We start from the raw sequence: 141,272 nt of genomic DNA on the forward strand, positions 1-141,272 counted from the left end.
GCCAGTGGTGACACAGCTCTCAGTGTGGTGCCTCCCAAGGTTGTGAGCCTTGCTGCATGCACGTGGCTGCAGAACTGATCCATGTTTTCCAGTATATGAACCAGAAATAAGTGAGCTAAAATAATCCTTGTTGTGTCTCCTGTGGATTTAACACACCTGGAGGATCAGGTTTTTACACTGATTAATGACATTTCTATCTGATCCCTTTTTTTCATTACATGGAGTGACTTTTTTCTTTTTGGTTTAAGCTCTAACAGCTTTGGAAACATCAGGCCATAATGATGCCATGTCTTGTAAAACAAAACCCGTGGGTCCTCCAGGAACAGGAGACTACACACTCTTCAGCACTGCAGGGAGGAGCAGGTGTGTTATGGGATGGTGCTGGGAGGAGCAATGGGGGTACCATGGCTCTGCAGGGACCTTGGGTGCTGGCAGCAGATGACCATAAGGCATGTCAGGTCTAACAAGTGGGGTCTGGGAACCCCTCAGCTGCCCTTTGCTCCCCTCTGGCTAACCTCTACATTGTGGGTTTGCAGGTGACTGTGACTGCTTCTGTCTGGATCAGGTCTGATGCAGCCTCATGGTGGGTGCCACAGTGACTGTGACAGAGCTCAGAGACACCAGTGTGGACCTCATGGACCTTGTGGAGCTGATCCCCCGGGTCTTCTGCTCAGCTCCGGCATGCCTCTTGCTCTGAGGGACACCTGGGCACATGGGGGGCGTCCCTGCCACGTGCCAGGTGTGTTTGCTAGGCAGGATGCCAGCGATGAACCACCCTGCAAGCAGCACAACACAGGGGCAGCAGGTGGGCACCACTGACTTGATGAGGACCAAGTGCTAACTGATCTGTCAACAGCTTGGCCATGAAAGGTGTTCCTGGGACAGGGCTTCCCACCTTGAAACTCCACTGGCAAAGAAGCTAGAGGGATTCTGGGCTCTTGCTGAAGTGGCAGATGGTAAGTGATGTGACTGACGAGTGCTGCTTTGTAAGTCAATGTCAAAAGGCACCACAATTGAGGTGAAATACAGGGATGGGCCCAGCCTGGCAGGGGCAGGAAGCTGCTGAGATGTGTGCAGTACCTCTGGTTGTGTCAGAGCAGTTAACGTTCTCAGTTAACAAAACAAAGCAAAGATCTTGGCAAAGAGCTCACCAGGAGCTTGTTAGAGGTTTGCAAACAGAGAGCAAAGCCTGAAAAATGCAGCTACAAGACAGATGGGAGCTCTTATTTTGAGGTTGCTGTCAGCACTCAGACTTCCAAAGTTGAGATGAAATTGAAGAAGGATTGAAAAATCATCTCTTTCTTCCTGAGGAAGCTGGAAATCCTTCTTGTGAAGGAAGTTCCATGTTCTTTTGAGAACTAACATCCCATGGGACCCCAACCACTGGTAAACCCATCACCTGCTTCTTTAAAGTCTGACACACACCATTTGTGACCAGAGTTCCCAACTGGTATGGGGAATGCAGAGAAGGAGATGGTTTTCCTTTGTGTCACCCAGGAGTCAAGGGAGGTTGGTAACTTTGCTGTTGGATGTAATTGCTCTGGGGATTCGTTTTCCTCACTACAGGACAAAGCTCTGAGATGGACATGTGAATATTTGGTCACCTTTCAATCTTGACCTGCTGCAAATTACCACCAGCAGTAAACCAGAGAGAGCTGGTTTTCCAGTGTGGGTGACAGCACAACATGTGGGAGCCCCTGCCGTGACTGATCTGTCTTGTTGGGCTTGTTGGAGATAGTTGGAAACAGCCAACCAAAATACCCTGAGCTTCTGCTGCCAGACCTGAAACCCCACTGCAGGATGTGAGCAGCCTCAGAACTGAACTTCATTCTGGCCCTGGGAGCTGTGGCCAGCTCTGCAGTGCATGTTGGGCTGGAGCCAAGCCCAGGTGGAAGGGCTCTGGAGCTGCAGGTCTGCTTGGAACCCCGGGCGTTGAGCCTGGGCTGAGGAGCCCCTGCCCACTCCCTGGTCGGACCAGATGAAATGCTCAGCCAGCCCAGGCTGCCCACAGTGACTGGAAGATGGTCTGAGAGCAGGTTATGATCACAGTCATGCTCTCCTCAACACATCTTCCCAAGGCGTTCAAGAATTCTTGAGCCAGGGAAGATTATTTTTGTCTGCCCTCCCTTGACTGTTTTATTTTTTGTGTCTGTCCCATGCATGTAAAGTTCTGGTGTCCCCAGCACCCTGTGGCAGCCACTTCCACAGTTCTGTGACATGTTTGGTGAGGCTCTGCCTCCTTCTTTTTTATTATTATTATTACTATTTTTATTTAATCCGCCACCTACAAGTTTCATTTTCTGTCCTGTTTCTGGTATTAGGAGAGAGAGCAGGCAGTTGTTTCTCATTTTCCATGCTTCTTGTTACTGTTCTTTATTTTGCCCTTTTTTTCACAACAGGACCCTTGCTACCTGTAGCAGTCAAGCTGTGGTTGTGCCCTGCACTCGTACACTGACCTCTTGGTATTTTCTGTTTCTCTCCCAGTGGCCCCTATCATTCAGGTGGATTTTTTTTTTTGACCTTTTTGGCAGTGCTTCAGGAGATCACAGAGCTTTGTATGACATCTCTAAAGTCACATTCGTGATCAGAGATCAGACCAGAGCCCATCGTTTCATCTGTAACGTTTGCACAACTACAGTTTGAAGAGTGTGCTAAATGTTCATGTGTTCAGTAAATATCTTTGTCCAAAAAGCCTCCAGGAGCCTATGCAGGGGGGTTGGACTAGATGATCTTTCGAGGTCCCTTCCAACCCCTATGATTCTATGATTCTATGATTCTATGATAAGCATTTAAGCATCCATCTATAAGAACATAAGGTGAACTGAGGATGTTTTCTGTGCAGGAGCCTGTAAACCACCCTGGAATGTTGCTGTGATGCTAAAAGCCTTTGACTGTGGCTGAGTCCCCTCAGGCTCCAGCATGCAAGACCTTCCAGCAAGGGATCCTCTGGCAGGAAAGGTGCAGCTCCAGGGAAACCTCACCTGGAGGAGGCTGTGACATGTGGGAGGTGGTGCTGGCAGGTCCGCAGGAGGCGGCTCTGGGGTCACTAGATGGTGCTGCCGATCTGGAAATGAGAGCAGGCAGCTCTTGGAAGAGGGAAGATCTCTCCTGAATTTGCACCCAGAGCACCTGCCTGGAGTTAGGGTTGACTGACAGCGGCTGACGTGCTTCCCAAACATCAAATAGACCTGCGCTTCAGGCTCTGGCTGTGAAGGAGAGGAGAAGGAGGACAACAAACGCAGGAAAATCAGGAACTGGACAAGCATGTGAGGCAGCCCCAGCCCATGGCCTTGGCTCTGCTCTTCCCCAGGCCAGCAAGAACCACAGGGCATGGGATGGACTGTTTCAAAGCCTGTACTGCAGAAGTAGCACATGTGAAAAGCAGATACCAGAACAGGCTGTTTTATGTGAACCCTGGAAGTGTTCAAGGCCAGGTTGGATGGGGCTCTGAGCAACCTGGTCTAGTGGGAGGTGTCCCAGCCCATGCAGAGGGGCTGGGACTAGATGATCCTTAAGGTTCCTTCCAACTCAAACCAGTCTGGGATTCTATGATTCTATGATACAGGCACAGCTGGGGGTGGAACAGACAGTAGCCTAGAATCACAGAATGCCAGGTTGGAAGGGACCTCAAGGATCATCTGGTCCAGCCTTTCCAGGTACTACTATAGTTTATATGAGGTAGCTCAGCACCCTGTCAAGCTGAGACTTAAAACTGTCCAGCCTGGGGGAATCCCTCACTTCCCTTGGGAGACTGTTCCAATGTTTAATTGTCCTCATGGTGAAAAATGTACGTATGTTGAAGAAGGATGGTGAAGAAAACTTCTAGTGTCCCCCCCACGGCAGGGTCAGCAGTAAAAAGTCAACTGCAGGGAAGAAAGAACACAACCAGGTTGGGATGTCTTCCATCCCATCTCCCTGTCTGGAGCTATGGGGCAGCATAGCTGAAGATTATGTCCTGATGTCACCGTATAGATTCAGACTGCACAGGAAATCTTTATCATGTCAGGAGCTTCTGCCTGCTTGCCTGCAACCGTGCTGTGGCTCTGTTTTTAAAATGCAATTTCCTAAGTTGTGTAAAAGCTTCCTAAAAGAGAATTCCATTAAGGGAAACCATGTTGACTCCGATTTCTTCCTCGGCTCTCCCTGTACAGCGACTTCTAAATCACTTGTAAGCTTTTTCAGCTATGCTGAGTATTACACAGCACAGAGTTGAGCAGAGTAAAATGATCAATATTGTAATGGACTCCTCAGCCTAGTCCATGACAGAAATAATAAATGTCATGATGTATGACAGCCCTTCTAAAGCCCTATGGAGCCAAAGGAGATGCAGTAAGCATATATCTCCTACTTCCTACCCCTGTTTTGCTTCTCTGCGTCTGTCCTTTGTTTCCTCCCACATTTATTTCCTCAGTAATGGAAGAAGATAATTGAATTAAAAGCGGCTCTGTACGCACGAGAACGCGCTGTGGCTGCACTGCTCCCCTTGGGCAGCCCCGGGTGGACTTCTGGGACCTTCTGAGCTGCTAAGTGCTGCGAGGAGCAGGTTGGGGGGTGGTTTTGACCAGTAGCCACGGACCCCTGTTGGTATTACACCAGGTAAACGTACATGCAAACACCTTGTAGCCTCTTTCACCATCACTATGTAGCATTTGCCTTCCTGCTCCAGCCTGCTCATCGTCTGGGTGATGCCCAAACTTTTACATTTTGATGTTAGTTCCCAATTTTCAAGCCAAATCAAATTAATATCTGCTCTGCATCTGTACGGCTCCTCGTGGCTGAGACGTCTGACTAATTAATGACACCCTTCTGCCAGTGGCTTTCCCTGCCTCTGTGCTTCATGGAGCCCCAGGCACATCTTTTCTCTCCTGCACTGCCAAACTGCCACTCCTCCTGCATGAAGGGACACCCTCAGAAGTGATTGCTCCCTAAAGATAGTACAAGCTGAACCAAACCCAACGGTCGGAAAATTAAATAAACACTGTTCCGGTTTCCTCGGGAAAAGTCAAGAGGAGTAAATGAGAAGGATGGTTCATTATTAGATTGGGTATTAGGAAGAAATTATTTACTGAAAGAGTGGTCAAGCATGGGATCAGGCTGCCCAGGGGAGTGGTGGAGTCACCATCCCTGGAAGTATTCAAAAACCATGTAGACACAGCACTTCAGGGCAGGGTGTTGTTGGTTTGACAGTTGGACTCGATGATCTTAGAAGTCTTTTCAAATCTTAATAATTCTATGATGCTTGAGTGATGTCTCCGCTCTCCTCTTTTTTGATTCAACATCCACCAGGGTGTTATTTCTATACATACATTGCACATGATGAGAGTCTGTCCTACAGAATGCAAAGGAAGAAAAAAGATAAAGTTTTTCTCATTTTGCTTAAATACTCTTGTCAGACACTACAAGCCTTGCATTTAATTAACGAGCTGGTAGGAAGATGAGGAGAGAAACAGGAAAAACTTCACTCATTTTAACCCATATTGGTCTTTCCCAATCAGCTGCTATTAGTACTGATTAGTTACTGCACTGCTGCAGCAAGCTGGCCCACACTGCAGAGCCAGTGTGGCCAGTGTTGGTGTCACCCAAGTGCCTTCCAGTTGGAATTACCCCGTGACACTTAAAGAGTCACAGAGTCTCACCAAGCCCAAATCCCCCACCTGGTAACCTGCACTACCATTTCTTGTATCCACATACAAGTCAATTTTATCATTATTGTGTTTTAGTTAGCCTGTGGCAATCCACTTGACAACACATCAGTAGATGATGGCTTCAATGTTGACAGGGTTGTAGGGGGACGTATCCTGGTGCACCCACGGCTCAGGTAACCACCTATTTGGAAAATTAATTGTATCTTGCAAAGATCCATTTGCAAATAAGCTGAATGTATTTGTACTGTGGAGCTGTATTTACCATTTATCAAAGGCGTGAGCTTTTGGGAGAGTGAGAAAGAAGGTGAGTGCCGTGTTCTGGCAGGTAAGATCTCTTTTACCGCTGCGTCTGTTGTTTTTTGTTTCGGTTTGTCTCACTTTCAGCAACAGAATTGAATTTCCTTAGTCTACGAACACGCACGCAGGAATTGTGAACGCAAACTGCGCCCTCCCAACGAAGGGCAAGACACGAGCACTCAGAAGCGACATACTTCTGTTTCTGAAGAGTGGGGATTCAGGTGAAGGAATTTTGATATCAGCTAGTTTGCAGCACCCAACACGTCTGACTTTTACAGATCAGCCCCTGGCCGGGACGGCCTGGGACTCCGAGATGTGCCCTGCCCAGGGCCAGCAACACACGACTGCTGCTAACACACACACACACGAGCCTTCCCAGGACCTCTCAGCGCAGACTTTTCACGACGTTGTGACACAAACGTCTCCACGTGCCAGTCCACGGCTCGCTCCCCTCGCGTCCCAAAACACCCTTGTTCCTCAGAGCCCGGCGCCCTGGGCGCCAGGGACTCCGAACAGCAACTCATCTGAACGTCCCCTTAATGAGGTGTGGGGGCAAGAAGAAGCGGGGCTGCTTCATGCTGTTACCCCAAGCTGAGCAGGGCTGCAGGACACAGAAAGCAGGCTCAGCCGTGTGAGAAACGTTTGTCGCGCCAATGACAGCCCCACACGGATCCTTCAGCCAAGCACAGTTTATTTACATCCTTGCAAGAAGGGGTGACCTAAGCAAGCAGGCACACCCATAGCAAGGTGAATAACGGTTTATATTCCCTATTCCCGACGCAAAATTCCCTCCCCTGTTTCCCCCCTGGCTGGGCACTCCAGGGTTTACAGCCCATCCCACGCTTCAAATTATCCTGTAAGTTTCCCGCCCCTGTTGACACATTCCATTCTAGCAGTTTACTTTTTACCTTTTAAGGTAAAATGTTGACCATTCTTGCCCCCTTGGCTGTCTTCCCAATTAACAATCTCCTGGTGTCATCCTGCCCTGAGGAGCAACATAGAAGTAGCTTTGTTCGGCCTGATCTTGGGCCATAAATCCTTCTCCATGTTCAGATCCCCCAGATGGAGCCCAATTCAGTCCCTCAGTTTCTTGGCCCGTAAACCCCTCCGGGTGTCATTGGAATGTGCAGACATCTCACTTATCTCAAACAAACTATTATGTTCCTAACACTAGAATATATACATGTGTGCTCAAACAAACTATATATATATTCCTAACACTAAAAAAATATATATATATGTATGTGAACCAAACCCAACACTATGTTTCTAACACTAGAATGCAAAATCAACACTACATTTCATTTCTAACAGCCGCACTGAGGCCTCCTCCCAGACGAAGCCGCTCCGGCCTTGCTCAGGGCCCCCCGAGCCGGTGCTTTGGTGCTTTCACACCCCGGTTCTCAGTGTGTGTGTGTGTGGGGATGCTGGCGTTTCTTCCTTCGGCCGTAACATCAGGGACCCGGGGGGCTGCACAGGGCGGACCCCCGAGGGGCACCGGCAGCCACCCTTGTGCCTCAGGGCCGATCAGCCATTTCGCGTCAGGCCCCTCAGGGTGCGGCGCCAAAGCGGGCGGGCCTCGGCGCCCCTTCCCTGGCGAGACCGGGCCGGGCCGGGCCCAGGGGGGACGTGTCGGGACAAAACGGGACAGGACAAGACAGGACGGGACGGAACGTGACATGACAGGAGGGCCGCTCGCTCGCCGCGGGTCCCCCCGCCCGCCTCCATTTTGTGACGCCCTCCCCGGAGAGGAGGGGAGTGAAGGGGGGGGGGTTCGGCGGGAGGCGGGGCGGGCGCGAGTCTCGCGAGAGCTGGCGGGCTATAAGCGGGAGTGGGCGGGGACGGCGCTTCCTTTAGTGCGCGTCCGCCCGCAGCGCCGCATCCCGCCCCGCGTCCCGCCCGAGCAGGCCCCGCCGATGGAGGACAGCAGCATGGACATGGAGAGCATGGGCCCCCTGCGCCCGCAGACCTTCCTCTTCGGTAACGGGGCGGCGGGCGCGCTGCCTGCCCGGGCCCTTGCCCTCCGCGCCCTCTCCCGCAAGGCCCCCGGGCATGGGTTTTGGGGGGCGGGGGGGGGCGCGGCTGCGGGGCGGGGGTTTTGCGGGGCCCGGGGCCTTGTCTCTGTGCCTCAGGGGGTGGATGCGGGGCTGGGGGGTGGGGGGGGGGAGGGTTGCGGGTCTCTCCCGAGGGCCGCGGGTCCCCGCGTGGCGCGCGCTCCCTCCCCACGTGGCGCGTCCCCCCGCTTTTGTTCCCGCATCCTCCTCCCGTCCCCGCGGGAGGCAGGCGGGAGCGCTGCGGGAGGGCCGGGCCGCGGAGCACATGGCAGCGCGGCGGGAGGGAGGGAGGGCGGAGCACGTGGAGGGCGGCGGGCCCCGGCCTGCCCCCCCGGGGGGCTCGGCTGGGCCTCCGCAACGGGCGGCCCCGGGGGGGGGGGGTGGCCCGGCCCCGGGGCTGGTGCGGGGCAGGCTGAGCGGGGACGAGTCCTGGCGGGGATGGGCTTGGGGAGGCCGCGCTGCGGGGCTGCGGGAGGCCGCGGGCTTGGGCTGCCCCCGCACACGTGTTCCCTTGTGTGCCCCGAGTCCCTTGTGGGTTTTGCACCCCCCGATGGGAAATACCTGCGTCCTGACCCAGCTGCCCGGCTGTTCATGACGTGTTTTTGTTGGGTTTTTTGTTTGTTTTTCTAGGCTGCGAGCTTAAAGCAGATAAGGAGTATCAGTTCAAAGTAGATGATGAAGAAAACGAGCATCAGTTGTCTTTGAGAACGGCAAGTATTTGGGGTTTAAATGGCTATTTCTAAGTAGTGATGCCCGGTGCTGTGTGTAGAGCTTTAACGTGTATTTACGTTCATTTCCTTAAACTTCTTTTAGTCTCACGTGCTCTTATATGATGCTCTTTAACAATAAGTCCTTACTGGGGGTGGAGCAAACCCCATCACTTGAAGTATTTGCTGCGTTAATAAAGTATTTGGAATGTCCACTGGGTATTTAGTCGTTTGCAGCGAGCGATGCAAATCTGTAACAGTTTTTAAAGGAGTTCACAGTGGGTTAATTACTGTGTGCTCAGTGGAATTAAGGCCAGAACATGCACACTGACATCTCCAGTGCAGCAGTTCAGGGCTGCAGGAGCACAGGGGGAGGAGGGATTTACAAGTCACACATGAGCACATTTTAGTAGACTTAATTAGAAACTTTATTTAAAAAAAGCTTTTCTATATCTTCCCCTAACATAATTCTAGTGTTGTGTTTGTTGTTTTTTTTTTCCTTAAGCAGCTAATAACCAAATAAAGGGGGAGGAGAGTTTGATGTTTTGATTTAATGTCCTTGGAGTTGCCCTCTCGAAGAATGTGATTGGGAAACAGTCTTTCATTCAGATAATTAACTGGCTGCTTGCTGTGCAGGGTACTCCTGGAAATCGGGCTCCATACACTGAAATTTCTTAGATGTGTCCTTAAAACTTATCTGCTGCCATGGCTAGCAAGCCACCATGTTTCAAGGCTGTTGTGGTGGCCTGAGCGTGTTACTTTTGATTAGCAAAAAAATAAGATGGAACAACTTACCAGGAAAGGAACTAAGGAGTTGTAGCCTCTCTATTTCATGGTTTATTACTGTGTTTATTTAAATACAAAGGGATACTTGAGTGATACCTGGGAGCAAAGAGTCATGTAATTGTGGATTACTTCCTACAGCAGAATTGCTTCCTTCAGGAGACTTGTAATAATGCTCTCCAGACTTTTTCACAGTGACAGAGCACTTAAATATGGGCATTAGAGGTTTCTGAATCATGTGTCTTCAGTGCTTACCTTTTATGAAAATTATAGCCTGGACTTTGCAATGACTTAATTTGTTCTTAATTACAGTTTCATTTAAGGGCAGAATGTAACTGATGTGTGGATAGGAGAGGTTTATGTGGATAGGTCTCATATTTGAATGTTTGTCGTGGAGATGAAACTGCTCACTGACAGATAACTAGTTGTATGGCTTTATCCAAAGATCCTGTTTTTGGAAGATCACCCATAGCATATCTTGTTGGGCTGTGCACCCTTCGTGGGAGCTGCAGCAGACTGGGTGTATGCAGCAGTGATTAGAGTTGTGGGGGGGAGAGTCTTAATTCAATAACATGCCTTTTAAAGGCAAAAAATAATAGTAGAAATGGGGGATGAAATAACATGACAAACTGGAAATGTTTAAGAGGCTTGGAAGATCTGAGACACAGCTGCACACAGAAGGTGCCTGGGCAAGCAGAAGGAGTTGATGGAAGATAAAATGAGAAGGAAGCTACCTGGTGACTGGTCTGGGCACCTGATATAAGATTGGAGGTATAAAGATTACCAGGTGCATGTCACTTAGGATACAGATGTGGCAATGGAGAGGGGTATGAGGTACAGAAAGAACTGGAAATAAAAAAGGATGGAAACGAAACGGGAAGAAGGATCAATGCGTGTAGAGGTGGGGAGTAGGTGTCTTGCTAGTGATAGCTGAGAACAGAGAGGGATGGTCACTGCTTCATTACCTATTTATGGCCAGTGTGCTTTCCTTCAGAGTAGGAATTCAAACACCTGGTAGGATGCTTGCCAGACACTCTGTACATAAATTAATACTAAATGCTGAAGGGTTGCTTGAGCTGGTGGGTAGTCCAGCTGAACAATTTGGGGTTGTTGCTAACCCGTTTGGGAGGGGAGATCAGAGCCACAAATTCAGCTCTTTAAATTTACAGTAACAAAACTTGCCAGGGGTAGTGAATCCTGTATCCTGTTTCTTAGCCTTCAGTCTGATATGGCCTGTCTGGAGTGTTCTATCCTGCCTAAAACTCTGCTCTTGGAAAACAGAAATTGAAGTTGTATGCCTGCCTGAAGTGCTTACACCCACAAGCTTTCTTCTTGTGGGTGTTGGGAGAGGAAACAGAGCCTTGTTCACTTGTCTTAGGAATCATTGTAGTAATGCTGACTCAGATGCTAGAGGTTCAGAGAGCAGGGATTTTAGGTCTCTCCTATGTCTGCCTCTCACTCACCTCCCTGCAGCTGTGGTTTTTAAACCCTCAGAAAGTGCCAGACTCGTACTCAGTGCAAGGTATATGGGCAGTTGAGTTTTGAAATGCTCTGGGGCAGCAGCTTTTGCTCCATGGTGAGTAAATGCAGAAGGCAGATGTGTGAATGACAGCACTGACCCCAGCAATTCTTAAAACTTAACTCATCACTGAATGCCAAGTAAGCAGAAAGTGTGGGGTGTGAGGGAGAGGAAAATGGCAGGAAGGAGAAGGATCATGGCTGGAATTCTGCAGCAGTGAAAATGGTTGCTTCCTTCCCTCTAGGCATGTGCTTGTACTTCCCTTGGGCTGCTTCAGTACTGCGTGGACTTGTCACTGACCCACTTCAGTGCCATAATCCAGTAGCAAAAGGTTTATTTTTCACTCACCTCAAAACACATGCCTTGAGTTCACCTTGCAGGTGCCAGTGGTGCTGGGGAGAGAGGTTATTTGCTTGGGGAGGAGTTCAACAAGAGCATTGGCTGTCAGAAATCAAGGCTTGAGTCCTAAGATGCCCAACAGTGAATGGAGTTAGAAAGACTTGAGAATATTGGGGAAGTTCTTAAAATGTTCCATTGTCCTTCACAGGTTACTTTGGGGGCTGGCGCCAAAGACGACTTACATGTTGTAGAAGCAGAAGCATTGGACTATGAAGGCAACCCTATCAAAGTAGTACTGGCATCTCTGAAAATGTCAGTGCAGCCTACGGTAAGCACAGGAATGTGGAAAACTCTTAGAATTGAGTTTCAGGTGAGAAAGATGAGTTAGGAAAGGTTTTGGTTGCCTGAATTTTAGTGAATCTGTGAGTGGTCAGTGGGTTCGGACAAGTGTCAGTTTTGGCATGTGTAGTAAGTACAGGCTAAATAGGAATGTATTGTGTGCCTTGTAGATGAATTCTGGTCATCTGGAAATGATTGACTTTGGTTCAGATTGCACATTTCTTAAAAGAAGTGATGATGATGATGCATGTCCTCACAGTGTACACAGATGGCTTTGGTAGCAGATGCACCTATAACTTGTGTTGCTTTCTTTGAGCCTGGGAGGAGAATAACTTGGTTTTTCTGCAAGTCCCAAGCTCTTAACATCTTAGAAAGATGACTTCTACCCTTTAGTGATTGAAGAGCACACTGCTTGTCATTTCTGCCACTTGGAATGTAATTTGTATCCGTGTTGTCTGAGTGGAGCTGCACAATGCTGGGGGCAGGTCTGAGGATAATGTTCAAATTGGTATTGCTGCCAAGAGTAAAAACAAAAGTGGCTTCATCTGGCTGTGAGAAGTGTGCTTTAATTAAGATAAGCAGTGAGAGTATATTAAACCCTGTTGTGACTTGTTGGCCCTGATTTGACTAAACACTTCTGCAATATTCTGTCAGGTGAAAACTTAGTAATTACATGACCTTTGGAATCTGCAGATGTTGATGCTCCTGGTTGCATTTGAAAGGGCTGTTGGTTTAGCACACTTTGCATTTAATATTGGAATAAATTAACAGTGTGTTGTTTTTTTTTTCCTTAGGTTTCATTAGGTGGCTTTGAGATCACACCACCCGTGGTCTTGAGGTTGAAATGTGGGTCAGGGCCAGTTTATGTCAGCGGTCAGCACCTCGTAGGTACGTGTCCCTCTGGGCACTAGCCCTGATCATCCCCACACAACTCAGGGTGTATCTGGGACCTGAAGCAGTATTTCCTCTAATACTGACCCTCTGAATCTTTAATTTACACTCCTCGGAGAGGTAACTGGGACAAAGGAGTTCAGAGAAATATTTGCGAACCTTCTCTTCCCATTTTGTGGGCTCAATGGGAATTTGTCAGCCTTGCAATTAGAGTTTTCATTTCTCTCCTTAAAAATGGGTGTTAGTGTCTCACAGCAGAAAGCTGTGAACATCATCACTTGAGAGTGACAGGGCTGCCCGTAAAAATGTTTTGAGCTTGTGCTAAAAACCAGGGCAGGAGTGGCCTTTATGTAATAGTCTTTGATCTTTAGAGGAGCTCTTGAATGTATCTCCTTAAAAATGGCAAACAATTTATTCTTGTCTTTCTGTGGTTTCTTTTCTGTGAGGAACTTTACAGGCAGTGTGTGGAAGGTTATTCTCCCATGTTGGATGTCAGTGTAGTGGTATCTCCATACTTCCATATGTGCATTTCCTCCCTACTGGAAAAGTTCCTGATCTCAGTGGTTATTTTCTAGCAGGAATCTTCCTCCTATCAGCACCTCAGTTAAGCCCTGGTCTGTTTAGGTGTGGGTGATGCTGTTCTGTGTGTTTTTTACTATCAGTGTTGTTGTAAATACTCTTACTGAGGTGTGTTTTTAACACATTGCCATCACTTCATCAGCATTAGAGGAAGAACCAGAATCAGACGATGAGGAAGATGATACAAAAATGGTGAACACTTCAACAAAGAGACCAGCAAGTGGAGGAGGAGCTAAAACACCACAGGTATGGGTACTTTCAGTCAACTTGTATGCAGAATTTGCTTTCAGTTTGATACCAAATCTGCCTTTAGGAATAAGCTTGCTGTGATTTACTTAATATGTGGTCTGTTGACATCTGTGGGGGAGGATGATTTTGTACTTGGGTCCTAACAAGTACTCAATTACACAAGAGTATTTTCCAAAGCTTTGCTGGAGGGGCAATAGGAAAGCTACTTTGATGTCAGAAGTCTTGCCCACTAGTCAGTGTGTGCAGATTCCAGTGTAATGTCACCTTGCTGCAAGAATTTGAAGGCTGATGGAAGCTCTGCAGGGCAGGAGGGCAGGTTCCTGTGCTCAGCATGTGCACACAGCACAAGGGGGTGCTGTGGATTTGTCAGTAGCTTTGGAATTGGCAACTGTCACTTGTTGATTTTTAGCTAAATTGATGGAAGCCAATCTTGTAATTATGCCACAAATGGTTTTGGGTCAAGGTTGCTCTTAAGACAAAAAGGTACTGACTTCCCATACTTGGTCTTTTTTAAGAAAAAACCGAAATTATCAGAAGATGAGGATGATGATGAAGATGAGGACGAGGATGATGAGTATGTATTCTTGTTTTGCTGGTGTATTTTGAAATACAGGTTAACTCTTTCAGACTACAAGTCGTGTATTGTAACTAGATACTAAATGCACAAGCTATTTGAGGTAAAAAGCAGGAGCTTTTCTGTAGCTATAATCTCCACAGTATAATCTAAATTAGTGTTATTGAAATGTGTCATACTAGGTTATAAAATTTGGCTTCATGTAGTTCATTAACTCTTAGTCAATTTAGAATGTCTTTATTAGTAGTAGTGGAAGTCCTAAGATATGTGCCTTCAGTATTAAAGCAGCAGGGAGCATATTTAACTGCTTTACCAGTACTAAGTGGATTATTTGGCCATGTGTTATTAGAAGGTATAAAGTAGACTTGCTTCCTCTATGACTTAAATATTTTGTTGGGGGTGGAGTCTAATTCCTAATGTGGCTAAAGCTGAGAGTATCAGTCTTGAGTTACAATGGCTGCCTTTTTAATTGTAGCGATGAGGATGACTTAGAGGATGATGAGGAAGAAATGAAAGCACCAATGAAGAAAGTAAGTGGCATATATATATTTATACACATACCTATTGTCATCTTCTTCACCCATGAGGGATTAAACAGCCTGTTTAATGAACTCTAAAGGAAGTGAGAGTGGTAACACCAGATAGACTCAGTATGTGCAGCTCAGTTTATTCACACAGGGGAGCAGGTGATAACACCTTCTAACATACTGATAGGTGTTAATTTGACTGTCCTGATTTGAGTAATCTTGGAGGATTCATATGAAGACCCCTAGAGCTGAGGGGAGGGGGGAGCTGTGTTTGCATAACTGAGGTAGCCTTTTAGCTTTGAACTCTGGGTCTGTGACAATGCAGCAGCTAACTGAAGCTTCCTCTTCTGTGGTGTTGTTTTATAAAGGACTGGATACCAGTACAAGGGGTGACGGGAATTGGGCAGATTGTCCCTTCAGTCAGTGAGTTCAGACACAGCTATTTGGAAAGTATGAAGGGAGGGAGACTTCATGATTAAGCCTTTTTAAAAGAAGTTGTAATAAGACATTAGAAGGCTTCAGTGTGAGTGTGCATCATGCAGTGTGTTATTTACTTGAAACTGCAGCTGCAGAGGGGTGGCTGGGTCCTTAGCAGCACACATGTCTAGTTGTCAGCCTGGTAGAATTTTCTGTGTGACTGTTGGGCAGCAAACAAAATCCTGCTCAAAGATGTGGGTTGTTGGCAGTTCAGTTAGTTCTGCACGCTGTGAACAAGGTCTTTTTTTAGCAGCCTGCCTTTCAATAAAAGGATCTAAATGTGAGCCCATTGGAAAAGGTTCACTTCAGGCAGCCAAGTGCTCCAGTGTGGCATTCCATCAGCCCTTAAGTGCCATCTGGTGGTAAAAAAAAATTAATACAACTTAGAAACTGCAGAGGTGGAAAGTAGTACCTTTTATTTTAAACTTCCATACTTTGGCTTCAATTTTTATCTACATGTCTGCTGTTGAGAAGCATTCAATGTTTTATTTCACTATATGCTCCTCTTTCCTAACGAACTTCTGTAGTTGATAGAACACTATAGTTTTAAGGTCTGATAGAGTCAAAGTGTACATTTCCTGCCATCTAATCAAATCTGAATCACGTGGTCCTTGATTTATATAGAAATAGAAGAATCCAGTTCAACTGTAAACATGGCATTGGCCACAGACATCCCAGATAATATCTCTGTATGAAATGCCAAAGAAGAGGTAATGGCTGTGCTACAGAAAAGAAGTAGCCCAGATCTTGGAATCACAGTACCATCTAAAATAGTCCTGTGCAGCATCTGTTCCCAAGACCTGCGTGGCAATTTATAAGGAAAGATGTGATAAATCAGGAGGTTGTGCTGGCAGTCCCACATAGTTTTATGGCTCCATAACAAAACTTGATCTTGGTTATGTTATGATTTGTGCTGCACCAGGAGTTCTTCATTAAGAGTCCCCATAGCAGACTTTTTCTTTGTTTAAGTAATGGACACTGATCATGTTGCACAGGCAATGAGGATGCTTTTTTGTGTGATGTTAAATTGTATGCATTTGTCACCAAGTGTTAAATACCATGTTTATGAGCTTAAGATTTACTAGAAGTAAATTCAGTGCTTTCTTTTCAGCCTGTCCGTGAGGCTGCAGGAAAAAACATGCAGAAAGCAAAGCAGAATGGAAAAGACTCTAAGCCGTCCACACCAGCATCTAAATCAAAAGTGAGTGAAGACAAATGAGTACAACAGATGTTTATTCTAGTGTGGAAGCTAGTTTTCTTCTCCAGTGGTAACTTTAAATAATGTGCTAACCATTAAATTAGGTTTTTGTATCTTAATATGAAGGAGGCTGGGGATGCTGCTTGTTGTCCAAGAGGGTGGGTGAGAACTCTTACCCCACTGCAGTGCACCAGGAGGCTGCTGCTAAGAAGAAAGTCTCACTTAACCATTTGAGAACTAAGCTCAGTTGCTTTCTAGTTGTTGGGCTTCTTTATGCAGCTTTTCCTTGCTGTGTGTGCCCCAAAAAGCATGTGAAGAAGGTTGATAAAGCAGTGTGGGATGGGTGGCAGGGAATAGCATCTGAGGAGCTGTGCAGGTGTGTGCCTTGTATGGCAGGACCTAATCTGGCTGCAGTTGTGGAGTAAATCTAAGCCACTGAATGCTTGGGCTGTTTTCAGTTTCATTTCTGCTGGGAGAAGGAGCTGTGTAGGCATCTGCCCAGGAGCATAGGATAGTAGCTATGCAACTGTAGTAACTCCAGCCTTGAATGTTGCTCTTTTCCTTGTCTCTGTTTTAGAAGCACAAATTTAACTTGTGACTTTTTGAAAACTGTCTGAATTATCTGAGAGCTAGTTTGTTTATTCTGTATAAATACTACAGTTGACTTTAATATTATTTTTAGAAAACTTGCATACTAAGCAGCTTTGTGTGTGTACAAGTTCCTAACAAAACGAATGCTTTTCAGACTCCAGATTCCAAGAAGGATAAATCTCTAACTCCGAAAACACCAAAAGTCCCTCTGTCGCTAGAGGAGATTAAGGCAAAAATGCAAGCATCTGTAGATAAGGTGGGTGCTCAGGAACTTCAGACTTGTCAGCTTGTGTTTTGACACTCCCACAGATGAGAAGAGCTGGATGTTTTTAAGAAATGTGTACCTGTCACTGATTGCTGTGCTGTTATCGGAGTGTGTTGATGTTGAAGCTCAGAGAAATGAAGACTCTGTTGGTACCAAAAGAAGCCTCTCTGCTTCTGAGAGACAAACACCTACTTTGTTTTTGTATTTCCTCTGGTAGTGGTGATTAGGAATGTGGTATTTCTTAGTGAACTCTGTTAAATATTTTTAAAGAAATACAACAAAATCCTAAGCAACGGTTGGTGTGATATTTATTTGAAAGCTGCCTTAAGTAGGGAACACTATTTTAGGCAACTAGATTAAAACAGTTTTTCATATGCTGAGAATTGTTTGGTCTTAAGCAGTATCCAGCTTAGATACCCAGATGCCTGTAAGGCTTTGTAACCTCCAGAAGGGGGAGATAGGTGCTTGTGATATGCATTAATGAATCAGTGAAGGCCTGGAAGCGTTTGCTTTCTGAACTGTAGGTTTGGTGTTGGCTATCCCCTTTCAATGGATGGTTCACTTTTTGAAGGTCACAGAGCAGTCCCTGGGCTTTTGGTTGCTATCAGCTGTGACCGGCACTTCATGGTTACACATGAGTAGTATTAGCTGCTATTTAAGCATAAAAAAGGAAATGGCCTTTTACTTATAGGCTGATGTGGTAAAACTAGCAGGTAATAGCAGTTTTGTCCCTCAGACAAGTTTGGAAACCTGCAGTTCAGAACACCTGTATTGTAGAGTTGTGGTAGATGAGGACCTGAGATCTAGACTGAGTTCTGGTTTTACTGCACTAGCTGAGCAGTGTGCTTGCAGATCATGTGCTCATTTGTGGCTGAACCTGGTTCTTCATTGGAGACCTGTTTTTGGCTAAAGCCTGCACTGGTGTTGGTGCTATGAATAATTCTGGGCTTTTTTCATTTTGACTGAGATAAACCTTTTGCCTCTTACGTGGCTGTTCAAGTCATCTAAACAATTAAGATTATCTTACATTTACATTCTTCATGTTTAGAGGCAGTTTTGTCCCAGGAATAGAGTGGTTGCAGAGTGAGCAATGACAGCTTGTCCTCAGGATGGAAACGCATATCACCAATTTGTGAACCTGACAGTGATGGATGGTATCGTTCTGCTAGGTCAAAGTAACCTCTTGGATCTAGTGGATACTTGGGTGGGTTTTTTGTATGACTCAGAGGGACTGTGATTAGTTTTGTCCTGCTATGTAAGCAGAAGTGGCTGAGCTGCTCACATGTCCCTATGGAGGGACACAAAGACCAGATAACTGGCTTTAGAACAGACTTTCTGTTGCTGAGCAGTGTTTACTGGGGATGCTGTGTAAGCACAAAAAAGTAAAAGCAATAACAGCTTAATTCAATGTTTTCCAAGGTGGTGTTAGAGCATACCTTAGGCAAAAGTTATGTGTTGACAAACACAAGAGTACTTCAAACTTAGAAGCCTGGGAGGTTGCAGCTTCAAAAAATTATTGTATTATTTCATTAAAGAGTGGAACTGGTGTATGATGTAGTAAGTACATGTCAGCAAGCTAATAGAAAAGCATCAATACTTGACAGGATCCAGGAGTGAGACATAGTCCAAATCCCAGATTTTTTGTTGCAGTTTCAGACATTCCTAATGTAGCTTTTTTTCCTTTGAATGTAAAATTGGTGTCTTCTGTGATGTGCTGAGTAGCAGCTGAGTGTACTCTCATAATTGGCTCGGCACATTTCATTGATGGACCTGAAAAATGGGAAAAGTACTATTGATGAAGCAACTTGATGTCTCAAAGTAGTGTGCTGTATATTTTTGCCTGGAGATAAAAGATGAAGATAAACCTAGATCCATGATTTACTGAATCTGCTTTATGCATTTGACCATGTACAAGGACAATTTCAGAGATACAAGCAGATGCCTCTAGACCAGTTCTTTAAATTCATAGAAGTAACGTATTACAAATGAGTCTTGAAGGGTGAGGGTGAGATGAGTTAATTTTTTGCTTTAGAGAGCTGAAGTTGAAATCCTGCTTGTGAAGGATAGTATTGTCTCAAGCTGCTTGCTGTAGTAAGAATCTATAAATATGGAGTTCTGGTTTATCTGAAAAGCAGAGGGGTGTTGACTACAAACAAGGTTATCTGAAGTGGTGCATGTTGCTGTTATGTTTTTGGGCATGAGTAAAGATGCTTGTACAGCCATTTAAGTGTGTAGGCAGGCACTCCTGTGAGAAACACCTGGGTACTCTAGAGAGAGAAGCAAAATTTTAAACCATTTAAGTTTTAAAAACAGATTGGTTTGGGATGATGTTGCAAGGCGAGTTCAGTAAAATTCCATATGTAGTGTGAAGGGTTTCAGCTTCTCAGGTTATTTATTGGACTCATTAAATACCTGCATACACTAAAGCTTTCTTTTTTTTCAAAATAGGGTGCTACCCTTCCTAAGCTGGAACCCAAATTTGCCAACTATGTTAAGAATTGCTTCAGAACGGAGGACCAGAAGGTAACTGAATTTATTGGAACTTGATAAAGTCCAAAAATTTTTATAACCTGACTTAGGGATTCTTTTCCACTTCTTAATCTTTACAAGCTTTGGACTGTTTCAAAGGGTTACAAACCACGAACAATACTTCAAATTAAATAAATGGGAAAGGTTTTAAGGGTTTAGTTGGCTAAGATGGGAAAGCTAATATTTTATTACATTTTTCCAGCTTTTATATGGTTGGTAAATTATCTCTTGCTTACTAAACCCACAGAATTTTCCTTTTGGCACCATATTGGCTAAGGAAATGAGCTGTGGTTTTCCTTGCTGCTGAAGTTGGCCACCTAGGCCAGTCTGCAGTTGAGCCTTTTGTTGGGGAAGGGTGTCTGGGAGGGGGAACTGTTCTGATTGAGATGATGGCTTTCTTGCTGCATTTTCTCCCAAAGTCAACTGAAATGTTGTAAAAGGTCAAGCCAAAAGGTGGTATCAGGAAGAGAGTTTCTGAATTGGTTATTACTCAAGAGACACTAGGCTAAAATGTCTCTTAGCTTTTCCTATCAAAATTCCTTTTGTTCAGACTTTCTTCCAGTGACAGAATTCCTTATGCTTTCCTGCTTCCTTCAGTGGTTCTGAATAAACTTGTCTGATAGACAAATTGAAAGGTTCTTGAAGGAATGTTTAAAAGCAGTTAGGCTCAGCTACTGGAGTTGGTCTGACATTAGCCAGGGTAGGCAGAGTTCAGCCAATGTTTGCCTAGCTGGTCCACACCCATCCTCTCTCTTACCTTCACTGAATTCTTACTATGGTGACTTTAAATTTAACCTACTAGCAGAAAGATCTAATGTCTTTCTTTTGACTTGGTTTCTCTCTGAAAGGAATGCTTTTTAAGGGCAGTATTTTGTGGAGAAGGTGAAGATGGTAAACTGAAAATAATGAGAAAACTGCCTTTCAATTTCTAACTTTTTTTTTGTGTACACTTCCAGGTCATTCAAGCTCTCTGGCAATGGAGACAGACTCTGTAAGAAAAGAAAACAGTTTAAACAGTTCATTAAAAATCTGCAGTCTTATTTCTGTAACCATTATTTGGCTGTCCTTTTTACAAATGCTGAAAGAGCTTTCCCTACCGTGTCTGATAAATGTCATCCAGATTACCTTGCCAAGAATGTGTTGTCCAAAATGCCTGTTTAGTTTTTAAAAGACGGGACTCCACCCTCAGCTTCATTCTAAGTATGTATGGAATGTTTTGATAAGGCATGGTGGTGGTGGTGGTCAGACAAATGGAAATGGTGGGGAGACTAAATGTACGTGGAAAAAAAAATAAAATTTAGTATTTTAATAAAGTACTATTGTTTCTTTTTTATGGGCTGGGGGGAGTCTGCAGACTGAACCTGGGAGATAACAGGGCTTTAAAGTTCTCTTAAAAACTGGTGAGTATTTTAGCCACTTCTCTACCAAGTACACACCAGTCTCATTGATGTTGTCAACTTTAAAAAACAACTTAATTCAATGCCATGAGCTTTACAGCTGCAGAGCAGATGATTGGTGAGAAGAGTTGAGTGGTAAGCGGGACTGTATTCTTGTCTGGAAGTGACCACTAATGGTATAATTGCCTGAAACAGCCTTTCCTGCATCTTGATTTCTGACCCACTTCACTGCTCTTTGGTTTATGGTTTCTCTCTTAACAAGGGAGTTTGTAGGGCTTGTGACTCCACTTGTAAAAAGTAATACTTTTGATTTGGGAATTGCTGGCTGTGCTGTTCCTCTGCGGGGCTGCAGCCTCTGAGGCTGCCTCACCTAATTGCTCCTGTGAGGGTTTTGTGGAGGAGAGAATTCACTTGAATGCTGAAGGGTGTGGCTGGAGAGCTCACTGAGGGAGATCAGTGCCAGTGGATAAATGCCTGGGAATGATGAGGGGCTAATCTCCAGCAAATCCCAAAAGCTCAGATGGGCAGGTAGTCCTATCAGTTCTTTTGGTCTTTTCTGATTATTGCCTATCAGTGGTACAAGGGGGCTGAATTTAAACAAATTTTTGGACCATTCTTGGCTGTCATAAAAAGTGTAAATGCCAAGGTATAAAGGGCTCTTCCCGAGGAAGGAAAACATGGATATCATGCCTGGCACTGGCTTCTTCAATCTAAATGCTGTATCACTGAAATGCTTGAATGCTTTGTCTATGTGTAGTAACTGCAATAATGGTATGAAGTAAGAAAGAATACTTGAAACATTTAAGCAATTGTGTCTTAACTATTAAACTTATTTAATCCTTGCCATGTGTGAGAATCAATGCAACTTGCTTTATTTTTCACAGCAGAAGAATCTTGCTTGAGAACAGGACATTAAGGCTTTAGCAGGTTGAAGTTTCTTTCACTTGAAGGACTTGGAACAATTGGGGTCCTACAGCAGCTGCCTCTGCAAGACACTGTACAAGCCTTTGGGTTTTGCTGATTGGGCATTTTTACTGGGTGTGTCGTTTTTCTTCCCCAATTTCTAGAGGCAGAATGTTTGATTTACAAAATTGTCACTGGAAATGTGTTTTTTCAGGTTTGCTATTCTAAAAACCTTAGTTTCTACAGTTGAGATTCTGGGTGGGATGGAAACCAGTCCGTGTCTCCAGAAGCAAATAACTTGTTGTTGTTGTTTGGGGGGGAAATGTCAAGTAAAGGGCATGGTAGAAGAGTGCAACACACTGCAAGTCTGGTGTCAGAGATTCATTTAAGCTTGAGTGTAATTGCACCATGTGAAATGGCAGAGTGTAAGGGTTTGAAATGCCTGTTTCAGTGGGGTTATGTCAATAGATGATGTCACATGCACAAGTGAGAGCAAATTTCCCTGGTGAAACAGAGCTAATGGCACAGACGGGCTTATTTAAGCAAAATTGCCCTCAATTTTGGCTGAAACAAGTGAAAATTGTACAGTAATTTCAGCAAGAAGGCTATCCAGCCAATGAAAGACTCTGAGTATGACACTTTCAGAAAAGCCAGGGTGTTGCCTGTCTCCAGGTCACTGACCAGAGTGGGCCCGTGGGCTGCAGCTGTGCTCAGGACAAGGAGTGATGGAGCCTGTCTGGGCAGTGCTCGAGGGAAGTGTATTTCTGGGCTGTAGCCCAAGGAATAATGTGAGGCAAAGTGTTGTCAGGCTGCTGGTAAGCACCGTGAGGCATCTGCATCATGGCATCAAAAACGATAACTTCCCTTGGCCCTGCTCTCACTGTTTTCTGCTGGTTCTTGGGGCTGTGAGGAGGGGTTGGAGTGGCTGCCCAGCCCTCCCAAGGACAGTCCTCACCCCTTCCTGCCACTCATGGCTCCAATCACCTCAGTCCTGTTGGGAATGGCCCTCCCATGGCTCCTCTGGGGCTGCTGTGTCCTCTAGGATGTTCACATGCAGCCGCCTGGTCTTAAACTTCTTTGAGCACAGCCTGAAATGTTGAATTAAACTTGGTTTGAGGTCAAGTGTGGAAATCCCTCTTGAAGAGAAGAAACTAAATACCAGATGTGGGTTACTGAAGTCCTGTTCTTGACTTTCTGTACACTCAAAGCACATCTTTACTGTGGTAAGAATGGCATGATTGCAACAAAGCTGTGGTGTTTTGGTAGCTCTGTTGAGGGTTCTAAGCCCATGTGATCCCGGGCCTTGAGCAAAGAGGTACATAATGCTCATGCAATACGGGCTTTCTTACCCTTCTGGGTTCCCAAACAATTTGCCTTTCCTTTACAGGCCGATAGAATGTAGGTGCTGTCCCTTAATCTCTCCTTTCTTCGTGAATTTCGCCTTCCCTGTTGCAATATCTTCCTTTTTCCGTAGCTTCATTTCCTCCCATGTTTTATTCCTTACAAGGAACAGGTGGTGGGTGATGTTCCCTGAGCAGGAAGGGAAGGCCACGGGGCTGAGCAGGGTGTGTGAGCCCTCTGCAATTAACATTGTTAATTAGGGGAAAAGGAGGCCCCCGTGCCAGGGGAGGTGAGTGTTCCTGAAGCAAGCCATGACTCCGGGAGTCCCATGCTGGAGCTGTCTGTTCCTGAGGGACTCTCCCATGGGAGGGACCCCATGCTGGAGCAGGGGGAAGCTGAGGAGGAGTCCTGACTGAGGAGGAAGCAGCAGCAGCAGAGACAAGGGGTGAGGAACTGACCACAAACCCCATCCCCCTGCGCCGCTGGGCGGGAGAAGGCAGTGAAACTGGGGGCAAAGTAATTGAGCCTGGGAAGAAGGGAGGAGGAAGTCAAATCTCTTTTACCTGTGGCCATAACGGGTGAGTGAACCCTCCCTGTGTCTGCCCACGAGCTATTCATTGTGTTTTCTTTCCACGCCGAGGGGGTGCTTTGGTTCTCTCTTGCCAGCTGGGCCCAAACCATGGCGCTTACTGCTGGGGGAGCCCGAGGAAAGAGCTCGTGGCCAACTTCGGCCTGTCTCGGGGTTCTGTTTGCTCCTGTGAATCAAACCAGCTTGCCAAAATGTCCCGCAAGCCCCACGGTGAGTACAGGGCTCTCTGGTTTTCCCTGCGTGCGGGGATTGTTGCGGCTCTTGGAGGGGAGCGAGGGGAGCGCGGCTGGCGGGCGGGAGCGTGTGTGGGCTGAGGTAATGCAAAACACCGCCAGGATGGGTGGCGGTTCTGGGCTTCTTGCCACCCAGACAGTCCCCCGGGGGCTAAGTTCATGCTGGAATATGCTCTCTTGTCCTCTCCTTCTCTAGAAATCCTACCCAGATACCCCGAGCATGTCCTGTCTCCTTCCAGCGTGCCATTACTCACTAACAGACTCTCAACTTTCCCTTCCCTCCTTCCCCGTGGAACATGCACATAGATCCTTATCCCTCTTGCTGTTTTCCCAAAGGAGAATTAAAGACAGGATCCTACTTATGAAATGTCATAGAAAAAGCTGCAAATGAATTGGGTGGTTTGGAGCTAAGTGTTAGATGGAGAGCCTTTAATTCCTGGCCTTGTCTAGTGGGCAGTAGGTCCTTGGCAAGCAGCAGTGAGGCAGTTGTGTTAAGTGAGGTTTGGAGGTTTTGTGATCTGGTATTTATTATGGGTTGCTGTGTTTGAATCCTGGCCCTTGTAATCCCACCAAAATCACAGAAGCATCATAGTTGGAAAGGACCTCTGAGATCACTGAGTCCATCTATCAACGTGACCTCGGCCACTAGAAGCGTGCCCTGTAGGGCCACATCTAAATGTTTCTGGAATATCTCCAAGGATGGTGACTTAACCAGCTCCCTGAGCAGGCTGTTCCAGTGTAGGAATTGTATGTGCGTATGGCCTGAGGTCATGGATGGGGATGACACTTGCTCTGCTCCTTCTTCTCCCCTTGCACCACTTCTTCAAGCTCTCCCTAACTAAGCCAGAAGAGTCTTTATAGGAAAATTACCTAGGAAAAAACAGAGACCAAGAAAGGGCAATTAATTAAGAGGAAAAAGGTGGTTTAGGGTCAAAAGTGAGATGTGGAAAAATGGAGCACCCAGTGAGGTGCTCAGCAAGGGACCTTTAACGCTGCCTGCCACTCCCAGAGGTGGCCACGCAGGCAGTGATGTGCTGCTGCCCAGAGACTTGCCCAGTCAGGGAATGGAAATGGCAAAAGAAGGGAACATAATTAGGCTGCTCAAAACAGAGTTGATGTGCCTGGTTCATCAGACTCAGTGGTTTATGCTGGTGCTAGAAACAATACTGAAGGCAGTTCTGTGAAAGGGTGCTGCGGTCTCACTCAAGATCCCTTCAACTAATTTCTGGGGCTCTAAGCTTGCTGAGCCCCATTCAGTTCTCTTGGCTTGTCTGATACTTAAGGGAAAATAGGTTCCTTTTGAATGAAGATACAAGTTTTCAAAGCTATTTTCAAATTAAGCCTGAGGGGTTTTCAAATTTATATATATATATAAACAACTGCAGGGAGAGCTGAAGGCCTATAGTAGCTTGTTGAGGTACTTGATGTCCTACTGCCATGTCCACCTTCATGCCTGAGTCATGTCCCTTTTCCCATTACTCCTTAGTCCTTTGGGACTCCTTGTCCCAAAGCTTGTAGCTGTGATGTTTTCCCAAGAATGTCCTTGATGAGAGGCTTCTAGTGACACAGATCACCCTGTGTTGAGGCAGTAGATGGTATCCCAGTGTTGCTCGGACTGTTCGAGGCTCACCTTGAGTTCCTCCAAGTTGCTCACTTAGTTGTGCCATCACAGAGGACACTGATGGGCACTGAGAAGTCCAGGACATCACCAGCTGATCAGTGCCTGCAGCTGTGTTTGCATCAACCCCAAACTGCCCCAGGGGTGGCACACGTCAGCTGTGGGGACACGTGTGGTCGTGCAGCCCCCACGTGAAGTCCTGCTTGTGGGACAGCACCCGTGGCAGTGCAGGGGCAGTTGGGCAGGAGCCTGGGAGGGTGGCATGGGGAGGGGTTGGCTGCCCCAGAGAAGAGGCTCTGCAGATGGGCAGTTAGATGGTGACTTGCTGGAGACAGCTTAATTCAGGAGACTTCAGTCCAAGATGTTTATGTTTAAGAGCTGTCAAGCTGAAAAGCTCCAAGTTAAGGAAATACTACGTTTTGAAGCTTAACAGCTCGTGATTTATTTTTTTATATTTTTAGGGAAAATGAAACCATGGAGGAATATAAATCCAAGAAGCCAAGCCCTAGGATTTAATGCAGTGCTGCAAAGGCTGGGAAGAGGAATTTCCCACTGGTTTGGGTAGGGTTGTCTGCAGATGTTTGCCTCTTCTTGCCCTCCCTTCAAAAGCACTCGGGCAGCTGCCACATGCTTCCAGAGAGGAGCTGCAATGCTCCTGGGTGGTGGGACCAAGGAAAGCCCATGGGCATCCTTCCTGTGCAGGGCAGGCAGGACACCAGGGTACTGGAGGTGGGCTACCTGGGAGAACAGGCTATCAAACTAGTCCATTGGTCTCTGCTTTGGCTGGAGGTGCCCATCACTTCCAGAATTTTGTTCTCCTCGTTCATCTTCTGATAAAGCACTGAGGTTTTTTTTAAACAAGTGTGCTGGAGCTTTCAAAGGAACCTGAGGTTTCAATTCCCAAATCCCATTAAAATCCAGGAGGTGTTTCAGTGGAGAAAAGCTTTTGCAAACCCTGAAACCCTGACTACCAAATAAGAGGCTTTCTTAGTTATTCGGGCTTTTTTCTTACCAGGTAATGATGTCCATCAGAGTACGGGTTGTAGCACTCTGGGTTCTCCCTTTGCATGGGGCCAAGAGAGGTGTAGATGGTACAGAACTGGAAGAGAGAGCTCTTGCCTCCATCCCCAAGAACTTCAAGAAGGGCCTTTGGCTGCAGAAGCTCTTGGAAGCACCCCTGCTCTCTGGAGCTGGGATGGCCTGTCCGCAGTGCTGGACTGGCTGGTGGTGGCTTTTGGGATTTCCTGGCCACCTCTGTCCTCCCAGGATTGGGTGCTCTGCCTTGCCCCAGCTCTTTCCCACTCCTGGGAAGGCTGTCACAGTTTCTTGTCCCTCTTACTAATCCTACAGAAGGAAAGCTGCCACACTTCATATCCTATTATTTGTGTGTCTAGTTTGATATTATTCCAGTATTCTGGTATTTTACATTTGTTTGTATTTGCCATGCACTGTGTGCTTTTCCAAGCTTCATTCTCCAAGGCAGGAGTTCCTGGTGGTCAAAAGAGACGTCCCCTGGTCATGGCAGGGAGAACTCCACCAGAGCTGGGCTGATACATCCATGTATCTCCCTCAGCATTAAGGGACTTCAGATAGTTCCTCACTGCTGAATGATGGGAATGTTGTCTTTATCCAGGCTCCAGACAGATCTTCACCTCCTTCCAGCTGGGCTTCCCAGCAGCTACTGAACTGAAAATACTCTTGCTGAAAAGGTGGAATCACATCACTCTTGCATCTCATTAGTGCTGGTCTTCAAGCCTCTTGACTCAGACTCCAACCCACCCAGCTCCTGGGTATCCCCATGGGATTGATAGTCCTGTATTTTCAGGAGGAGTGTCTCTGATTCCCGGTGCCACCCCTGCTGGCTGGCAGGGTGCGGTGCAGTCCCCGGGTTTCGGGGTGGCATCTGATTTGCGGGGGTTACAAAGGACAGCTCAACCATCACAAGGCAAAAAACTCGGTGAGCTTAAGGCACCCGGCAGCACAAGCACCATTTTAGGTTATTTTTTTCAGTGGACTGGGGCAGGGAGTGGGGGCTGGGAGGTACACCGTGTTGGGGTATATATACATATATATACATATATATACATATATATATACACATATATATATGTGTGTGTGTGTGTATATATATATATATATGTGGCTTTGTGCTTCCAATGAGGGCTTGAGCCTGGTGCTTTGTGGCTGACTGAATCTGAGCCCAGGCTGCTCTTCACAGTGTTCCTCCTGCAAGGCTGTAGCTGGATGTCATGGTGCTAAGGCTTGACTCCTGTCCTCCCAGGTTTCAGCTCAGGGCTGTTTTGAGGTGGCTCCTCTGTCAAAAGGCAGTAACTGCAAAGCATCCCCTTGCTCCCTACCTGTCCAGGCTGTGTTTCTTAAATCCCTTCTTACCTCGGGATGAAGTTGCCTTTTTGTATGTAAACTGGATAAAGACAGAACATGCACCACAGCCCTTCTAAAAATTGTCTTTCCTTTTACTGAGGGTTCAAAATGTAGAAATCTTCCTCAAATTGATTTTCAGTAAGAACTGCTTACTGAAACAACCCTGCAGAGATGCAGGAGACAGCAGAAGCAAATGGTGCACAGATTTGCTTGCTAGCAGTAGGGCTGAAATGTAGAGATGAGCTTGGTCTTTGTAAAATATCCACCTGGGTTTTTTTTTTCTTTTGCATCTCTGAAGTGAAGAAGACAGGGCCCCAGTGCCATGGTGTGCTAGATGCAGTGGGGCTGGGTGCTGCCCTTGCTTTTGCTGCTGCCTTCTCATTCACAGTCCTAGGGGGTGTCTAGTGGGTGGAAATGTTTCCCACTCAAGCATGCTGGTAAGTCCTTGGGCCCACTGAATAGGTTTCATGTACTGTGAAATGTCTGCTCCTTGGGGGACATGGGCCACTGGAGCAGGGCAAGGGAAGCTCCTTTCACTGGGGCACCTTCACAGCCCTACCAGTGAAAGCTCATGCTGCTTGGGCTTTGATTTGAGCTGCTGAAGAGCAGTGCCTAATCCAAGAAACAACCAAGTAGGACATGATTTTAATTCAGGCCTTTGCAGCCCAGGGAGTGCCCTGCAGTGCAGAGACCCTACCTGGCCTGTGTCCTGCTTAATAAAATATCATGAACCTCCAGCTCTTGGGAACACACAGCACTGGCTTTTGCAACTTGAGTATGCCTTATGGAAAAGAAGCAGCTTAAAGGGTTCACTTTCCAGTGGGCATTGGCTGTGCTGGCTGGGGTTTTGTTGGGAATCAGATAAAGCAGCAGCCTTTAGCAGTGAAGTGCTAGGTATGGGTGCAGAGCTCTTAATATTATATATACATACATAGACATTCATAACAACATGCAGTTAAGTGATACTTCTAATTTTCCCTACATACATGTGAGCTACCTCATCTATGCTCTGTGTTCAGCTGTGTTTTTCAAGGCTTGTAGCTCAAGATTCACTTAATATTGGTGTTATTCTCCAGGTAACTATCGAGATTTTAAAGATTAGAAGGCTTTGTCAGACCACTGAGGCACAGAACGTGGAAGTAGTTTAAACGAAGAGCTCATGTGGGATTGCAAATGAAATGATTTCCCATTTGAAACCAGAATGATCCAATGTGCCCTCTTGAAAACAACCTCCAGGTGTTGCCCTGGCAGTTCTTGCTGTTTGAGGTGTCCAGGTGCCTTTTGCTCTGGGCAGATCCAGTCCCTTTGGCAGCTGAAGCCCTGGTTGGGATGAAGCAGTGGGAGGCAGCTGTGCTGCTGGCACATGGCATGGCCTGGGCTGGCATCTCCTGTGATGAGTGTTTCCATCTGTAGTTGGCAGCTCTGCTGTGGCTGCTGTAACTTTCCCTGCTGTCCCCTGCATGGGGCTGCCACAATGCAAAACCCCAGAGTGGTGGGACAGGTGGTTTTGGCCACTGAAAGGACTTGAGTCCCTTCCCCAGCACATCAACAATGGCATTTCTACATCAGACTGCTCTATGAAGGCACACAGCAGAAAGCAGGAACTTCCTTCTAGATACTGTTGTCATCACTGGGGTGTGCAGGTGTCCAGCATCACCTGTCAGAGCTCCCTGTTCAGCCAGGCTCACTGTCTTCACCGTTTTGTCTCATGACACACGGGGCCAGCCTGCTCCTGCTCTCTGAAGATTTTCTTCTTGAAGAGCCTTCCTGGACTTCTTTGTCCTTCAGAACTCTCTCCCAAAGGATTCTCCCAACCAATGTCCTAAATAGGCTGAAATGTGCCCTCTGACAGTCCATGGTGGAGGTTTTGTTGACCCCCCTCCTCACTTCACTAAGAATGGAGAACTTAACCGTTTCATGGTTGCTAAGCCCAAGACAGCCTCTGACCACCACACCTCCCACCTAGTGAGGCACTTCCCCTGCTAGTCTCACCAGCTGTGTCAGGAATTTCTCTTGCCACACTCAAGGAACTTCTAGCCTGTCTCTCTCTTTTGCTTCCAGCAAAAGTCCAGTAGGTTGAAGTCCCCCCCTAGCTTTTGAGACTTCTGCCAGCCACTTGGAAAATGTTTCATCTGCTTCCTCATCCTGGTTGGGTGGTGTGGAACAGACCCCTGACAGGGTATCTTGTGGTTTCGGAAGCTTGAAAGCTTGAAAACCTCCCCAAGAAATCTAGGTATCTGTATTACAGTTGCTGAGTGTTTTCTGTTCTTGTGGAGGAAGGATAATGTGATGCTTTCAACTGGCACCAAATGTCACCTGTATGAAGGCTGAGCTTTCAGGCTTGGCAGGATGAACCTAGTCCCTCATGGCAAAAGAGCAGCAGCTTGGCATCATCATGGCCATGGTGGAGACCAAGGTTCAGGTGCCCATTTTCTGCATCCTATATCCTCAAAGATAACTCTGGGGTAGGGGAAAAAAGAAAGGTGATGTGAGCTGTGGGTGGAGCAGGAGAAATCTGGTTTCAGCTGAGGTCTGGTGTAGCCTGTGTTGTGCTGGCCACCTGTGGGAGACAAGGTGGCCTTTTCAGCAGCTGTGCTGGGCAGAGGCCATGCAGGCTTCCCACAGCCAACCTCTACCGTCTTTCCCCTTGAGCATGTGATTTAAGGCAGATTGATTTTACAGCCTTGCATTTGTGTCTGAAGAAGACTCCCTAAGGAGGGACAAAGAAACCCCTGAGGGCCTGACTCCTGCCCTAGGGCTGTTTCTGAGACAGCTCAGGTGAATTTTCTGATTGCTCTGAGTTTCTGAAGTCGGGAAAGCTGAGAAGGGGCAAGTGAAGCTCATGCTTGCAAATGACCACGAGCAGCTGGAAGTGTTAGGGAGGAATTAGTGCGTCCTGGCTTTGCAGAGCTGCCACGTGTGTTGTGCAGGGTCTCCTCAGGCAGCAGGTACTGGGCTTTCTGGGGTGATGGGCTGATGCACAGGGGAACTCTGGGCTTGACCCCACACTGTGGGTTGCCACAGCAGCACCTGGTAGCACAAGGTGGCATCCCCACCCAAATGGCTTAGAGAAAAAGAGACCTTGGTGATGATTAGGGATATACCATTGAGTATTTTCACATCTAAGCTTCAAATCTACCATCCTGTGAGTTTCCCAGATTCTGTTTGTACTATTTGTGTGTGGGCATCTTGGTGAGCTCAGCTTGCAGGGCTCGGGGAGGTGGCTCTGATGCTCTTGGCCACCCCTGGAAGCAGCCTCCAGCTGTGGCAAGGTGCTGTGGGACTGCCCTGGCAGGGGTGCACGGTGCCACTGACCTCAGCGGCGTCAGGAACTGACAGCACTTTGGATTTTCATCTCTTTTGACTTGCATTTCCATCAGGCCTGAAGTGTGAAGTCCATATGATGTAGCACATTGGTGATAGATCAGTGCTGGAGATTGTAGACACACTTGCTTTGGTCACTGCTTTCAAACTTCCTGATGTTTTCTGTGCCTCTCGGGCCTCCAACTCTGGGCTGAAAAACGCTGATTCGGTGTCTGAAGGGTCCCCAGTGATGAACTCCGGGGATTAAAGATGCTGCTAGGATTGGCGGCTGAGCACAGGGGGCAGTGAGTGCCTCAGTCCCTGCAGCTGTGGGAGCAGCAGGGCCCTCCATGCCACCCCGGAGGGCGCTGGTATTGGAGCAGAGAATGTGGAAAGCCCAGAGTTCTGAGCTATGGTTATGTTCTCACTTAACAAGGTGTTAACTGACGTTAGGTTCTCTTCGGAGAGTTAGACTATGCGTGGAGGTTAACAGTTCCTGGCGTTTTGTCTGCTATAAACGAGCTTCCAGAGACGGGGAAAGAGTTCCCGCACGCTCTCAGCGTGCGAATTCTTACGGGTTTGGGGGTGTTTTTTTTCTTTACCTGGAGCGAAAACCAAGGCGGGGGCAGCGCGCCGGGTCGCAGCGCGGGCTGCGGGCGCGTTTCGGAGGGTGCGGGTCGGGGGAGCGGCCGCTGGAGGGCAGGCGAGCCGTGCCGGAGCAACCGGGCCGGGCCGGGCCGGGCGAGCCCCGGCACCCCGAGCCCGCCGGCGATGCCCCGCAGCGGGAGCCGGGCCGGGATCGCTGGCCCGGGCGGGCACGGCCCGGCCCGAGCGGCTGCGGAGCCGGGAGCAGCGGGGAGAGCCGCGCCGGGGCTGCCGGGGTCCCGCTGCCGCCCGCCCGGGGCTCGCCGGGGACGGGGAGCGCTCCTGCCCGCCCGGAGGTAAGAGCGCGTGGGTCCGGTCCCCGCCGCGGGTGGCACGGGCCGGGGGCGCGGAGCGGGGCGGCCGGGCTGTGCGGGGATCCTTCCCCTGGCGGTGGCACTGCCCGCTCCGTCCGGACCCCCCCTGCCCCGCAACCCCGGCTCCCTCCCTCTCTCTTGTGGTTGTTGTTGTTGGGTTTCTTGGTTTTGTTTTTGTTTTTTTTTTTTCCTTATTCAAAATAATAATAATAGTAAGAATCAAGGCAAGACTTTCCTGGCCGCCCCTGCCCTCCCGGGCGGGCTGCGCAGGCGGTGCCCCCTTCCGCGCAGGCAGGCGGTGCCAGCCCCGCGGGGGCTGCCCGGGCGGGTCCCGCCTCCCGCTCCGCGCCCCGCGCATCGCCATGCCGCCCGCGCGGAGCGGGTGCGGGGCCGCCGAGAGGCTTTATCCGCCTGGCAGGGCTGGCCCGGGGGGTGGGGTGGGGGGGGCACTTGCTGATGATCGGAAGTTACTGACAATAAGCACCTTCATCCCCCCCAAAGGCGGAGAGAGAGAGAGAGGGAGAGGAGGAGGAGGAGGAGAGACAGGGGGAGAGGAGAGCTGATGCCTAAGCGAGTCACTCGGCGGAGGCAAAGCGGGCGGTACCACAACTTCTCGGCGGCGCGGAACGGCGCGGAGCAGCGCGGAAAGGAGCGGAGCTCGCCGGCCGGATCGCTCCCATGTCAGGGCGGCGGTGGGAGACTGCACTGCGCTAGCCTGAAGCCACCGGCCTCCCCCCGCTCCTCGCCCAGCGATGTGTTCACTGCTCTCAGCCTGCACTTGCCTGTAAGGATTATGGCATTTCTAAAAATATTTTTATTATTCTTATCTTTTTTACATTTTTAAATTGTCGTGGGTTGTTTGTTTGGGTGTTTTTTTTGTTGTTTTATTTTTATTATTATTTTTATTATTATTATTATTTTTTTACTTTCATTTTGGAGGCTCCGGTTGCGTTTTCTTTCCCATCAGGTGGTCACGGGGGAGCCTTTTTATTCAGCCCAGCATCGCTCTCTCGCACCCTTTAAAAAAAAAAAAATCGAGAACAAAAAACAAAGCAAAGCAAAAAAAAAAAAATCAACTTTAACCATTTTACCGCCTCATTTTGATCTTTTGTTGCCTTTTTTTTTTTTTTTTTTCTCCAGATGTTTACATTTCCTGCTGCTGTGCTTTCAGGTACAGGTACGTGTCCTTTTCTGTCCTCTTTCGCTTTGGGATGTAGAACAGAAACAAAGGCAGCGCGCTGACCTCGGAGTGCCGGGCAGTTTTGGCTTAAGGGCTTTCACTTTTTTTGTTTCCCCCCCCCCCCCCGCCACACACACCCCCCTCCCCTCCACCTCTAGTTTTTATAGCCGCATTAAAGCGATCCCCGCGCCAGATGCCGGAGTGTCACCGGTCCTGGGAAGGGGCTGCAGCTCCCGGGCGGTGGGCGCCGGAGCGGGCTGGGGCTGCGGGCGCTGCGCCGGTAGCGGGATCCTCTGGAGTGCATTAGCCTGGCTAATGATGTGAGAGGGAGTGCTGGACTCTCCTCCTTGCACAATGTTGATTGATGCACTTGCCTTGGAAGAGCAGGCGCTCTCCTGTTCGCCCTCCTTTATTTTTTTTTTTTCCTTCTCTTTTTTATTTTCTGTTTTTTTTTTTTTCCCTCCTCCTAGGGAACTTACTCCCCAAAAACCGATACTTTGAAAAACACGAGTTTCCTTAGCCAGGAGAAGGAGGCTGTCTGCTGCTCCCTCCCTATTATTCAGTAGAAAGCCGTCCAAGTCAGATCCTGCCTTTGATCCTGCCTCAGCAGGAACGGAGCCGTTGGAGGAACACCCCGAGCGCTGAGCCTCTGCAGCCCAGGCGCCCGCGGGACGGGGATGGCGACTGGGGGTACCAGGGTGGCCACTATCCCCCCCCCCCACCCCCCCCCCCAGGCAGCCCCGGGGCCGTGCATCTTCCCGGGATGCGGATTTTAGCTGGGCATCCTGGAGCAGACCCACCTGCGGGGCTGGGCAGAGCAGGTGCCCCTGCCCCGGTGCCTCCAACCCGCCGTCCCGCAGGGACTTGGGGGTCACTCCTGCCACCCCCTCGGCCCTGCTCGCTGCTTTGGCTGGGATTGCACCTGCTCGTCCTGTCACCCGGCAGCACTGAGGGATGGTCCTGGATGAGCACGGTGCAGCCTTAGGGGGGGGGGGGGGTCCATCCCTCTGGCCAAGCTATACCCCAAACCAGCCCCTTCCCCTGCTTCCCCCACCCCCTAAAAAATTCCCAGCCTCTTTCCCCCCCACCCTCCATCCCTGAAAACTGCATCTCGAACCTAACACCGGCAGAGCCTCCCCTCAGCGGAGCAGCCTCCTCATCAGGGGAAGGATCCGCAGCTGTAAATTACCCTGCGGTTGGAAGGCGTTTGCTGTAGTTCTCCGGTGCGTTGTTTTTTTTCCCTTACCACTCCCCCCTCGCCCCCCCCCCCCTTTTTTTTTTTTTTTGGAAGCCCGAGGAATCACAGGCTGTGCAGGGCTCCCAGCGCCGGCACCCGATGCAGCGGGGAGACATTTTTTTGCGCTTGTGCGGTAACTGAAGTTAATCAGCCCTCCAGTCCCCTCCCTCCTCCTCCCCCTCCCCCCCCCCCCCCCCCCCCCCCGCCTTTGGTGCTTTTAGTGAATCAGAAAAAGTTTGGCTGGCTGCCTGGAAAGCACTTGCTAAAATCTGATCTCTTACTTCAGCAGCCTTAAAACTTGGGAAGTTATTGGCATTTATACAGTTGGAGCTTGCAGGCTTCCAAAGCAATAAAATAATAATAATAAAAAAAAAAGACGAAGAAGTAAAAAAAGCAACCAAGCTCTGTGCTCTGGTGCTATTAGAACCATACTTTGCTTCATTTCGTGCTGATTTTGCAGCGTTTGGTGGGATGTGAGGCTGGGATTCACTGGGGATGGGCACTGTGGAGGTGTCCTGGGCTGTGGCTGGAGGGGGGGTGGGTCTCACTGGGTGTTACACCGAGAGCTCTCCACGATTAGTGGTGGGAGCCAAAACATGAGATTAGTCATCCTCAAGGGCCTTCGAGTGAGTGTTTACAGTATTAATGGTAGATGAAAAGATGTGAATGCTGTAAGTTTTTATTGCCCGTTTTGTTACACTTTCTTTCTGGATTTATTCACGGGATTACATGTTTTGAGCCTGAATGGGAGCAAGGGATTATAGGATTTCTTTTATTATGATCAGTTTGGGTAGGAGTTAGCCTTTGGTGAACCAGGGCAAATCAATGCACCACTGAAGTTTAATATTTATTTAGGCTAAAGGAAATTGTTTAGTTTTGCTTAAAGGGCTCTGTGTTGTATTGAGGAGATTTGAGAGCGTCTGAACTGGATTATATTCTAAGGCCACCTTTTGGCCTCCCGTGCAAGCCATGATCTGCAGGTCGTCCCATCTATTAGTCTTAGAACTAGGCTCCTCTGCTGCTGACTGTTACTCTGAGCTCTGTGTGCAAAGGTAAAAATCCCCCCGGCCTGCTTTGGGGCTGGAGGTGGTTTGGGGCAAAATACTGCAGCTCAGGTGCTTTGTATCTTCTGTTAGTTCCTCGTGTACAAAGGCTGGGATGTGTTGGTGAGCAAGGTGCCTGCAGTAAGGTGGTGTGGTAGCTCAGCTTGCTGGCTAAAAACTTTCTCGTAGAGCCTGAGGCCCCCATCCACAGCCACCCATGGGTGACCGTGTTGGGTGTAGCATCACCTGTGGGTGGGTTGTGGCAGCCCTGAGGGGTGTTCCCTGGCCTGGACTGTGCGATGTTGAAGGAACATGAGTTTTCAGGAGGAGGATTTAGACTCCTGATGAGTGAGACTCCTCCAGGTTCCAGTGAGGGACACCAGGGAGTAGTGTGGGGGGGGGTCAGAGGGGAGCACTGCTGGGGCACAAGTGGTGGGTGCTGGCAGCTGTCAACTGGCACAGCCATGAGAGCAGCCCTGAACCTTGCAGGGCTGCAAGGGGGACAGCTTGTCCTCTGGTCCCCTCTCCCACGGCAGCAATGTCCCTGACTTGTTTCCTTCTCTTGAATTTTGGGAAGTTCCCCAGTGGCTTGGGGTTGCTGCATTCCCAAAGGCAGCAGGGGCACTGGATATCCTTGGGGACACTGGGTATATTAATCTATTTATGTAGGGTGTGTTCTTAGGGATGCCCTTTCACCACTGATTACTAAACTCTCCCTCTGTTGCTTATCCATAGCATCCTTCAGTTTAATTCTCCCACTGCCTTTTCACACTTCCAGGAGCAATTTGTCCTCCATGTGCTGGAGCAGATTCAGGTTTGGCTTTGGAGCCACTCACTGCTCTTCCTGTGGGTGAGAAATCCCAGGAGCATCTTGTGGGATGGGGATCTCCCATGCTGTGATGGCTCTGGCAGTCCTGGTGAGCCCTTAGGACGTGGAGGTCAGGGTCACGGAACCTCAGGATCTCGGGGGTCCTCCTTTGCCAGGGCAGAAGTGGGCTGGAGGCAGATTTGGTGTAAGCTGAGCAGTGGGATGTGAGGTTTTTGGTGCTGCCCTGGTTTGCAAGAGCTTCAGCTCTTCTGCCCCTGGACCACCCCCAGTGCATGGTCAGCTGGAGTACGGGTGATGGGTGTGGGCTGCCCCGGCGGTGCCGTGGAGCAGAAGCTACTGCTGCCCTGGTCTCTTCCCTGTCCTGATAAACCTTGGCGTGTTCTTCTACATGAAGTGCATCTGTCTTAGATTAAGCAGAGGTCTCCGATAGGGCCAAATCCTTTGCTTTTATGGCTCTTGTAGGTTAAGATCCAGCTTTGGAATCTGATCCAGAAGCAAACAGGAGGTCAGAGGAGCGCATTAGGCAGCACTGGGCTATTTTCACATCTGCTGGTGTTGTGTAAGAGGCAGGCAGCCACGCACCATGCCAACAGCAACTTGTGTTTCTCCTAAGCTCCTGTGCAGCGACAGACAGTTATTGTTTGGGGCTTTGTAAAGTGAGACACAGAGAAGTGTTGCTTCCACACGTTCGGTGAGCCAGATCCTGCGGTCTGGCGGAGCCGTGCACAGCACATGTCAGAGGCGTGAGCCTGCTGAGCAGCTCCCTCCCTGCCTGCTCCTCCACAGCCATCCTTCCTGGGGGCAGGCAGACGCCAGTGTCACCAAATGGTGCCAGGGACACTGTTCTGGACAAGCCTTGTCACAAGGTCCTCGTCGCAGCCTTGCCACAGGGCATCTGGCTGCCTCTCCTGTGGGTGTGATGCGGTGCTGGGGACAAGGGTCCCTGCTCACCCTGCCCTTGCCTTCCTGGCAGTAGCACTGGTGGTCAGCATCGAAGGCGAGATTCTGGTCCCTGTGGCCCCAGCAGGGTTATGCTCATGTCTACCCTCTCTGTGGGTGGGCACCCAGCTGCTCTCACCCTCCCTGAGTGGCACGAGCATCTGTCTTGAGATGGCAGCCAAGGCTGCGTGTGCTGCTAGGGATGCAGGCTCTGGGATTGGAAGTCCATGCTGTGGGATAGGGCAGGTGCTACTCCAACGTGGTGTGCTGCCCAGCTCCTCATGGCAAGGTCCTGTGTCCTGAGACTCAGCGGGGACCCAGCACCCTACGGCTCCTGGGATGGGAGATCCTGCACTTGCCACCTCTGCTCAAGCCTGGACCAGCATCACAGAGTCCTCAACACAGCTTCCCTGTGCCAGCACCTGCCTCCTCCTCTGCAAGAGTTTCTGAACCCCCTCAGCTGAAGGTAGCGCTTGTCCATGAAAGCATCTGAAGTCAGGGCTGCTTTCCAGCCATGCTGCAGTACCTGCCCCAGCTCACCCACCAGCGCTTCTGCGGGGCTGCTGACGTGCAGGTTGTAGAAGTGATGGAGTGAAGGACAGAGTAAAAGTGCTCTGAGAAAGGCTGGGAGGCTTTACGTCGATTTTTCTGATCACAGCCAACTTTTAAGTATTAGGCACTGAGAAGACATGAGAAACAGCATCAGCAAACCCTGATTTAATTAGTGGAGGAGGAGCTCAGTGATGTTGATGGAGTGCATGATCCCATCATGGGCTGGAGTTGATGTGATGGTCCATGGCTGTGGGTCTGTGCTGCTGCTGGACTTGTGCTGGAGGATGCAGTGCCTGCTTGTGTGACTCACCTGGTCTGCAACCCACAGAGGCAGGATTTTGGCTGCTTATTTAATAGTTTGCTCCTGCTTAAACCACCTGGCTCTCCAGGAAACAGCTGTGCTGCTTGCCACAAGGGATTTTTATTCTCTCCCTGCTGACTCTTTGCACCAGTTTATGAAGTCTTGTGTCCCGAAGCTGCCCCTCGCACCCTGCTTCTGCTCCCTGGTCTTTGGAGAGACCAAGATTGTGGAGGAAGAGGAGACACCTTGGAGCAGTGGCCTGGGCTGGAGCGAGGAAGCATGGCCCTGCTGAGTGGCAGCAGCCTGTTGTGAGCTCTGATTCTCCCATGGGAGAAGCAAGATTAAATGAGCCTGGCTCGAGTGCAGGTAGGGGCCCTGCTCCTGCACAGCTTGGGGTCCAGAGCCTGTGCCTCCACTGGAAGCTGCCTGCCCTGGGCACACACTGCCTTTGCTTCCCATTGCCCCCAGCCCCTCAGGGTGCTGGGACAGGTCCTCTGCCTGCAGACCCCTCAAAGACATGTTTAGCAGGAAGATTTGGAAGGACAGAGCTGGTTTCCAGATTCCCATCCCAGCAAGGAAGAAACCAGTGTGTTCTCCTTGGTGTTTTCAGGTGTGTTGTGGCAGTGGGCAGCAGTGCAGGGCTGCTGCTGGGACACTTCAATCCCTGCCCCTGCTGGTATTGCAGTTTGCATTTTCAGAACTCTAGAGATGTGCAAGTTGCTTCAGAGAAACAGAGAAGGACTTAGTCATTGTTGAGGAGAGCTTGTAGAAGGGTACTGTGGGTGTGGGGTTCAGGTTTCCTCTCTCTGAGATAGTTGGATGCAACGTGGTTGTTACTTAATATTTTGCCTTCCTTATCACACTGGGCAGAGACAGAACTGGCTGGAGGTGAGGGAAACTGGGTCTGGAGCAGTGCTGGGTTTTGCAGGAGGGATTCCTGCTTGACCCCCCCACTTGTTTTCTGCTTGTAGAGCAGCTTGGTCATCGTGTACAGGAAAGTAAAGAGCAGAACAGGCCAAGGGTGACGCTTCCCAAGCCCTGCGGGTGTGTTGGGGATGTGCTTGTAGAGCTGGTGGTGGGCCCTGTGGTGAGGATGAGGCAGGGGGACCTCTGAGGGCTTCCCAGGGCTCAGGTAGGATGAACAGCATCCAGGGACTCAGGTGGCCACTCAGAAGATTTGATTTTGCTGTAAGCTGATAGTGCCGAGCTGGGCAGCCGGGTGAGCGGAGATCTCTGCTGCGGGAGGCTGAGCTCCAGAGGAAGACCCTCTTGGGACTGAAAAATCATTTATTTGGATCTATAAAGCTACTTCCTGGATCCTTGGGAGTGTTTTTATGGGTATCTTCCTTAGGAGCTGGGAAAACCCCTGTCACACTCTCTCCTCTCCTCCCTTCTCCCTCGCTGAGCAGTAACTGGTTTTGTTTTGATTTTTCCCGGGTATCACTTTAGATACCAGTTGTGATAAGAGCAGGTGAAAGATGTGTTCAGGGAAGAAAGTGATATAAAAGAGGGGGAAAAAAAAACAAAACACCAACAAAAAGGAGTGGCTGCTGTTAGTGCCTGGGCAGGGGGCCATGGGGATGGATACCTGCTGCCAGGGCTCTTGCTGAGGGTCTCTGCAAACTGCTGGTGTCCTGGGCAGGCTGGGGTAGGTGACACCCCCAGTGCTGGGCGGGTGGGAGCCCCAGTCACAGGGAGGCACCTCCAAAATTCCTGCGTGTGAGCCCTGTGCACGGCCCCAGCAGGGCTGCAGGCAGGAGCCCCCGAGGTGCTGCAGAGAGAGATGCTCTGCTGCAAAGCCTGACCTGCTGCCCAGACATAGGGGGGGGCTTCCACGTGGGGATCTGTGGCCCCAACAGGTCCAAGCATTATTTTTTCTCTTTCCTTCCCTGGGTTTTTGTCTCTTGATCACCCGCTGGGCCATACCAGCAGGTACAACCAGAAATTATCCAGAGCTGTGCATTAATGCTGCATACCTGGTATGTTGCTTCTGTGTCCTGGTACCTCTCCAGATGTCCATGGAGGATTAGGCATCCAGCAAAGCAGCTGGAGGGAAAGTAAGAAAAAAAAAAAAAAAGCACAAAACCCAACAAAATAGAAAAGACTGTCTGGCTCTGCAGAAGTATTTTCCTATTGGCATTCAGCAGCCTCGCCATAGCATGAAGAGAAAGAAAGGGGAACAGAGAGAGGAAGGAGGAGGCTTAGGCTGTCATGGTCTGCCTGTTTCCCTTTGTGTGAGCCCCTGGCCATGCTGGGGGCTGCACTGGGTGGGGGCTGACGTGCCAATCTTCCCCTCACCAGGGGCAGGCTGCGGGGCTCGTGCCCCAGCACCAGGCTCACCAGCTTGCTTTGACACAGGGATGGGCTGCCCAGGCAGCACTTGGACACCTCCCTGCCTGTTTTGCCCACCCAGGCACTTGGATCTCAAGCTAAACCACAGGGCAGAGCTTTCCACAAAGTGCCAGCACCCTCTCCCTGGCACAGCACCCTGCCCTCTGCCAGCCTCCCCTTACACCCTGCTGGCTGCACATGTTAGATTTTTTCATTAGAGTATCTGCTTTATTCTGCTGCAGCCAGGGGAAAAGGGGCTGTGCTGCTGAGTAATCCAAAATGCTTTTGAGGGACTAACCTTAAAGTGCCCTAACAGGGTCTAGCAGCATCCTCCTGCACATGGCTCCTGTCCTGCTTCACGGCCACAGCTGAGTGTGTGCCTGTTGAGCCTGCTGGCAATGCCAGCTGAGCTGAACTTGGCTTTGGAGGCAAGCTGGAGGAAAGGGGGAAGATCAGATGGGTAATGAAAGCCCCTGCCTTGGGGGGCAGCTTTTTATCCCAGGATAAAAAGCAGGGAAGAGCCCCTGCTCCCCACTGTAAGGCTATGGAGCTTGCCCCATGCTGGGATGGGAGGTGAGGCAGTGCTTCCCTGGGGGAACTGAGACAGACTGGGGGGCCAGGGCTTGTCCCTGGGCAGTGGTTGGGCTGAGGGGTCAGATCCTGCCAACATGGCACCAAGGGGAAGCAGCGTGGTGAGGGGCTGGGTCAGTATTCTCTTAGTGTTTTATAATCCAAATTACACTGAGATTGATGAACACTAAATCTTGGGGAAGGTCCCAGGGAGCTGTGTACTGCATGGATGCAAACACCAGAATGCAGCAATTAATTAATAATGGATTCCTCTTCCTACAAGGTATTTCCAGCACTCCTCATTCCTCTCAGTGCCTTTTTTACCTCCTGCTGCATATTTCAAATCCTTTTCTTTCCTGCTAAAATACTATCTTTGGCATCATTTTTAAGGACAGCTTGTTAAAAAGCTGTTGTATCTTTTGGAATACCCTGAGCTATATTCTGCAGCAATCCAGAATTAACAGAAAAAAGCAGGGAGCTGTGGCAAGCCTGGGAAATAACCAGGCTTGCAGTGGGCGTGCTGGGTGACTGTGGACGTGGCTGGTGGGATATGAAGCCCTGGGAATATAAATTAGAGAATGGGATGAAGGAGAATGCTGGGAGAAGGGCATTTTGTTGCTTGTCTGTTGTTGTTGATCCATTTGAAGAGCAGGATGCTCTGGGACACTGGCACTGCAGGGCTGCAGTGGCACAGGTGGGACTGGGGTCACCTCCTTCCCTCCCTGGGCAACCTGCTGTCCGTGCTGCTCCTCAGAATTGTCAGATACCAGCCTGAACTGGCACTAATATTTATTTTCCTCAAGTTGGATTCAAGCCTTAGGCAGAATTTGACTCAAGTTACATGCATGTACAACCTAACAGTGCATGGGACCAGGACTCCACTTCCAGCCGTGATTTCCAACTCTAAAATGAAAGCTGATTTTTCACCCCCTTAAGCTGCCAGGCTGTGAGGTTACAATCCTGCACGAGTAGCATCAGTCCCTCAGTGTGGGGCTGTACTGTAAGGCTGCATGGTGCAGCGTGGTATTGATTATCTGTAAAATAAATTATGATGTATGTAGTGCAGGTTTCTGACCCCGTGGTCACGACCTTGCGGTGATTGGGGAGACTTCCGACCAGCTGAGATCAGCATAGCAAACAGCCCCCCAGCAATCAATAGAAAAACCAGGAGGTCTGATTGTTGGGGCCTTTTCCAGAAGTGATGTTTGATGCTGTGCACACGTGGCATTTTTATCCCGGGGAATGGGCAATTCTGCAAACTTCACTCAAGGTTAGGTGGGAATCTGCCTGTTGGGTGTTCTGCTGTGTGGCACAACATGCCAGCCCGACCACAGGGCAGTGAGGGATGGGAAACCTGGACATGTTTCCATGTCAGGGTTCTCAGTGAGCAGCAAGGCTGGAATGGGCTGGGTGGGAAGGGAGGAGCCAGGGCAGCTCTGGCAGCACTGGCCAGTCCCAGTGCGCTCCACAGAGCAGGCACCTGCTTCTGGTGTGTGTTCGTTATGTGAGTTCAAAATAGTTTTGTCATGGAATCACAGGCTGGTTTGGGTTGGAAGGGACCTTAAGCATCATGTAGTCCCAATCCCCCTGCATGGGCTGGGACACCTCCCAGCAGCCCAGGCTGCTCCAAGCCCCATCCAACCTGCCCTTCAACACTGCCAGGGATGGGGCAGCCACAGCTTCCCTGGGCAACCTGGGCCAGGCTCTCACCACCCTCACAGCAAAGAATTTCCTCCTCATGTCTCACCTAAATCTCCCCTCTTTCAGTTTAAAACCATTCCCCTTGTCCCATCCCTCCCTGCCCTTGTCCCAAGTCCCTCCCCAGCTTTCCTGGAGCCCCTTCAGGCACTGGAAGGTGCTCTAAGGTCTCCCTGGAGCCTTCTCTTCTCCAGACTGAATAACCCCAGCTCTCTCAGCCTGTCTCCATAGCAAAGCTGCTCCAGTCCTCAGATCATCTTTGTGGCCTCCTCTGGACTTGCTCCAACAGCTCTGTGTCCTTTCTGTGTTGAGGGCTCCAGGTTATCTCAACCCCCAGGAGAGGACTCTTCTGACCTGCAAGCCGGACTGACTGATTTGTTGCAAAACTGTTGGCTAGTTTGCAGGGCTGCGTTTTGAGAGGTGCAGCTGCCTGCAGACGTGGTGATTGAGGTGCCTGCTCCAGCACTTTGCTGAGGTTGCCTCCTTACCTGCCTAGGTGCAGCTGTCCCCCCACCAAAGCCTTAGCAAGGTGGGGGACAGGACAGGGCTGTCCCCAAGGCACTCCGAGCACATTGTCCTTGCTCCTGGCCCTGCGAGTGTGAGCATCTTGGTGGTGCCCCTGGCACATGGGTGGGCTGGGCTGCCTTTGCTGGTTTGGAGAGGGATCCCCAAATAAATGGGGATAGTCTGGGAGAGAGGCAGAGGGCTGGCTGTTGTGCTGCTGGTGTGGGAAGGGCAGGCAATAGGAATTCAATTGCTCTTTCATTTTAGCAAAGATGAAGCTTGAATTTGTTTGCTCAGCTTTCCTTTCTTTGCGGGAGCCTGGATTCCCCAGCGTGCACCATCACCTTGCAGGCCAAGAAACTCAGCAACACCAGGTCAAGTCGTGGGGTTCCACTGCTAAAGAGAATCTGTGCTGACCCTGACATGGGGCCAGCAAGGCTGAGTTCTCAGAGCTGCTCTTGTCAGCCCAGTGGTGGGCCCAGGGAGGTGGGGAGCTACAGGATTCCCAGAGCAAACGGAAGCTACAGGCATTCCCAAACCAAATGGAGATTGGTTGGTACTGTTCCATGGACAGTGTTTGTGTGCAGGGGGCCCTCAGGGCTCCAGCTGCTCCTGCAGGTCCCTTTGCAGGAGGATGCTCAGAGAGCAGGGGGACAGGGACATCTGCACCCAGGCACAGTGCTTTACAGCATCCTGGTGCTGGAGGCATCGAGGTGAACTTGTGGTTCAAAGAAAGGGCTGGTGGGGCATCTTCAGATCATAAGGTCTCTTTTCCATGTTTACCCACTGCTGGCCTGGATTTCCCCCCAGCAGGCTTGTTTCCCACTACTGGTGGCTGCTGATGGATGCAGCCACGTGTGTTGGGCTCTCCTGGTACCCCAGGCTGCACAGCAGCCCAAAACTTAGTCATTGTAATGCCTCTTTCTCTTTTTTCCCCCATTTAAAATGTTTCAAAAAGGATTTATTTTCCAAAACTGTTGACAATTGTTCTTTGAAAATGGGAAAATACGTCTAAATCAATTAAAACCAAACAAAACTTTTCCCTAACTCAACCAAGCAGAAAGATAAGAAATCCTGTTTGTCCAGCATTTGCAACGTGAAGGTCTCCAGGCAGGAGCACAGCTAGTAGAGATCAGTACAAATCTTCTATTAGAAAGCAAACCATGCTTTTCATTTCTGGCCCTGGGCTCACATGTTTGTTATATCTGATCCTGCAGGCAGATTGGCAGTTTGGTTTGGATTAAATTCAACACACGGTTTATGCCATACTTTTGATAAGGCTCAATATTAATCTGATTGTTTTATTTTCTGTGTGATCTTTAGCACTTGAGGAGCAGAATTGTCTGTTTCTAGGAATATTTTTGCAGTGAAACCATTGAGGAATTTATTTCTGGAGAGAAGATGAAATAATCAATTTAAAAATCTCTCAAGATCCTAAGTACAGTTGAAATCCATGAACTGCAGGCAGTAAGCTTGGCATGACCTGGGCAGGCTTTGAGCTGTGTAATTAACTGATATAAAAGAGTGTTTTCTTTAAAGATCTTTGGAAAGGCAGCAGAGGAGGAGACTGGCACATGCAGAGGGACCAGAGCAGGTTCCTGTGCTTTGACTGATAACATCAGCTCACAGTTCTGGTTAACTGGGAATGAAGAATGTCATTGTTGGCACCTGGAAGTGTTTGTGAGCTTGGGTTTCTTCCTGGGAATAATAGATGTTGCCACTGTTTGCTGATTCCCTGGACAATGTCCTGGGGTCTGTCCCAAAGGTAGACTTTAGGTACATTGTGTACAAGTAGTTATTTATTTGAATGGTATAGATTTATTCAATTTATTGATGAGCTTCACTAACCAAAGCTGCTGTCTTTTGCCATTGCTTTGTTCCCTAGAATGAAAGTGGGGGAAAAAAGGTAGGAGGATTGGGAATGGGGAGGACTGAAGGGGAAAAGAAAAGATGGAAAGGAAGAATTACTTGTTACCTTTGAACTCTATGGCTCAGCAGTTTCATGCCTGGAAAGCTGGCAAAGCTTTGTGTCCATCCTCCCTGGAGGATGCAGAGATCTGTTGTGGCTAATATTGGGGCCACCTTCACCTCTGATGCAAGAATGGCCACTTGCAAACATGGTTGTTTTATCAGGGGTGAGGTTGGTCCCAAAGCTTGTCTTTGGTGCTTGAAGGTAACCAGTGCTGGCAGGACCTTCCTGTTGGTGGGAAGGTGCTGGAACCAGGCACGGGAAAAGCTCTGGCTGGACGGTGGTGCTGAAGGCAACTCAGATCCTTATCCCAGCTCTCTATTAACTTAATAAAAACTGAAATGAATGGAGCTAGAGATGAACGCTGCCTGGCTGTGCCTGCATTTGAAGCTGCCTCCAGCAGTGAGTTGCACTCAGCAAGGTTCCTAGGTGAGCACCTCCAAGTGATGGAGCTCCTGAGGCACGTGTCCTGGAGTGAAGTCCTTGATGGTGCCAGTTCCTTGTAACCATCCGTGCTGGACGAGCCGCAGATCTCCAGCCTCAAACAGAAGACGTGTGTTTGCACAATTAGCGTGGCCCCTTCCTTCCCTGGGAGCAGAATGGTTTATTGATTTCTTTGGCCCGCTCACCCCCACCTATTCAGCAATAATGACCCTTCCACCCCAACCCTAAATCATCCGGGCCTGCCTCGCCCGTAAGCCCTCTAATCTTTTTGGGTTGTTGTTGGTATTTATGCTCGTGGAGGTTTATGATCTGTCGGCGCTGGCTGCTGAAATGCTTTATTTATCCATATGCTGGGCCACACAGGGAGCGTCCTTATTCTGGTATCATGTTCAGGATGCTGTAGTTAGGGTTTGTGTCAGCACTTCCATGCACAAACCTTGTTATTCAGGGGTTTTGCAACTCTGTGGAAAAGAAAACCAGTGACCTGGCACGGCGAGGGGAGGCTCGGAGGCACACATGAAAGCCCAACAAGCCACTGCCCATTTAGGGATTATTAGATGGGCAACCTTTTTCCTTGAGGAACACAGCCAAAACCATCGTCCTCCTTTGGTTTGATTTTGTAACAAGAAAACCCTCTTGTGTGCATGTATTGGTGTCGGGTGGGGAAAACACAGTGAGGTGGAACACGGGCTGGAATCGTCTCTGGATACCTAAAAACCAAACATCCGGCTGTTGCGGAACAAAACTGCCTTCTGCTCTGGGCAAATCCTGTGCTGGGGAGAGTGGAAGGTTTGGGGATGGCAGTGGGTGCTCCTGGCCACCTCACTTTGCCCGGCCCCACAGCTGGCTGGCTCAGCACCACAGCCCTCCCAACAGTAGGTGATGGGGAATATAAATGTGATTTATTGCCCTGTTAGCGCAGGAGCTTGTGGGCTTATAAATTACTTGGAGATTTCTTGATAATAGAGGGAGTGTGGTATAAGCAGGAGAGATAATAGGGCTAGGGAATGTGTTTCAAAGAACTTTTTTTGGGGGGGAAGGAAAAGTTTCGTGGCTGTTGGCAGGTGATGGCTGGCTGTGGTGGAGGAAAAGCCTTTACAGACCAACCCAGACGGGTTGTTTTCTTTTTCTGGCCCCTCCTAAGTGGCTGGTGGATTTTGTGGGTGCTCCGTGGAGCAGCCTGGAGCAGGGCTGGTAAGTCAGAGGGAAAATACTTGTGGAGCTCATTAGTCCAAGACAGCAGGTTGGGGTTTGCACCGGGTGTAACTTGTTCAAGCAGAACGGATCAGCCACTTGTGTCTACAAGCAGGAGCAGGCAGTGACAAAGTACCCTCTGGTGTCCTCAGAAAGAGGACACCGTGGCAGCAAGGATTTTATAAAAGGGAAATCAGGAGCCCCAGATAGATGCTCAACCCTTTTGTTGGCAGCAACTGAGCCAATATGACTGAGAGCCTGGAGGTGCTGCTCCAAAGCCATTTTTCTCGTCTCCAGGATGGTGCTGGCAGGTCTTGCAGCATGTCACCATGTGTAGCTGAGGGGACTCTGCCACTGTGCCTGGCAGCATGCTGAAAGCAGCAGCAGTGGTGCAGGAGCATCATTTTGGGGAGGGCGTTAATGAATTGGGAGGTGCAGGAACTCCTCTCCTCAGACATGCCTTGGGGTTGGGTCCAGGGGATGCTCAGGGACAGCATTTACCTCTCTCTCAGTCCTGGTTTTGCTTGACCTCCTTGGGCAGGGCATGGAGGAAGGGTTGGCAGCTTCTCTGCGGGCTTGAGGAGCAGCTTGGGTGCTGACACTGAAATGGGGCTGGTTGCCACCTCTTCTGTTTTCCCTTGAAGCTTTTGGAGCTGGCCACAGGTCTTGTTCCCTGAACAAAAACTTCTAAGCCATTTTTTAACATCTTGGCCTTACTCTGGGGATGGTTTTGCTGTGAAGTTGTGCTTTGCTGATGGCTCCTGGAAGCTCTGCACCATGTTACTGTGGGGCATCTCAGACCTTGGCTTCAGGTAGGACTACTCCAGAGAAGTTATAAGAAACAGGAAATATTGTTGTTAATTATTACTTTAATTGAGTTTTGCTAAATGGAAGTGGGTCTTTCCAGGTAAGTTGATTTGAAGTGCTGTATTTAAAGCATGTAGCACAAGTTCAAATGTCCACCTCCTATGTCAGCAGGGCTTCCTGGCCGTGTTTTTGGGGTTCAGAGGACATCCAGAGAGCTCCATCCTGCCTTGCAGTTCATGAAATCGTTTTTGCAAGGCAAGAAAAGTATGAAGCAAGATCAAAAGATGATATCACCCTTATAGAGGTGAAGGAAATTGTGCATCTAATGTTTCAGTGAATTTCTGGTCAAAACAATCTCTGGAAAGCCCAGTTCCAGGAATAGCTTGCAAGGCTTGTAAATAAAGACGTTTCTCATGTACTTGGGAAGAGAACTATGCAGGAATGACTCCAGTTGCAGGTGCTTGGTCATGGTAACTTGTGGAGAGGAAAACAGTTGCACACTTTGCCCACATGTTGCTGAGTTTCTTTTTCCTTTTTTTGCAAAGTGTGCAACTGAAATGGGGAAAAGCTGTTAGAAGGACAAGGGGGTGCTCCTCTCCAGGGTTCTGATTTCACACATTGCCATTTATTTTTTGGGTAGTTTGCTGACCTGCTCCGTTTTTCACCCTGACTGCTCTTCCTCAACACTGTTACCCCACTGTTACCTTGCCTCTGTTAAGTCCCAGTGGGTCCAGAGAGTTCAGTGGCTGGTTCCTGGGAGCTGGTCTCCTACCTGATTGTGCTGTGCTGTTGTCCCAGTCCCTACTCTCTCCTGTTCAGGAGCCTCCAAGGGCATTTCCTAACCTTCCCTGTGGCACAGCAGCCACGCTCAGCAGTGCCAGCCCTGCTGTCACAGGATTTGTTTCACTGGTTGGGACACAGAGCCCAGCAAGGCTGTCCCCCAAACCAGATGTCCCCATCAGGTGCTGTAAGTAGGCTTTGAGAGAGAGACCAGCCCAGAGACACAGGACTTTCCCCCTCAAATAACTAATATTAGCAGGCTGGTGTTCAGGAGATACATAACCACTGAGGCTGCTGCGTGGTTACCAGTTTCCAGTGATGTTTTGGTAGTTTCCTTAACATGGATTTGATATTTGCCCTGAACCTCCAAAGGTCTCCCTTCCCTTCCCCCTTGGAGATGGTGGGAGTGCAGCAGATGCTGAGCTGAATGATGGAGAAGACACACTGTAAATGTAGGAGGGGAGGGTGCAGGCTGTGGGAGGGATTTGGGGTCTCAAACAGCTAATGTCAGCCCGTCCTAAAAGCAGGCATGAAAACACTGGGGGCAGGCTCGTGGGGATGAGCAGGAGGCAGGAGTGTGAGGTACCAGCAGCACAAACCTTCCTAGCAGAATGACTCCTGCAATTTCAGTAAATCCCCTGACTGGCCTCCAGTTATTGTTAGATGGATTAACCTCCCTGTCCTTGGTTGCAACCGTTTTCTTATTTCCCAGCAGTGTGTAGAGGCTGCCAAATCATGGGATGAGTGAGCAGTGACACCTGAGGAGGTCCCTTTCCCCTTGGCACCCTTCCCGCGGAGGGTCACTAGGTGTTATCCACCTAGAATAAGCAGGAGAGGGACCAGTTGGAGCTCAGTGAAAGGTTTCCAGAGAGGAAACTCGATAGAGGACAAGTGACAGGGGATAATTTGATCAGGTTTCCAGGCACCTCTGCTGAATCAGCTGCGTGCTTCTGGAGGAGCCACCTTTCCTGGGAGATCAGGGCTTGGGAGCTACTGTCCAGGCAGACGCTTGGGAGCCACATCTGTATTTTCTTTGCAAATGCAATGAGAAAAGGTGTTTTGGGAATCCTGCCCTGAGCTGGTGTGCACTGCTCGGCAGTTGCCATGTTTTACCCTAGAGGGAGTTGCTTTTCTGCAGTGGGAGCAGGGATCTGTGTTCCCTGGACGATGTCAGGGGACCGGGATGAAAGGAGCTCCCGGCGTGAACGTCGGATCAGGGCTGTGCTGCTGCCGCTGCAGATGTGTACTTCTTTGGTGGGGAGATGGGGCTCTGCTGATCTCCTGTTTCCTGACAGTGGTGTTTTCCCGAGTATCACTTAGGTTTCCCACATCTTGTCCTTTTGCTTCTGTTTTTTGTGGACGTCCCAGCTGGGCTGGTATGGAGCAGAGGAGCCAGAGATGTCACCTTGGACCTGATGGGCCCGTGCTTTAAACCAGCATTGTAAGTCCTAGGGGTGAATGGCTGTGTCTTTTTCCAGGGTTTGGAAAACCCCTGACTGGCTTCAGGGGAGTGGGCTTGGGGTCTCTGCTCTGCTGCCGTGGCCAAACGGGTTTGCAGCCGGAGCAGCTGCCCCAGGAGGAAGTTGCTGCTGGTGGAGGGAAGGAGAGAAAAGGTCAGAGGTGCTTTGAACCTGGCAGGTTTTTCAGTAATTGGGTTCAGGACTCGTTTGAAGAGACAAACAAATTGCTGGGAAGTATTTTTAGTGGGGTGCCTGCAGCTTTTGTCCCAGGAGCACCCCGCTGGGAGGAATGCCCTGGTCTGGCTGCAACCCAACCAGCGCAGCCAAGCTGGGCTCCTCCAGGGTGAGGAGTGAAGGGTGAGGGGGACACTCTGGGGACAAGCAGGGACAGGGGAGGGGTAGCCTCCTTACCTTCATGTCTCACCTTTGCAGAGCTCCCTGTGCTTTGTGCAAAGGCTTTTCAGTTCAGGAACAAACTGTGCAGCTGCTGCTGGGTCTGCATTGAGAGGACCCTTCTTCACAGGTGATCTGTGCTCCCAGTTGGGTGGCCATGCTGCTGCCTTGTTGGGGACTGGGTTTGCTCTTGGGCTCATTTGGGCTGGAGAGACTTTTTGGTTTCCTCTTGAGCTCTTGTTTCTTGAAAGCCTGTTTCAACTGCTCAAAACCCACTAACAGACAACTGCTTGTAACAGTTTGAATAGCCAAAGAGTTTTAAGTCCTGCAGATCAGGGCAGCTTGTTTCAGCAGGAGCATTTTCTCCGTAAGGAAAATAAACTTTTGTTGTTGTTAAGGCAGCTGTAGCATGCCAAACCCCCCAAATTCAGATGCTGGCTTTGTGGTCCGTGATATCACCAGGGTTGGTGTGGCTGTTCTGCAGATCCTTCTTGCAGTTTGCTTTGCAGTGATACCTGTGGTGCCAGGAGGGACACAGCCATGAAACTGCTTCTGAAAAATATTTATGCCCTGGTGCTAGCAGGGAGGAGTGGTGGGCAGTAGCACAGAGCCATGCAAAGCCTGAAGGATGTTGCCAGAGGTCTGCAGAGCCTGTGGGGAATGAATGAATATTGACATTTTCCCCCAAGCACCAGAAAGGGGGGGAGTTGTTTTGGGTTTTCTTTGGCCCTCATTGAACTTGATGGTGTTGGAAATAACTGGTGAAGTGGCAATGATGGGAGCTTAGCTCTTCCCCAGCAATATCATCTGGGGAGGACCCACAGTAGAAGATTTCTGCTGAGAAAAAGGAACATTTTGGGAAGCTTAGGCTTGTGGAAGCAATGATTTTTGCAGACTGGGGATGTTGTGAAGGCTGGTGTAGCACAACCTCCAGAGCCAACCTGTGGGTTGTGTGTCTCAGGGAGGGTTTGATCTGCGTGGTAGGATGTGTCCAGGACAATGTAGGTGTAATGAGGCCTTGCTCCTGGGGAGGTGGGAGGATTCCTGCTGGCACCAAGGTTTGGGTTGCTGTGATCACACACTGCCCAGCTCCAGGCTGTGTAGTTACAAGATAGTGCTGTTCAGGCAGTATTTGGGACCAAACAGAATGAGACCTGAGCACGTGCCTGGAGGGGATATGGGGATTTCACCCTGTTCTTGGATGGCTCAGCCAAGGTATAAAGTCAGTGACAGAGCTAAGACAATAGTGGAGTGATAATAGTCCAGCTTATCCTTCCAGTGGTAAATGGAAGTCTTGTACATTTTGGAAATCCAGGTGCTGAACATGGGCAACAAATCTGGAGCCCTGAAACTCTGCCTGTCTAACTTGTGTCTGGTGAGTTTGACAGCTACAGCATCAACCCTTCCAGCTTCCTCCAGCCCAGGCTGCACAGAGATGTCCCATGGAAGCCTGAGGTGACCTCATGAAACCACCATAGGAATTTAATGTATTTCACTAAGCAGAGGAGGATTGAGCTGTTTGATTTTTTTGAATAGCCTCTAATTTTTTCCCTACTTATCTTTTTGAAACTCCTGTTTTCATTATTCTGGAATCATCACACTGTTTCCTAAAACTAAAGTTTCAGTAAGGTCTGGTTGTACTTTTTAAAATGGAAAGGAGTGAAGCTTGTGGGAGAACTGTAGCACTGGAGCAAAGCTGAACTGCTTTGCACCCTCGTGGGCCCAAACTCCCTGTGTCAGTATCTCTTCCTGAGACAAGAACCATCTGGATAAATGACAATGTCTGAGTCAGGATTGCTGAGGTTGCCGTAAAGTGGTGCCACAGGTGTCCTACGAGACCAGAAGGCTGGATGTTTTAAAGCTTTGTTGTGATCTAGTGTCCCAGTTTGGGAACCCCAGAAAGGACAACCAGAGTTATTGACAAAGGTGCATTTCAGCAAGTCCACCTGCTACCTGGAGGATCTCGCCTTGAGACCTCGGACAACTGAGGGTCAGAGCTGCAGAACCGAGCACCTGTAGATTCCTTTTGGGTGTGTGGGGACCTGCAGCAACCCTTCCAATCATCCCAGGGGAGATGAGGTGCCAACGCTGGAGTGGTCACATCTGTCTGACCTAGGGTGGCTTTGGGTCGGACCTTCCTTCCAGCACCGACCTGGGGCAGCAGCTTTGGAAGGCGACGTTTTGCCAGTCGCAGTGGAAGTCAGAAGGACCACCCAGTTCTGATAAGGGCAATTTAGAAAGGAAGGGGAAGATTGTGAAAAGAGGGGCAAAGGGGCACAAAAGGGAAGAAAAAAAACCAACCCACTGCTGAACAAAAATGAAGATCAAGACCGCTGTTAAACACACTGCCTGCGAGGGAGGTCCCCACCCTGCCTTTTCTAATCTAGAGCCAGCAAGGATTGTATTAACAGCTTCAACGCAATGGAACAAATTAATCCCTGATGTAATTGAAATCGGTGAGGTCTCACAATAGGTGAGTTTGACCCAGTGGGATAGAAATAGAACAAGTATTGGAATGAAGGAGTGAAATGAAGTCACACTGTTCAGCCATCGGTATTTCATTCCTAGAAACAAAGGCTGGACAAATGCAGAGAATACATGGCTCTGCTGGGCATGGTTGAAAGCTGCTCAATAATATCAAGCTTTGAAGGGTTATTTCTGTGTGGAGAGGAAGGATATAGCAGAGATAGAACAAGCATTAAAAAGAAAGAAAGGCAAAGAAAGAAAGGAAGAAAGAAAAAAAAGCCCTGCTTGCTCGTTGCCTGATTGATAGAAGTGGTAAAATAATACCAGCCCTGAATTAAAAAAACCAACAACAAAACAAAACAGAAACGATATATCACAAGTGGAGAAAAATAAGGAAAAGAATTAAGGTGTGAATTGTATTTCTGGGGAATCAAAACTGTCAAGAGCTTGTGGTGAGAGGTAGTGCCCTGCAGACTCCTCTGCAGCTGAGGTGCACGGAATTGGTTCACTGTGGCTAGCACAAGTAGCAGGAACTGGTCCCACTGGGAAGAGGTGCCCTTTGGTGCTGGGAGGTGGCTTGGTCTCAGCCCCTTTGGCACTGCTGCACCGTGGCACAAAGGAGGCTCCTGCAGAAAGGTGGGCTCCCTCTTGCAGGCTGCTGAGCTGCTGTTGCTCATGGCAATTATATTAATAATGTGATTTGGGGCTGCAGCCAGTGACCTGGTTGTTCTGGGCGAGAATGAGCAGATGCAGGAGGAGATGTGGAGGATGGGGTGTTGGAGCTGGGTGAGGAGAGCTGCCTTGCAGCACTTCAGCAGCACTGGAGCTGGGCTGTGCAGCACCAGCAGCACTGGCTGCAGGCACCTTTCCTCCCTCTGCCTGCACGTGAGGATGACTGAGGCTTTAGAAGTCATTAATCAAGGCTGAAACCCTGCTCTTCCCCAGAGAGAACCATTTTCCAGGGTGGAACAAGTTTGAAATGTCACCATCTCACAAATGATGAGTTTTCACAGTTCTGGCTAAGGCTCACTCCATCATCGAGAAGAGAAATTTGGGTTTTCTCGAAGTCGGCATCACCTTTCTCTAGAAAATGGCCAAATACTGACTGATGGGCCATAAAACATTCATTTCCTCAAACTCTCTCAGGTTCCAGTTTCTTGGCACTCCCTTCTGCCTTCCTCATGGTTTCATACCAGGCTCAGGAAGGCTGTTGTCTGACGCCTGAGGGTTGATGGACACGTTGTTTTAGGGGAGCTGGATGGCAGTGGTATGTGGCTTGGAAAGCTGGTGGGATCTTGGGAAGATGCTGAGGGGTTTGGCGGAGCAGTAGTTGTACTTCTGAGGGGCTGTGTGTTTGGAGAGAAGGAAGGTCTGACACTGCCTGAGGAGATTTAATGTGTGGCCTCTCTGAAAGTGGCAGGCAGCTCTCCAGAGAAAAGGAGGCTCCGCTTGCACAGCAGCTTTTGGATCCAAGTATGTGTCACCTTGCTGAGTTGTATGTCCCCTTTTCCAAGCCCTAGCAATGTCTTCTCTTTGGGTCTTGTTTAATGTTTCTGAAATCCAAAGGGAAAGGCAGGCTCGACCCCTTCATCACCCCATTTCCTTCTCCGTTTCAGCTCCATCCCTACATGCCCTTCACTTACAGTGCATTAAACAAAGAGCAAACATCATTGAATTTCTCGTCCTGCAGCAACTCGAAAGTGCTCAAGTCAAAGAAAAGAGGGTCTTGATTTCAGGGTGTATCTGTGCAGGAGCAGGGAGAGCTCTAGGTTTCTCCTTGTGATGGGCCAGTGTCCCCTGCATGGTCTCATGCTGTGGGGAAGCTCAGCTCCCATCCTGGGTTTGGGCAGGAACTCCTGCAGTGAGGGGAGGTGGAAGTGAAGATGCTCTGGTGCTTGGCTTTCTTCCTTTCCCAGCATGCTGAACTGGAAGTCAGGAAGAGACTGGGGAAAGGGAAGAGCCTGAATGCATCACAAGGAGAAGCACGAGGGGGAAAAGTATTATTCAAGCGAAAAGACACTGTTGATTCAAGAATAAACAGATGTAAACTAGAGACAAATACATGAAATAGGTAGAAAACTGAGGCAGGGAATATTAGGGAAGTGTTTCTGAAACAGCCTTCTAAGGAACCAAAGTCAAAAGTTGGTTCATGACTTTATGAACAGGCTATAGCAAGTTACAGCTCTCGTGGAACAAGTTCTTGTGTCATCTGGGTTTAAAATAGGACATTGATGCTTTTTCCCCATTAAAATATATATATATATATATATATATATATAAAAGTGTTTCAAGGTAAAATGTTTGTAAACACAATTGGTGGAGCCTTTTGTGGAGTCTCATGTCTACATCGGTTTGAACAACCACGTCCATGGTGCACCCTGTTGCTCAGTCACACAGCCCATCCTGGAGGACACAGTCAGCTCCCAAGACTGAGAGTGCAGCTTAGCTTCTTGGATATTTATTTTTCAAGGAAAAAAAAATCTTTTTCTGTGGAAAACAGGAAGAAACAAACACGAAAACCAGGGTCTAAATTCTGTTATTGTGAAAGCCTTGATTGTGTTTGTACATTTCTGGCACTGTCCCCCTGCAGCCTCTCTCCTGTTGGATGCACAGAGATTCACTCTGAAGTGCCCTTGCCCTTTCACTCCAGATCACTCCTGCACATCTGAAGATGGAGCTACTTTGTGTTAGATGAATTTCCAAATGTGCCTCTAAGCCCAAAGAAGTGAACATGTCCAAGCCGTGCACATCCGCTTCTGCCTGGCTTTGAACCAGGCTCTGGAACCTGAAGGTAACAATATCCTGGCTATGGACTGACTTTGCAGTTAAGAGGAGGAAAAAGCAGCAAATCAAGAGTGCATTGTGTTTCACTGGCTGTCCAGGCTGGCTGTCATGGTGAGCTAGCAAATTCTGCTGTAATTGGCATAGAGGAGTTTTGCCAAAGTCATGGAAACTAAGTGGTTTGTTACTTGCCTTTGCAGACTTGAGAGAGATCTGTCTTGGATATCCTCTTGTTGACCTTAGCGAGTTAACTTTCATGTGTTTAGAAGGTCATGGAGAAAATCATTAATATTAGGTTGATTTGATGGCTGAAAGGTAATAAGTATTTCCTGCTTATCAGATGGTGTTTGAAAGGACTTTGAATAGCTTGATTTGTTTATCTTTTGCAATCGGTACAGCCCTTAGCAAGAGGGATTTTGTATTCCTGGTTCAGTTTGGGGAATGACATATGGTTTGCTGTCTGATGGGGCTTGGAGGATAAAAAGCAAAAAACCAGTACATTCTGAAGTCCAGCTCCCTTGGCCATGCTGTGGGCCTTGGACATCTCGTGCTGTAATGCTTTGTGACATGAACAATAACAGATTAAGACCCTCTGTTGCTGGAAAGCTCAGAATAGAACACTCGAAGTGCTCCGAGGTTGGTTGGATGGATGGAAAACCCAATCCTGTTAGGATGGCTTGGCACCACGAGGGTTTCCCTGACCTTGGTGGGGCTGTGGTTGCTGCTCACAACAAGGCATCGGTGTTTGCAGGGATGTGGCACAAGCTTCTGTAGCACTAAGAGTGCAGGGCCCCTCTCAGAGGCTTTGGCTGTTCTTGAGCATTTCTTGGATTACTTTATGGTGAAACCTTCGGCTGCGTCAGCAAAATGGTCTTTTCCTCACCCTCCATCTGGGATTTAACAAATAGGAGAGTCATTCTTTAAGCTGAAAGATCGTTGTAAAGTAATTTGAAATGAAATCCACTCATTGTTTGAAAGTCGTTGGGCAAAACAGCACTTGAAAACCTCCCAGTGTGGCCGTTTGAAGGCAGATGTTGTTTCTGGTTTCTGTGGCTGTTTGCAAAGGAGGTAGGACCAAACACACCAACCTTAAATGGTTGGGCAAGTACAGCAGCGAGGAGGGAGAGCTGCTTCTTTTCAGGAGTGAGGCATTTCTGATGCTTTGGTTACTTGTGGTCGTGGTTGTTTTTAAAAGGAATGCTGTTTATTCCCTTGCTTAAACTTCTCTGTTGCCAACTGTGTTTTTGGGAGGTCTTTGTAGCTGTGTATTCTTGCTGAAAGATGTAGTGGGAAATAAATAATAAACGGATGAGGAACTGCTTAAAAAGAGAGAGGAAGAATAAAAATGAAGCTGGATTTGATGCTCTCTGTGTTAACGACTGGGATTTTGCAGACTATGAACCACGGGCAGAGAGTGAGGTGGAGCTGCATGAAACCCACTATCCTGAGATGCTCAAGCTGTCCTGCATGGACAGTGCTCCACACCACTTGGGTAGGTTTGCAAAGTAGACTGCAATACAACCCCAAGCCCCAGCAAAACACTGGAGGAGATATGGCAATGCAGGAGATCCTTCTCCTGTCTCCAAAGCGTGTCCTACAGGACACGTTGCTGGTCTTGGGGCTTGGAGATGAGGGCAGCCTTTTGTTTCGGGGACCTGTTGTGCTGAGCTTTGCATCCAGAGTCTGTAGGCTTTGCCACCTACAGTGTGGATTATCAGATTAAAAGGCCAAAAATAAGAGATGCTAATTTTGTGCTTGGTGTCTTACTATGCAGTAATAATGTATTAATAGTAAAAAAAAAAAAAAATTAAAAAAAAAATCCATTTGCTTTGGTGGACAGAAGTAAAATCCTGATGGTTTCAAGTGGGACTGAGTCTTAAAGACATTTCTGCATCCATTTTTTGTGCAGTTGTGATTGTTACAGAAATGGATTTGAGGTGGATGGACTTGGTTTCAGGTGACCTGGAGTGAGTGCTGGCAATCAGTTACTGAAGGAGGCATATGTTACTAATTTTTTTGAGATTTATGGTGTATATAAATGGACTTTCTTATCTCAGTAAAGTTAGCTGCTTGAGGGACTGTACTCTTCAGGGCAGGGATACTGTGAGAATGGATTTCAGCAATGATCAAATAGGGTTTATCTCATGAAATCGACACTGCATGAAATTTTATTTTAGAGTATTGATACTCTCTGCTGGGGGCCAGATGCAGCCCAGGCTGGCACAGCTAATTCCCCTTGGCCACAATCCAGCAGAGCATCCTGTTTCCACCGAGTGTTTAAGTGTGTGCTTATCTTTAAGCAGGCAGCTAAATCCTGGTGGTTTTACCCCCATGCCGAGCCAGGGTTTCTAGTCCAGGGGACAGGTCAGCTGCAAGGAGGACTTGCAGAACGTTCCCCCTCCAGGATTTCTTCCCCTGGGCTCCAGCAGGGCTGGTCACTGGAGAAGCAATGGAGTGATACACACTTGGGTTGGCTTTATGTCAGGGCTTGGTGTCCTCTGCTGATCCCTGCACCAGGCTGGACAAGGTGCTGGGGTGATGCTGGGGGAAGAGGAGATGTCATCCCTCTGGGCTACAGCCTGTCCTTTGCGAGGTGGATGGAGACCCTTAACAAGCTGATCTTGGGCAGGAAAACTGTGAGGAACTTGTGCATGTGGCTTCATGCCTGCTCAGAGCTGGCTACAGAGCAGGATGCCCAGCATCCACCCAGGCACCATGGCTATGGGCTGGGGCCTCAGTGGTGGGGAGTGCTCAGGAGGCCAGAAAAAGAGATAATTAAAACATATTTTGGAAAATAGATTGCCTTTTCCATTTGAAGGTTCCAATAAAGCAAAGCAACCTGCCCTTCCCCCCACTACAAATCCCACCTGCTTTGGCTTTTCTTTTTTTTTTTTTTTTTCCTAGAAAAATGTGAAATTCATTAACATGTGGTGAACGCAGTGCAATGACGTCATCTTGATTTAAAATCTGTTTTAAATCTTAAAATGCTGGAGCCAGAATCTTAACTGCAAATAGCCTTGCTTTTGTGGGTAAGAGGCAGACTGTCAGCATCGCTCGAGCATCTTTATTTTTAGTAGTTTAGCATCCTTTGCAACAATATCATTTGAGAAGAAAGCAAGACGAGATGTAGGATGAAAAAAAAAGAAAAGAAATGGATATTACTCATGTTAAAAGCCAAGACCTTCTGTTTGTGCTCAGGGGTAACTGTAGTGCCTCAGGGGAGGAGAGGGAGCAGAGCCCAGCTTGGACTCAGGAGATGGGTTCCACCAGGATTGTGATCCTGCTCTGGCAGGGAGGTTGGACGAGATGATCTTCAGAGGTCCCTTCCAACCCTGATTACTCTGTGATTCTGCCCTCCCAGCTGGGGCCAGAGCTGCTGCTTCTCTTCCACTCTTGTCTTGGGGTCTGTTTTCTACAGTGGGGAATATCACTACAACTGATGGGATAATTCTTGTCCATCACTTCTGTCAGCACCTTGAATGTCGATTTAGACCCAGTGTCTCCCTGAACGTCCCATGGCACAGTGTGTGGGTTTAGCTCCTGCAGTCTCTCCTCCTAACTTCTGACAGCAAAATAAGGGAGTTGAACTGGTTTCTCTCCTAGGACTTGGGATTCAAACAGCATAAACCCAGCGTTTAACAATGGCAGAAGAGGTGACCCTGCAATGTCCCTGTGAACCTTGTTGCTGCTGCCACTGTGCTGAATATCATGTTTTTGTTTGGGTTGCTTAGTGAAGGTCTGGTGCTAAGCAGCACTGCCTGCCCAAGGTTTTCCTCCTGCTGCTCATCTGGTCGGTTACTCGATAATTAGAAACACTAAAAATTTATTTTGAGGTTTTGACTTTCTGGGAGTATTTGATTTAGAAATATTTGCTGGTGCAAGATGACAGATGCGGGAGGCTGAAGTGAGACTGTTTTGCCTGTTCTGGCCACTTGCTCATAGGTATTTTAGCCTGGCATGGACCTGAACAAGGCTTTATTGACCCTTTTTCATTCACCTTCCCAGCTCCATCCCCACACCTACATATCAGAGCACCCTTGATATCAGGCTAGCAGGACAAGTGTGCATTAGTGGGAACTGTGTTAGGAGGAGAAATAACAACTCTGCTAGGAGAAATTGTTCCTCTGTCAGCCCCAAACCTAAGCACCATTGAATTCTCCATGATTCTTATAGGTATAATTAAATCCCCATGTGATTCTTATTTTGTGGTGGATTTGGTCTGTTACCTGCAGCAGTGCACAGGGTTAGAGCTTGTCAGCAATGAGTTTTATTTAAACAGTCTTTGTCTTGGTCAAATTAAGAATTGTCTTTTGTGCAGTAGTTTCATGTGTTTGCCACTCGATAATCTTTTGCATTTGGTTTCTGGATGATTTATTGTCCTGTGAAGGGGCTCTGCCCCCAAAATTGTGTCCATCTGTGAGTTTGGAGTGGGTATCTTGGATGTTGTGGTGCAAACACTTCCTGGGACAGATTGTGGAGTGATTTCTGGGCTCTAGTGTGAAGTACTTTTTGGTGTGTGCTGCCCAGCACCCCCTTCAGGAGGGCAACTTGAGAACATCTTGGTTGTCTGGTCCTCTGACATTGGGCAAGGATGGACAAGTCTCTAGGAGCAAAACTAGGAATCCTGTTTCAGTCTTTTTTGGGAAACATAAGATAAGATAGGAAACAAGATCTCCGAGGAAGGGCAGATGCGATAGAGAAAGTTTCTGGTAATATTTTAATCCACTGGCTGGAAAAAAAATAGGTGAAGTGTCTCAAACAGAATCACAGGATTTTTGGAGTTGGAAGGGACCTTAAAGATCATCCAGTTCCAACCCTCCTGCATGGGCAGGGACACCTCTCACTAGAACAGGCTGTTCAGAGCCCCATCCAAGCTGCCCTTGAGCGATCAGACCCTGCTGATAACAGCCTCATGGCTGGACATGTTGGGTTGTCTCTTGCTGGTCCTCATGACCTATCCCCAAGCCATGGCCCTGCTGAGGCCAACAGAGATGCATCCATAGACTGTCACCAGTGAGCTGGCTTCACTCAAAAGCAGAGCTGGCACAAAAGTTAGGCTGAAGAGTCCCTGTGTAGAGGTGACGCTTCTATCCTAGTAGGTTGTATGCTTGTGCAAGCTGGAGTCCATTCTGCTGATGTCAGCATAAATAGGTTTTCCCCTTTACTTCTTCCCTGCAGTTAATCTGGGGCTTCAGTGCAGCTGCTGAAGGTGCAGCACAAATCCCCTGAAACAGACTTATCAGTTCCCTTCCTCCCCTATGTGTCCATGCAACCTGGGAGAGGCTATGCACATGCAAAGGAGAGATGAATTTATGGCCAGAGTGGCTGATTGGGATTAAATCAAAGCAGGACCGAGTAGGAGTTTTTCCTCCAACCCCCCCCCCCCAGAGTTTGACTGTAAAAGCCTGGGTCTGGTTTACTGAGCAGAGCCAGCTCAGGCTAGAGTTACACACCGAGTGCCTGATACCGCGGCCGCAGCTGTCAAACCAAGGGCAGCCAAGTCCCAGTCCTCTTGCGCCACGTGCCCTTGGCAGGTTGATGTGCAATCTTCCCATCCAAGAGGCTTTGTTTTGTTTCATGGTCTGTTCTGTTCTCTCTCCCCCTTTCCCCATCCCATCTCAGATGTTTGCTGCCGAGGAGAATGTAGATTTTCGGATACACGTGGAGAACCAGACGCGAGCGCGGGACGACGTGAGCAGGAAGCAGCTTCGGCTCTATCAGCTCTACAGCAGGACAAGTGGGAAACACATCCAAGTGCTCGGCAGGAGGATCAGTGCCAAAGGAGAAGATGGAGATAAATATGGTAAGAATATTTACTGGGATCCCTCAAACTCCAGGTCGAAGGCTTTATTCCTGTATGTTGGGCTCAGCGCCTCTGGGGAGAGGAGGAGCAATAAAAAACAGGGTAAAAGGGAGGAAAAAACCTTTCTGGGTTGAGAACAGGGGGTTTATTGTGGTGGAGCAGGCTGTCAGGCTGGCTCTTAGCAGCAGGCAGTTCCCACAGTAGTGTCATGGCCCAAGTTGTTAGTGTATGATGGTGTTTGAAGGGAAAAATCTATTTCTGCCCAACGCGTGAGCTCCCGGTGTGTCTGCTGGAATTCATAACAGATGCCGGGTTGGTGACTGGGGATGTTCTTTCCCCATAAGATCCAGACTTGCATTTGGGTGAATCCAGTGCTTCAGTGAAGCCCTCTCGTTTGTATTGGTGGAGAGGTATTTGGTGTGGGCTGAAATGAAGCAGACTTTGGAGCTTGGAGAGTACCCTAGAGCTTAAGTTGAATCTCGGGGAATGTGGATTCTGCAGGAGGGCAAGTAATGGACCTTCCCCTGGGTCAGCAGCATGCTCAACTGTCCTCATTGTGATTTGCACACAAGCAACGTGCTGGAGAGGCTGCTAGCAGGCTGAATGATGAAAAAAACCTTGTAGTTCTGGTACATTTTGAGGTGGTGACAGCAGAGACACTTTCGTTGAGTTGGTTTCTGGAAGGATTTTAGGGCTGTTCAGATAACTGGTCCTTTTTCTCTAGTGGATGTACAGCCCCTTGTGTTCACACGTTGCTGCAGAGGGAGGGGGTGTGTGTGTTGGCCAGCATGGATGTTCACGTGTGGTTGACTTCACGTGCAGCACTGCTGAGGTGGAGGTGGGCTGCCATGATGGTGGGTCAAAGTCTAGGAATGGTCGTTTCCCAGGGGAGCTTTGGGCAGGAGGAGGCACATGCTGTGCCCAGCACAGGGGGCAGCACCGGTGGACGAGCTGTCTGAGTTGTGCCGTGGGAGGAGCTGACAGCTAGAAGCACCTGGCTGGTGTGAAACCAGCCCACGCTGCTGCTGTGTAAAATCACCCAGTCTCTGCCCTGAGGTCTCATCAACCTTGTCCTTTGTCATTCCCAAATCTCCAGATAACACAGGAGTGGAAAGTGCCACTTGGCTGCTAATTATTGTGTCATTTTATTGTGTTCCCCCTCTTCAGGTTTGATATGTAAGCCAGTCGCTGCCTGCTGGCTGCTGCTTCCCAGGGCAGGCCCTTGCAGTGCCTGTCAGGTACTGCCGTGCAGTTCTCCTCTCCATAAAAGAAGGCAGCACTTTCCGTGGGGTGCAGCAGGGAAGTGTGCCCGTGAGCAGCTGACAAGTGCTAATTTATGTGTCAAAGCCCATCTTGTCCCCTTCATACATATGCAATCCTGGCTGAACGACACGTCCTCGCGCCGGAGCGCGCTCGTGACCGGTGGGGATGCTGCACAATTGCAGAGCCTGAGATTTCCCATCTGGGGAGCTCCCTGGTGCCTGCATCCCTCCACTCCAGGTTGTTGGCATCCTCTGGACAGCACGGGGTGCTCTGGCCATGGAGGCCATTTGCTGACACCCCTCCTGCTCCCTCTCCTGTGCCTCCTAATCAAACTCCTTGATGCGTCAAGCTGCAAAGCCTTCCCATCCCTAGCTGTGCTGAAAGGTTATGGAAATCTGTTCATCATCTTGCTTGGCACGGGAACACTTAGAGCATGATAATCGGGGAGACAGTGAGGTGGGGCGTGGAGGTCCAGGATGTGACCACGCAGAGCTCCTGGCTGTGATAATGAAGGGGGGAGAGATGTCGGAGTTACTGAAGTGAGAACCATCTGTGTTACAGCCAAAACTGGATACAAAGGCAATGACACAGGATTCATTATGTGCCGGGAACCCCTCCCCCCGAGGCATTATTATGGAGTAACCTTTGATCAAGACCAGAGAGAGGCTTAAACCAGGTCTGGGGATCTCAACAGTTGCAAACTTTTGATCCACATCTCCGTCTGGCTGGTCGGATCTGCCTCTGAAGGAGGACACCTTTCCTCTCCTGCAGCAGATGGCTGGTTTCCCTCCTGCTCTTTTTCTCTTCCCTTTTTCCCTGCTTCTGCTCTGGCACAGGGAGTCAGAGCCAGGCTCAGTGCTGGGGAGTACCCAGCTCCTCTCTTGGCTGCCTTGCCCTTGCAGACGGTGCAGCTTCTCCACTGCCTTAACCCTGTCCCCACTGACAGGGGAGGTGATGAGGACTGATGTCCTAAGGATTCCAGCCTAGGGAAGGCTTTGGGGGGATAAGCAAGAGCCACTGTCTGAGAAAAGGCAAGAGATCACAGAACCACAGATGGGTTTGGGCTGGAAGGGACCTTGAAGACCATCTAGTTCCACCCCCCTGCCATGGGCAGGGACATGCATGGGAAAAGGTGCCCATGAGCTGACTCCAGCCCTGAGTTTTCCCAAACAGCTCAGTCCTGTTAGGATAAGGTAACATCAGGCAAGACAGACTGTCTTGATGGGGGTAGCTCTGTGGAGCAGAGTAGCTGTGGCTACGGTCCACAGTGCTCATCACCAGTAATTAGCACCAGCCAGTGTTAAGGATGGGGGAGCTAATAACATTTTAGCACCTCTTTCTCCTCTGCTACATTCACAACTGGTGAAAGAACAGTGTCCAAGTGAAGAGATGTGCTTTTTCTTTCTCTCTCTCTTCTTTTCTTGCACAGAGACAGCTTCCAAATGGCTGGCGTGGGAGGGTTGACCTGCCTTTGAAGGGGGGTTAGTTTTATGGCAAGCTTTTATTGACTTCTGTCAAACTTCTCACCTCTTGCTAGAAGAGAATGGCCAGAAAAGAGGGGAAGTGGCAAATCTCAGGCAGTGAATTGCTCGTTTCCAGGCAGCCACTATGAGTACAGCAAAATGACCAGCCAGCCCTGACTCAGGGAAAGGGGGCATGGCAGGGCTGGGGGGGGGTTCTGGCTGGAGGAAGCCCCCTTGAATATTTCATCTGGGTCTGCTAATGCCACATAGGAGGGAAAATGCACGCTCTGCAGCACATTGTTTTGCTGGCATAATAATTCCAGTATGGAATTTTTGGTTTGTGACTTCTTCAGGGGCCAAGATCTGGCCCCATGTGTTGAATTATTAAATGGCAAATTAAGTCAGTTAATAGAATTAATTGAGTCGATGTAATGCTTTTAATCAGATGGATTTGATCCCTTCTCAGATGAATTAGAATCCATTAACAGATAAGTCAATTATTGGACTAAATTAAATCTAATAATAATGCCTGCTGCTCACAGCAACACTAATTAATCTAAATACACTTACATATCTCCCTAGGTTGTTAGTGATTTTTTTTTTTTTAAGGCTTAATTGATGTTCCTAAAGTGCTCCGAGATCTTTAGATAACAGACGATCTACATGAGCAAAATATTATCTCTTAACAGGCTATAAACTAATTAAAAGCCTGATCTATTTACAGATTGCATTTTTACTTTAATCTCTTCAACCTATTCAGAAGGAGTTTGCATTGGCCCAGAAAAACAATATTCCTGTTATAAGCTTATTATTACTTTACAGGTTCCTAAGTGGTCCTTTCATTCAGAAAATGAAAGGGGGACGGAGAAAAAAACAACCCTTAAAGTGCTGACAGAAAGAAAAAGAAAAGGACCTGGAACCTTTATATTCTACCTCCGATAAATGGTACAGATAGGGAAGAGAGGGATCAGTGACCTGAAACCTTAGATCCTTTCATTTATTTTCATTTCACAAAAGGCAGAAGACATTCTATCCTGTTTGTTCACGATCTTTGTATCCGGCGCAGTTGGGGAGACAGAGCTCCCTTGGTTGGCTGAAGGCATTTTTTGCCTCATTTGTATTTCACAGCCATGTGATTTTTTTTTTTTTGGTTTAATTTGTCCCTGGCTACTGCTGTCCTGTGGGGCAGTGAGGAGCAGTAGGCATCAGGGGAGAGGTGGAGGGGATACCCGGGGTCTTTGGGCTTCCCCTCTCTGTGGAGGTAACTTTTCTTTCTGGCTTGGAGGTGGTGTGGTTATTAGTTGGTGTGTTCCAGTACTTTGTCCATGGACCTAGTCTATAAAAAAAAAAAAATCTTGGCTCCCCCAGAAGGTTATAAATCATCCATCTTTTAAACCATCTAGTTTATGGCGCGGGAAGCTTTGTATGACCTGTCTTCTTCTGAGTATCCCTTAGCTGCTGGCCTTTCCAGCCCCCTGGAGGGGTGGACCCAGAGCCAGTGAAGTCCTCTCAAAGGCTTTCCCTGATTTCAGTGGGCTTTAGCTCAGGACTCAAGGGATGCTTCTGAGACAGAAGGTTTGGGGAGGTGAACAAAGCATGGGTTTACTAGCAGAGTGTTGACAAATCTGGGGTCAGGCAGGCCAAGAAAGGAAGCAAATTCAAGAAAGAGGTGGTGTGATGCATGATTACCTCCACAGTAATGCCACACCCCGTACAGATTAGCTTTTTTAGGTGGAATGGGGAAATGGAAGAGCTCAGGGAGATGAGTGCCTCCTTCTTTGGGTCAACCCAGCCTGGGTGATGTGCTCCACAGCGTGCAGTCTCTGCCTTCTGTTCTAGCTGGAGCTTCCCAGAGATGCCAGTGGACAAGCCCATGGAGAGCATATTACAGCTGTCTAGACATCAGCCACACTCCATCCCCACCAGAGATTTCATTTGTGGTAGAAACGGGCTCTGTTCCATGAGGAGGTGTAATACGTGTGGAAAATATTATTACAGCAAAATAGCCTCCTTTAATTGACTCTAAATTTTGCAGGATTCCTTCCTAGGTTTGGGTAATCCTGTGCTCTCCAGAATTAATGAGCTGACATAGCACTTCTTCGGGTTTGGCAGCCTGACAGCTAATTTAGAACTCCCTAAACTCATTTCACTAATGACTCCCATTTGTTCTATCTCAAAGCCTGGAAACAAATGCAAAATACCAGTGCCATTGTCCCATCTTTAGCAAGTCATTCTTTCCCCTCGGTATTTCTGGCACCTTAACAGCAAGCTGCCTGGGGAAACCTGATTAACCCTTTCCCTTCCTAAAGGAGTTAAAATCAACTTTCATCCTCCCTCCTGGGAAGATCAGGAAGAAAAAAAAACCCTTATTTTGGCTGGAAGGTGCAGAATTAACCTGCAAGGAAGATGGGAGATGTAGCGATTTAGTCTGGTGAAATACACCTGCGTTTCCACAAGCTGGACATTCCAAAAGCTGCTTTTCTTCCCAGGAGCCAGGTAGGTGCCCAGGGCTTGTCCATCCCAGTGCAGCTCAGCCCCAAACCCCCAGGAGCTGGGTTTGCTCTGTAATTTATTCTGCTGACCCATCAGGATGGCTGTCTCCTATTTAAACGCCGTAACGCTGCCTCCAGTCTCTTCCCATTACAGGTTTTGACGTGACAACAAGACAAATAATTATTATTATTTTTTTTTTTTAAAAAAAAGACCTTTTATCTTCTAAACCATTTATTTTCACTTACTTAGCCCGGGGGCAGAGCTGACCTCGGCGTGTGGAATGATCATTCACCGTGGCAGCTGTACAGTCATATGGGTCCTGGGGACCGGCCGAGCGGAGGAGCCTTCGCCGTCCAGCTGCTGTGTGTTGTGGCTCTGTTCTGTTTTGGTTTTTTTTCCCCTTTCCCAATATCCCTCGATTGCTGTATTAATTAATTAATTAACTGTCTTCCTTCATATGTTTCCCCTTCTCCTCTGCAGTGGGGCAGTGGTGAAGTTTTCCTTTGAAAGCAGGCGTGGGGATGCGCTCAAGCTCGCTGCTCGGTTGAACCGTGTGTGGGGCAGCTGGGGATGGGGATGAAGCTGGAGATGAAGCTGGGTTTGGGGCTGGGTTTTGTGATGAAGCTCCCAGGTTGTGGTAGGCCAGCAAGGAGCCTTGGCTGCCCTCATCTTCCAGGTGACTCTGAAGGCTTGGCAGCCGTTTGAAACGCGCTGGACGTTTAAGGCTTCTCTATTTTTTCATTCTGCCTTACCCTGTGCCAGGGTAGGGGAGAGCTCTGCTTAGCTGGATGAGAAGTTTGGGATGAAAAATGTAAATCTTTGCTTTTTGATTCATGACCAACTGATTTAAAACCATGTATATGCTGCCAGTTCCCTTTTCAGCAAAAAAGTCCCAGAGCTTCACCCTTAAAGTTCAGCTCTTTCTGCAGCAGTCCCTGTTTTTTTACCCTTAGTAACAGCAGAAGCTGTTGTTTGTTTTTCTTCTGATACTACAGTGATTTTTGATTTCCCTCCTTCTGGACCTGAGATAGCTTAAAGAGCTTTGACTTGCATGGAAACAAAACAAAAATCACCTTTTTGCTCTGTGCCTGAACTCCAAGTCGCCATAATCACTGATTAGGGTTTGGAAAAGATAGGCCTGCCTGTCAGTAAATATTAGGGACCCAGAAATAATGAAGCAAAGTAATTTAGAGGTCTGCTGATATTTAGTCATTTTTAATTTTGGCGTGGAGTGCAAAGTGAGCTACAAAGTGAAAAATCTTTATTTTCATGCAAGTCATAAAAGGGTTTTTGTTAACAGTTTGTGTGTGTGTGTAATTCTGTGCTGTGATTTAAGTGTTCCCATTAGAAATGCAGAATAGGAAATAGGATCCCATCTGTGAGCAATTTAAGAGGAAGTGAGACAATGGAGTCGATTGCTGCTTCGGTTTAGATAATCAATACAAATATTATTAGTATAGTGATTCATCTTCTGAGACACTTTATGAAAATGTGAATGCCAGGCCCTGAAGACAGGTCAATATGATATTGTCTGTTCCTGCCTTGCTGTGATTATGGGGTTTTTTTCCCATGAAGCTCAAGCAGCTGCTTTGCTCAATGTTCTTCCCTGGCTGTGATGAAATAAGACAGAAACAAAGTCAGGGCTTCCCTTTCTCCTCTGTGGCTCTGAAAATGCACTGTGCACGTTACCACAAAGATTCCTTTTACTTTTATCAGGAATTTATACCTGGGGACTGCTGGGTGGATGCTGGGAGATGATCTTTAAAGTCCCTTCCAACCTGAGCCATTTTATGCTGAAGTTGTGGAAGAAGTTTGCATCATTTTAAATATATTTCTAGGCCATGAGTGGCTCTGTGCACAAATGCTGGGAGTGCTCCTTTGAGTTTACTGCAGTTGGTTTGTGTCAGTGTCTGTTATCAAGGTTTGTATCGTGGTATCCAAGGTTTTTCCATATCTAAGCTTTCAGTCAGTGATGAATTCAAGTTGGTTCTTGGGATGCAATTAAAAGGACCCTGTGAATAAGCTAGTCTGCCTATCTAAAAGGGGGTTTAAATTGTTTTTACTGTGGGGAAGGAAAACATCTTCAACAAATTGTCTTGTATGTTTGAGCTTTGGTGCACGTGACCATCAGGGTTGTCAAGTGGCCTTCATAAGAAATGGGTGGAGGAAATGAAAAATGACAATGGATGGGAAATTCAAAACTTGGTATGTAAAGAACACACTTCTGCTGGGAGATCCCACGGGGTCTCACTAGGTTGCCGTTGGAGAGACCTAAAGTCAGTTGCTTGCTTTGCTGGAGGCATGTTGGTGATGTTAGCCAAGTCTCTCAGCTGGAGCATCTCCCACGCTCCACTTTGCCCAGGTTAGGCGGTGGGACAAAGAGGCTGGACCCTCTAGGCAGTGGAGGGAGAATGACCTTTGCTTACATATAATGAATGTCATCCTGTCCATCTTCTGGTGTGTCCCCCCCTCATTTCCAATATAGGGGTTGCACCATTCCCTCACCTCTCAGGTGTGCCATCAGGGTAAAAGCACATGGAGAGATGCTAAGAGATGGTGGCAATGGACACCATGTTGGTAGCCTGGTTAGAAGTTATCATTTGGTGTTTCTAGGTGCGGTGGGACCATTCCTGTTTTCAGGCTGGGGTTTCCTCAAGAGAAGCGTTCGCTTTTATAAAGAAAAGAAGCCACTTGTATGGCTCAGATTTCCCCTCAGCTCTTTTAAAAACCAGATAGTCAGGAATTTCCGCAGCTGCGAGGTGGAGCACAGCAAACACACCAAGGCCAGGAGCATTGCCTGGCTGGCTGGGAGAGGAGAGAAGAGCCCTGTCCCCTGTGAAACCTCACCGAGCTTCGGGCTTGGGGGAAAGGTGAAAAACAATGATGCTCCGGAGGGGAGAAATGGCTGATTCGTGATGCTCGGAAATCTGGAAGAGTCCAAAAAGGGAGCTGAAAACACCCCCCAAAAGTGACTATCTGTGGCTGGAACGAAATAGTGTCCGATCAGCACTCAAAAACCGCTGAATCCAGGCCCTTCCAATACTGGCATTTTCCAGAGTGCCTGCCAGTCGGATGCAGAGAACACGTGGGGAGCGGCTGCGCTCCCAGCGCTCGCAAGAAGGGGGAAGCTTGCAAGTAAAGGGAGTGAGGAGGCCAAATACAACCCCTATTTGTTCTTACTTTGGAGGAGGAGACGGGGCATTGGGGTTGGAGGGAGATGGCCGGGTGGCTGCACTCTGTAAGCATCCCTTTTAATGAGCTGTGCCAGCAATAAATTGCAAGTGCTTTGGTCCCCGGTGAATTTTAAGTATTTTCTGAATCTAACAGACAATTCATGCTTTTATGGTGATGTAGGAGCAGAGACCTTCTGAATGTCTCCTGAGCTTTGACTCTTCAACTTCTGCTGTAGTGGTTTTGGGGATGTGCCTGTTCTTTGCTGCTGCTACCTGAAGTGGTTGATCTTGAGGAATCACTGGGTAGTTCTCAGATTTGTTTTGCCCTCATGGCTGCAAGCTGAAATGGGTGCCTAAAGGCCTCTCCTTTGCATTCACAGCTGCTGAAGAGGTGCCTTTCTTCCCAAAGCATTAAGAAAAAAGTCCTGCCATCTGCTGTGATCCTGCCTTCTCCTAGCTGTAATACCTTTGGGTCTTCTCCACCAGGTTTCCCAGTGATCACAGCTAGAAGGCAGCTGTGCTGGCTGGAAGGATCCAGTCCCAGGTCGTGAGGTGGGGACAAATCCTTATTCTCTCATGCTGCTTCTGTTCCTCATCTAGCAGCCGGCCTGGTGGGACAGAGGAGGAGATGTTGCACCTGAGTGCTGGGATGGTGAGGGAAGCCATTGGTGTTTGAGCATAGGGTAGGCTTGGGATCCTGGCTTCTGGCTGGTGTGGTTTGTTTTACTGATGTTCTAAAGTGCTTTTGGAAAGACAAGCAGCAGAGGAAAGGGGTGGTCAGATGTGAGAGGGGAGCTTTAGCAGCAGGGGAGGTCACCCACCACTGCTGGACGTAGCAACAACCTCAGTGTGGAGAAGCAGCAGGGAAGAGCTAAGAGTAGGTGGGCCTGTAAATGTCAGATAAATCTTAGAAAAATCATGTCCAAATGGCCTCAACACTGGGCTAGAGACAATCACGAGGCTCACAGTGTGTCTGTGCTGCCCGTGTGGTGGGGGTGTGAGGGGTGTCCTCACTACAAAACCCCTGGTCCTGCTCTGGCAGAGCATTGCAGGGGTGAGTGTTGAAGCAGACTGAGGGTGCTTTGGGTTCCCTGTTTCACATCATGTTGTCTGGAGGTAGAGGGTGAACTCTGCAGCTGCTGAAAGCTGGTCTTGTCCTGTTGGGATAAGTGGTGTTGTCCCAGGTTCCAGCAGCAAAGGAGCTTACCTAAAGGTAACTTCATTATAAACCCCAAATAACATTTCTGCTGGTTGCATGGAGGGATCACAGGGCTGGACCTCTGTTACATCTGAGGCCTGATTATCCTCTTTCCTACACTCATGAAACTCCACCGACTTCTGCAGAGCCATTCCTGGAGCTCCTGTGTGAGACTGAAAGGAGATTAAGTGCCCAGCAGTGCCTCCCATTCCTCCTGTGTCTTGCACCTTTGTTAAGACCTTGCATTTCAAACCATTTCAGCCGGTGGGAGGCAAATCAAAGCTGTTAGGTTTTAGCTGGTGACAATGGTGGGGTGCTGTGTGGGGTGCCCAGCCCCTTGCTTTTGTGCAGCGTTTGCTCAGCAGTGATTCTTGCCTTTATTTCATTTGCTTCTGCATCTGCATTTGTAACCGTTGTTGTTTTTTTTTTTCCAAGTTAAGTTTCTGACCGGTGACTCATTAGGAGTAAATAGGCAAAAGGATATTGGCTTTACACCTACTAATTTGGGGGTGCTAACAAGCAAATGTAAGAGCTGTATAGTCACTGGGTAAATTGTTCCACCTGGGAGGACTGGAGGAGGGGAGATAAAAAGCACTGCAAAGAAGCTGCACTTTTTCTAGCTACTAGCTTTGGTTGTTCTTGCAGCCATAATGAGTTTGGGAGAACATATGATGCTCACCATTGCTGTAACCTGTTTTTAGCTTCGCCAGCATTTTCTAGCACTGAAACTATGAGACCTGTGTGGGCCTGAGAAGGAGCTGAGGTCCTTATTAGAAGATGCTAAATATGTTGGCTTGGAAATAAGGTGCCCATTATGGTGGCTGGTGGAACAAACCCTCTTCCTGCAGCACCTGTGAGTGCAGGGTGGCAGAGGAGCCAGGACGTGTGTCTCTGAGGAATGGGCTTGGAGACATAGAGGAGCTTTCATATACCTGCTCCAGGTACCAACAGCACAAACACTGGGGGGTGGGACACCCACCAGGTAAACATGGATCAGTGTGGCTCCATGGACTGTGGCTGCAAGGTTGGCAGAGGGTCATGGCCATGGGCAGCTCGTGCCTGCTGAGGTCTGCTCTCAGGTTTTCTGCTGTTGGGGCCCAAGTTGGCTGCAGATGTGTCTGTTCCTCTCCAGCTGCATCTGGGATGTGGTGAGCACACACCCTTAGGTGTGCTTAAACCAAGGCAAGGATGTTGGCTTTCTCAGGAAGAGGAAGATATTGCAAAGGAGGTGGAAAACAACTGAGAAGTGATGGTCCCTAGCCCTGATGGTCCTGCTCTGAGCAGGGAGTCAGCTGGATGACCTCTGGAGAGCCTTCCCAGCCTAAATAATTGTTTAATTTGGTGCGTGACTTTCAACACTGTCAGAACAGAACTGGCAGGTAGTCATCAATGGTCTGTTGCTTCAAAGGCAGTGGTTCTCCTTGGGAGCCATTCAGTGGGACCCTTAGGAAATGTCTTCTCATGGTTTGTCCCTCCCTTTTTCTCCTCGTGATTTTTGTACTGAGATTTTTAAGAATTTATGTTATTTTAAAAATTTGCTCTAGGCAAGGTTTTCCCTTCTGTCGCTTGAGTCCTTCTGCCTTCTCCTTCAGCTTGGCATGACCCACTTGTGTCTGTAAAGACAGCATCATCTGCACGAGGGTATATAAACCATAGTTTGTCTTAAAAGGTGTGTGTTGCTTAGTGGAGAGGCACACTGTCCCCATGCAATGACCAGTTATCATCTCTACTCCTTTCTGGACATGAATCCAGTTTACTGTGTACTTGGAATGGAAGGAAGGAGTCCCTGGTCCTGCTGTAGCCCATGTCAGGCTCCTGATCTCTGGCCGAGGCTTCCAGCCTCACTCCTCAGGGCCTGACCTGGCTGCAGCCAGTATCTGTCTCTCAGCAGGAGGAATCTGAGGAAATGCAGCAAACTTCAGCTCCTGGGGCTAAATTGTTGTGCTCTGTAACAGCAAACTGTGTTGAACTAATTGACAACCAGCTTTAAACCTACCCCAATCAAGCAAATACATTGATTTATTTTTTCCTCTCTTACTGAGTGCTAAGCAGCTCCCAGCTTGGTTTCCCCCCCAAGAACTGGGTAACTCATCTATTGTGTGGTAAAACTGATGGGCCGTTTTGACCTCCAGACAATCCTTTCAGTGTGTTGAGGGAGGAAGGAGTTTCTTATACTCGTATGAATGTTTGACCGCTTTAAAAAAGCCAGACAAACAAACAAACAAACAAAAGCCCAACCCAAAACCACACACAACAACAAAAGATGATCCATTTTCTCTGGATGTCTTTGAAAGAAGCTTAGTTTAGAGACAGACTGGAGAGAAAGGGTATTGATTTTGTTTGACCTCCAAACAGGCTGCGGTCAGTATATTTTCCCTGTTGGAAGTGGCTCAGGGCTCTGAATTTCCATGTCAGCGTTTGTATTCTGAAGTGCACTGGAGCTTTTACTGCTTCTTCAATAAATAGCAAGCTGTAGGGAAAGGTAATGCTGCTATAGATGTATTTCCCTCTGGATCTGCCCTTCTTTTCTATTTCTTTCCTGTGTAACTGGGTTGTGCTGCTGATGAAGCATTTACGAGTCCTTTTCACTGAACGTCGTGCAGGTTAGTGGCTCAAGCTGGGACTACAAGCAACAGCTTTGTCATCTGTCTTGCTTTTTCCAGTGCTGAGCCAGGGCCTTTCCCAGCCTCATGCCTGCACCAGCACCTACTGCCCTACCTGGTGCAAGGAGAGAGATGCCCTCCTGCACACAGGAGCAAACCCTCTGAAAAATACCATCCCTCCTTCTACCTTGATTATTCTCAGCCTTTAGGTAGAAAAGCCTGATTTGTGCTGAATCTCCTGCAGGGAAACAGAATATTCTGTTTGGTGGCTCCTGCAGTACTGGAAATGCTCTGCTTGTTATGGGTTTGTGTGGTTTTTAGGTGTTCTGGTAAAATGGCTTATGGCAACTGCTGTGCCCTTTCTCTGGCAAACACCCATCACAGAGTAGCTTCAAGGGATGGAGATAACTGGAGGATGTGCTGATGGCCAGGTTTCTAAATAAGCTTCTCAGATGAGCAGTACCAGTCAGCATCTCTCCATGCCGAGGTTTGGACTGTGCTATCTCCTCCTAATGTCATGATAAGGCTTCACGTGGTGTGTTTTTTGTTTGTGTACTTCCTCCTGCCTTGCAGCAGATCCCACACAGCAGTTTTGCTGTTGGCACATCAAAGGGTAGACCAAGAAACCCACCATGATGCTATCAAGCTGCAGGCAGAGGGTCTCTGATGTTGGGTACCAGTTGCTGAGCTCTCCTCTTGGCTTTGGCAGCATGAGCTTCATTTCTAACCCATGTGGACAGTTGTTTCTCTTGGTCCTAATGCTGACCCCTTCTTTAGAGAAAGGGTTGGTTTTCATGGCTGCTGCCAGCCTCACATCTGCTTCTAGCTGTGTTTGGGTGGAGGCTACTGGTACAGAGGCATGAGAGCCTGTGGCATATGTGGTCTGCTGACAATTATACACCATTGGTTTCTGACTTAAGTGATTAATTTTCCAGAGAGTAATAGCCCACTGCATCCCTAAAAAATAATGAATGGTGGAAGATATGTTTGTGCAGCCCATGCCAAGTCAAGCTGAGGTTGCAGCCTGTGTGTGTAACTCTAGTGACTCCCCAGAGCAGCACTTTAAGGGTTCCCCAGAATCTTTTCTAGCTTTATTTAGCCCAACCCCCCCACTCCCTACATCTGAATATTCAATTACATTAACCCTTTGCAAATGGCTCAGCAAACACCTCTGAGAGCGCTGAGAAAGAGAGACCTGTAACCATTAAACCTCTGCACAAACATGAGGGCAAGGAGCAGACAGAGGGGGATGGCAGGAGGTGATGGGCTCGCTCCTGGGGACACCCCAGTCAGGGCAGGAGCCTGCCCAGCAGAGGCCAGCATAGTTCACCCCATGGCTGGAGCTGTGAGTCCTGAGGGTGCTGTCCAGACAGGCTGGGTGCTCGTGTCTACCCCGGGTGCCCATGGTGCTAAGTAGATCTCAGCTCCATTTCCCAAGGCCTGCACAGTGGATGCCCCCCCCATTTGCACTGGGCAGTGCAGAGGGGCTGCCATGCTGTCTGGGATGATTTATTAATAATTATTACTAATACAGCAATAATATTAATCAACCTACTACTTGTCTTGGGAATACCTAGTCCTGGGGACACAGTGTGAGCACAGATGAGTCTGTTTAGGTACTACTCATGTCAAGGTTATCACCAGGCTTTGTTAATTAATAAGCAGAAAGTTTTGCCAGAGCCCTGAGCAGCAGGTGATGTGTCAGTAAAACATGTTGCTGGAAATGCAGGTAATCACTGGGAAAGCAGCAATGCTGTGTTACCCCATTGCAGTGGCTTCCATAGGTGGTCTCCAGTGCATTATGACGGTGGATCAAGAATGTGACCATTTCTTGTTACAGATCTGAATCAAAAACTAAGCAAGCATAGAAAAGCAAAGATGTCCTCGTGTTTTAAGTGCCCGTATTCTGTTTCTGAGAGCTGAGTACCAAAATATCCCTTTGATTCTCAGTCGTAATTGTACCTCTTAATTAGCTGGAGGGAAAAAAAAAAAAAAAAAAGGCGAACCAACAACAAAACTGACACAGCCTGAGATCTTGCTACATAAATTATAATTAACCCCTTGGCACTGGAAGTTGAGATTTCCTGCCCCCGAGCACAAATGCAAAACGCATTAGCAGCACTTAACGTCAGGCACTCTCGCCCACCAGCCGAGGGGTCAGCTCGCTACCCCATAAATACTGCTGGGCCCAGGGCTGGCAGGGAGGGAGAAGTGGCAGGGAGGGAAAAGTGACAGGGAAGCCAGTGGCAGGGAGAGAAAAGTGGCAGGGAAGCCAGTGGCAGGGAGGGAAAAGTGGCAGGGAAGCTGCCGAAACCTGAGGGGAAGCGCTAAACACACCAGTCTGGGGATGTTTGACCAGCTTGTTTTTCAGAGCTGTAAATGCCCCAGCAGGAAGGACAACGCAGAGACAAAAAACCCCAAACGCAACCCCCAGCAGGGCTGAGGAGACGGGAGCCAGGAGAGGGACGCTTCCCGGGGAGCCGTTTTGTTCCCCGCCATGGCTGGTTGCGTGGCCGCCAGCAGGGCCCGGGCGCTCCCGCCGCCCGCCCCGGCATTGTCTGGTGCCAGACACACTCGGCTGTGCCTCTTGTGTGCAGCTCGGCCACCCACCGCCCCCATTCACCAGCATCCTGCTTTTTTGTCTCCTTTTCATTCCCGCCTCTTGGGGGATGAGCTGTAACTCTTCACACCGGAGGGGACCTGTGGCCAAAGGCCAGGTGGGGAGGAGGCTGCGGACGGGGCGTGGGGGGGCTTGTGCCTGTGGCTCTTCCCTTCCCTCTCCCCTTCCTGGTCCACCCATCTGCAAAGGGGCTCTGCTTGCTTCGTGGCCTCAGCGGGGGCCCAGGCCTGGTGGGCACCTGGAGTTAGGGAAAGCCATCTGTTTCCCCACCAGGAGCTTGTGCAGAGGTTCCTTAGTTCAAGTTGGCGGATTCCGTTGCTCCTTTAGGGTCCTGGGTGGAGAAATGACTCTGGATCTGTCCCAGTGTGGCTGCAGCTCTGCTCTGGGCTGTAAAGCTCTGGCAGATAAGGTGTTGTTTGCCAAGGGCTGTCTCTTGGGGTTTGGTGTGTCCTTGGGCTCCTTGGTGCCAGCAGCTCTGGTAGTGAGGACTGTCATGGGCACCAGCAGCTCCTCCTGCTGTGGTCGGCTGAGCTGGGGTAACAGTAAACCTGGGATGACTCGACCCCTTGGCAGGTTTCTAAGGTGGCTTCATCCTTGTATGGCAAAGGTGGGGGGCAGCCCTACTCCTTGGGCTTGGCATGGGGATGTGTGTGTCAGGACTGCCTGTCAATGTTTCAAGTCTGCTATGTATGAATAGCGGTGGGGAATTTCCTTCTCTTGTCTGCTCCAAGGATTGTAGCAGGTGATGGAACAGGAGAGTAACAAGGTGTCCTGGTGGGGCAGAGGGACGTGCTCACTGGCAGCGGGTAGCAAGTGCTGGAAGAGGGGTTTGTCCCTTGGGCTTTGTCCTTTGCATGTCTGAAGATTTCTGAAGTGAGCGATGTGGTGATTCAAGAGGTGGCCAAAGAGCCCTCCATGCAAAAGCAGCTCTGCTCTGTCTATCCACGTTGGGAGGGGCACAGGCTGGACACCTACAGCAGCGGTGTCACCCTCAAGGGACTGTCCCTGGACAGGTCCACAGGGCCACCCTCTCCAGGGTGGGAGAGGTGAGAAGGATGCTCCAATGCAGAGAAACATGGGGCTGAGTCTGACCTTTAGAGGTGACCTGGGTCTCTAGACAATCTGAAACTGGGAAAAGTAACAAATAATAGAACACAGATTTTACACTGTCAGTGTGGATTCTTTAAACCCAGAATGCCCCCAAATAAGCTATTAGAGATATTGCCTCTTTCTTTGCTGCTTTTGTTTATAACAGCACAGATGAGGACTGGCTTAGTTCAGCACTTGGTTTATTTTTATATTCAGATTTAACTTGGGATCTCCTTTTCTTAATTCCAACACGGTTTGAATGCAGAATTGTATTTGAGATTTTTAAAGCACCTTTATGAAAACATAAAACTAATTTTACAGTTCTGACAGGTCTTATTTTAATACCTAGTGGCAGATGCCTTTTGTCCCAAATGACTCTAGGAAAAAAACCACCAAACTCTTAAAACTTCTCATGCAATTAAAACGCAGTAAAAGGCAAGTGGACTGGGGGTGGGAGCTTAAGAAAAGCCCTGTGATGAAAATGTTTCCAAAAATTAAATGTATGAAACCAAAGGTGCTCAAGGCAGAGCCAATGTGGTATCTGAGTTTTTGTCGTTCCCCCTGTTGCTGCTGCTCTGAGAGTGGTTGGAAGGATTGTGCTGTGTCTGTAGGGAGAGACCTTTTCTGAGGGACTGATGCTGAGCACCCTCCCCTGAGCTGCTTCACTCAAGGGACTTGCTTGGACTGCAGTTGGTTCCAGAGGATGTGTCCCCCCATGTGCCACAGAAAATGAGTTCTTGTCCACCTCTGTCAACCAAAAATAGTCCCACTCTCAGATTCTTACCTAAGAGTGACCATTTGCTGTACTTCTGTCAATACTACATTACCTTTTATTTGGCAAAAGTGAGCTTCAGCAGCACCAGCATTAAAAAGTCAGATACCTTTGAAAGGAATTTGCATCCATTTGTGAGAGCAAACCCTGTTGAAGAGCTTAAAACAAATTTTCTTCACGTGCCAGAACATTTTTTCTGGTAGGTTGTGCTGCTGCCTCCACTTCTCTGGGTTCCAGAGCTATAAGAATCCCACTGAAAATACTGAGGCATCCTGCAACTTTCTTTTCAGCATATTTTTTACTTGCTGGAAAAGGGAAAGCTACGATGAGCCCCTCTGAGTGCAAATGTGTGAGCATGCTTATATTCCTATCCATTAAATTAACTGTCAGAATTTCAGCTTTTACTGGCCCAGAATAAGAAACCTGCTTGGTAGAATTTAATTTCTTTGTACATCCGTCACAGCTGAGCATCATAATTCATCTAACACTTCAAATGCTTTGTGCATTCCTCCTGATTAGCTCCACTTTGGAGCACTCACAAATACTAGAGTGGAACCTGGATCCACTTCTGGATCCACTCCTGGAGTGTGTGAAACCATCACGGTGCTGGTGTATGGGAGAGATGGGTGTGTTTGGGACTCCTGGGTAAGAGGATATGGTGGTGCTAACATCACACCTACTTCACTGCTCAGGATGAGCAGCCAGCCACCAGGGTTGTCCAAGAGAGATGGGCAAATGCTTCAGAGTAAACGTGGTCTGTCCTACGCTTCTGGCCACAGCTAAAGCAGCTTTGGAGAAGCAAGAGTACGTGGGGCTCCCGTAGTCGTCGTTCTCTGCTTATTGTTATCTTTGTGTACGTTGGTATTTTCTTTGGGTTCAGCTGAGGCTGGGAACAAGAGTCAAAATAACTTCAGCAGAGTTTGTTCTTGTGGTAACTCTAAACCTCCGTGGGTCAGGAAGGGTTCACACTTTTGTCAGACCCAAGGGACTCCAGTGCTTTGGACACATTTCAGCTAGGTGCTCAGGGCCAGGTTCTGAGGTCCCTGTCTGTTGGGCTTGACTGTGTCACTAGGAGTTTATTCAAATGAGAATGATCAAAGACATCAGGGTTTGGCCCTTTATTTTTCATTTTAGGTGCTTTTTCAAGCGTAACGGAGCCTCTGAACTTTTTTGAGGCTCATCCTTCACTAATTTCAGGCTGGGAGCCTGGCAGCTTGTCAAGCAGTTTTCCTGCCTCTGTAGAAATACTGTCCACTTGAGCTGTGTTTGGAGGCAGCAAGACACCCTGGTGAGATAGAGGAATTTCTGTGCTAACATTTTTAACATTTCTCTTCTTCTTAGTCATTTTGAGTGTGCAGGTGGCAAAGTTCAGTGCAGAATTTGTTCACTGCTGCTCCCTGCCCGGGCGTTCTCAAAGCACACAACCTATCATCTCCAGTTTTACTGAATCTTGTCTAAATAAGCTTATTCACTGTCATTGAAGCCACTGCCAAAATATTTTTAGTGTCTCTTACAGTGAGTTATGTATAAAACATCTGCAAGGGGCCAAGTCTGATTCCCCACTGCTTAATCCTGCTTTCTTAGATCTACAAATGGGTGCAGAGGGCTCCCTGACAGGGTGACAGTATTTTACCTTCATTTTTCACCTGGATAAATGATGACCAGGCTCCTGGGTGTAGTGCAGGCTTGGGCCAGCAATATGGTGCTTCGAATTTTCATGTTGTCCTCAGGTTTTTTTGGGTTTTTTAAAAAATTCTGTTGTTTTTCACAGATTCAGGGATTTATTGCATTTTTATAGAAGCAGGGCAAAATCTCTAAGACTAAAACTCTAAGCTAAACTATCAGGCAGTTTTCATATGCATGGTCTGATAGAAGACCTCCAAGTGGGAAGTTGTCCTTTAAGCTTCTCCCAAGATGTGGTGAATAGATTTAGTTTATAGGGACTGTGCCTGGAAGCTTTGTCATCCTTTAGGAGCCTGGGCAGTCCTGAAAGAGTATTGATTTGGTTCAGAATTTCCTGGTTTGGTTGCTATTTTGCCATACAGTGTGGGGAGGCAGGTGCTCCTCAGGATGGTCCCAGAGATGCTCAGGGAGTACCAGCAGCTCAGCCTCATTGCCTGGCCAGCTTCTTTAGCCACTGTTGAAACTGATAGGAGAGTGTTTGGGGTGAGCACTCCTGTAGGTGAGACCACTGTACCAGTGGGACAGGCTTAAATAGTGGAGTTTTTCCTAGTGTGCACCCCGTGGAGTTAACTGCTGTGGCAGTGGGTCAAGCTTGCACATCTGTCCTGGCATGGGCACTCAGCCTGCCCTGGTTGGCACCAGCAGGAATATTTCTGCACGTCTTGGCCTCATGTCATGGAGACATGACCGGTGAACACCAAGGGGATAGCTCAGTGTCCTGGAAATGGGACAGACCTCCTCCTCAGTGTTGGATGGTTGTTTTCAGGTGAGTGCCTGAAAGCATCTCCTGGAGACTGAGGCTCAGCTAGTGCAGAGGAGAAAGCCAGAGGAAGGTGTCACCAGGAAGGGGATCTTTATCCCATGTTTGTCTGTCAGAAGTGCTGTGATCCTGCACTTTTCTCCATCCCATCGAGCCCTCGAGGTGGTGGCAGTTAGGCAGGGTGAGCAGACAGCCCTGCAGAGGGCTGGGAAGAGGAAAGCTCACACCTCCACAGCCAACCCTTGCTCCTGGCCTGTGCAACCATGCAGCTGGTGGCAGAGGCAGGACCCTGAAGCTGTGCAGGGTCTTTATCAGGGCTCGAGGGACTTCCGATGTGTGCCAAGTCCTTTGTGTGGAAGTATTTGCAGGATCAGGTTGCTGCACTGTAAGTGCCTTTGAGGTCTTGCTGCATTATGTATTTTCTTCTGATGTCTCCCGTGCAAATATTTAACCTGTCTGGTTCCTGAGAGCTGCTGAGGCCTTTAGGAGTTGGCAGGTTGTCTCTGCAGTCTTTTCTTTGTTCACACAGAGCCCTCCCTCCTGCTCTCCCAAGACTGGGCATGGAGATGTGCTGTGGGGGACTTCACACTTTGTTTATATTGATGTGCTGGTGCTCTGAGGGGTTTGTGCATTCCCAGTGTCTTTTTCCTTACCTGCATCAGCTGACCAAGTGGAAGATAAGATGTTTACCTGTGGTTTTAAAGAAAACCTCCTGTAGAGAGGTGGCATTTTTCAGAGCCAGGGGACTGCCCAGGGACCAGCTTGCCCAAGCTGAACCCAGGCTCTGACACCAGCCCGTTCCCTTGCTTGTCCAAAGGCTTAAAAAAGAAAATACCTGGAGCCTGGATCTTGGAACTGCTCTTATTCCACCTCCCTCTGACCATCCCTTTTAATAATTTGACATACATCCCCTCTGCTTGCTGAAGACAGACTCCATGAGCTAATTGCAGTGGTATGTGGGTCAGAGCTCTGCCCTCCTGGGCACCAGCCTTATTGATTTGAGTAGTTACTCCTGATTTGCACCTGAATAATTGAGAAGGGAATTGGGTTGTATGTTGGCTTTCTACCACGAAGTGACTACATCAGTCGACCAGGGAAAAGCAGTGGATGTCATCTGTCTGGACCTCTGCAAGGCCTTTGACATGGTCCCCCACAACATCCTTCTCACTGAATTGGAGAGATATGGGTTTGGTGGGGGGACTGTTCAGTGGATGAGGAACTGGCTGGATGGTCGTGTCCAGCAGGTAGTGGTCAATGGCTCTAAGTCCAGATGGAAAACTGACAAGTGGTGGCCCTCAGGGGTCAGTGCTGGGCCCAGTGTTGTTTCATATCTTCATTAACGATATTGATGGGGGCATTGAGAGCACCCTCAGCAGGTTTGCTGATGACACCAACCTGGGTGGTGAGGTTGGTATGCCAGAGGGATGGGATGTCTGCCAGAGGGACCTGGACAAGCTGGAGAAATGGGCCCAGGTGAACCTCATGAGGTTCAACAAGACCAAGTGCAGGGTCCTGCACCTGGGCCAAGGTCACCCAAGATATGAATACAGGCTGGGGGAGGTCACACTGGAGAGCAGCCCTGTGGAAAAGGACCTGGGGGTACCAGTGGATCAAAAGCTGGACATGAGCCACCCATGTGCAGTTGCAGCCCAGAAGGCCAACTCCATCCTGGGCTGTATCAAAAGAAGTGTGGCCAGCAGATGGAGAGACGTGATTCTGCCCCTCTGCTCTGCCCTGATGAGACCTCACCTAGAACACTGTGTCCAGCTCTGGTGCCCCCAGCACAAGAAAGATGTGGAGCTGTTGGAATGTGTCCAGAGAAGGGCCACAAAAATGATCCGAGGGCTGGAGCAGCTCTGCTATGAGGACAGGCTGAGGGAGCTGGGGTTGTTCAGGCTGAAGAAGAGAAGGCTCTGGGGAAACCTCATAGTGGCCTTCCAGTACCTGAAGGGGCTACAGGAAAGCTGAGGAGGGTCTTGTTACAGGGGCTTGCAGTGAGAGGACGAGGGGTAATGGTTTTAAGCTGAAAGAAGAGAGATTTAGGTTAGAGATCAGGTGGAAATTCTTCAGTGTAAGGGTGGTGAGACACTGGAACAGGCTGCCCAGAGATGTTGTGGGGGATCCATCCCTGGCAGTGTTGAAGGGCAGGCTGGATGGGGCTTGGAGCAGCCTGGGCTGGTGGGAGGTGTCCCTGCCCATGCAGGGGGGTTGGAACTGGATGATCTTGAAGGTCCTTTCCAACTCAAAAAATTCTGTGGTTCTGTGAGTTATAACTATTTCAAATGGTGCAGTTTGGAGGACTAGACAAGTGTGCAAGCAAATCTTGAGGATACAGCCTGGATTTCCTCACTTGTTCATGGCCTGGGGGCTCTATTAGACCCTCCAGACTTTACCTAATTTTGGCATTATTCCCTTGTCATTATGTCATGGATGTGCAGGCAGGGTCATTCTCTCCTATGCTGTGGTCACGTAAAGGATTCAGGTGGGTTTGGTAGGGGCCAGGCTGTGTTTGAACAGGTTTCAACTGTTTTAAGCACCCTTGGCCAAGCTGGGGTTCACACTGGAGGATTCAGTCATAGCAGAGAGTGAATTTTACCCTCCCATCAGATGCAATATATGCTGTGAACTTTGGAAATGGGCTTTGTCTCGATTCATAGTGTCATGATCGCTAAACTGGAAAGCTGCTCTCCATCACAAAAGCTGTGGTCCCAGCCTCGGTGTATCTGTCCCTCCTTCCTCTTCATTAACTGGAGATGGTTTTCCTGGCTTTGTAATTGCATCAGAAAACAGTGCAATAGCTGACCTTGCTTCAAGATGCCTGTGGGCAGCATGAGAAGCTGTAGTTTCCTTTTCTCTGTGGCTCCTTTTGCAAGGTTTATACTTAGAGGGTGGAGTGGGAGAAGTGGAAAGCAAGGGTGGATAGGCCCAGAGTACCTGGTGCTTCTGCACCTTTGTTGTATTTTCCCCTTTATCTCTTCATTTATCTGAAACTGGCTTTTGTGATAGGTATGTGTAAGGCTCACCCTCCTCAGGTGCCCTCTTTCTCCTTTCTCTCCCTGTGCAGTTCTGGCTCCTGTCCTCCCACTCCTAGGAAGTATTTGAAAGCTAATTTGGCATATTCTCTGCCACCTTCACATATCTCCCTGACTTCATGTTTTCTTAGCTGGAAGATGGCTTTTCACCATATATATATGTATGTAATCCTTTTCACCTAGACATGTGAGGAATTCCAGTCTTTTCCAGTGGGAGTTTTCAGGAAGGTTTAGGTTAAATGGGCCAATAAGGCAAAAGCATGGAGCAGATCATCTCACCCTCTAAAGACATCTTTAGCTCTTTTTTTGTTTCCCCCCTGGAAAAGATATCAGAATATCTAGCTGTCAAAGAATTTAAACAATAATAACTGATCTGAAGGCTAGAGTGCAGGGTTTTTGAAAATACAGATTGTAATCTCTCTACAGTGTATGCAGGGAGTAGTGGAGCTGGAAGGCAGGTGTCCTGAGCAGCTGACTGCCTTGGGATGCTGCTCTGGATTGATGGGACTTTACCTGACCTTTCAGTGGATATTCCCTTGAATTTTCCTTGGTGCTTTTGTCATGGCCATAGCATCTTTATTATGGCAAGAAGACAGCAAGCCAAGTCTGGTTTGATTTAAATCCTCTTGGTGGTGACTGAGCTCCTCTCCTGCTGAGTGGAGTGGGAGACTTCAGCAGCCCCTTCTGCCAGGCCAGTCCTCTTTCCCCACAACTCTTGCTGCAGCACTCAGAACTGGGATTTACCCCAGCTGATTTCAGCTGATTAGGTGTGTTATCCGAGGTCTCTGCTTCAGCTCCTGAGAGAATTAAGGGAGACACTTCTTGTAAAAAGGAGAATCAGCTGTAAGGGGTGCCTAGGCTGGAATCCAGCTAGGTTATGAACCCAACCCTAAAGCTGCACTGATCTCTTGTAGGAAAGGAGGTCAAGGCTCCCTAGAAATGTGAGCATGTTTCCAGTATCTTAAGACTGGGATTTTTCAGAAGTGGGTACCTGTGGGTGGCCTCAGCCTGTACTTTGGCAGCAAAGCTCAGAGCAGGGAGCAGACAGATCTGCTGAACCTCCTTCCCTGGGCTCCCCACTCCTAGATGTAGGGTGGTGGATGATCTCTGGGGCTCATGAGCCTCCTCGGGGCTCTGGGGTGTGGGTGCTGGTGTATTTACTGTTGTGGGTGTCACTTTGGCTGCTTGTCCATTTGCTGCTTCTCAGCCCATGCTGTGGCACTGGCCCAGGAGGGATCTCTGTGCTGGTGTAACCTTTGCAGCCCACAGGAAAGGTGACTTCCATTTAGTTCTAAATTATGACATTATTTTATTAGATCTTTAAACTTTATTTCAATTCTTTATTTAAAAAGGGGAGGAAGGTATCATATTTTAATTAGCAGCGGTGTCAAAGGAGACCTAGATTAATTATTTGAAATCACTCCATCCAGATGGTTTTAATTTTCACAGCAGGGAACCGGCATCTTTTTTAAGGTGATATTTTTCAAATTAAAATCAGCTTGGATATTACTCATGCTGGCTGCAGAGGGAGGGGGTGGGGGACGGGAGCTGGCGTGCCCCGTGTGTGTCCCCCAGGGGAGCCTGTGTCAGGGAGGTGTGGGTTCCTGACCGTCCTGCAGCACCACGGGTCAAGGCTTTATCAAGCTGAGCTCCTATTTTGGCTGGTCAAAACCCACATCTGATATTCAGTGTTGCTCATAGCAGCTTTATTTGCAGTCTGAGGTGGGAACAGGGAGGGAATGGCTTGCATCTCAGGTGGGAACTGGCTGTGTCCTGTTCTTGCCTGTGAGCAGGCTGTAGAGTCCTTGCTTGGCCCCTTCCTGGGTGGGTTTCACCCTGCAGATCTGTGGGCAAGTCCTTGGTGATCTGGGTGTTGGCTGTGGTTCTTGTGCCCATCTCTGGGACCTCTTGTGCTGGCTCCTTAACCTTCCCTTGTGCACGGGCTACTGCCTTGCCCTCTGTGGTCAACCATCAGACATCTCTGCTACCCTTGTTCATTTGAGGAGAAGAGTCACCTCTTTGAAGACAGTCCTACCCCTGGCTGTTCCCTGGTTGGTTAATGCTACGTTGCATCTGAGCAGCCTCCCTGAACTTCTCGAAGCAGTTCACCAAGTTCTATGCCATGTTGCTCATCCTCCCCTTCAAGACCCATCTCTGTGGCATCCACCCCTTTCCTGGCTTTGCTCCTCTTTACATCCTTACTACGATGGGATGTTTCTGGTTCACGTGGCCCTTCCTCACTGGAATGTTGGTTGGTCACTGCTTCAGTGCCACCTTGGCAGGTGTGGAGGGAAGGCACCTGGCTCTCACTGGCAAGCTGCCCTCTAAAACCATGATGCTTTTCTGAAAGGCTTAGATAAATATCCATATTTATGAGTGATTGTGAGTAATATTCAGCTATAACACAGCCACTATCCCCCTTGCTGTCAGAAAGGAGTTGTTACTTAAATATCCCATGTGGTAACAGGTTTAACAAATGTATCTATTAAGTGTAAACAGCTACTAACTGGAAAACCCTAAACTTGCATATGTGACTGAGCTGCAAAGGGAAATGTCTGTTTAGGGCCTTTGTGAGTTAAAGATTTGTGATATTTGCACTGCTGCAGAAGCCAGAAGCTGACTTTACAAGTGGGAAAAATATGAATGTGTTTAAATGAAGCAAACTCCTATTTCCACCCCCCTGGTAAAGGCGTGCAGCGAGCCTCTTTGCTCTTGAGAGGGTTTTAAAGGTTTGAAATATGAATGCCAAAAAGAATGTGACTTTTTGCAGCACGGATCAAACATTCTCCAGAGTTTGGCAGAAGCTGTGCTCCTACGGCAAGGCTCGGGTCTTACAAGCATGAGTCTTTCCAGAGCAGGAGTGTGGATTTGCACTTGCTGACACTTACACATTCTTGCGTTGTGTTTCCACCATGTCTCCTTGCTCCCCCTCCCTATCGGAGGTGGATCTGAACCAAAATGTCCAGTCTGCCCGTTCCTGCCTCTCCAGGGAAATTCCTGGAATCTGAACCTCGAGCATGACTGGAATTCATGTGTAGATCAGAGGGAATAAAATGCTGGATCTGGATGTGTAAAGGTTTTTGAGATGGTGTTGGCATTCTGCATGTCTGGGTGGCAGCTCGGCCACTTCTGCAAGTGCAGCAGTGTCAGGGCAGGTGGTTCATGAAGATGCAGCAGAAATCTGTCCTCTACCGTGGCTCCTGGCAGTGCTGCCAACCAGCTCTGGCCTCAATAAATGTGTGAGGCATTATGAGACTGGCTGTTTTTCTCCCAGCTGGAGCAGGACTGATAGACCTGGACTGTCAGAGAGCAGTTAGTGACCTCCTGGGAACTGAGCTGGCCACACAGAGGTCATCTGCAGAGCAGGACATTCAGAGAGAATGAGCAGCACTGAATTTCTCCCTCGCTAGCTCTTGTGGTGGTCTTCAGGAGATCACTGTGATGTTTTGCACTATGAGCATGTGGCTGGACCCCTTCTCTGAAGTGTTGGAGAGCTGCTGGCTGTGGGGAAGGGATTTTCATTCTTGTAGTGCTCATCTTCTGTCTTCATGAGAATAACATCCATGTTCTTACCCTCCAAGAGCCCTCCTGCAGCGTGAAGGAGAGCCTTCAGCTTTATATTGCTGATGGGCTGGTGGGGTTGGTGTGGACTGATGGAGCACGTGCACATATAGGGATATTTTGTGCTAAACTGGCATGAAATCTGGAACATCCACATAGGTGTCAATGGAGATGTGTGTGATCTGCACCTGTGACCAAGCCTGGAGCCCTGGGGTGGTTCCTTGGGTTGTGTCCTTGCAGAACATCCCAGTGTGGTGTGGTTCAGGTACAGGTAATGGCACGAGGTGCTGATGAGCTTTGCATGCTCTGACTTAATGGGACCACACTGGTAAATGTTGTGTTGTTTTTTCTTCTTCTTCCTTTCCAAGCCCAGCTTCTAGTGGAAACAGACACTTTTGGCAGTCAAGTCCGGATCAAAGGGAAGGAGACAGACTTCTACCTTTGCATGAACAGGAAAGGCAAGCTAGTGGGGAAGGTAAGTGTTTCCTATTAATTCATTTGTAACATGAGTGTTACCTTTAGCAGCCTCCTCAAGGCTGTAATGATGTGTTGGAGCTTCGCCTGTCAGCCTCAAATGAAAAGCAGGAGGGAGGGGACGGGGGGTTTGCCAGGCAGCCCCTGCCCTCCCCAGCCCTCCCCCATGTCTGTAAAGTGGAGCTGTGCAGCCAGTCCTGGGACTCCCTGCTCCTCTTTGGGTGTGGGTGTGTTTGTGCTTTGCAGTTGGGTGACACCGGCGTGAGGTGACGTCTCAACAGCCACCTCCTCAAGAACTTGGTTACTTGATCTTTGGGGAGAAATTCCAGAACAAAGGGCCACGCTCTGTGCTGGGGAGGTGGGTGCTGGGGAGGTGGGTGCTGGGGAGGTGGGTACCATCAGGCTCCTTTTGGTGGTGAGCCAGGGATGCTGTGGCACAGCTAATACTGGGATCCCAACATCGTACTGGAGCTGCGCCTCAAGGTTCTAGCATTACAGGAATCTTTTATTCCTTTGGATCCCTGCACAATAGAAGCATGTAGCAAATTACAGAGCGTTCACCCATCTAGCTTAACTGCTTTGCTGAAGTCATATTTTTAATGTATTAACTTGTTTTTGTAACTTAGGCAGTTCTTCTGTATTGTTGGCGAGCAGAGGAGCTCGCTAACCAGGCAGGAGCTTGCTCAAAGCTAAAATGCCACCAAAAAATACATCTAAAATAAAATCTCTCAGCCCCCAAAGGCCTCCTCCTCCCCCGCTGCCTGCACTTTGCACCACCAGGAATTAATATCTGGCATCTTTGTGGCCGTGAAAAAGGGAAGCCGAGTTTTGTTTTGAGTCAACGCAGGGAAAGCCACACTCCCAAACAGAAACCAGAAACCAAATTGCTCTGGTGAAACATTATTTACTTTTGTGGTCCCGAGAGTGACAGTGGTGGGACAAGTGCCTTCCCTGGAGGGTCCCTCCTGCCATGTTTGTTTTCCTGGAGAGTGGTGCAGATGCTTCTGTGGAGACCATGCTCTGCTCTTCCACAGGCAGCTGCGGAAGGTGGCAGCTGCCCTGGGGGCTGAGTTGGTGGAGCAGGGAGAACCCAGGACACTGCTCCACACCAGTGGGGACTTGGAAATCCAGGAGGACTGGCTCAGAGCAGCCAGTTCGCTGCTTCTTGCACTTCTGCGGTGCAATCACTGCTCTGAACGAGGCACCATTTTTTGGTCTTGGACAAAGACATTCATTTTTAAACTGCATTTAGACCTCTCAGGATACACAGGGATGCTTCATGCTGAACTCAGACCTACCCCTTGTCTCTTTTTTTTCTTTTCCCTCAATTTTCTGTCCTTCAAATATGATAATAGCATTTTTCCATGAAATGTTATAAGGATAATTTTGTTAATGTTTATGAGGTGCTGATACCACAGCAACGGAGCCCTCAGCAGCATCCAAATTAGGGGAGTAAAATGAGCATGAAATCTTACCCTTTTCTTTAACAGACCTTACCCAGGGTGGATCCCTGGTGGCACACAGGGCAACCTGCATCCTTTCCTGGACTGTTCTGAGTGTCCAGGAACATCCTGGCAAATTCAGAGGCTGTTTTTCCAACCCTGCTGCATATTTTGGCAAGATGAATCCCTTGATTTGGCCCACTGGGTACAGTGGCAGGACACTTCTTTCACTTGTTACCTTTCATGCAGCGTGAAAGGGATTTTTTTTTTTTTATTTTCTTGGTGTGCTTCTCATAACATGAAGTTGGCAAATGGTTTGTTATTAGGAAAAAAAAAAAAAATCTATTCTTGTAAATATGAGCCTTCCCAGCCCAGACTGCTGACAAGTTCATAAGCCAGCCGACCTGAGCAGGAGGGGGTACAGAGCATGGTGTTTGGAAGGAAAATGTTCCAGATGCATTGCCCATATTAACAGCTTCTCAGGAGAAAAAAAAAAAAAGAAAAGAAAAGAAAAGAATAGCATGTCTTCTTGATACCAAAGAGTGTGGTTTTAATTAGTATCAGAGTTCCAGCTCTTTTTGTGGCAAGAGTTTGAGGGAACGCTTTTTTAGCCTGAAAGCTCTAAACAGCTAGTAAACCCCAAGGAAAACATGAGATAAAAGTTACTCCTGGGCTTATACAAATACTGAAGTTCAGTCTGGGGGTGGAGGGGAATGAAACCCAGAAACTGATTGTTTCATGGTCACCTCAGTGTTCATTTGGCAAGAGAAGAGCCATGGGACCAAACCAGGTCTTTTGCTCTGCTCATTTCCTATTGCCTTGCACTGCATAATCCCTAACAATACCAGCATATGCCATCTGGCTTTGTTCTCCTCCCCAGTCAGCAGTTTTGGATCCCACCCCCCCCAGTTAAAAACCTGCTTTGAATTTAGTCCTTTTTGTTTCCCATAATCACCTACGGATCGGAGCAGGTTGTTGTTCTCTGCTGGAAGTGGTGGCACATGCTGGAGCTCCAGTGCTGGGGCTTGCTCCCTGCCTCAGAGCTGCTTGTGTTGCAGGCCAAGAGCCTAAGCCACAGGGCTGAGAAAAGGACCCTTTGCATCTTTTTATGTATTTATGAGAAACTGCACCTATGCCAGTGCTTCTGAGCCACCTGATGGAGCTTTCTCTGGAGCCCCAGGCCTTGTGTTTTCTCCCTTGCTTCCTTGTTACCACATGTGTGTTCCCAGCTGATGTTGGCCAAAGGGCTTGGAGGTGTTTTGGACAGGCTTCTAACTTTATTTATTGTCACAGCATGCAAAGGCTGAGGTCACTGGCTCTCTCTGTGCTGCTTATGAAAACTGGAGGCAGGGCAGGTGTTGTACAGGGAAGGACTTTTCTGTTAAGGTTACCAGCACTGGGGAAAAACAAATTGAATTGTGTTTCTTCATTGATTCTTTTTGCTGTGTTGAAGAAGGCCCTAGAAAGATTGGATTTTATTTTTTTTCCCCCTTCTGACCATATTGATTTTGCCTGTGAGTTTCTGGTGCCTCTGTGTATACACGTGTGGAGACTGCAGGTCCTGAGTTTTCTGATTTTGCTGATGTTTTCTGCAGGCCACTGAACTTGATGGTGCAATTATATTACAAGGAGAGAGATCATAAGATGAGAACTCAAAGCAGGAGTATTAGGTGCTTTTGTGAAAAACCTTTTTTAAAAAATTATCATTACTGTTTATTTATCTCAGACTTCTGACAAACCTGGGGGAGGGAAGGGGGCTCTGAAAGGTTCAGCTCTCCTTCCAAGGAGAGGCATAATGTGACTTGCCCACTTGTGACAAGACACAGTGTGACAGCTCACCTAGGACACAAGAAATCTGAATATTTGCAGTAATTCAGTGTTAGGGGAGGAGTTAATGGTCTCTTTGGAAGAGCTCGAGTTTCTGACTGTGGTTTTTCCTGGTGAGTCCTCCTGTGGTTTTTCTCTTTGACTTGGCTTCTCTTATTTCATGCTTTGAGATAAGGATGTCAATAAAGTAGGGACTTCATGTTTGTAAAAGGCTGTCAAAGATAAGTCGTTTCAGTCTCTGGAGCAAGGAATAGCAGCCTGGGGGGTGAGCAGGTGGCTGTTAATTAGCTTGGCCACCTCTTGCAATTCTCCTTACAGCAAATGTGTGCTGTCTAGAACCACAGGATGCTGCAGAGATTTCCTTCCCCTGCCTCATCTCAGTCCCCTCATCAGGAGAGCATTTGCAAGAGGTCAGTGATCTCTGTGAAGCTGAACCTGCCTCTGTTTGCACCATGAGGAGATGACCCAAGTCCTGCCCTTTCCTCTGGGCACTGCTAGGGTTCGTGGCTGCTGCGTGGAGATCAGAGCATCTCCTCCTCCTCATGCAGTGTTGTCAGAGAATCTCACAGGATCATAGAATCACGGAATAATTCTGGTTGGAAAAGACCTTTAAGATCATTGAGTCCAACCATTGAACTTTTTGAACCTGTGGGATCACACCATCAGGTCAGCACTGGTGCTCAGGTTGTAGCAGGTATCCCTAACAGGAGAGTTTTGCCCTCCCAGCTACAAAGGGAGAGGAGACAATAGGTCTTTTTCTGGACAGAGGAGACCTTCAAGGGTAGAGAAGGCTGGACCTTGGCTTTCTGCAAAGCTGCCAGGTGAGAGGAGAGACTTCTTATTGCAGGCCATAGCAAGGGGTGCATCAGTTTTCAGAGCAAGGTATAGAAGCAGGAAAGGTTAAGCAATGACTGGAAGGAATCCAGAAGATTTGAGGAGAGTGGGGAGAGAGCTAACCATGTCTTCAATTTAATCCAGAAATTTCTTCAGAAGATGCTCCGAGCAATCCTACTAACATTCTGTCATGGCATTAGGTGGATTACATTTTACAGATCCAGCAGCATTATTCCCTGTTGGTTCTCTCTACTGGTCTCTGTTGGTCTCACTTGGAGAACAGCTCCAACTCTCAGTGCATTAAGTCACTCCTTGAGCTCTTACAGGAAGGAGAAGCAGGTGGTAGGTGCTGAAGCCATCTCCTCAGGGTGGGATGGGACACAAGGTGGAGTTAGGACAATGTGGCAACTGTCCAGTGTGTGCTGTGCTCCTGTGGGATGCTGCTCCACGTGATGCAGCTGTGATCTTGATGCTGCAAGTCTGCAGGGAACTGCAGCACCCCTGTGACTGGGGTCAAGTCCTGCTGGGGGAGGATGCAGCTATGGAGAAATCCCCAGAAATAGGGGCAGAGCTCAAAAAGCAACCAAAAGAATGGGGTCTGTCACAGCTATCATCCCTGCCAGCTTCAGAGATGGTAGAGAGGGCAATGGAGTGGTATCCTGAGAAGTCCCTGCTCCTTACATCCGTTCAGCTCCTGCTCAGGATTTAAGCCTGTCAACATGTGGTACTGAAAAACAGGTGATTTTCCCACCAAACCCACAGGCTGACTTGCACCATCTCTCTCTGGGTTTCCTTTCTCAAGTCCTCAGGGAGCTGGTATACACACACTCTCAGGAAACGGGGCTATAGTAGATACACAATATTTTAGTAAAAGCATTTTAATGAGTCAGTTCCATTTCTTCTTCCTCTGTGCTGAATGGGAATGGTGAGGAAAAGCTGTTGCCTGCAAGGCAGGAGCCCCTTGGCCATTTGGGGTGGCTGAGGTGTTGCTGCAGCTGGGTGACAGGGAACTTGGATGCTTTCTGGGCACAGCCGTGGTGACTCTGCGGTGCTGAAGTCCTCCCAAGGCACAGACAGGCAGCTCTGAGCTTGTGCCCTCCACCATGGTTCAGCTCCCAAAGAAAACCTCTGCCAGGCCAAGTGTGGCTGTGCCAGGGGCACCAGCACAGCTCTGCTGGCCACCACCTCTCCCCTCTGCTGATACCACTTACAGCAGAGGCCTGCCCCTGAGATGTAAGATTTCTCCTGGTGTGATAACTGCTTTCCAAGCCAATATATTTCTTAATGTTACCAGAAAGTTGCTAATACCATATGGCAAGGCTCTCTGTATTTTTGCAGGACGACAAACAAATTGTTGCTGGATGCCAGACTGCTCTGGCAGAGCTTTATCACTGCTGCCTGCCAGCAGTAGCCTTGAGGGGATAGTAATAATTTGGGGTTGTTTACATCGCAGTTTTAAAATTGGGGTTTTCTTGAAGCGTGTGTGTGTTTAGTCTGGAAAGTTGGCTAAAAAAACCTCTGATGGCATCAAAGAGCAAAGGCACTCACTACAGCCCATGCAGGCAGTCTTGGCCCTTGATAATACCTCTGGCCTTCCAGGAGGAGGAGCATGTTGTGTTACAGGAGCTCCAGGTGGTTCAGAGGGAGCCAGCATTTGTAGGACAAGGGGATTTACCTGGCTAGGAGACACCAGCTGGCTTCTCCAAAGCCTTATCAGTGTATCTGGACCAGCTTGGCAATGGGTTGACTTTGGTCAAAGCCGAGGTTGAGCTTTTGTGAGAAGCTACCTTTGAAATACTGATGGTGGGAAACCAGGGTTCTGTATTATCCTGGGACGAGGAGAGTCAGGGATGAGCTCCCAGCCCAATGCCCTCCATGTACCCATGGCATTTAGTTGGATTCCCTGGGGCCTGCCTGCCCCAGGGCCTGTTCCCATATCCACATGTGCTGCAAAGATGTCAGGAGGTGGTGAGGGCAGAGGGGCACCCGGGGGTTTGCACTTGGAAACATGGATGCAGTCGATGAGGTGTTTGCACTCCTCAGCTTGTATATTTAAAACCACGCCTAACTGCATCTTGGATCTGGGGCAGAACAGGGGTTTGATGCTTATCCAGAAGTTTTTCCCAGAGTTGCACAGTATTTGGGTTGCTTGAAAGAGGCTTGTAAAACCTCACAGTCGCTGGGGCTGAAGGCTGAATTTGCAGCAGAAACACGACCAGGATCCGTGGGGTGTCGGGTTTAGTGGCGTGTGTTTGGGGAATCTCTTTGTGACATGTTCAGCCATAAACTATGAAACTTGGCATCTCATGTGAAAGCAGAACTTGCCCTGGCTTTGCTGGATCTGACTCAGATCTCATTTTGGACTCTAGGGTGGGATTGGTGTTTTTTTTTTTAAGTGAACTCTTCCCAGGCTTCCACTCCCCTGTGAGTTTCTTTTCATTTAAATCATCTAAATAAATGCAGTGGAACCTGAGGCCAAGCAACCTCAGACCCTGTCATACTTTGAACAGGGACCTAATCCCAAACCAGCATCAAGTGCCCAAAAATCTCTTGAACCAGGGCCCACAGGATAGCAAATGAGATGACAAGGCCAGGTCTTTTTTTTTTTTGGTTGAGCCATTAGAATCTTCTGCATTCATCTCATCAGGCTTTTTCCTGCAACCGGTGTAAAAAATTTTGATTTATTGTTCTGAAAACTTAGCAGCTGAGATTCTGATGGAATTAAAAGCAGAAGCTAGAATCAGCAACCACCCTCCTCCACTCTCAGCCCCCGATACCATGGGGTAACACTGCAGCCTTTCACAGCTGCTCCTTTCCCATTACTGGGCTACCTGAGGCATCACATTCAAACTGTGGTGGATGCTGGTGGAACTTGTATCTTCTGGCTCATCTGTCACAGTTTCGATTCAGTGCTGGAAATATATCAGGAGAATTCCCCAAGGAGGGCTTGGTAGATGCTGTGGTAGGGATATCTCAATGTATATATGGACACAATAGTTTGCCTTGTTACCTCTGGGTAGGTGCAACTGGCCAGACCCTGTCGTGCCCCCTCCTGAAGGGTCTGTGGGGGCTCTGCCCTTCCTTGGGAAGCTTCCTGAGGTGGGTATGGTGGTGTTGGGTTTGCAGAGCTGGCAAGCAGGAGCCCTGCTGGAACAGGTCCCCTCCTTGAGCTCGTTACCCAGCTTTTCCAGGAGTCCTGGCTCTGGGTGGCACAAGCATGTAATGATCCCAGAGAAGCCGTTTATGGTTGAGCCCAGTGCAGCTGCTCCCCAGTGTTTATTGCACTGGGGCTGCCTGGGCACAAAAGTGGATCAGTTCTGATGCTGCTGTTGTTCCTTCGACGTGGTTGGAGTTTCTGTGAGCTCACTGGACCTTGGCAGTGTTAATATTTGCTATGGGCAATGGGCCTTGTCCTGGTTCTGTGGCTGTGATGATGATCCCTGGGGTGTTTTGCACAGGAGTTGCTCTGGGGGTGGGGAAGAGAGGGGGAAAGGATGTGAATGAGGGTAATGAACTAACATGAAACTTTGTGAGTTTAGATGTTTTGTGGTGGTTTGGGGTAGAAAGTGGTTGATCACAGTGTTGCAGGTCATTCTGAAGCACTTTGGCTACTGATAAACACCTCGAGGCTTGGGAAGGAGAGATGGGAGAGGAAACGAACGGGGGTAGCTGGGGAACATGGGTGGGACGTGAGCTCACAAGAGAGGCTGAGCAGATGGAAGAGCTGTGCTTAGATGGAGCAGACCCCTTTATTTCACAACTGCTTAGAAACTGCACCAGAGGGTGGGTGTGGATGCCAGAGCCCTGAAGCCTTGTCTGAGCCAGAGACTGGTGTTCTTGGCACTGAATGGGGAGAGGCCTGTGCCACCACACAGGCCATTTCCCAACCTCTTTCCTTGGCTGGGCACTTGTGGGTGCTGTGGGTACCCTTGACTTGCACAGCCTGATGGATTTAGCCCAAAGGTCTTGTAGAAGGAGCACATTGTTGAGTACATTTAAGCCCACACTGTGCTACTGTGGTTGGATTCGTCTTCAGCTGCTTTGCCAGCAGAACATTAGTGTTCACAGGACATCATCTAACATCTTACAAGAATCATGTGACTACTTAAGGTCTGTGCTAAGTCTTTCAGTTTCTAAGCAGCCTGGATGGATGCTGATCCTCTCAGGTAGAAGGTTTTGCTTTGGTTAAACTGTGGGTAGAGGAGCTGTGTGTGACATGAGCTGTCAATCCTGGGAGCAGGGCTTCCTTGGATGCTAGTGGATCTGAGATGGGACTGGTGCTTAGCACACCATTTCACGGGCCAGGTGTTCAAGAGGCCCTTGTCCCATTTTAGCCATCCATGAGCATCTTCACTGAAGCTTCTCAGCACAGCCACAATGCTTTAAGTGTTTGCTCTAGAATAAAGCAAAATATCCTTTTGTTATTTTTAAAAATACATTTCTTCATTATTTTGTTTTGATGCTAGGAAGTCACAGCTGCTCAGATGAGGCTCTGAACATTGGACTTCCTCTCTGGGTTGTGTCTGGTCAGCAGAGCTGTGTAACAGGCAGATGGCTTTCTTGTGATTGATTCCTCTTTACCAAACTTCAATTGGAAATTGTTAAAATCACCAATTCTCTCTCTCAAATGGACATTCTGCAAAGTCAAAGTTCGTATTGCAGACTAAGCTCTCAAGCTTTTTCTTACCCCATGGCTGGAAGCTGTATATCTTCTTCCAAGGAAAAAAAAATGCCACCTTCTTGAAAGCTACATGACCATCTAATTTAATCCTTTCTGTCCTCAAGGAGCAAGTGTCACCGTAAAGCTGCTAACGTCCTGTCCCTCCTGTTTCTTGGTGGCTGCAGCTGTGTCATGCTGAATAGTTCAGTTTCCTAAGGTTAAATGTTGATAAAAATGATCTGAGAGGGCATCCCTGAGCCCTGGTCATGCCTCAGCCTGTTCAAAGCTGTGCTGTCTGCACCTTGCGCTGACACTTGTATCAAGTTGAATTGCTTTCCTCAGAGCATCTTATCTCCCAAGGACAATTTTTATGAGTCTTGAGCCATCTCTAAGAGGAGAGTGATGCTTATTCTAGCTGTTACTTTGCAAATACACCGAGGTATTCAACTTGCAATGAACCACAAAGTGCTGCAGCCTTGTCTTCCTCAGCTGGAAGCTGTCGAGATGCACAGGCAGGTGGATCCTGCTCTGCAAGGACTGTTTCTACTTGGTTTGGTTTTGGACATGAAGTGAGAATGTAGACTGATTTTGGAATGGAGAATAAAACTCTATGCTCCAACAGCAGCAGAAGTTAGTCCATTTGATAGGGCCATTATAGCACAGTGAAGGTCAAAGAAAAATAGATCTTGCTAAAATATGGTTTGGTTCTTGATATTTTCTTACATTGTCTTTGGGCACTTAAGGATATTAGGTTTTCCTAGTAGAGGAGAAGTCTAAAAAGCCTTGTGTACTTGTTGTGTACAGAGGAAATTTGTCATTCACAGGCTGGAGCAATTCTTCATGATCATTTTTTATGGATGGCACATGATTTGATCACGGATTTCTCTTTTCTCTTAGTAATACAATTTGACATGAAGAGAACTAATGCCATCCTGTAGACAATCAATGACCTTTCTTTGTCTTAGATTCCACTGATTTAAACTTGCCTGGGGCAAAGTGGTGTCCGTGCCAGACTGTCAGCTGGATGAGATTGCACTTGTTTGAAATGATAACTTTAAAAGTCAGCATGTATGTTTGTTTAATGTGTGTAAACCTGGGGTTTACCAGTCTTGCTATGGGGCCATCAACTCTTACAGTCCTGTGTTCTTGCTCCACTCACCATCTAGACCCACTGTTTTAAACAATAAATTTTTAAAAAGAAAATTCAACGTTGGCATATGTCCCCATGTAATGAATTTAAGCCTACATGAAATATGTGCTGCTGCTCTGGGTTGGCTTTTCTGGAAAGCTGAGGACTAGCCTGTGGATCTCAGCAGGGACTGAGAAGGATGCTCTGAAAGGAAGCAGAGCCAGCCCTGGCCGTGGGTTTGACCAGCAGGTTGTGCTTTGTTTGGAGGGTCAGAATGACTTCCCAGCTCTTCCTGTAGCTGGCACCTAGAGGCATGGGTGCAGCTGGATCAGGGAGGTGCAGGTAGTGATAGATGCCTTAGATCTCCTCAGATGTCACATCTCAAACCTGCCTGTGGTTTCAGCTCTCCAGATCAGTGCCTTCCTATGGCAGCAAAGCTGCAGTTTTGACTTAAATTTTCCTAAATTATCTATTGGTTTAAAACATGTCATTTTTAAAGTGATTAGATTTCCCATCATTAATTACACAAAGTTCTCTGAGACGCAGTTAGGAATTTCTATTAACCTGTTTCCTGATGAAGCCAACCTCATTTGCTCTAATTATGGCTGTGTGCTGTCCTGCTGGCCTGTTGGCAATAAACCTGCCTGTGGAGAAGGAGCAGGTGAGGAGCCATGTCCTGGCGTGGCCTCAGCCCTCCTCCCTCCATCCCTGCAAACACTCTTTTCATCTCTGTATCTTCCTGTTCCTCCTGTGGCAAAACACTCTTCAGGGCAGTCCAAGGGCTGCTGAAGAGTGATTAGCTACAAAAGTGGAATTTTTGAATGAAAAAACATTCAAAAGGAAATTCTCAAGAAAAGAAGGACAGGAAATTTTTTAGCCTTTCTCTCCCTTCCTTGGCTTCTTGCAGCTTGTGGTGTGACCAGTGCAAACAGACACGGGGCTCTGCAGAGCTGGCTGCTCCCGTCCCACGTGTCCAAGACTCTGTCCAATTTTGCGTGGTCTCAGGAGGGACAGGATGGACCACCCTGTGCCTGTGGCAGGTGGGGGCAAAACCAGGAAACATGGCTTGGAAACTGGGCCTCTGCATGGAGATGTGCCCTCTCTTCTGAGAATCCCCTCCACCAGGTTTTGTATTACTTCCTTGCTTCCTGAATGCACTTAGCTGTCCTGTATACATAATTAACCTCTGGCAGACACTTTTATTGAACTGCCCATCATGACTCCTAAGTATTTTCCTCAGAGGATTGTGCAGGTTCAGAGGCCAGAGAGCTGGAGGAAACGTGCATGGAGCTGAGTAACTCTTGGCAGTTATAGCTGCAGCTCCCCTGGTCTTCCAGGAGTAAGAATGTGCATTTGGGTCAGGAGAGGTCTCTGCGGTGAGGATGCCTTGCCATAAATCCAGGATGTTGACCATCAGGATGCTTATGGTGGAGCTGCCCTGGTAGTGCCTATAAAGTGAGCAAGGATGGGTTGGCCCAGCAGCCAGAGCACTCAGATTTGCTGTGCTGTGAGGGGTTCACATTCCCCCCAGCACTGCTGGATCTGGCAGCGGCCAAATCCACCTCCTTGTCACATGTGCTGACCTACCTTTCAGAGGTGTACACGGGAAGGGGGAGAGGTGGCAGTGCTAAAAGCTGTGACATTAACATTGCTCCTGCCTTACCTTCTTCCACTCGGGATTTTCCAGGCTGTGCAGAGGGAGTTTGAGCTCTGACTTAGAGCTGAGCTTGTACAAAGCCACAGAGCAGTAATATGCTTCCTGAAAACCATATGTCCCAAGGTACAGGCTGTGTGAACAGCTCTGGGGCTTTACAGGGGGTGTCAGTGATGCTGGGTGCACCAGCCCTTGGTCCTCAGCTGGGGATGCTGCAGGAGGGGCTCAGCAGGGCTGCCAAGCTGTGCATCTCCTGAAAACTCAAGCCTTCCATGCTGCCACTGCTCTGAAATGTAGGAAATACGGGGCAGGATTTCTTCTGTATAGTGCAGTGAGTTAAACCTAGCAGTGCCAGCATCTGAGGGAAATTTTCAGCAAAGATTTGAAATAATTGCTGAGCTCAGTGGGTGCACTTTGTGCTGGGGGCTGGCCTGAGACACAGCACGGTGGGGTACCACTGCTTGGGAACCCCTCTGTCTGTCTGTAGAGGGGAGGTGGGGAGAGAGGCAGAAAAGATCCAGGGTATTTCCTTGCAAAAAACACCTCTTGGAAACCTTTTGCTTGAGCAGTATCTTTCCCTGCTCCAGGATCTTGAGGAAGAGGGGGTTTGCTTTCCTTGCTTTCCTTTCCCTTTGAATCTTGCTTGTATGGAGAGCTTGTGTCTCCACAATTTGACTTGGAGCCTGGGGGGGCTGACCTTGCAGAAAGGTGATAATTAGACAGGAGAGTCCCCCCTGTCTCACTTGAAGGGCTGAGTCTGGCTGCTCCCTGTGCCACGCTGACATTCCCAGGTCCTCACAGAGGTGTTTCCTATGGGTCGATGCTGGTATTTGCAGCACATCGCCAGTGCATTCAGACTCCTTACCTAGAGAGCTTCTGATTGCGTTTGAGGAGGGGGGAAGTGTTTTAACATAAGCTTAGCTACCAAAGCTTAACACAGCATCACTTGTAGGGCTTAATTTGTGCCCCAGTCTTTGCAAACAGAGAAAGCTTTCAGTCCTGGAAGAATCTCTCCCCACACCGCCGTGTTACCCGAGCCTCTTGGGCCAGCTCATTGTTGCCTAAAACCCGAGTGAAGGATTTGCCGGTGCCCACTGAGCCAGATTTGTGCAGCACAAATGAGAAAACCTGCCTGGTTTTGATGGGAAAACCATCAAAAGCTGCTCAGGTGGCTGAACGTGGCAGGCAGCGGGGACAGGGCGGGGGCGGCGGCTGCACCTGCCACCGCTTTTGGCTCCGGCTGGTGGCACAGAGTTCCCCCCGAGCAGCAAGCTGTTCATGGCAGCAGTGCCTCCCTCCCAGGAGTGCCCCCGCTACGACAACAAAGAGCCCTTTGATCCTTTCCATTTGGAGAACTTAAAACGAGAAAGCCAAACTACAATAAGACCAAGTTGGGTCATAAAAAGGAGAAGCGGGAGCACCAAAGCGCTCGGCGGTGTAATTGTAGAAGCAGCAAATGCTTTGGCACTTCATTCTGCTCTAGTGTCAGTTCAGCATGTTTCACGTTTAAGACTGGAGAGCCCGTGTGCCAAATGCTCTGTGCAAACAATCCAGCACTGCCCCTCTGGGAGCTCAGGGCACTGGGAATGCTGCTGCAGCCCTGGCCGAGGCCATCACCCCAGGGGAGTGAGCAGTCCCAAACTGGAGATGGTTCCTTCTGGACTGGGAGCCTTGGGCAGCTGCTGCCACTCTAACCAGCTTGGTGAAGGAGCTAGGACTACTGGGGGCCACCACATTGGCAGCAGCTCTGGGTGTCCAGGGCTGGTCCCCAGCTGTTCCCTGCTGGAGATGCTCCTGGAGCTGATACTTCAGGCTGCCTGGGCTTTACTGGCATGGCTGGGCTTTCCCTTGCCTCTGTGCAGACCTGGCTGATGCCTGAGGGGTTTCTGTGGAAGGCGGTGCTTAGATCAGGCATTTAATAAGAAACTAGATATTCTTTATAGACCTTCTTTCCTGTGAGGGCGCTGAGACACTGGAATATCTTGCCCAGAGTAGTTGTGAAAGCCTCATCCCTGGAGGTGTTCAAGGGCAGGTTGGATGGGGCTTGGAGGAACCTGGTCTAGTGGAAGGTGTCCCTGCCTATGCAGGGGGTTGGAACTAGATGGTCTTGAAGGTCCCAAACCCTTCTGTGATTCTGTGGCATCAGAAATCTGGCTAAGAGCTACTGCATCTTCCCACAGCTGTTAGGGATGTGTTGAAACAAGAAAATGCTCTGAATTATTTCTATGCAAAGAGCTGAGCTGCAAGTTGTCACCTTTGTGGTGGCGTGTCCTTGTCACAGGGCCAAGCAGCAGCTCCTGGGCTCAAAATCAGCAACGTGGGGGTAGCTCCTCACAGGCACAAGGGCACTGGGGCTGGGTGTGGGTGCTCCCCCATCACGTGTCGGTGCTGCCACATCGGGCAGGTCCTGCACAGCTCTGGGGCTTGCAAGCTTTGTTTGAAAGGATCCTTTCGAGACACATCTCCACGTTCTGAAGGGCAAGGGCTCTGCAAGGTGTGTGCTGACACTACAGGGTGGCTGGATGCAGCTTGGCAGCAGGGAGTGATGCTCAGCCAAAGCCATCTCCCTTTTCTCTTTGGGGGAGCGAGGGGATGGGTGTCAGACCCAGTTAGGGACACAATTAGACCTGAAGTGATGAGCACATGGTGAAAACGAGATCACACTTTAAAAATATTGAAAACCCTTGTAAATTGCTTTTTCCCCTTGTAAGTTTCCATAGGTCCAGCTCTCTGTTAGGTAATGTGTGAGTGATTTATTCTATTGGGGATTATAATAGGTGCTGTAAAATCTTCTTGAAAGTATTTCACAGAATCTTAGGGGTTGGAAGGGACCTCAAAAGACCACCTAGTCCAACCCCCCCAGAGCAGGGTCACCCAGAGCACATCACGCAGCAACGTGTCCAGGTGGGTTTTGAACGTCTCCAGAGAAGGAGACTCTATAACCTCTCTGGGCAGCCTGTTCCAGGGCTCAAAATCATTGAAAATCATTTGTCTGTCTCTGACGTGTCTTAGCACGCACAGGAATGCTGTGTTTGGGGAAGTGAGCTCCTTATCCTGATTCATCTTGAGGTACTTGTAAATGTTACTGTAATTTCGTGTTATCAAATTATTTAGCTCTTCCTCTTCCAGAATGGAGTTACTTTATCTCATGCACCTTGTTTACTTCAAATTAGCCCTGAGGCTGGCCTGAAGTTGCACCCTGTTATTCCTACACCTCCTGTCTCTGACTTAGACTCTGTCGGCAAACCTGAAGGTATAAGTAAATACTTTTTTGTTATTAATAGAATAACTTCCCCCTCCTACACACTCCTTTTCTTTTCATTCCAGTCTTCATTTTCCATGAGAAACTGCCATTGCAGTGCGAGCGGAAACCTCCCAAATTGCATGAAAACGCCTTAATTCTCCTAGCAACAAGGTCAGGGCTCAGATCCAGGACCTTTCCACGAGCGTGGGGGAAACAGCCCTTCCAATTACCTGCTCCCCCTGCGGTACGGATCCGGTCGGCTCATCAGCACCTGGGTTTGGGTGGATTTGAAACTCAGCCATGGTATTGTTCAAAAATTCTCCATTCATTGGGGAAGGGTTTGTAGTGGGCTGAGCCCTGAGAAACCTGGGGCTGGTTTTATGGCTTCCCATTGAAACCTGGTGGAACCCCGTGGTGTCGACTGATTTCCCCCCTTCCCCTGCTCATGTGGCTTTGATCAAACCCGGGGCTTGGAGAATGACTCCCCCAGGAGCTGGAACCACTGAGCTTTGCCCAGTTCTGCCCTTCATTAGAGTGTTTGTGAGCGTCCAACTGTAGGGGATAAAATCAGGACCTTTGTGCCTAGCCCAGTATGGAGAGTGCTGGTCCTGTGGCACAGCTGGCTCTGCCCCTGAATAGGGGGCACGTATAGGGAACACGTTTAGCATGTTGGATGCAGAAGTTGCCATGATCTCTCAATGGGACTTACCCGTGGTAACAAAACCCCTCAGGGAGGGTGGTGCATTCATGATTTTAGGGTAAACAGCCTCCTTTGGGCATCCACCTGCTTTGGTGTGGGGTTCTCCATGGGCTGTAGGTTTATATCTGCTCCACTGTGAACCTCCATGGGCTGTAGGTGGATATCTGCTCCCCTGTGAACCTCCATGGAGTGCAGGGGACAGCCTGACTCATCGTGGTCTTCACCAGTGGCTGCAGGGGAATCTCTACTCTGGTGCCTGGAGCACCTCCTCGCAACTCCTTCTTCACTGACCTTGGGGTCTGCAGACTTGTTTGTCTCACATATTGTCACTCCTCTCTCCTGGTTGCCGTTGCACAGCAGTTTCTCCCCCCTGCTTCTTCAATATGTTATCCCAGAGGTGCTGCCACCATCCCTGGTGGGCTTGGCCTTGGCCAGTGGTGGATCCATCTTGGAGCCAGCTGGCATCAACTCTGTCAGACACAGGGGAAGCTTCTGGCAGCTTCTCACAGAAGCCACCCCCATAGCCCCCCTGCTGCCAAAACTTGGCCACACAAAACCAGTATACCCTGTTTGCCTAAATGTGGCCCCAGAGCTGGGTGGGGGCCTGGCAGCTGGGGTAGTGATGGGGAGGTGGGTTTGTGCTTGGCATTGGGAATGGAGTCCCAGCAGGACTGGTGGTGCAGGGTGGCTGGGGAGCAGCACTCGTGCTCAGGAGCTTCTGACCTCCAGCTCTGCCTCTAATCCTGGCTCCCTCTGCCAGGAAGAATGTTGTTTAGGGACATGGTTTCCTAAGCCAGGTACTTGAGCTCTGGGTGTCTGCTGAGATTGGAAGGTGGGGAAAGGGGAAGGACCATGACCTTTCTGCCACCAGAGACAAAACCCTCTTCCAAACAAAAACCAACCCTGGGAGAGCAGAGGTGTAAAACCAGGCAGTTGTGTGTCCCCCCTGTGGCAGTGGAGCTGGGGTGGCTCTGGTGGCTGAGGACACTGCTGTCCCACAGGCTGTAGGGGCATCAGGATGCCAGCAGGACACCAGCCCATCCAGGGAGCCACTCTGGCGTGGGAACAGCCCTTTCCACTGCTGCTGCTGCTCAAGGATGGGGGTTGGAACCGAGCCTGGGGTGTTCAATGTGGTTCTGAAAGACCAGGGGCTGGAGTGGGGTCAGCCCCTCAACACCTGCTGCACCCCCAGCTCATCTCCTGAGCTCCAGGCATGTTTCATTTGCTGGTGTCACACCCAGGATGCTGTGGGGAGGGTTTCCAAAGCACTGGAAGGCTTAGGCTAAGGCGTGCAATGATTTGAGTGGGATTTGGGTAGTTATGGATGCAAACCTAGAAGGTATTTTGGGAAACAGATCAGCAGTGAGCTATGGAAGTGGCGACGATGTTGTTTGGCCCGTGTGAGATTCTGCTTTTTGTATTTTTGCTGGTGTTTCCCTGACACGAGTTCAGTTCACCCTCCTTTCCTCATGGAAAAAGCAAAGCTAAATGTCCTGCCTTGCCTCCAGTTGAAGGAGCTGGACTGGGTGAACTTAATTGCTGTCTTGGAAAAAAACCCTATTCTCCTTGGATAGGAGCGTTTCAAAAAAGTGAAATGATGACCTCATGCTTTCGTGCTTTTCAAAAATTCATTTCTATTTCAACTGATGTTTGTTACGGCTCTAATTAACAATGTTTGAACCAAAAACAAGGTCCAGATGTGATGGCTTTATTTCTGCCAATTTGGGTTTTGGTCACTGAACTTGCGTTTGGATAATGAATTTTTTTTTCATTTTCTTTTTTTTCCCCCCTCTTTTCTTTGTTCTCCTCTTTCAGCCCGATGGCACCAGCAAGGAGTGTGTCTTCATTGAAAAAGTCCTGGAAAACAACTACACAGCACTGATGTCAGCAAAATATTCAGGCTGGTATGTTGGATTCACCAAAAAAGGGAGGCCAAGGAAAGGGCCCAAGACCCGGGAAAACCAGCAAGATGTACATTTTATGAAGAGGTACCCAAAGGGGCAAGTGGAGATACAGAAACCTTTCAAGTACACAACAGTCACCAAGAGGACTAAGAGAATACGACCCACCAACCCCAGTTAAAAATAGACAAAACCAGTGTCACAATAAGAAACCACAAAAATGAAAGAAACAAACAAAAAAAAAAACCCGAAAAAAAAACCCACAAAAAAACCCACAAAACGAACAAAAAAAAAAAAAAAACCTAAACAAAAACTGCACCAGAGGAATATTTTTACATTAAAAATAAGGAAGAAGCTCTATTTTTGTACATTGTGTTTAAAATAAAAATAAAAATTAAAAAAAAAAAAACCACAACAAAACCAACAAAACTAATAAAAGACTTAGACGGGCAAATGCTGGGGAAAAGCTGTTAGGGATTTATTGTGACTTGAAAAAAGCAAAATGAACTGCTCTATTTAAATTGACTCCTTGTTTGTGGATGACACACAGGTGCTTTTTTTTTTTTTTTTTAATGTTTAGTTTGGAAAGGACAACTTTTCAAGCCAATCCCCAGAGGAAAAAGAAAAAGGAAGCGTGACGCGAAAGAAAGGAAACAAAAAAAAACAAAGGAAACAAAAAAAAAAAAGGAAAAAAAAAAAAAGAAACCAAAGAAAAAAAAAAAGACAAAAACACAACCCCAAAGTTCTTTCCCAAAGTTCCCCAGCCCCTGAGAAGTGCCGGGTTTGCAGGGATCTGGGGGTTGCCCCGGCCGCGAGCGCCGCAGGTTCCCGGGGAGCTCTCGACGCCTGGATCTTCTGTAAACCCTTTTCTGATGACATAAGGTGTCACGGCTCCGTGATCCTGCATGATGCTCAGTTCTGGAGAATGCTGCTAACTACATTCAAGTGACTACAAGATGACCTAGTACACCAATGATAAGGGAATATTTTAAAACCAGCTATATTATATATATTATATATATATAAGCTATTTATTTCACCTCTCTGTATATTGCAGTTCCATGAACCAAGTATTACTGCCTCAACAATTAAAAAAAAAAATTATTTAAAAGACATGGACCTATTTTTGCTCTTCACCCTTCTTTCCCCTTCCCCAGTGATGGTTTTTTTAATGTGTATTTATCTTTAATGTGAGGGCAGCAGGCCACGTCTGGGGCACTTCCCCGCTGTAAACTTCATGAGCCATTTTGCAGTTTCTCCTTTTCCTTCCTTCTCCCTTCTTGTTCCCACAAGGAAGAAATCTTGCATGGGCTGATGATGGGCTGAGAGTGGGGCAATCCACACTGAAGTCTGAGACTTTTCAGTCCAACAAATCTCACCAAGCAGAAGGTAAACTGGAAAATTAACACTGGAGTCACTCAACACCAAGTTCATGTGGCTTCTGTTTCCTTCACTGGGGATTTTGAGAGGGGCTGTTTCTTTCAGCTATTTAATTCAATATTTTCTCTCTTAAAACTTGACCTAGACTGGCCAAATCCCTCTCCCTTTGTAGCTTTCCCAGCCCCTTGGTGCTTGGCACTCCTGGTGGGTCAAGAGCCAGCTTTCCTCCTGGGTGCTCTGCAGAGGACTTGGATGGTGTAAAGATGTGAAACTGTATCTACAGAAGGACCCACACAGTGGGTTGGGTGAGACAGCATTGAACAGAGAGGGGGGGGAAATAGAAGGATGATGAAGTAATTGACCTCAAATTTTAGCCAAAATGGCAGTTGAGGCCAAGTGAAGCTGGAAGGAGAAGCTTACTTGACTTTTTCCTTCTCTCTCTGTGTGCAGCCCTTGCTACACTCCCTGATTCCAACCAGGGCTGAAAATGCTCAAAGCCACTAAGAAAGCTTTTTCTTGTTAATCAGAAGAACAACTCTCCCCAGAACAAGCTTTCTCAAGATAACTTTGAGGGCTGCAGCCAAATCCTGCAGATCAAAGCCGTTTGGGAGATGGTGCAGATAAGCCTGCAAGCTTGAGGATGCTTATCTGAACCAATCTCCAAACCTCACAAGCCTAGAGAAAAATGAACAGTGCTAAACAGGGTCACTTTGTGCTGCTTCATGAGAGTCTGGGCAGCCTTACAGGTGATGCCCTCACCCCAACAAAGCATGGGTGGTCACTCCAGCAGCCCCCCTCCCAGTGAACATACTGGGAGCTGCTCTCTTGACACACCTGGAGACCAGCACGGTGGTGGGACCTGATGACCCAGTGGTGGAATTGGTTGGTGGGGGCTGGGAGGCTTTGCCAACTTTGCCTTCAGATTGATTCATGTGGGAGAGATTTGGGGAAAGTTCAGAGGAGCACTGGGAGTGGGTGATTGGGAGCGGCTGGAGATTTGATGTGTTGGTGCCTTCAAGATGAGAAACCCAGTTGACTTCCAGGGTGAGAAAGGATTTATGGGTGCCTTTTTTCTTCTTGAAATATCACCATGGCCCATGGCCCTGATGATTTCACTGTCAGAACAACAGAGTTAGTTTGCCATCGGGGAAATTTGAAGGGGTGGAGGTGGTAAATGCTGGAGAAGGCTGGGCAAAAGGGAACTCCTGTGAGGCTGAGAGCAACCAAGAAGGAGCTGATGCCCATCCTGCAGTGCTCACTGGGCTTGAAGACTGGCACATGGGCCACTAGGGGCCCTGCAATTGTCACTAAGGGCCTCTGGCACTTGTATCATCAAGTTACAAAAATGTTTACTAGACAGCAGTGAGACATGTTCCTTGGGTTGTGAAAAGTCAGTGTGGTGAGAAGATATGGTGCTCACCTGGGTTAGGTGCTGTTGGAGAGATCTGTTGGCTCTGACTAGTTGTGTTTGAATGTCTGCTCTTTAGGCAGGAGCAAAATTGAAAAGAATTCACACCAGGTTCCCTTCAGAGAACCTTCATGTCGGGCAGAAGAGTGCTGGGGTGGGGGGGGGAAGGAACAACATTAAAGAAATGAAGAGAGGCTGGGGAAATCCATCCAGTGCCCAGTGGTGGACAGCTTTGTTCTTGTGGCCACCAGGCACGTGGTGTTGCCATGCCTGGGTTGTCCTTGGTGGTTGGGCTCGAGGCTGCAAGTGGCTGTCAACATCCCTGTTGGACAAGCCTCTCTGCTGACCTCCAGAGTAAAGCAGCAGCTTCTCGGTGGTGTTCAACATCTCTTCCTTTCAGAAAGTCTTTGGGCTCCCTGAATGTGAGCTGAGATTCCCCTGTGTAGGTGATTGTATTTTATTTCTTTTGTAATTGAGCATCGTTAACGAGGATTTAATTACTATTGTGGAAATAACCTCAACAGCAAGGAGCGTAACTCTAGGCGATTGCTCGTGGCCACTGATGGCATGAGTGTGTGTGGAGCTCTGGGTGGGCACCCTTGGAACACATGCACTGCTTAATTGGATTAATAAAAACACGTTGTAGCTACTGTTCCAGGAATGCTGCTGGATTTGTAGCAGGGTTTTCATAGCTGAGATCAGATAGTGGCTCACTCTGATCATGCCCTGGTTGGTTTTGTCATGAAGCAGGAGACAGGGGCCTCTGGGCACACTGAAATGTGAGTCCATCCCAGGAGGGAAGCTTAGAATCACAGAATCATTTGGGCTGGAAAAGACCTTTATGATCATCATTGAACATTGGGCTTTGTAGATCCAGGGAAGCTTCTTGTCAGTACTTTGCGTGTGTTGCACAAACCAAAGTGCTGTTTGATGGAGACCTTCTGGGTGGTGGGTTTCCCGTGCTGTTCCTGTCAAGGGTTGACAGTCCAAGCTCAGCCAGGCCCTGTGTCTGGTCCAGGTAGGACAAACCATTCATTATGGCATTGTCATGACCTGCGTGGGATTCACCACTGGCTGACAAGACAGAGTGTCCTGGTCCCTGTGCACAGGATCTGCCAGCTCACCAGGGAGCTTTCCTGGACCATGGAGCTGCCAGTGAGAGGAAGCGGTGGACCAAGCTGACATTCCTGCAGCTGGAGCCCTGAAGCTGGTGTGGTCTTTCCTGTTCCACAGCCTTGTTGTTCTGCCTCTACCGTGTTGGTGCAAATGCAGGTGCTGTGGCAGGCTCCATGCCACAAAGCTGGGAGGGTGTTGTGTCTGGTCTGCCCCACTGGAGCCTGAGCTGCCCCTCTTGCCTACAACAGGCTTTTGGCAACGTGTCTTTGTGGAGCACGAGCAGGTGAAGCTTGGTGCTTGTTTTCTAGGGCTGTCCTTGCAGTCTTGTGTAGCTCAGGATCACCTCGTGGTGCTGGTTCCCAGGCTTGTGTTTAGAGATGAGCCTTTGGCAGATGTGAAGCCTGTTCCAGGAGCACACTGGCAGCTCTGGCTGGGCCCTTCTGCAAGCAGGGCTTGTTGCACCTGTCCAGAGGAACTGCCTTCCTGGGCAGAGGGATCCATCCTTTCAGCTACATCACGTCTTGCACACCCGTGTCTGTGGCACCTGCACAATTAATACTAGATCTTGGGAGTGCAGCTGATACATCCCTCCAATGAATGTTGCAAGGTGATGAAGAAAATACTCAAGTCTGGGGAAGGGATCTTTCCCTAGAGCTCAGTGATGAAAGGTAAGACCGAGTTTTTATGTCCGTGACTCCTGGAGTTAAGGCCACAGCCTACACGGGCAGGATGTGGTAGTGCCCGTGATCCTGGTGTGTGTGCATGGGAACAGAGCAGAGCTTGGGGAGGATCCTGGAGAGCACTGTGAGGCCTGAACTCAGCTCACCCCCCTGGCTGCACTGCCCTGAGGTGTCCTGCTCTCTGCAACATTTCTTCACCTCAGCTCGAGGAAGGTGGGACTCAGGTCTGGTTTCAGCAAAGGCCCAGTCTACACCAGCTCTGGCAGCAAGGCTGCACGGGCACAGGCATTGTGCTGTGGGCAGGGGTTCACCCTGTGGATGTCCATCAGCTTCCCCAGGAGCATTCTGGTGTCTCTGTGCTTTCACAAAAGCTGTGGGATGAGACCTCAGGCTCCAGCTGGAGAAGGTGCTCTAGCAGTTTGGTTTGTCTAGAAGAGTTTGTCCACCAAGGAAGATCTGATTGAGCAAACAGAGTTGGATCTGATAAGCTGGGCAACAGAAAACATGGGTGAACTTGGCTCTAAGAGCTGTGTCAACGTAACTACCTTTGAAAAATCAGGTTGTGATATGTGAAAAAGTGTGTGTGTGTGGAGTGGTGGTGGTCCTGCTGCCGGGCACTGAATTGCTCTCCAGTGGGGGTATCTGCCAGTGAAGGGGAAGGAGGGGTGAGCGCGTTGCTGCAGCTGCAAATACCCCCTGCAAACCCAGAGCCCTGCTCTGTCCCACTCAGAAGAGCCAGACAAAGGTTGGGCGGCCCCAGGGAGAAGGGCTTTTCTCTCCTGTCCCCTCTCAAGGCATGAAACGTGGTGGTTTGTATCTGCTGTGAGGGAAGGCAGGTATATTCCTATGCAGAATTTCCTGGTGTGGTGCCAAAGGGTGGAAGTTTATACTTAAGATTCACTACAGCTGTTTAAAGTGCCTGTGTCCCGTGCCAGCTGTACCACCTGAATGGCCAAGGGATATATATAAAACTTCAATTATTTTTTTTGAATGTTTGTTGTTATCCATTTGGAGATGGATGAGAGGAGATTCCTCACGAGTGATGTAACCTACGTAGACTCTGTTATTTCCAACGGTGAGAGCTGAAAAATTAGGGAGGAAAAATCAGGTCAAACTGAAACTCTTCCTTTTTGTTGTTTTTTTGTTGTTGTGGGGTTTTTCTTAATGTGAGACAAAGTACTGGATGGAGAGATTTGGGGTTACCAAAACCTTTTCATTCACCCTGTTGAACAATTTATTTCATCTCTTAAAACACAGATAATTTTGAAAGGGGAAAAAAAAAATATAAAAATAATAAGAGGAGCCAGAAGTTTTGCTTTGAAAGCAAGAAACAGTATTTGGTGGGTAAAAAAATCTCACCTGCCTGTTTCTCAGCTGACACTGGTTTCCAGGTCTCTGAATAGATTTCAGCCTCCTCTAGAACTGCCCTTCTGTGGCATTTCACTCTTTCATTAGCAAACACCACCTCCCTCCACTGGGCAAGGCCCTGGATGAGAATTCCCACTGCCTTTCCCTGGAGCCTGAGGGGTCCAGAGCCCAAACCTTCTCCAGGTTGATCATGTCTTACCTGTTTTGCTGCCACCCCCTTTTCTCCAGAGCCTGAATCCTGGCTGATGGGAAACAAGCTCCTAACATTGTTTCCTTTCTCCCATGGCATTTTAAGCTTGTGACACCCACCTTATGGTGCCAACCCAAAGAGATGGAGACCACGAGCATCCCCATCAGTACACCACCTGCAGAGGCCCTGTCCCACAGCAACGTCTGGCACATGCTGGGGTCTCCCTGGCAGTCAAGAGCCACGGATTCAGTGGTCACCCACAGAGACAAGCCAAGCCATGAGCTTGGGGCTGCTGGTGACCATTGCAGTACCTGCCCAGGTTGGGTTTGGGCGGGACTCATTTCTACTCCGAAAGTTATGGAAAGTTGTCATCTGACCAGAGCAGCCCAAAAAGTGGCCAACACCTCCCTGGGCAAGAGCTGATTTCTAGTTTGGAAGCAGACAAAAGGGGAACTGTCTGCACATCCCTGGTGTTTGCCAGCCTCGGGGACCTGTGGCTGAGCCACAGGAAGTGTAACTGAGTCATTGGGAAATGACCAGTTGAGTTTCCCAAGCCACATCAAACCAACCTGGACAGAGATGAACTGGGCTGCTCAGGCCTAAAGGACAGAAAACACTGCCTTTGTTTGGGAAAAACCAACTGCGTCCGCCAGGAATAACGGGAGATGTAACCACATGGAAGCCTCTAATGGGAGTTTCCTCCTTGGTTAAGCAGCACAAGTGTCTTGAGGTTCCCACTGGGTTTTGAGGGATGTCCTGGGTGAAGCACAGCATGGCCCAGCCAGGGGAAGCACTGCAGGTGATGCTGCAGTTCCCCCTTCCCAACCAAGGACCTGTCCCTCCTCTGGGTTATGCTTTCACCAGCTTCTGCAGTCCCAGGTTTGGAAGGGCCAGGTGTTTTGGTTTTTTTTCCCAAAAGAGGCAATTCTGAACCTGCTTTCACCCTAAGTAAATGAAAGGAGCTGTGGAAATCATGGGAGAATTTTGTAATTGGGAGATCTCACCTCAAAACTTCTCAGCTAAGGGGTCTGGAGACAGGCACCCACTTCGGGGTGCACCACCTCTCCATCAGTAGCCAGGAGAGATGCACCATCAGGAACTTGGCTGTGGATGGAGCAGAAAGGACATGAGGGAAGGTTCTTTGAGTGTTTTTGGAGACCTGGAGGAGGAGCTGGAGCTTCTCCCAGTTGTGGGAGAAGCAGAACTGCAGCAGCAGCCCCCATCCCATTTCTGGGCCAGCCTGAGGGATGTTGTGTGCAAGGACAGGAGGAGGAAGCTGTGTCAGGAACCAGGAGGGAAAGCAGTGGTGTGAGACAGGCCACGGACTTGCAGCACACCAACCATTGCAATGTACATCAGCTCCTGGGAGGCAGCACTTTGATCAGATGATCAGATTTGCATGAATTGGAATGTAAAAATCTTGGCTGGGGTTTCCAGAGGAACCCAGAGGAACAAGCTGCCTATCTGTGGATGTATCTGACACGAGCATATAGTGAAAACCCTTCCACTCCTTCGTGGGACTGTTTTCCAAGGAGAGACAGCTACGTGGAGCTTAAATGTTGTTTACAGCCATGGCAGGCTTTAGGGCTGTGATCATCTCTGCTCGAGAGCTTTCAAAAGGATAAAATGAGCCTCCTATTATAAGGGCTGAAAATGATCCTAAATGAATAACACACATGCAGCCTTCACAGGCACACAGTGCTGAGCCCTTGGAAATGTTGGCACATGCAAACAAACAAAAACATATGTCTCGGGCCTCTGGTTTTCATAGATTTCTGCATGCCATGACATTTTGGGGGATGGCATTGCCAAGAGCTAATGAACCAGATTCCCAAGCTTGGCTTGCAGAGCTGGCTCAGTGATAGAGGGACTAAGAGGGGAGACCTTTGGGCTGGGGACAGGCTCTGGGGATAGGAGCACTCTGGGCAAAGCCTCTGGGGGTGCCCACCCAAAGGAGGACCAGGTTGTGGGGAGGGCTCCCTCCTCCAGAGCAAGGTTTGCAGTGGGGAGAGTCTCTGGAGGCAACCTGGGACTGGGGACCTGCACCCGCCTCTGCTGGAAGGCAAAGAGGTGCTGGAGAGCAATTGCTCCTGAAACCCACAGCCGTGGCAGTGCCCAAAACACTCCCTGAAGAGACAGTCTGGCTAATCTGCATGTGTACAGCTCCAGCTGGTCCTAAAGCTGCAATGACAGTGACATGGTGATGGCCATCACAGCCAACGCCAGCTGCTGGGAGCCTGAAGGCTGAGCATGGGGGACTGGGACCCAGCTTCTGCCTGAGCATGGGAGACTGGGACCCAGCTTCTGCCTGAGCAGGGGGGACTGGGACCCAGCTTCTGCCTGAGCATGGGGGGACTGGGACCCAACTTCTGCCTGAGCATGGGAGACTGGGACCCAACTTCTGCCTGAGCATGGGGGACTGGGACCCAGCTTCTGCCTGAGCATGGGGGACTGGGACACTGTGTCTGTCCAGAGCCCAAGGAGCTGGGCTTGCCCAGGCTGTGCCCTGCAGAGCAGCTGGTGGGACCCAGGGCACTCACCCAGCCCCTTTGCACTGTCTGTCTGTCTGTCTGTCTGCCTGTCTGGCTTGCTTGGGAAAGGTAAAACACCGTTTCCTGCGGGGTCAGATATTTTGGAAGGGGAAGAAAGCAATTTGTGGCTGTGTTGTCTGCCTGATCAAAAGTGTTACCGGACTCAGCTACACAATGTGCACTCTTTAAACCAGTCCCAATTAGCCCTTCTTGCTAATGCTGCGTTTCATTCCTGAGAGACTGCACTGGGAGAGCTGTTATGACTTTGTGATTGTGCACATACCTTTATGTGCTTTCATTCTTAATCCCCTTTTTGCAGAAGCCAAAAGGTCTTCCAGCCAAAAAGGAAATCAAAACCTTTTGTTGGCTGCTTCATAAGAATTAAGGGTGGGATGAAGGTTGTAGCAGGATCTTAATTAGCCATTGTAAATAACGAGAGCGGCAGTGCCTGCAACCATATACCACCTTGGGTTGAGATATTGTCAGACCACACAAAGCTAGGTGAATGGGCAGCACAATGGCAGATAAAATTCACCCTGACGACTGGGAGGCGAGGCACGGGGAGGGATAATTCGAGCTACGCACGCACCTCGTCGGGCTCCAAATTAATTGTGATCATTTCTGCTTTTATTGAGCCATCCACAGCCACTCCGGGGGCTTTTTTTCCCCCTGTTTTATTTTTGCTGTTGGGGAAGTAAAGCAAAATATGAGGCTGGTTAAAAAGAGGGATGTAAAATATTCCTGAAAGCCTGCCTGCTCCCAGCAGAGATCTGGAGGAGACCCTTGCTAACGTGCCGGGCTCCTCTCTGGATATCTGATCTCAAAAGGGGATATAGTGGAAATAATAAGTGTTCAGAGGCTGACAATGAAAATGATTAGAGGCCTGGGGAGGGAATGCTTTATGGAGGCATTGAAAGGACTGTGCCTGCTTCATTTAGAGACAGGAAAGTAATGAATAGTCTAGACTGCTGGGAAAGTAAATGGGGATCCCCCACTCACCTGCCCTCCTAACACAGGCGGGGGGATTCAGTGAAAAGCAGCCAACTTCAAACTGGGGGAAGAGAGTGGCTCTTGACTTGGGAAAATCACCCAAGGGCACAGCACGACCCTCTGGGCTCACAGTGTGAGAGCCTGGAGTGGCCTCGGAGGGGAAGGGCTCTGGGCAGCCAACCCCCTGCAGCCAGGTGCTTGTCCCATCCCACCCAGAGAAAGCCATGGACGTTCCTTCTGGTTTTGTCCCTGTTAAACAGCTCTGAAGAAAGCATGAGGTGTCTCCATGTGAGCTTTGGGTCCTTCCCCAGTCCTGTCACAAAGGCCTGGCACTTCTCACACTCCTGCGCTGGCTGAAGGAGCAGCAAAGATGCTCTGCAATGGCCTTGTAGGACCCCTATAGGTCTATCTGCTCCCCCTTACCTTTCCATCCCCTCAAGAAACTCCAGAGGCACATCTCTCCAAGGAGGCTGCTTGCAAACCCTAACTTGCATTTTCTCTTGGTGCATTTTGGCCCCCAAAGCCCTTTCCACATCCCACATTTGCTCACCATTGGGATGGTGCCAGCGCTGGCACATGGCACTGTTGTGTGGCCACCTGTGCCAGCTGGTTGAGGTTGGAGAGGAGAACTATCAGCCCTTGCCTTCACAGGGTCACTCAGATCCTCTCCAACCCTTTGCTGTCTTTTGCACCAGCCACGCCAGGCAACTAAGTGCAAGTGGTCCCTTTCTGGGGGTGAAGCTGAGATGACTCGTTTGATCTTGAACGTGGCAAGTCTTGAGCTCAGTGTTTTGGAGCCTGATTGCACAAGCTCCCTGCATACATTTGGTCTGAGATCTTTCATTGCCCGGAGGATTTGGGTGTTCAAGTCCCATCAGTTTGGCATGTTGCAGCTGGATTGCTCCCATGACTTCAGGAGGAGATCCACGCAGGCAGGCCTTTTGCTTTGGGAACCTGAGAACGCGGCGCGATTTGCTGGGAAGCACCAAAAATTGCTGCCAGGTGGGAGACAAAAGTCTCTGGGCTGCTGCAGGGTAACTTGGTGTCCTCTCCAAGGCCGGCTGGGGAGTGGGATTGGCCTGGCCAGCTGTGGGGTGTGCTGTCAGATGTCACTGTTGGTGGTCTGAACCCGGCCCAAGGTGCTCTAATCTACCATCTGCTGCAGCAGCCAAGTGATTCAGGGCTGGATGTTTGCTTGGTACCTCTTCAAGGTGTGAACTGAGATCCTCATGCTCTCCAGAGAAGGCAATGCAAACAGACCCTCTGCCTTCCCTGCTGGCTTCTCTGGGGGGGGTGAAACCACAAGCCCTGGTGAAGCACTTCGCCCTCCCCAAGGCGTTGCTCTCCAAGGGCATGGGGCACTCCAGAGGTGGCTACACCAGGAGACAGGGATCACCTTCACGAAGTGACTGGCTTGGGAAATAAACCCAAACTCTGCCCTTAGGTGGAATTCATGACATTTGAATTTAGAGGTAGGTTGTGTGTAGTGCCACACTGCAGGAGGGGGGTTGGGGCTGTGTGATGGGCATGGCCACGGTGTGGGCTTCCTTCCACACCTTTCCACCCAAGCCAAGTGGCTCCCACACAAGAACAGCAATGCAAGCCTCCCCTGATGGCTTCACAGCCAGAGGGAAAAAGGTTACACTGTCCCCTGGGACACCAGGAAGGTTTGGCAATGAAGTGGGTGGGAGCATCAGCACCTGGAGCATCCCCCCTGCAGGGGCCTGTCCTGGGTGCAGAGCTGCTGGCACGTAGCAAAAATAATCAGTCCAGGAGAAATTACCCCAAGTGCTTGAAAATGGCAGTGATGGTGGGAAGAAAAATGGATCAAAGCAGGATGCAGAGATGAAAGACGAGCAAAAGTTACTGGGTCTGGAAGTTTCCAGAGAAATGTTGGTGGGCGTGAGTGAAAATGTGGCTGTGGCCAGAGGTTGGAGAACCAGGGGAGGGCTTTGCCTGTGTGGCAAACATGCAAACTGGAGCCTTTTGTTTCATTATCTGCTTTTTGGGGTTTTATTAGAGGTCTCGCATCACAGAATCAAGGAATGGTTTGGGTTGAAGCAACCTTACAGACATCTAGTCCTGAGCCCCTGCACAGGCAGAGACCTCCCAGCAGCCCAGGTTGCTCCAAGCCCCATCCAACCTGCCCTTCAACACTGCCAGGGATGGGGCAGCCACAGCTTCCCTGGGAAACCTGGGCCAGGCTCTCACCACCCTCACACTTGAGCATTTCTTCCTAATCATCTAATTATCATCTGATCATCTACTTCCTAATAATCTCTCCTGTAACTTCTCTGCTGTTCGGAGGGTATTGCAAGTTCCAGACCACAAACATCTGTGACTTCCCAGAGGGCCCAGAGACATCTGCTAGAGGTGTCCAATTGGATGTGCTGGAAGGATGGAGGAGAAGATGTGACACCCACCCACACGGGGACAGCCTGGGCCCCCCTTGGGGTCCCTGGCTCTGCTGCATGTCAGCAGACACGCGCGGGTGCCCTGCACTGGTGTCAGAGGTAAATTGAGTCAATTATCTCCCACCATCTCTGTTGAAAGTGGTACTTAATCCTTCCCTCTAAACCTTTTATCTGACATTAAATGGTCATTAGTTTAAAAGAAAAAAAAGTTAAGCTGACTCACTTTCCAGCTGGGAAAACCTTTACAGTTGCAGGAAAAATGTACCGAGGGCATGCACTGATAACATTGTTTTAGGGAACAAACAAAAACCACCATCAGTTTTGCATTCATTATTTTTCTGGGCAAATGAATTAAACAAACAGGACTGCTGATTTGTAACTTGTGGGCACATTGTTGTGTTTACTATTAGACCTTCCTGGAAATTTCCCGAGTTAGGAGAAACATTTAAATCATAACCAGCTCCACGTTTCTGGTGGGAATCGTTCCCAGTCATAAATAATAAAGAAGTCTTTAGGCTGATGAGAAGGAATTCAGACTCATCTCTGCCATGTTTCCAGTCCAAACCAAGGCCCTGCTGCTTTGGGTGGAAGCTCTCGGGGTGGGGAGGGATGCTGTGGGGTTGGGTGCTGGGGTGGGAGACTCAGCTCATCCTCCTGCCCTGCTCATTAGCGGTTTTGCCTCATTAAGCAGCCAGGCTCTGCCCTCAGCTTGGCACCTCCACCCTGCCACCCTGGAGGAGCTTGGGTTCTGCACCACCAGCTTCTTTTGGTGCTCTGGGCAGGAGCCTCCTGACGTGGCTGGGGCTGGGGACCCTTGTGCTGGGGACGTGATGGGGTCAGACAGGGGGGCACAGGAACCACCCGGGTTCTTCCCCACAGCCCCATGAGGAGCAGAATGGGGCTTCCCCAACCCCAAAAGGTTTTACCATCATGTTATTATAGAACATTATCTCATTATAAAATGTTGTGTTATTATCTAATAATATAATACTATATTATTATAATACCATCTATTATAGAATGCTATATAGTATTATTCGTGGCACCAACTGCTCAGCAACCTTCCCTGTGCAAGGCTGGAAAAGGAGTGGTGGTTTCTCTGGATTAACTCTTCATCCCTCCACGGGAAGCATTCACCCAGTCTGCATGGCTTGAGAGGAACAGGGAGGGAGCCTGAGTTACTGGGGCTGCTGGGAGGCCACCAGAGCCCCTGGGGACACCCTGGCTTGGTCCTGGGGCTGGCATCCACCACGGGGGCTGCTTTCAGCACTGCTAGAGCTGCAGCAGGGACTGCACAGCAGGGGGTGATGAACCAAGGGCTGAACAACCAGGAGTTATCTGGGGGTCTGGTGAAGTGTGACGGGGAAATTTTTTCCCTTTTTCCTTGAAAAGTGCAGCTAAAGGATTAAGTTTTGTGTTTTCTAACCAGATTTTTTGTTGTGGTGGTTTTTTGTGTGTTTTTTTGTGTTGGTTTTTTTCCCTTGGAAAGTTCTTTGCATTTTTCCAGGCTAGAAGCAAAGTCTAGAAATATTGAAATGTGAAAAGAATGCATTCCAGGTCCCAATTTTTCCACTTTTGACAAAAACAAAGCTTTCCTTTAATGCAAAGCTTTTGCTTATCTGTAAACGTGTGGAAATTTCCAGCCAGCTCTAACATGGACTAATCATTTTGTAGCTTTGGAAATAGAAATGCTGCATTTTCCTATGGTTAGCAGAACAGGGCCAGGACCTCTCCTCCTGCCCCCAGCCTGGTGTCACTTGTGGCAGGGTGACACACAGGAGAGTTCAGCTTTTGGTGCAAGGGGCTTGGGTTGCCATGGCCAGTCCAGCTGTTGTCATTGAGCTGTTTCCAAACCAACCTCCTGGAGCCCCAGAGCAGGGTGTGATCCCCCTCCCTGGGACCCTTGGCACCACCCCCCAAAAGCAGCACTGCTCCAGTTTACTGTACCAGTGAATCAGACTGTGTTGGCCACCAGCTGCTGTACTGGTGCTGCTGGATTGGCACTGAAAGGGGTAAAGCTGCTGCCATGAAAACCCTCCCGTGGCTGTGGGAGGTCGACCCTGTCACCCCAGGTCCTGCTGGAGCCCGGGGAAGGTTTGTCCCTGGGCAAGGGGGTGGGAGCTGATTCCAGCTTGTAGGCTGTGCCCTGTGTCCAGGCCTGGGGCTGGTTTTACTTGAGGACATTTTATTAATGAGAGATGCAACCTGCTATGGCTGCTCAGTCAATGTCAGGGGTGGAGACAGTTGGGTTTGCAGTTGTTTGGGTGTTTTATGAGCCCTCTGCTGCTACCTGCTCCATCAGCAGCTATAGCCAGGGAGCTGGTGGGACCAAGGGCTTGTGTAGCAGAGGGTGGTCCGCAAGAGCTCAGCCCCTCAACACTTTGTAGAGTTACATGTTGATAAAAGCAATAAAACAGCCAGAGATAAGACCTGGGGGAGAGTTCAAGTGCCCCTGCCGCTTGTGCATGGGTGCAAAGCTCCACTTCGGGCTGCGAGATGCAGCTTCTAGGAGCTGGAGGTTTGTACAGCATTGAGCACACCAGGGTCTTGGCATGAGAGAAATCATCCTAACCAAAGGGTAGGACAAAGCCCAGGATAAATGACACGGAGCTCCAGCCCCTCCTCTGTGCAGCAGGAGCTGCTGCGAGAGGCTCCAGTTTGCATAATGAAGCAGCTCGGCTTTTGCTGTCTGCCCGACTCATTTATGCTTCTCTACAGCTCCCAGCCCCAATCCAGCCAGACTTGACATTAGCAGATGCCAAATGAATATTTGCACAAATGTTCACCAGCCAGTTTTCGTGCCGCTCCCTCCCTCAAGGTGGCAAGTGTGGGTGTGGGGCTGCAGCCCGGGGTGCCAGCAGGGCCCTTTGAACTCCCCGGCGGGGAGGGTGAAGGAGAGGGGAAAAGGTTTTCCAAGCAAGAAAATAAAAATAATTAAAAAGAAAAAAAAAAAAAAAAAGAAAGAAAAGAGAAGATAAATCATCTGAACAGGTTCCAGCCTTCGTTATTTTGTTGTTCACCCAGAAACCTGTGGATACTGGAATCTGGGAAAGGAGCGGAGGAATGGAAACGGGCTCAGAGAGAGTGGGAACGGGATGAGGAATAAAGCAAACCTGAACAAGCCCCGAATTATGACTTTGGTTTTGTTGATATGAAAATTAGACACATACAAATTAGCTAGGAAATATCTTGTTTCTTTAGGGGGCTGGGGGAGGAGAAGGTATTAACCTTCTAAAGGGAACTCTGCAGCCACCCCAGGGAGGGTGTGAAGTAAGTGTTGGGTGATGTGTTGACTTTAATGCAGGAAAGGAGTCTGCTGCTGAGAGCAGCATTAATCCTGTGCTTGCCTTTGGGTCGTGGTTGTCAGCATCCTCCTGGGTGTCCCCAGCACCAGTGATGCCCCCAGGATGCTGCCCTGGGAGGCTGGGGTGGCCAGGGGGTCTCCAGCCGAGGAACCCAAATCTGCTCCTCCAGGGGCTGCTGGTGGTGGATGTTTTACCAGGGATTTGGTGGTGTGCCCCGTGGGAGCAGGATGGACCCTCCCCGTTCCTGCATCCCTCCAGAGGTGCAGGCAGGAGCAGCCCAGTCCCAAATCAGGATTTGGACACCTACCCCAGACCTGGGGCTGGCATCGGTGAGGTCCTGCCAGCTTCGTCTGGGGAGCAGCAGAGAAATGCCTGAAGAAGGAAGAGTTAAGCTCACCCTTGGCAGCTGTCCTCTGCCTCCCCCCAGGCTCACCCAGCAGATGGGGAGACACTAATTATCCCCGTGCTGAGCAGAGCAGAGCTGGGAGCTGTGTGGGGCAGGAGGTGCTGTCCTGGAGCTGTGCCACCCAGCACGGGGACGTTGCGCCGAGAGACGGGCTGAGCTGCCTCGGGGTGATCCGTGGGGACACGGGGGGAGCAGCCAGGGAGGAGGGTGCTGCTGCTAGTGCTGCCGTCAGGAATCAAGGCTCTGGCAGGGCTGGGGTGGAAATGGGCTTGGCTTTTCTCATCTCACCTTACCCTTGCTTTGGGCATGACAATATCATTCATTCCTCCCGGGAATTCCCAAAAGAGCAAGTAGTTTTTAATCCCGGCAGTTCGTCGTAGCAGGGAACTGGGAAGTTGCTCTGGCAGAGACTGTTTCCTTAAGAAAACAAAGAAGCAAACAAAAATCCATGTACTTAGCATGTCTGAGGGATGCTGGTGGTGCCTTGTCAGCAGGCAGCTTGTCCCTGGTGTTTGCTGGGCTGGAAGGACTGGTCCCAACTCTGCCTTTTGAGTAAGGGTCTGTGTGACCCTCCCTGCAAGCCCCTGGTGCCTGCACACCCCGACGTGTCTCTGGGCTCTGCAGAGGAAAGCTGTGTTACACACAAAGCATTATTGATCATTATCCCCTGGGATTTCCTGCAGGTCAGTGTTCCGTGGGCACGGCAGAGTCCTTGGAATTGCTGGAATAAAGAACACATGGGAGGCTGGTCCTGCCCCGGGTCGCCAGGGAGCTGTTGGCTTCCATGCCATTTCACACATTTTTTCAGCTAGCTCAGCAATCCAAGTGCAAAAATCCAGCAAACAGGGACATTGTGCTTGTTTTTGACAATCCCTGGAGAGGGCTGGATCTGTAAACCCATGAATGGATTACGCTCATCCATAGATGATGGTTTTCTTTTTTCCATCTGTGACAGATATTATATGGAAAACCTCCATTTCATATCTGATCCAAAAATAATTCAATACAAGGCAGTAATATAAGTTAGAGATATTGTCAATCCTTCTTAACTCTTTCAGGGTGGAAGGCAGAAGCTGGTGGAAATCACCTGTGAAATGGGGATAGAAGCTTCACAGGTGGTATCTCAGTTCAGAGAGACCTAAAGTCCAGGGAGCTCTTGGGAATACAGGCTGTGGAAAATTGATCAGGTGTTCACTTCTCTGAGGAGCTTCCCAAGAGCCTGGCTGGGAAATGCAGGAGGACACAAAATGCAGAGGTCACTGGCAGATCTCAGGCAACCTTGTCTCTGGTGGAAAGCTGCTTTTCCAGACTTCTCCACAGAGTCATGCCTGGATGGAGACCCCAGGATATGGTCTGGCAGCTGAAAGATCCTGGTCAACTATTAATATGTGGTCTTCAGCTAGGAAGAGATGCTTGTGGGTAAGTAACTGTGATGTGGGTGGGGCCCTTCATGGCATGGCTGTGCCCTTCAGGCCTAACTGGGGTGAGGAGGCTGGGGTACAAGACATGAACAACAAAGCACCCTGAGCAGAGAGAGGTGACACTTCTGACTGAAGGCTCAGAACGTCGGGGTTTTGAGCTTTACGCACCAGTTCTTGCCTTTTGGGTCTGCTGAAGGCAGCTTCCAGTAATTCCTGACCTGTTCTGGGCTGGATGAAAGAAGCAATCCATGAGTAAAAGACTCCAGAGCTTCTCCTGAAGCCCGGTGTGCCCCAGAAGCTGTGAGAGAGGCTGAGAGCTGAGCTGGGTGTCAGAGAGGGGATCACCTCCTGCCTTCTGCTCTCCTGGCCCTGTTAGAATTTAATGTAGTTCTGAATGTACACCAGCACGAACGAGGTCTGGTCCTTAACGACCACTCACTCCTTGGCTGTCACTGTGGGTTTTGGTTCATACAGCCATGAGATGATAGTAGAGCCTTCGTGGTGAGCTCCAGTCAGAGGGGCAAAAGATCTTGGACAAATTCCATCAACGTGTGCTCCATCAGGGCACACTGACATTACTCAGCGTGTCTCCAGAGCCACTGTGGTGCCTGGAAGTGTCTCTTGGGCCAGCACAAAACCAAACACTTTGAATTTCCTGCTGGAAGAAGCTGCTCAAGCAGCTCCTTCTGCAGACATTTGGATTTCAGCAAAGTCCTGGTTTCTGACGGGATTTTTTTTTCTTCTTTTCACACCCAACCAGGAGAAACTGGGAGGTGAAGGCTGGAACCCACTGAACAGATACTGACACTGACATTGATACTGATATTGAGATATAGGTATATATTATAGAGATAGAGAGATAGAGAGATATAGATAAATAAAAATAGATACAGAAACATAGATATAGCTAGATAAAAAGATAAATAGAAATAAAAATAGATATATAAGTAGAAATGTAGAAATGTAGAAATAGAAACACATGCATCTGCATACACATACCTAAATACATATATACATATATGTATATATACATACATATGTACATATATGTATATATGTGCACATATATACATATATACATACACATGTACATATACATATATACACATGTATATATATATGAATATATGTATCTATATTTATATGTGTACACATTCACACATACATATACATGCATATACACGTGCACACGCACATATATACATATACACATACATACACACACGTGTGCACCTCTCTGTCTCCACTGCTGCCACCACAGCCCCCTGCAGCTTTTGTCCCTGCCCTGGGCACCGTGCAGCACCAGGGAGAGGAGAGGCAGCAGATGGGTGCAGACAGCCAGCACAGGGAGCCAGCACTGCTCAGTATGACAGACAGTGGGCTTAGCACACCAGCAGCCCCCTTCCACGGGGCTTTTTGTTGTGTGGTTGTGGGTTTTTTTGTTGTGGTTTTGTGTGGTTTGTTGTGTTGTTTTTTTTTCCCCTGTCAAGTTTTGGTAGCTAGGCTGGCGTGGGATGGATTTAAGGAGGACTGTGAAGAGCAGAACTTGCTGCTGTTGGCCTGGAGGAGAGCAGGGGGATGAGCAGGTGTGAGGGTTTCCAGGGCTTGACAGCAGCATCATGGGGGTGAAAGTCCAGCTGAAATCATTGTGTGTACCTGCCTGGAGACTGGATCCCCTCCAGATAAATGGGGGGATGAGAGCTGGAGTTGGTTGTGGGGAAAAACAAGGTTTTGCTGGAATGATGGCATTTCATATGGAAGAGAGTTCTTTCAGTCATAGCATTGTAGCTCTCAGAGATCACAGCATCAGTGATCCTTTATTAAAGAAAGAATGCTGCAGACCTTGGCATTCAGAAATCAAGATAGGAGAGAATCTCCTCCCTGGACAATGTCCTTCTCTCAGGTCTGCTTTCATCCCTCTGTGCCCAGGTGTCAGCTGCACAGGGAAACCCCTGATCCCTGCTGGTCTTTTTCCCTCCTGTATTCCATGGTGCTGCATCCCAGAGAGATTCTCACTCATCACTGTGCTTGCCAGGGGCCTCCTGCTTTTTTTCTTCATCTTGATACCATCTCAGGAACACAGCAGCATCCTTTACCTGAGGTTTCAGCCCTCTGGACCTGTTAGCTTTCCCCAGATGTGTTTCCAGGAAATGGGTTCTGGATGGGGAGTTGCTGCCTGAGCTGGATTCTGTCAGAAAATCCTCTTCTTCCCAAAGGAAAACCCCCAGGAACTCTCCATGCCTCCTTCCACCATCCTGCAACTCATTCCCTTAAATATCTGCAGCTCCTTTGAGGGTATTTAACTCTTCCCCAGGCTGTGTTGGTCTCAGGTACAACTTCAGCAGCTAGTTCCAGTTCCTGTCCTAGTTGTCCAAGCCCTCAAGCTGGTTTGGTTTGACCTCCTAAACATTGTTGTTATGGACAACAAAAGCTGGGTTCTGTTCTCTCATCTCCATACACTTGGCTAATGCTTTTAATCTTTTTCTACCTCAAACATAAAAGTCTTCATATCTTCTGATTTCAGTGGCAACCAGATGCCTCCTAGGATTTAGGTGAGATGTCCCTTTTCCATCCTGCCCCACTGCATTTTAGCATCACTGGTGTGTTGCACAGTATCCTGTGTGTCTTGTCAGCCCTGGACTCCCAATGACTACACAGAAACCAGGAATATTTTGAGAGTACATGTTCCCCCACCTCTCTGGGGCTACATATTTCATTCTGCTTTGAACACCAGGGAGGAAGTAATTGATTAACATGTTCGTTACCCATTTCTGGTGCAGCACAGTCTAAGCATCTCAGGTCCAAGCCTTGCTTTTTGTGGTGAGAGCCACAGCAACTCTCACTGAGGAACCAACAGCCGTTGCAGAGCAGCACTTGGCATTTGAGAGGTGAAGCCAATTTTGTGTCTTCCCCACAAGGAAAAATGATCTCACCATTAGTGTTGGTTCACTTTGGCTAAACCTGAAGATGCTTGTTTAGGGCTGGAGCCCCACCAGCTCTTGCAGGGCTTGTATTTGTGGTTTACAGCCCAGTATAATGTTTGTGTGTGTCCTGCTACTTTTACCCTTCCATCAGTGAGCAAAGAAAAAGGAAATCAGATTTGTTAGCAATAAAGCAGTATACAATAGCTATTAAACTGGGGTAATTACATAATTAGCACTGTAGTGGTAACTCACCCAGCATGAACAACAGTAAACCAGACCCCTGTTTCCCTTGGTCTGACTCGAGCAGGGACCCTAACAAAACCTCCAAAATGGTTCTTTAGTTGAAACACACACGCAAAACTTGAAAGCCATCATAAAACTGAGAAGGGAGGCCCAAAAAACCACAGGGAAGCCAAACACTTTCAAAGAAACAATAGTAAATTAGGTGTTAAAGATATAAAAGCCTGTTCCTTAACAATTTAATTAGGTAGCATGTCTGTTACAGACATTATGCTGCTAGTTTTGGAACCCACGGCAGGGCCTCACAGCTCTCAATTCACACCAGCCCCCAAGAGAGGAGTTTGTTATGAAGGACTGATGTTTTTGCTCTACAGAAAAGTGTGATGGTAATCAAGTGAAAATGGCAGGTAGCACAAGAAATTGCTATTTTTCTTCCCCTTTGCAACTTTCCTTGACATATTTTTACAGTAATTAAAAGCCCAGTTTGAAGAATAGTCCTGGTTTTAATTAGCACTTGCTTCGGTTTCATCTGAGCTCATTCCCTCGAAGAAGGAGGAACAGAACAACACAGCTCTCCTGGAACAGGCTGGAGTTTGAGCAGCAGGAGATAAGCCTGCCTCCACCTTCTGGCTTGTCTGCTGGAAGGGAGGTCAGCACCCAGGGCAGAGCCCCTGGGCTGGGAGAGCAGCCTGCAAGTGCTCCTGGGTTCCTCTGACTCCTCCTGCAACCCCATGGCATCCCCTGTCCTTGCTCCATCCTAAATCTGTCCAGTGGGGTGCTAGCTCCACCAAAGAAAATGACAATCCCAGTTGCTTTGCCAGGGCTGAGCCCACCTTTAATGACTTCTAAGATTTAACCCATGAAGTGGAATTGGGGCAGGAATGCCTGGGGGAGGGAAAGGACAGCTCAAGTGCCTCACTCCATCTCCAAAAGTCATCCCATCCCTAGATACTTCCACGAACCCCCCCCTGGAAAGGCTGGGTTTTACCTCTCAGGATCTAAAGATGCAGTTTATTCTTTTCCTGGCAAAGATGGTTGCATTTAAGGAGTGCTGTGGCAAGAGCAGGATCTTGTGGGAAGACTCTCCCTGACCTCTTCTCAAAGGCAGGATGCTGAGCAGTGCTCCTGCTGGGAGCAGGGTCATTTTCAGGGATAAAGTTTCCCTCGGGGTGTTGCTTGGTGGTTTGTTCTTCCATCACCTCCCAGCAATGTTTATACCCAGGGACAGAGAGCCCATCACGAGCAGAGGGGTCATTTATTTTTAGTAGAGTATCTTTGCTAAAAACTGGTGGCCCATCCCTGATGCAGTTAACTGGGGGAAGTGGAAAGGACCTCGTGTAACCTGGCTGGTGGTTTGCAGGCTTTGCCTTCACTCTCAGCCCAGATTTTGTGCCACGCTGCTGCCCCAGCCCACTCACAGCCCTCACATCCCTACAGGGGTGCTTCTCAACCAGTGGATCCCAAACCAGTGCCAGGCATCACCCATCCAAAGCAGGCCAAGGCTCTTGGAGAGCTGCTCTGCTCTGGTTTGATGTTTGTCAGGATGCAGAGGCGCAACAGGAATCAGAGCTTTTGACTCTCCGAGACCTCACAGGGATGCACAGGAGATCCTTTGAGCACTCCAGAGAGGAACAACAGCATGTCCACATCATTTTTTAAGGCTTCTATCTTAATGCCTTTACCCACACTTCCAGCCCCATCCTGCTGTGCTCTGCCAAGAAAAGGAGTAACAATTTAAAACAGAGCCTGCTTTTGAGAACTTCTTTGGATTTAAGGACAGGGCGACAGGGAAAAGCAGCTCTCCTGGGGAAGAGCCTCTCCTTGTGGCCCCAGTGTGGTCCCCATGTTTTGAGAGCACCACACCCTCATTGGGTTATGAGAAGGAGCCCGGGCTGAAGCTCCTCCGTGCCAGAGGCAGGCATGCTGCAGGACCTGATGATGCTCCCAGGTGAGTTGTAGGGAACCAGGGCTCTGACCAGCCAGGTGGGATGAACAGCTTCCTCTGACCCTGTGTCAGCAGCTCAGCAGAGCTGCAATCCTGCAGATATGGAGCAAAGATCCAGTGACTTCTCTTACTCTGGTATCCATGTCCAGAATATCCTCCCCAGGCCAGCGAGATTCCACTTCTCCTCCTAGAGTAGCTGGCAGCAGCTCCCCTCCCCAAAGAGCAAAGGCTCTTGCATTTCCATGCTGCTGTGCATGCTGTTTGCAGGGAAACCTTTCTTTCCAGGCATTTATTTATTTATTTATCTAGCTATTTATTTATTTATTAGCACTTCATTGTTTTTTCAGGACTGGAAACATAAGCTCAGCCACCCCAATGCTATTTTGGACCTCACACCTCCACTTGACCTAAGAGAACTAAGGACAGCTGCAAAAATACAAACAAACAAATAACTTGGGAGCATTGGATATGCTTTAAACCACTAACGAGCTGAGCCTAACAACCCTCCCCCCCCCCAGGAGGCATATGTTAATTTATATGTTTCATTAAGTCTAGTCTGATTTGTCTGTGCAGTGTGCAGGGTCCTGGGTGAGCAGAGGGGACAAGGGTGGGCCTGGAGCCTTGGAGGTCAGAGGACTGTTGACATCTGCTGCTGAAAAGGGACAGTCCGTGGCCACGGCACGGTGTGTGATGGGCTGTTCTGGTCACTGCTCGTGCAGAGACAGCCAGAGAGGCTGCCAAGAGCTGCAGCAACGCTTGTTGGGATGAGGATGACCCAGCTCCTCAGCCTCTGCCACCATCCCACTGTGGGACTCAGGGCCAGGAGCTCGTTGCTGCCAGCCCTGCCCGCCTCGCTCCTTCTGATTCCAGCTGAGCTCAGATTTCCCACACCCAGGCACTGAAGCTGGGGGAATAGAAGCCATTGGAGGAAGGGAAGGTAACATCCTCCTCCCCTCACTTGTCTGGCGTTACCAGATGTCAAGCAGCTCTGACACAAACAGCCTGTTCCCCTCGAAGCTCCTTTTCCAACTCGTTCCCGGGAAGCTGCAGTTATTCGTGACTTCACTCCAGATCTGTTGCTTTGGGATTTGGGAAGTGCTGCCACTCCCTCAGCCCACACCACGGCCGGGGTGGGGAGAAGGAGAACAGGGGGATAAACAGGGCTGTCACCTGGCAGGAGGCAGGAGATGGAGCCTGGCCCAGCTGCAGTGCCCGGGGAGGGGACGGAGGGGCAGGGGGGAACTGTCCCCTCTGTGTGTAAATAGCAGCAGGAGCTGCTCACGGAGCAGCTGCCGTAGCAAAGCCCTGGACACAGCTATGCCCTACTACTCCTCCTCTGTGACTCCTAACACTGCATGGCCAGCAGCTGGTGAGGCTGCATCCCACCTCCAGCCACCTTTCTGCAGGCTCTTGTGCTCACCCCGGGCTCCTTCACAGAATGACAGACTGGTTTGGGTTGGGAGAGACCTTAAACATTATCGTAGTTCCAGCTCACCTGCATGGGAAGGGACACCTCCCACCAGCCCAGGTTTCTCCAAGCCCCATCCAACCTACCTCTGAACATGTGGGACAGCCACAATTTCCCTGGCCAAGCTGGACCAGTGTCTCACCACCCTCACAGCAAAGAATTTCTTCCCAAGATCTCATCTCATTCTCCCCTCTTCCAGTTTAAAGCCATTCCCCCTTGTCCTATTGCTGCCTGCCCTGATTAGAAAGTCCCTTCTCAGCTTCAGGCACTGGAAGGTGCTCTAAGATCTCCCTGGAACCTTCTTTTCTCCAGGCTGGCATGTCTTAATGAAAGAGGTTCTCCAGTCCTCTGATCATCTTCATGGCCCCCTACTTGATCCATGGGAGAACATTCACAACCCCTCTTGCTCCTCTTCCCCATGGCAGGTATGTCCACTGGGTTTTTTTGGCTAGAGTTGGTCAGAGGGGTATTGGTGGGGGGGGAGCCAGGAGAGCTGCTCGCCCAGCCCCAGGCGGACACCTCAGGAGCTTGGGGTTGCTGTGCCTGGCAGTGGAGCAGAGTCCACTGACTTCAAGCATCTCTTTGGTTAGAGAAGCGAGATGGGTAAAAATAGCAGCTTACTGTTGAGGAAAAGTGCTTCCTGTCTGGGCCTGATTTCATCCCCTGGGCAGTGCCCAGCAGCTGTGGAGCCACAGCCTGGCTCCAGCTCTGTGCTCCCCACTTCCACATGGGCATGGAGCTCTAACCACGGGGGGACCTCTGGTCCGTGGGGCTCTGTGTGAGGGTAGCCAGCCTCAAATATTCGGGGCTCCATATCCGTCCCTTTTGAAATTTATGATTATTTGTTTGTTTGCACTGAAATTGCCCTCAGAGGCTCCCGAGCTCTGCTAGGAAGTTCCCACCCTGTTTCACTTATGATCTAACCTTGTAGTTCGTAACCCTTTGGCTGGGGGTGGGCATCTGTGGGCTGAAAAACTCAGTGTCCCTGCTCTTGTGATGGGAATGTGGTCATTCTGCAGCTGGACTCGTCTCCAGTTGGATGACAAGTGGAAAAGGCTGTGGGGCCCTCAGGAAAGTGGACAGGAGAGCAGTTCATAGACCAGAGACATTTTTCTTGAGTGTGATTCAAAGGCTGTAGCTCAAGTACAACTGAGCAAAAGCTGAGAGAATTGGGACAATTTGGTCAAGATCAACCTGGCATTACCTAATCTTTTACATTCTCTTGCCAATGGTGAGCAAGGTTCTTCACCACCCTTGCTTTGCCTTGCAGAGGTGAAGCCATTTTACATGTGATCTTAGAAACAGCCCCAACCTTTAGAATAAGTCCAAAGATTTTTCTATAGCAAACAATCCCCTGGGTACTACTGGATTTCTGGGATGCCTCCTCTAGAGAACTGTGGAACCTGCAAGGACAGCAAAGGAAAAGGGAGGGGGAAATGCTGGTTGATTTGCCAACATCATTTTGGATCAGACAGATCTCATCTGCCAACTGGTGCTTCCTCTGCCTTTCTGCAGATGACTTTCACCCTGTGTTGCACCAGCCTGTGTGGCCACCCACCCTGTCCTTCATTGCACCATCAGATGATGACCAAACACACAGGAAGGAGCTACATCATCTGAAATCAGCAAACCAGAGCAAATGGCAGATGAGCTCCAGCAGTCAAGAAGGTACCTTCAGAGAGAAAGGAGCATCTCTGTCCAAAGGAGGGCTCCTTTGGAAGAGGAGAGATGGTCTGAAGCACCCAGATCTGCCTCTGTGCACTGAGTGGTCTCACATCTCACAATGCTCCCCAGCCAAAGCCTGGGGGAGGCTGTCTGGCCAATGGCACATGGTATTACTTCAGTGGCCTGAATTTCTCCACATTCCTGTATCTCCCTCATTTTTGCTCAAACTACATTCAGATTATTTCTTATTTTCCTCCTATCTTAGCAGTAAAATAACTCTGAGGATTTATTCCACTACAACTCCTCTTCCCAGAAGAACAGGAGATAAATATTTCAAGCTGCATCTGACTTGATTCAAGATCTAATTTCTGTTGCTGAGGTACATTTTCCTTGCACAGAGGGCAGGCTCATCAAAGCCACAATGATTCACTGGGTTTTGCAAAGGGCTGGTTTGCCAGTTGTGCTCTCCAGCTGTTGCTAGGCCTGTGAATCAGACCTACCTTGCACCTCCCCACAGAGCTGAGGGTTTCAGTGGAGTGAGGGTTGGTCAGAAGGTGGAATTTCCACTCCAGGAGAAGCTCTGACACTCCCTAGTTCTTTTTGTTATGAACTGAGATGAAAAGGGCAAAGTTGGAAGTACCCTATGAAATGTACATTTAGACACTATTCAGAAAACAAAGCCTGATTTAAATGACCTCGATTTGGTTTCGACTTTCTTAGAATACAAAAAATGGAAAAAAATCTGGGACAAAGTGCAAAATACAAACTCTCTGCAAGGTCTGAGTCAATATCCAACTGCGTGGAGGCAAAAAGACCACAGTGGAATGAAGCACGTTGATGCCATTGGAGAGAACCACTGTGGTGGTGAGGAAACACCATGTTTTGACATTCTCCTGTTGTAAGATTGCATTGAAAATGACAAACTGCTGAGAAATATTTTGATTTTTTTGATTTTATTTTTTTTTTAATAGGCTTTACTGGACTGAGAAATTGCTCTGTTGAAAAATGTTCAGCTGGCTCCATCACTAACTGAGTCACCAGCTGATGAGCAGCCCATCGTCACTGCTGGAGAGGGCCTGGAGATGGCCAGGCCAGCACACCAGGGTCAAGCCCTGAGCATTTTAGCAGTCACCAAAATACCATCTGACCCGAGCAAGAAGCTGGGCTAAACAGGAACCAGAGCGTTTGGCATTTTGTGGGGGTCTGGGTGGCCTCACATTAGGCCCTGGCTTTGAGGAGTGGAGATGACCCAAGTGGTTATCAAGGCTTCTTGCAGCAGCCGTTGCAGAGGTTGACAAGGCAGAAAGGCTCCATCAGGAGCCAGAGTAGGGTCTGATAAATCAGCCACTAAATGGCAAGCAGATGCAAGATGTGAAAGGAGGAGGAAGATGGCAAGGAGAGTTGTTTGCTGGAACAGACACACTGGGACATGCACGTGTGTCTTCTGCTGGAGGAGCTTCTGCCAAAGGAGGAGACCAGTTCTGAGGCTCTGCTGGTTCAAACTGACATTTGATCTCCTCAAAAGGGGTTTTCATGGATGCTTGTGGCACGTGGATCTTAACTGTTGTGTCAGTCTGAAAGTCCACATTGTTCTCTTGTCAGCTTCAGAGCAAGGAGAAACAAAAATGCTGGTGTCCATGACTGCCTCACTTCCAAGAGTTCCTTTTGGGCTGCTGAAGTACAGACTCCAAGTGCTAAAATAACAATAATCCTTTAACACTGAAGAAGACCTGTCTATTCAAAAAAATGTGTGCCCAAGTTTTGAGTACATAATGATGTTCTCCTTTGTCTTGTGTGCAACTCAAGGCACAACTCAAGCTGAGGAGCAACAGCTGCCACATACCTCCCTGACCCCCACACACCTACCCCATAGCCCCAGCCCCCACATACCCCCTGACCCCCACACACCTACCCCATAGCCCCAGCCCCCACATACCCCCCTGACCCCCACAAACCTACCCCATAGCCCCAGCCCCCACATACCCCCTGACCCCCACACACCTACCCCATAGCCCCAGCCCTCACATACCCCCCTGACCCCCACAAACCTACCCCATAGCCCCAGCCCCCACATACCCCCCTCCAACACCAAAGTGGTGTAGCACTGGTGCAGCATTTCTCCATGAACTGGTGTGATACCTTTAGCTACTCACCAAACACCTCTCTGCACTCTGTGTTGGGCTTTTCTTGCTTTTAAAATTGTTTTTATTGTTTATTTCAGTTGTACCTGCTTGTCCCTCTGAAGAAGCCCCACTGATGCCCCAGTCTCAGACCAAACATCTGCTGCTGGGTTTGGTAGATAAATTAGAACAGGTATTGCAAAATATGGACTTACTGGTTTTATTAATATACAATATTGAGCAGCAGTGAGAATGGAGCCAGTCCCTGTCCCAGCACAGGTTCTCCCTCATGTCAAACCCTCTCTCACTTGGCAGAGCTGTGCAAATGGGAGAGCTGTGCCTTCTCCTGCCCTGCCTTGCTGGGAGCCCAGCCTGGCCTGGCTGCTCAGACCAGCTGCTCCACTGGCCCGGGGGTGCTGTAGGGGAAGGGGAGGGCAAAGGAGGGCATCCTGATGGCAAACTGGGTCCCAATGACAAACTGGGACAGGCTAGGACTCTGCCTTCCTGAGGTACTCCCTGTGCACTGCTGTCTCCAGCTCTAGGGTCCTCAACACAAGGACGTGGAGCTGTTGGAGAGAGGCCAGAGGAGGCCACGGAGGTGATGGGAGGGCTGGAGCAGCTCTGCTCTGGAGCCAGGCTGGGAGAGTTGGGGTGTTCAGCCTGGAGAAGAGAAGGCTCCAGGGAGACCTTAGAGCACCTTCCAGTGCCTGGAGGGGCTCCGTCCTCCCAGCACATCCAATTGGACATCTCTAGCAGGTGTCCTTGGGCCCTCTGGGAAGTCACAGATATTTCTGGTCTGGAACTTGCAATACCCTTCAAAGTGAAGTTTCAGGAGAGATTATTAGAAATTAGATGATTAGATGATTAGGAAGAAATGCTCAAGTGTGAGGGTGGTGAGAGCCTGGCCCAGGTTGCCCAGGGAAGCTGTGGCTGCCCCATCCCTGGCAGTGTTGAAGGGCAGGTTGGATGGGGCTTGGAGCAACCTGGGCTGGTGGGAGGTGTCCCTGCCCATGCAGGGGGTCGGATCTAGATGGTTTTTCAGGTCCCTTCCAGCATTCCATGATTCAATGATGATTCTATAAGATGTTGTGTTCAGGAGGTCTCAGAGTCAACTCGTTCTGGCTGGATGTCCCCTGGCTGCTGATGACCACCCTTCCCATCTCTCCAAATTGACACTAACTTGTTCTTTCCACAGCTCCAGGTACAGGAAAAGCACCACTGGCTGCAAGAACTGCGTGAGTAATTTGTAATGAATAATTTATGTGAGTAATGTTGCCTTTTTTCCAGTATGTGAATTGTCTGTATGAAAAGGCTGGATTTTTTCCAGAGAAACTTGTTATTTGGAAATGTTTTTTTTTGAATAATCTCTGGAAAAAAAAGAAAAAAGAAGTAAGAAAATCTTGGTCTGCAGCTTATTAGTGAGTTGTTTGTTGTGTGTTTGATAGTCCAAATCCAGACTGCCTTGCATGCGTGCAGGCAGCTCACATGGGCCTGATTAAATCCATCTAAAGTCAGTGGGAGCTTCCTGCTGGCATTGCCAGGCCCCAGGACAACCCCTGCAGTGACCCTCCTGAGCTGAAGGGTGTGGGCAGTACTCAGAGGCAGGTTTCTCCCAAGCTTCACCTGGCTGTAGGCATCCATCCTGCTTGCTGAGACTCTCCAATATTCGGTTTAGGGACCAAATTTATCCGGGGACTCCAGTGGCAATAAGCACTGGGGAGCTCCAGGCAGCAGCCTGGTAAGCTCAGAATTTAGCAAGAGATTTTTGTTAACAGGTTTTCTGAAAACAGGCTCTTGGGAAGAGGAGAGAAGACAGCCTGGTATTCAGAGGACTGAAATTACAGGGGATGAATTTTTTGAAAGTGCTTTTCCAGTTTCGAAGCAAAATTCCCAGTTTCTTTCCATTCTCTTTCATTAGTTTTGCCCATTCTGGTTCTTACTGTTGGCTTGATTCTTGATGCCCATCCCTCTCCTGGAGCCAGCAGAAGGAGGTGGGGCATCCATAGGTCTGGTTTGCAGGTCCCAGCCACCCCAGGAGGTCCTGAGAGTGGCTGGGAGTGGAGTTCCTGGGCCATACTGGCCGGTGTGGGCCCTCGCTCCCTTCAAGGGCTAGAAACCCATTGACGACCTCCGAGTTGGAGCTTTCTTTTAGAAGTCTGGTTCTGCAAGTGTGAATCCCTTTGACTGCCTCCAGGAGCACGAAGGTACTTCTGGAAATCTCCCTCATTCCCATTTCCAGCGCTTCGTCCAAGAGGGCTTTGGCTGGTGGAGCGGGTCAGACTCCTCGTCGTGTCGGCACCATCCGTGCTGTGTCACTGTCAAACACTGCCAGAGTCCTGCTTTTGTCTCCTTCCAGGCTTGTCTGCAAGCAGAGGAAAGAAAAGGGGTGCAGAGGAGGCCGGGTGGGGGATGTCTTGAAAATCAGGACGAGGTGGTAATTTTTTGGTGGGGTTCACGCGTGCATGTCCAAGGAGGGACTGAAAAATAGGGGTGGGATAGAGCCCAGCTGACATAGCTGTGCAGCTAGCCACGGGTTGGCCAGCATGGAGCAAGAGCACTAAGCCCTGACAGGAGGCTGGCGTAGGATCATCTCGGATTATTAGTGCCTCTTGTTTTATAAGTGAAGTTCTGGGGGAGGAAATATGTAGTGAAGTGAAACTGGTGATTGTACAGGCACGCCGGCACTGAAGGTTGCAGTGGGTGGGCAGTCTGTGGGGGCTGGTGTGTTAACTCCAGCCAAGGAGAGGCACATGCTTTCCAATCTATGCTATCTGGGTTTCAGTGCTGCAGACAACCCATCAGGGTGTCATTAACAAGCAGTTACTCCACTCTCCTTGCTGCACTTTAAGGAAATATGTCAAAGGCATTTCTGGTGAGCGAGGGCTCGGTGCGATCAGATTGCTCCAGCCTTCTCACAGCATTCCATTCAGATTATAATACACAATAGTTCAGACCCTGCTGTGTCCCATTACTCAATTATGAAATTGCTTTAGAAGTTGGGAGCTTACTGATTGGCTCTGAATGATTTCATACCCATCATTTTTCTGTGTGTTTGTGCTCTTGGGCTGATTGCTCCGTCTAGTTGGTTCAAGCCGTTTCACCCTTCTGTTTCATGCACTAAACTATCTTTGATACCTCTCTGTGTCACTAACAAAATGCCACTCCATGTGCTCTGCATCCTCAAACCAGGCTGTGGAAGTGCAAAATTACCTCTGAGGTCAGTTGCTGTGAGTATGGAGCCCTCGTGCTGTTGCCTAAGAGCTGGGAGAAGTGAGAAGGTGTGGTGAACCAAAGCTCAACCCCATAGTGCAGAGCTCTTCTGCCTTATCTGTCTGGCAGATGTGCAGCTCCCCATGAGGGAGCAAAATGAGGAAAGAAGGCTGGAAAAGCAGCTGAATTTATTTGTGCAGCTTCAGACTGAGTCCTAAAGCATTTCTCCTCTAAGCATCATAACCATTTATCCTCTAACATCATAGCCGTTTCATCCACTGAGCATCACAACCAGCCTGTGTAAAATTTAACTTTGCTCACGAATCACATGCAAGGGGCAAGAAAAGAGTTAAATTGATGGCTTGTGCAGATAGGACCTACTTTTGTGTATCAGATCTTCACGCATCTGTTTGCCTTCCTGCCTGGTTTGTCATGGGGCGAACACTTCTCAGCAGTGGAAGGAAGACTCCACGGCAGAGGCACTGCTGCTTTATGTGTAAAAGAGGGGGTTTTGCACCACTTTCAAATAAAACCCATGAAACCCAAATGCATGTGGTTGGATTCTACTGAAAGGCCCAATTCATCATATCCCCTGTAAACAGGGAGAGAGCAGGAATGACGTCAAGAGGACTCAGCTTGTGCATCTTTAAGACTTTCAGTCCTGTTTGCATCCATCCATGCAAGAGCTGAAGCAGGGTCCTGTTCTAAATTAAAGTCATCTCACGTGTTCCAGTTTGGAGAGCCAAAATAAACTCGCTTTTTGAACTTTGTTAAAACTTACTGCAAGTGATTGCTTTGAGCACCTATTGTTAGTAGCAGTGACAATCTTCAGGAACATTTTATACCACCCAAAGCAAAAAAGCTGAGGCTGATAAACTGATGGCACCAAACGTGTTGCCAGAGCCTATTAGATGTCAAATTGTTGACATCTTCTAGAGAGATGCTGAGCTTACAAAAAACTTCTGGGTACAAATGTCCTTGGTATGCAATTAATAGTTTTCTCCCTGCTCTGTCAATAAAGGAATGTGATTTAGAGTCCTTGCAAACTGCTCAGGGGGTTGGATGTGTTTAGAAGCCAGTGGATATGGCCAAGCAACTGGATGCCACTGACCCTGAGCTTCAGCCCTCGATCTGCTGTTAAAGGGGAGGGATTTCCTAATAAAAAGCCTGAACTCTGGTGGTCCCTCAAGAGCTTCTCTTGGCCCAAATCCTCTCTAGGTTAAGTCCTCACTGGAGACATTTAGATACATGTACAAGTACAAATGAAATGAGGACACTGGATCTGTCTGGCTTGTTTTTAAGGAATAATTTCTTTCCCAGAATCAGCACTTAGCTTTTTTTTTCCCCTCCCCTGTTCAGATTAGACCACCAGCAGGTTTGTTTCACCCTCTAGGTGTTATCAGGGAATTACTGGAAAGCAGCATGACTTTGATGCTGTTGAAATGGTAGTCCCTTTTGCATATGCAGGGATGTAGCTAGGAGGTCTTTGAAAGGTTTCAGCTTATGTTTCCCAGAAGAGCCATGGATTTTCTGATGAGTTAAGGCTTTGGCAACAGCAACAGGATTCTCTCACCTGCCAGCAGATAAGGATCATCATAAATGTTCACCATTCTGGGCTATGCTATTCAGTCCATTGAAAACTCCCCCCTAGTATTGTGCCACCTAAATTGCTCCCTTTCAGAGGTTTCACTCCCTGCCACCAGCACAGAGAGGTGCTTCGTTGGCAAAGTTTTTTCATATATTTATTAGCTCATTGTGTTTACTTATTTGAATATTCTCTGTAGATGAGACATATGGCAAAGGCTGGCCAGCTTAGTCTCAGCTGCTTCTCAGATCCAGATGCTAATATCATTTCATAACTTGGCTCGTGCAGTTCAGATCTGCACCAAACGACTCCGTTTTGAATTACCATTATATTTGATATTAATACTAAGCATACTCACAGCTGTCCTACATTGCTGTTTCCACCCTCCCTGGGATTCAGCTCTCAGACAGAGGACATAACACTCTTGTGAGTCTGCCTCTCAGGCTTTTAAATCTCTCCTGGCCTCCCAGCATATTGTCTACAGCAGATGAAATGTGCTAATTGCTACTGCATCGTTCTCAACTTAGGAGCTTCATGGCTTTTTCAAGGTCAGGCTTAACCTGGAAAGCTTTTTCAGCATCTCAGTGGCGACCTTCAACTGGGCAGCCCAGGAAAGGCTTGTGTGCAGACTGTCTGAAGGCTCTGAGAGTATTTGGGATGGGATTTCAGAAGTATTTAATCACCTAAGGATGAGGAGTGGTATCTAGAGCTCAAGTGTTGTTTTTTTTTTTCCCACAGAGGCAGTTTTCCCACATGAGGAAAAACATCAAACAGTTCAACTCCTTGTGCTCTCTGGATCTTGGGTGAGCAGCACTCAGAGTTACCTTTTTGTCCATGGCCATTAACATGCCCTGGGCACTGCTTCTTTAGCTCAAGAACAGAATGTGGTCTTCTCCTAATGAGGAGGTCAGAAGTTCCTTCTCTTCCTAGAGGGACAGGGTCTTGTTCCTGTACTCACTAAAAACTAAATATTCCTGCTGGTGACAAATGGACTGATCACCTTTTAGGGATGAAAATGGGAGAAAAGCTGTAAATCCAATCATAGAATCACAGAATGGTTAAGGTTGGAAAGGACCTTAAAGATCATCAGGTTCCAACCTCCCTGCTCTGAGCAGGGACCTCCCACCAGACCAGGCTGCACAAGCCTCATCCAACATGAACACCTCCAGGGAGGGGGAATCCACAACCTCCCTGGGCAGCCTGTTTCAGCACCTTACTGCCCTCATGGTGAAGAATTTCTTCCTGATGTCTAACATAAATCTCCCCTCTTCCAGTTTAAAACCATTGCCTCTTGTCCTACCACTACCCTCTCTGGTGGAAAGCCCCTCCCCAGCTTTCCTGGAGCCCCTTCAGGCACTGGAAGGTGCTCTAAGGTCTCCCTGGAACCTTCTCTTCTCCAGGCTGAACAGCCTCAACTCCCTCAGCCTGTCTTCATAGCAGAGCTGCTCCAGGCCTTTGATCATCTTTGTGGCTCTTCTCTGGACCCTCTCCAACAGCTCCATGTCCAATGTGAATCCTACCTTCAGCCCCAGGGGGAGTCAGCCCAGAGATGGCAAGGAAATATCTTGGGTGACTTTCAAATTTGGAGCTAGTTGGCAGCCCTGGCACGAACTCATTAACACCCACAGCCTTGCAACAGGCATAAATCTGGCCCCCAGTAGGTCCTGGCCAGAGGTGGCTTTGAGGTGCACCTTGGGTGATTTCCAAGGTACACTGAGATGCCTGCTGTGCAGCAGAGAGTCTGCTCCTCTCCCTCCATCTTCTCCTTTCTCCTCCGAGAGGAGGCAAGTTTATTTAATCTCAGATTTCTTGCTGAAAAACGCTCAGTGAGCATGAAATGCCTTTGAACTCGGGGAGCATTTGCTACTGCCTGCACTGAGGCTGGGGAGAAGGAGACAGCAGCTTCCCCAGCTATTCCAAACACATCTGCACGAGGGGATGCAGGAGGCACCTCGATGCCCCCGCGGGGACCCGAAGGACACGGTTTGTGACCCCCACACACTGTCCTGCACACACTCTGCAGTGGGGGCAAAGTGTTCAGTTGATAGAAAAGTATTTCCAGCCCAGACAACGATCAGCTGCGAGGGACTTGGAATGCGTTAGAAAGCAGATAGCCAGGAAACCCTTTCCATGAAGTGCAGAGAGGATTTAGTTGCTGAGTGCTGCAAAGATGCATACATTTTCCTAAAAAAACATTCCTGGTGCCAACATGAAGATTCAGTGCATTGTCAAAACAAGCCAAGTTTCTTATTAAAACCAATTGCTTCGGTTTGTTAGGCTACTTTAGTATGGTGCTGCTAAGCCAACAGATGGATTTGGGTTTGGAAGAGCTGCTTCAGCCAAACCTTAGGTGGCTGAGAATGAATGTGAGCCCAGCAGATGCTGGGTGTCATTTGTCCACTGCTGTCCTCGGGAGGCTGTTTCAGGGTCCATGGTATGGCAGATGTTGGCTTTTGCAGATGACTAGGGAGCTGTAAGGTAGAACTGCCTCCGAGGGACAGGCAATGCTGTGGGAACCCCACTTACACAGCAGTGGGGCAGAAGAAGATCAGACCAAATACAGATGCTGTTTCTTCTAATCTGGGTTTCCTTGGACTGATTGTCATGAACAACAAAGACCGTTTTGGTCTTTGTTATGTCTTTCATTAGGTTATATCTTTCATTAGGCTGGCTGTGGTGATGCCAGAAAAGCAGAAGAAGCCCTTGTCTGGCTTTTTCCAGCTATGTTGGTCTAAAAAAAGCCCATCACAGCTACAGCAAATAGTGCTGCTCACAGCAGAAATAAGCAGGGGGTGCTTCTGAAGGGCAGTTCTGCTCTTTATGGTATCAAGGTAGGTTAGATGGGGGGTAAATTAAATTGGAACCAGGTCTGGTGTGTCTCTGGTGTGTGTACTAATACAAATATTCCTTTGCCACCCAAGCAAACAAAAAAAATCCCTTGGAAAAATCTGTTCACTATATATTTGAATCTAGAATGATTAATTTTTACTTTATTCAGAATATGGTGCCAGAAGATTGGCTCCTTTTTAACCATGCAAGCCAAACCAAGGGTAAGGCTTTCAGGGGCACAGGTAGAGATTGCAATTCCCATAGTAAAATGCATCAAAAAATCAGGAAGCTGGGAAATAGGAATTCCTCTTTTCCTATGTCTTTATTGAGCCTTTTAGCTTCTTGCAGCTCACGTGTATATAGTGTGGATGCCAATGTCTTCCCCCAGACACTATTGTTTCTCTCTCACAGTTGTTGCTGCACTCATCAAGGCAGACACTGAAGGAAGCCTGAAAGACCCTTCCTGGAGGAGATGCTGGTGAAAGCAGGAGGCTCCTTGGCTTTTCAGAAACAACAAGATGAGAGTCAGAAACTGCAGTTTAAAAATGTCCAGCCTCAGTCTTCAGGTGTGAGTTTAGCTTCTGACTCTTCCTTTAACATGCTTTGTGACCCTGATCCCATCGTCTGTGCTGATTGTCTGTTTCCTAACATCATTTAATAAAACAGTGATGTTATTGTGAGTTGGCTGGTGATGCAGTCACCTGCACCACGTTGCCCCGGGGGTCCCAGCTGGGGACCACCTTCATTTCCAGGTGTACTGAAGCAGCCCGGAGAATCCCAAGATGTGCTTTGTGGCAGGGAAGTCTTGGTAGGCTGCAAAGTAGTGACCCCATGCTTGGTGTCCCTGATGTGTCTCCAGGAGATGGGAAGACCTGGTGCTTGACTTGTGGGTACTCCTCCTGCCTTCATCGCTGCAGAGTGATGGAGCTTCTG

General features: G+C 48.8%; 2 protein-coding genes across 2 annotated transcripts; both read left to right on the forward strand.

The window, feature by feature from the left end:
* Positions 1–7,777: 7,777 nt before the first annotated feature.
* On the forward strand, positions 7,778–20,879 carry NPM1 (nucleophosmin 1). Its single transcript, XM_051631112.1, has 11 exons — positions 7,778–7,922; positions 8,627–8,706; positions 11,553–11,672; positions 12,478–12,571; positions 13,296–13,399; positions 13,918–13,976; positions 14,452–14,506; positions 16,092–16,181; positions 16,924–17,025; positions 19,483–19,557; positions 20,520–20,879. The coding sequence occupies exons 1-11, from the start codon at positions 7,859–7,861 to the stop codon at positions 20,556–20,558; spliced, it is 882 nt and encodes a 293-aa protein (XP_051487072.1). The 5' UTR covers positions 7,778–7,858; the 3' UTR covers positions 20,559–20,879.
* An 11,917-nt stretch (positions 20,880–32,796) lies between these two features.
* On the forward strand, positions 32,797–105,564 carry FGF18 (fibroblast growth factor 18). Its single transcript, XM_051631111.1, has 5 exons — positions 32,797–33,072; positions 33,429–33,465; positions 61,389–61,569; positions 87,648–87,754; positions 105,059–105,564. The coding sequence occupies exons 1-5, from the start codon at positions 33,041–33,043 to the stop codon at positions 105,323–105,325; spliced, it is 624 nt and encodes a 207-aa protein (XP_051487071.1). The 5' UTR covers positions 32,797–33,040; the 3' UTR covers positions 105,326–105,564.
* Positions 105,565–141,272: the final 35,708 nt, after the last annotated feature.

This window comes from Apus apus, chromosome 13, assembly GCF_020740795.1.
Source record: "Apus apus isolate bApuApu2 chromosome 13, bApuApu2.pri.cur, whole genome shotgun sequence".
NCBI lineage: Eukaryota > Metazoa > Chordata > Aves > Apodiformes > Apodidae > Apus > Apus apus.

Bases quoted from the DNA above. Each gene is read 5' to 3' on its own strand.
- NPM1 (XM_051631112.1), top strand. From the start codon at position 7,859: ATGGAGGACAGCAGCATGGACATGGAGAGCATGGGCCCCCTGCGCCCG. The intron at 16,182-16,923 runs GTGAGTGAAGAC...AATGCTTTTCAG, and splicing joins CACCAGCATCTAAATCAAAA to ACTCCAGATTCCAAGAAGGA. The intron at 19,558-20,519 runs GTAACTGAATTT...GTACACTTCCAG, and splicing joins TCAGAACGGAGGACCAGAAG to GTCATTCAAGCTCTCTGGCA.
- FGF18 (XM_051631111.1), top strand. From the start codon at position 33,041: ATGTGTTCACTGCTCTCAGCCTGCACTTGCCT. The intron at 33,466-61,388 runs GTACGTGTCCTT...ATCCCATCTCAG, and splicing joins TGCTGTGCTTTCAGGTACAG to ATGTTTGCTGCCGAGGAGAA. The intron at 87,755-105,058 runs GTAAGTGTTTCC...CTCCTCTTTCAG, and splicing joins AAGGCAAGCTAGTGGGGAAG to CCCGATGGCACCAGCAAGGA.